The sequence below is a fragment of the Epargyreus clarus genome, unplaced genomic scaffold (assembly GCF_041222505.1).
Source record: "Epargyreus clarus isolate Ecla_fem2 unplaced genomic scaffold, WU_Ecla_fem_2.2 ptg000011l, whole genome shotgun sequence".
Classification (NCBI taxonomy): domain Eukaryota; kingdom Metazoa; phylum Arthropoda; class Insecta; order Lepidoptera; family Hesperiidae; genus Epargyreus; species Epargyreus clarus.
This window is the reverse complement of record NW_027332219.1, coordinates 2,709,463-2,835,104: the sequence shown is the minus strand read 5'-3', so window position 1 is coordinate 2,835,104 and position 125,642 is coordinate 2,709,463. Positions and strand designations below refer to the sequence as shown.

The following is a 125,642-nucleotide window of genomic DNA, read 5'->3' as shown; positions in this document are numbered from 1 at the left end:
GTTGTTTTCTTGAGAGTTGCTAATCTGATTTTTATATGATGTCGAATTATATTTGCCTTAACGACTCACGATGGTGGTTAAATACCGTAATATTGGGAATGTAACGACATCCGAGAAATTGCTTTATATTGAAAAAAATTCTGTAGGTACATGATTTGCAGGTATTATGTGTGTGCGCAGTCGATAGATTTTGGAAAGCTGCAAAATATTGTCCGAGGGGTGGAGATAATGTTTATTGATCTGAGATTAAATGTATATACTTTAAATAAAAAATAGTAGGTGTTTGTTCTTCCAAATATAAAGTTAAATTACCTAGCAGTTAATATTACTTCATGTAAGAAACTCCATAGAATACTTAATACTATTGATCATTCTATTGTTCTATGGTGGTAATTTTTCTGAACCAGTGTTTTTCAACCTCTTGTCAACGAATACCTGGTGGTCGCGAAGCCTCAGTAAAAATCACACATTGGATATATTTTGTAGGTACGGTACGGTGCCCACGTGTTTATTAGGTATGTATTTAATGTATACCGAATTATGAAAATAATTACGAAGTAGGGACTTGATTTTTGAAATATTGTAAAATACAGATTAAAATTAGGGTTAGGAGCCACATAATGTTAATTAATAGGTACCTACGTAGGTACCTATATACAAAGGGGGTCGTGCTAAAGAAAAGGTTGAAAAACACTGCTTTAAACGATCGTGATTTAAACACACAAGTCAATTTATTCGCTCCATAGTGAAATAATTTCACACTAAATATTTATAAGATTAAAGTTTAATATAATAACTCAAAAGCAATATTGGATACTTTACTCTAACCATTGACAATCGTATTTTATAATAATTGAGCTAAATATATTTACAATGGCTCGTAGTCTTGAAATCTTATTTCATATTTATAATTATTTGTACAATATTTGTAATGTTATGATTATGCTGTAAATTATAGTAGAAATACAAATTGATTCGTAAATATTGTGTTGTTTATTGTTAATTTTAAACATTTTTTTATTTTGATTAAAATGACCTATAATGACGTGCAATATAAATCGCCCGTAGCGGATGGTGATTATATTTAATCTAACACCAATATTCCCAATTCGGTACTCAGACGGTGTAGGTACATCTTTTTTGATATGTCCATTGCAGCTGGGTTACAGTGGGACAACTGAATCTTGTGTGGGGATATGGTATAAAAGTGAAAATAGAAGTAATCGAGCATGCAATCTACTTGATGGTAAGTATGATCTCTGCCAACGGACATCTGTAACCAAGTCTATTTAGAACAAGGATTCTATCTAAAGTCAAACTCAGATGCGTCGCAAATGAAATGGTCGCCTCATAAATAAGGCAGCAGGTATTCACACCTTGCACCGAAACGCAAGAATTGCTTCACGATAGAAATAGGTAAAACGGTGAAAAAAGTATAGTTTGAACGGGGAGGCCGTTCAAACTATACTTTTTCGACTTCCTTTGTATTTCATTAATATATATTTTTTTCATTAACAACCATTACTGTCCCACTGCTTGGCACGGGTCTCCTCTCAGAATGAGAAGGATTAGGCCATAGTCCACCGCGCTGGCCAATTGCGTATTGGTAGACTTCACATACTTTTGAGATTTTTTATATAAGGTTTCAGGTATGCAGGTTTCCTCACGATGTTTTCCTACACCGTTTAGCAAGTGATAATTAATTTCTAATACGCACATAACTTTGAAAAATCAGAGGTGCGTGCCTGGGATTTGAACCTCGGACCCTTCGATCGAGAGGCCGAGTTTCTTAACCGCTAGGCTATCACTGCTTCCTTTGTATGAAGTCCTTAAACTTCTCTATCCAATTGTAATTTGCTTGAAATTCTGTGTAATATGAATACGTAACCGTATCCAGTAGCGGTACACCGTGTGCCTTACATACTGCCTACTGCATAATCCATGCAGCACAAGTGCGTGGCTGCGTAGGTAATCGAACTTAGAATTCAGAATGTGCAGATAGCGCCTACAAGTTTCAGAATAGGCGTCATAATTATATTTATTATAATAGTACGTTAGTTGTAGTCGGTAGAACTAACAGGGAGGTGCAAGAATGCCGGCACACCAACTTATCCTGGATCCTCAAACTGGTTATGTAGTAGTGGTGAATTTCCTTCAGTACCTACTTAATTAATTCTTTATTTATGTATCTATAGTACTTTAAGCACCAAAACATTTCGCTTAGTTCAGGTCCCTCATTTTGAAGGTGGTTCGACTCCGACTGCACCACCGCCACACCTATTTCCGCCTAATAACAGCAGTGTTAGGAGCTGCTGTGTTCCGTTTTGAGGGGTGTGGTAAGGGAGACATACTTTTCCGAGGCGTTCCAGCTTAGTCCTCAGGGGTAGCGGCGCATCTGTAGCCGACCTCAGGTAGGAAAATCTAATCCTATCTGGGGTTGATTACAGATGTTCATAGGCGGCAGTAGCCACTTACAATCAGGACTGCATGCTCTTCTGCTACTCCTATATTATAAAAATATTATATAGCATCATTTTAAATAATGATTAATTTTTTTGTGAAGTGAAAATACGTTTCAATATTTTTTGTGTATTCTAAGTCAAAGGAATTGATATTATTCAGTCATACGAATAATGAGGGCGGTAGGCAACATTTAGGAACTGGTTTGAGCTAGGTCAGTTAGCGCAAAGCACAAATACTTACTATCTATGTTCTAATATAATGTAATAATAAAATAATGTAGCACAGAGTGCAGATAAGAAGTTGGCAGGATAAAATCTTTAACTCAGAAGTTTATTCCTCCCTCATTGTTAAGCGCTCTGCTGTGTTCTGGTTTGAAGCGAGATTCTTTCATTAGCCGTTCTCACTTAATCCTTAGGGGTAGCAACGCATCTTTGGGTGACCTCAGGTCGGACGCTAATCCAGTCCAAAATTGATTAATAGAAGTAGTAGCAGGCGTCATAATTTACACTTAGGCAAAACAAATGAGTCGGGTTTTAAGGGTACGGTAGGACAAATGTAGGTACCTACTAACACGAGACATGCTTAGTTTTCAGCAGCAGCAAAGCATTTGCGATCGAATTTATTTAGGATTTTTATATGGGTTCAGGTACAGATATAAGCAGCAGGATCCACTTAACATCAGTTGCATCGGTAACAATACTACATGCACGTTTGTTGCACGTAGAAGCGGTAAAATAACATGCTTTAACTAGCATTAAATACAGCTAATGCTGTAAAGGTTCCAACGTCCAAAGGATTGCTGCATACCTCATACATAGTATTTTAGTGTAAACTAGTCGTCGTTGTCGTCATGGTAACAGGAAACCATAAAATAAAACCAAATATAAATCATGTACAAAAATATTTCGTTTTAATATTGTTATTAAATTATATCCTTACTAAACATTAACAAGAACTTAGCAATAACTTAACATTACTACATAGACGCAAATTTATTTTCAGATGGCATAAATGGGTCGACCACGTGATACCTATGTGTAAAAAAGAAATTATTTAAGGGCACTTTCAAATTAGTAGATTTAAGTCTGACCACTATCGCACGACAGCTGAACAGTTGTACTACACATGGACGAAGTTTTTACATAAAAAATCGTGGCAATCGTAATGCTTATCCTGGTGACTGTCGTGTGCAGATTGCTCTAACAAGTTCCCTCGTTGAGCTATTTTCTATGTCAGCCGGTGAGTGTCAACAGACTATTAGCCCCGGAGTTAAAGGAAAATTTAAGTTTAATATAACACGCGTAGTGGATTAGACTGCACACTATCGATAGTGGCTCACTATCGATTCGGTGCGAATTTAAGTAGCATCAATAGGAAAGTAGGAAACTGCGTATTGCAGGGGCAGACTGTCCGCTTTGGTGTAAACTTGCTGTAAAAGAAAATCCGTGTGCAGTATACGACAATCGTTTTACTGTGGTGCGACAGTAGTCCCATTTAAACGTCTGATTTAAAAACACCCTTAGAACATTCTATTGCACTACAGTATTACAAACAAGTTTCAACGTAACAAATTATGTTCTTAATCAACTTCCCAAAGAAGAGAGGTTATCTGTTTATCGCTTTAACAGTTCATAAAAAAAACACATTAAGAATATAGAAAATATGACTTGTAGTGAAAGATTTTATGTTTTATTTTAAAATAATATTAAAATCGGAAATTATTGATTGAAACAAAAATAATTCCGAAAAGGACAACAAAATATGTAAGTTTATTATGTATATTTTTTATATCAATAAATAGTTGTATCGTTCATAATTATAACATATCAGGTTGAAAAGGAACTTTCGATATTAAAATGGGCACCAGTTAACAAGTCTTCAAAATCAAAAGTGAATAAGTTTACATAATTAAAAGTAGACTATATTATAAATCTATTTAATTTTAATATTCCCAAAATTAAGTGAAGTACCAAGTCAAGTTCAAAACAAAAAATATAGGAAAATAACGATTGTTAATAGGAATAACAAAAATATTGGACGATATTAAAAATAACAGTAATGGCAAGATGATAAGCATTTTTGTGTAGAATCGTTATCAATTTTGCATTAGATTTATAACACTGTAGAATAATCTTTTATTTCTTTATGTAATATCTATTGACAGCATTAAAAGATAAAATATCAGCGAGGAGATTCAAATTAAGTATGCGTGAAAAACACGCAGATACATTGGGTTACTTGATAAGGAAATGGAATAACAACTATATTTATATAACAGTCTGTTCAAGTTACCTAACTAATAGCTAAGTTTGATCGTTGTGAAGTTAAAATCCCGTAGTCGATATAATATATCGTGAAATATATTCGTAAACTCAATAAGACGATATTTTTATACTTACTGCTACGAAATAGGTCGTTTTTTTTTTACATTTTTTTGTATGGCTCATTATGGTCCTCTGAGTCGGATTACTAATGACGTCACCAACTAACCTTATTGAGTTCACAAAAATATTTCACGCAAATAACGTTATGATTAAACGTTGATATAAATAAGGATATTGTATTAATACTGATTACATTTATTTACTTAATATATGGTAATTGATGGCGATATTTACATGTGGCATGGAATATAATTTAGTAAAGAAAATGATATAAAACCCGCATTTTTTATGCATTACAGCTAAGGCTATACAACCAATACATTAATTAGAATAAATTAATACTAAACACATCTAAGGGCCCTATTATAGATATTTAGCAAAATATATAGGTTCAAACAAGGTATTTTGCGGTAAAAATGCACAATCATTATAAATATTTGTGTAAAAACACCTTTAATCATATGTATTATGATTTAAGAGCACCCACTATTAAATTATGTTAAGGCACATTGTATTTTGTTTTCTTGTAGCTGCATTGTATTGCAAATTTACTCAATATTAAACTATCCTTATCTCATACTCTAATGTTTCTGTAAGCCCATTGTAATAAAAATATGTTTTACAGATGCAATTACCAAGTTAGTAATTGCATCTGTAACACATATTTTTACCAAATAAAGTATTAAAAACTAGAAAGGTGGAAATGCAAATTTTAGGAATAGTTATTAAGAGACCAAGTAGTATTGGGATAATAGATAGAATTTATAAAACATTAGACTTGGATATTAATAGGCTTGTAATTCTGGAATAACCTACATGGTGCCCTCCAAGTGAAATTAAATTGTATTAAAATCTGAAGCATTTGATTACATCAGATCATGAATGAATCAAGTGCTAATCATAGGAAGGTTGTATAACTCTTCATGGTTCGGCTCCAAGACTTACAGTTATATCTACTTTATAATAACATGATTCTCATTTGAGCAATTTAGGCCATATGGTAAGCAACGAATCTGTGGCTGACTTCAAGTAGAACTGCATTATATGTGGGGTTGATTATAGAGATCCATGGGCTGCAGTTGACGTTTACAATCAAATGGGAAACATATTCAATTGTTACTTCTATAATGTTATATGGCTTGATTTTGCGTGTTATAATAAAAATAAAATGAAAATCAAGTAAAATGCAATACAATGCTGAAAAACATTATCAGGAAGACGTCAATAAAATAACTAATTACATTATAACATCATTATTACAAATATTACACAATTATAATTAATATAAATTAATTATTTCATATTTATAGCTAATTTATAACTAGTGTAAAACCAATTTTGAAAAACAAATGGAATGTCTTTTAATGTTGGCAGTCTTTTGATGGGTAATGCACTATTCATATTTTTAAATGAATATTTAATTTATTGCATTGGGCATTTAATATAGTTCTAAATAGCTTTTATATCACGGCGTGCGTAAATGGACGTTTTACGCACGCTTCGCGTGCGCAAAACCCCCATTTCCGACCCCGTAATATAAAATTTTATACAACACGCGGACGAAAAATGTTTTTCTGACTCGTGTGATTGCAGTCCTCGCCTGCGGCTCGGCCTGCAAACTCACACTTGTCAGAAAAAAATTTTTCGTCCTCGTATTGTAATGTACTATTCTCATTATATACATATATATTATGAGTTGTTTTTACAGACACTATTTAAGTGAACCAATTTACATGGAAACCTTTACTAAAAGTTAACATTGTAACTTCTATTGGAATCGGTGTGTAAAATGAAGACACAATAATTTATTTTCAGCTGAACTCATTACCTTCGTACAGACTCTCACAAACCTCCAACAACCTGAGAACTGGGCTTATATTGTACGGGAATAGCGACTTGGATACCAATCGACTGATTTGTAATCGCAAACGTATGAGCACCCTCATAGTGTCGTCTAGACCCCTCGTGCCCCCTGCATCTGACTGCTGACACGTCTCAAGGAATTTCGGCCAATTCCGTCTCACATACTTCAAAAACCTCAACAAATACAGCAGGAAACATGTCTCGTTGCTCACCAAGTAATCGAGCAGCACGTCACTATCATGAGACACAACTTTCAGAAACTCTATAAATGAGGAAATAGGATTCAACATTGGTATTAAATCGGGGTACATGGAGTTCCTGTATACAATGCCTACAGTAATGTCTAGCGTGCAAACCATTGATTCAATCAAGTAGTCGTCTTGTTCACTGAAGAGGTGAATTAGCATTTTTGTAAATGGTGTTTCAGGATGGAATTCTAGACTATTACGTATGAACACATCAAGCTTTTTGAGCACATCTCTTATTGATCTCTCAACAATTTGCATGTCTTGTATTGCATTATAATCGGATGAGTCGATAGAACTATCTGAGGAATCGCAACGCATCTCTTTAACGGTCACCGCAACCGATTTTAAGACTAATAATGACATTCGCTGTAGCATTGTTTTGTCTACCTCACTTCTCAATTGAGAAGTTTCATCATGGTCATCTTCTCCATAACTCTGGTCTACAAGCTGTATGGTCGAAGACAGAGGAGCTACCTCAGGACCCAGGGAATATTCTCTTAATACTGTACAATTGTGCCCGAGGAACCCAAAACTACTTCTACTATTTTGCACCCTGACATCACTGAGTAACCTGAAGTCTTTTACGTATCTGACGATGGAATGTGCCAAACAACATATTTCTTCTGGCAGAATATCCTGCAATGCCAGGGTGGAGCCATAACACAAAACCTCATTGAATAAACTTAGTAAATGTGAGTATATTAGGCTGGGAAGTACTGTATTCCTTAGTAAATCTACAAAGCTTTGCAAATCAGCATAAAACGGCTTTGTATCTATTATCGAGAGATTAGCCTTAACGCTTATGATGTTCTCCCACAGAGAGAAAAACGTTAGTATACAGTTTTCAGCATTAGCTAAATTCAGGTACCTGAGTAGAAGGAGCTTCATATTTTTTACTAAAATAGGCCAGTGGTGCTCTAACGTTCGTATCGTTAAGCACTTTATGTGTGAAGTATCAAATGACTCTGAATCTGTAAGTATTACGGTTACACATCCATTTTCATTTACCCTCTCTATCCTCGATGGAGGTGGTTCAGGGGACTCTGCTTCCTCCATCCCACTGGGATGTTCGTTAGGAAACTTTAAAACCGGTTCATGAAGTTTGAACACCACTGGCTTCTCAGGTTTTTCACCGCTCGACGTGGACGGTGTGCTGGGGGTTTGCAAGTTTGAGAAGGCACTATGTAAATTATCAGTTCTTGAACTAGAAGGCATGTGAGAGCTACTACTACTACTACTGCCTCCCTGGTTTGAACTACTTCTAAACGGATTATCCTCCTGTGTATGCATGTTTCCAGCTGTATTTATATAATTACTATCTTCTAGAGGATGCTGCTCAACATCTTTCCATTCCACTATCCTTTTAATTATATCTAAACTGAAATTAATTTTTTGTACTGTTATTCTATTAATTCTATCAAACAAATAGATATTTTCGGCTATCTGCTGTAGCCAATTCTCGTCTACTGTATCCTTGGATACAATTAAAAAACTAGCTAATACTCTACTGGCAACAAAGGTAATGAACTTACTCTTATGTTCGGCTAACTCGACCACCTCCGTGATCCAATCATGCCTGTTCCTAACGAATATGTCGCACGCTTGCATGATTTTTGAACAAATTGTCCCAGTGTTGTTTTGCTTTAAATAAATATCGAACATTAGCTGCATTGTTGAAAGATATGTCAGCGAACATGTGAGAGGCCATGACACTATATTTAATTGTCTATCAAATAGCTGCAGCACGACATTTTCGTTGAACCCACATAAGCACTGACCAACGAGGGCTGTTTGGAGTATTTTCAGTTCAGCAAGCAACTTGTCGTTGTCAGGACTCCAAAGAGGTGCATTTGCGGAGGACGATGGAATAATACCTACGATCGGGTCATTTGGAAGCCTCAAAATCGTCGAACAGTCAACTGCATCCTCACTTACAGTGCCACTGTCAGGCGACTCGCCGTTTCTCGATGTAAAATCTTCCGTGCTCTCCGCTGGTGGAGTTCCCGCGTCAAATATATCAGTAAGTATGTCCTCCGTGGACCTGTCGCTGCCGTCGTCGATATCGGGCCCATCTATTCGCTGCTTCTTCTTCACAGGTTGGTCGGAAGCCATCCCTACATCGGAATTCTGTCCGCAATTCAAATGCCCCCGTAAAACCATGAACTCGATGACAGGGACGCTTAAAACTCTAAAAGGGTCGCCCTTAGCGCCTTGATATCCAACTCATATCCTCTATACCACCGCATTCGTTCTGAAAACAAAAACGCGGATGAATGCGTGACCTTTCCATCAGCTACTCAGTTACGCGGACGACAAAGGCATCGAAAAGTCGTGTTATCCGACTTTTATTCAACGTAATATGAATATATTTCGTAAATTACTACCACAATATAACTGTAACACATCAAAAATTACATAATATAGAAATACAAGTAAAGTTACAATCAACTTTCCAAAATATTTTGATGGCATACATACCATCGATTGAGGAACGAGGTTGTTTATACACTTTTTCTTGATTATGGTATCCATAAATTAAATAAAACAGTTCACTGCAATCCCACACAGTACAAAAACTCGTATTTTTATGTGATATTTCGTAGTAAAACTTATAATTATCTTATTCACAACTTCGTTCAACAGAACATCGACTCCATTACGCACTATGACGCTCTATCAAGTGCATAACTTTTTTAACAGGAATTTAATGACTTTCCAACATTATACAATACAATTTATTTAGTATATTGCATATTAAAATCTAAAATAAATTAATATTTATATAAAATATTTGTAACATATGATTAAGGGGTTAAAAAAATTATAAATTACTGTAATGATCGAAAAATGCATTACATTTCCGCTTCCATATCCGGCAAGGACGTTGCCAGTTTGACGACTTCTGAATTTAGCATTGAAGCCCGACAGCGATAAGGTATCGCTTACCTGACTGATGAACAGTAGCTAATTTAATTCTTATTATCTAACTTATTTTATATTGAGCTAAGAATACAAATAAATATAATTTGTTATTCTTAAGACATGTATATGTTGTAGCAATTGTTTCCGTGGGAAATTGTAACGTTACATTTAATAACTCAATACATTTGAATAAATAAATGCATATTGTGTTATAAAAAGTACTTTAGAAATTACTAATCACTTTACTTAATAAAACCATCAATTAAATAATATAAAAATTATTCAATTTTTGTAAAAAAAATATCTATATTTTTAGTGCTTATTTGGTAAGTTTAAATGAGCGCTGGCAACATTGTCAGTGTCCCCGACTCCCCGAGTAAAATGTCTGCTTCAAAAGACTTGAAAAATAAGTTTCAGAATTAAATAGTAGCTGTCGTATTAATCAATGAAAGTTTAAGTTATAATCAGGTGATTATCGTGTTTGTAGATTTACAAGTGTGCAATTTTAGTGACTTCGATGACTCATCTGAGTGTTTTTGCATAACAATCGATAGAGTAAATTTAGGTTAAGATCTTAGTGCTATTGTATTCGATATCGAACAACACAAATTTACCCTGGATATTGTTGAAAACAAAGCGATTCGATACTGTTGAAACGCGGATGGATTTGTATTATTGTTTATTTATAGTCTCGATGCGGAAACGTATCGAGATGTCATCGGCTTACAACTTTAGTTTTTTTGTGAGTAAAATGTATTGCTGTCTAAATAAAGTTCAAATCTAAAGATTGCGAAAGTGCTCCAGTATCGACTGACACCCGCAACCTTGCTATAAGTGAATAGAAAGCAATTGTTGCCTTCGATTAGACAGGTAATGGTGGAAAACGTTGCATTTTCTTTTGGACATAGGGTGTGTTCTGTTAGAATATTTTAATTTTGTCCGCCCAAAATCTCGCACTAATAAACGTAATAAAAACAAGTGCATCAGTACAATGCATTTACAATTAATAAAAATAATAATCAATAAAGATGAACTATGAATATCCTATTTTGGGTGCCCCATTTCTTAACACCTACACACTTGAATTTCGAATACCGAACGCACCAGTGATAACGAGTGGCCTAAGTTTATTTTTCTTTGCAGATTAAATAAAAAATGGAATATGTAAACAGGACAGATAATATAGGAAACAGCTGGGTAGTATTTTTATGTTGTTGAAAGTGAATCTCTTAGGACTTAAGTGCAAGTGAATTGAAGGACATGTTAAGTGTTGGTTTTTGACTGGAAAACTGAAGGAAGCAACTCAGCATGTCGGATGAAGAAGACTCCTCGCCAGACCTGGCATTGGTCCCCACCAACAATGTACCAGGTAAAGATTATTTAGTTACATTTCCATTTCCTAAGTAAAAATTGTTTACAAAAATATTGCTAGAATATTTTTATCAGGAGATCTTGTGATTTTTTTTTAATGTTAGAAATTCCCATGGCTATATAGGAGTTAATATTTACGTAAATGATGTTACAAAAGTATTATTGAAACACATACAATATTACTTTTTGACTTTACAAAGGCACATAACATATTCTTTCTTCTTGTGTTCTTCAAATTCTTTATCTTGTTTGTGTATTTTGTTTTTCGATTCAATTTCTAAGATTACATTTGATTGTTCTCAATATAGGTAATCTAACCTAGAATATGGGTTATTTCTTATCAGCAAACCCTTTGTGACATCATAGCAATTAATGATAATAGCAAATGGTTTATAAATTTAGTTTTTTTTACCAAATTAACTTAATTGTTTTGTTATGTCTTTAGTTACCCTAGTTAGTTACGTGTGATAAGTTGATAACTTATTTTCCTTTGAGGAATTGTTATTTTTCCCGGAAGGTTAGGTTGGAATGTAGGCAATGTTATTAAATTAATTAATTAATAGTAAATAGTACAATATTTTTTTAAATATATCTATTATGAAAATAATGGAATTTTATGGCATGCCGTCCACCTGATGGTAGGTGGCAACTTCTGCCCATGGACGTCTATAATGACACTAAATAAGATTATTAGTCCTACCTGAGGTCAGCTAAAGAAATATTGCTACCCTTCAGGAATAAATTTGTTTCTAACTCATATCATACCCTTTAAACCAAAACACTGCAATGATTGTTAGGTATGGGTGTGGTAATAGTCCTTTAAGGTAACAACTCATTCATGGTCAACATTGGGTACAATGCCAATCCTATCTGGAGTTGATTACAGATGTCCATCAGCAGCAGTAGCCACTTACTATCATGTGCACTGCGTACATGTTTTCTACTCCTATATTATCAAATATATTTACATAAATATATAAAATCAATTTGATACAAAAACACAAACATTAAATTTCATAAAAATATAGTTTTAATTATAAAATTGTGACCACTCAATACGATGTAGGCACGCTCATTACTGTCCAAACACTCGAGTTTGTAAGGGTTTCATGCTCTCGAGGTGCCCCAGATTTCATATCGTCCACATATTAAACTAACACTAGTCAGTTTGTTGGTGTGGAATCTTGTAAAATATACTCTGACCTATTTCTGGTGTTTTATAATATCTGATTAATATATTTTTTGCTTGAATTTTATTTGGTTGTGATTTATGTGAGGTGTTATATAAAAGTAATGTTTGCACTATGGAGAATATTCTTCATATTTATACTTGACATCGACAGGTCTCCAGATTCAGTCCACATTTAAGCAGATATTAATGATGAATGTAGGTTTTTGTATTGGGTATACATATATTTGTGTATTTGGCTTTGTGTGCATCTAAAGCACTATGACTATGACACTGATCTTATGGCATCTTTCTTGTCAAGCGGGTTTGTGACCGCGGATCGGGCCTGCATGTTTTCCACTAGCATCCTATTGTTTCATACACATATCATTATTATGTCATGTGTGCCAAATACACGCGTGTCGCAAAGAGACTGCAGTGTTTTATTTATGTGTAAGGGCGGGACACGCATGCGAGCTTAGACCCGCGTGTCAGGGAAAAACCCTTACTGTGCACCTATGAATGCAGGAAGCGTATATTTTCCAAAGAAGACGGAGGGTAGAAAGTAGTTAACGCCTTACAAGTAAATAACGTTTTATACACTCAAAGATCTTTTTTTCGTTGATGACGGTGGAAACCTTCAAAAGGTACCCGACGCCGTGGGAGCGACGTCGGGTTATGTGTGACTTTTACCGCTCTAAAACCCCTCCGGTGGCCGTCCTCGGCGTTTGGTGAAGAACTACGGGATCTCCAACGGAACACGCGATGCCCTTCTATCGGGCTCTGCCCTGGGAGGGAGCATTTTACACTCCTCTTACATCCCCTGGTGATTACAGCGATATGCGACCACATAAACCGCTGTCTTTCTCGGGATCGATTGCTGGATGGTTTGAGCTTCTACTCTTGCCGCTCGCAACCCCGGAAACCCCTTTTAGTCGCCTCTTACGATAACGCTGGGGATACCGTAGCCCTATTCTGGTCCCGGGACTACAGGGACAATACTCATAGACCTACATAAGGTTTTTTTGTAGACCTACATAAGGTCGTAGGTGCTACGTAGTACAGCCAGATTCCTAAAATTGTTTCTTATTCTAAATAAATATACTAAAACGAGCTTTTGCCCGCGTTACGAAGTAATATTTTCATCCCCTATTTTATCCCCTTGGGGGTAGAATTGATCAAAATCCTTTCTTAGCGGATGCCTACGTCATAACATCTACCTGCATGCCAAATTTCAGCCCAATCCGTCCAGCGGTTTGGGCTGTGCGTTGATAGATCACTATGTCAGTCAGTCACCTTTGAATTATATATATTTAGATAGGTAATTTCCATAAAAATGTACCTTAGTTTTGAATGTAACAAATTGGCAAGTTACAAATTGCATAGTTGCACACATACCGATTTGGTGTGACATAATAACAATGCTGTACCTAACGCGATTAAGCAAGGAAATGGGGCAGAATGTCGCTACATGTGACGATATTAAAATAAGCATCAATAAAGAATGAATTTATCACACAACACTTACTGTCATAGCAAAAAATAAAGCACGTAATAATTACCTATTTAAAATGTGTCACGGACGATCACGGTTCGCCGAACTCTAGTGTTAAAGCGACGGTCGAAGTGACGCGATGTTAGAGCCACAAGCGTATAGCGATTTAAGCTATCTATTGTAGAACGTGAATGCAAAAAAGCGAGTGTGTTATGTAAGGACGTAAGAAAGTATACTTCTTTGAAATATTTAATAAAAAATAAAATAAAAAGAGTGTATCTATGTGTACAGGCACAAGAAATGGTACTTTTAAAACAAACATTATAAAACGATTAGTACCTATGTACTAACGATTGTACTAAACGATAAGTATTGTAATTACTAAATGAAATATTTAAATCTATTTTCTTGGAAGCCTTTTCTGCAAAACTTGTGACGTTTACTAGGCAACTGTATGGTGTCGATTTTGGAAAAAAATTTCACGCGCATAATTCTCATAATTTTACAAAGCGTGCCAAAAAAGTATAACTTTCAAAACTGCCTCTTGACTAAAATATTCTAGATTCTATTATGAAATGGAACTACTGTTTATTGCTTAATTATGTTAAATACGATATAACACACATTATTTATTAATAAATAGTACAGTTTTTCGAAGCGGGTTTTCGCGATTGCGGTTTAAAGATAATCTATATATCACAATTTCCGATTTCTGTAGTAGGTATATAGGTATGTCTACATTTTTATAACATAGGAGCATGCTGTCTACCTGATGATAAGTGGCTACTACCGCCCATTGACATGTCTTATTAACCGGTAAGGTTAGGATTCTTACTTGTTGTCGGCCACAGATGTAACGAAAATGTCTTCCTTACCACATCCTTCAAACCAGAAGACAGCAAAGTTTAACACTGTTGTTATTAGGCAGAAATAGGTATGACGGTGATGCCGCCAGAGTCGAACCACACATGGTTCTACCTTCTTTTTTTTTTCTCGAGGGGGAAACCTTCAAAAGGTACCCGACGACGTGGGAGCGACGCCGGGTTATGTGGGATTTTTACCGCACTAAAACCCCCCCGGTGGCCGTCCTCAACGCTTGTTGGAGAACTCCGGGATCTCCGACGGAACACAACCGGAGCCCTCCAAGCGCGATGCCCCGATCGGGCTCTACCCTGGGGGAGCAGTTTTCGCTCCTCCCACACCATGTGGTGTTTACGACGGTATGCGACCACACATACAGCCGTCCTTCCCGGGGTCGCTAGCTGGACGGTTCGAGCTCCCACTCTTGCCGCCCGCAACCCCGGAAGCCCCCTTTTAGTCGCCTCCTACGACAGGCAGGGGATACCGTAGCCCTATTCTAGTCCCGGAACTACTGGGACAACACATGGTTCTACCTACAAAACATACGATACAAACCATGCAGATTGCGCTCTACAAATAATCTTGGATATGTTGTTACATTGTCGTACGATATGGTACTCTTAGAAAAATATAAAATCCCTTGTTTTGTAAGAGGGCGACTAAAAAATTCATATTTGTATTCATACAGTTAGCAAAGCGTTCTGTGATTCGCACAAGAGAACTGTCTCAATACAATGTAGCACGAAACAATATGTATTTTTACAAGCGTATTCTATTGGTTTAACTTTTTGACCTGGTGCCTACATCATGTGCAAAATTTGGAGTGAACTTCCTCCCGAAGTATTTCCCGGCGCTATGATAAGGAGCTATTCAAGAAAAGTGCTATAAGAGCTATTTTTCAAAATAGTTCCAAATGTCCTAAGCCACGGTGTCCATCATCTATCATGTTGCCCATCCTTGCCCTATCGCTAACTTTGAGTATAAAAAAAATCCGACTGAAAAAGAGGAAAATATTTTTTATAGATATTAAGAAGATAGCCAAGTATAAGGATATCCCTTACGTCCCTTTACGACAAAGCGGCATGTACGTAATAAATACGTAATGTAATAAGGGCAGAGAATTACAACAATTTTTACGTATAACTTTTTTCTGGAGAAATGTAACCTAGAACTGAACAGCGGTCGGCAACCTTTTTGGCAAGGGCCACATTGCAGCTAAATGATGTAATATCGGACCACATTTGGCGAAAAAAAAGGTCGTCCAGAATAAATGGAATATGAAATTTATCTCGTAAATTCTTGTATAAGGGAAACTCGGGCGGAAAATTAGGTATTATTTAATGACATATGGACAGGATATCTAGGGAATGCCTCGGGCTGCACGTAGGGTGGCGGGCTGCATGTTGCTAACCGATTTACAAAAAGGATAAAAGTTGGTAGAGCCCGTTGGGTTCGGATAAGTTAAGCAGTTATGGTTTTCAGTGGAAGAGTGTGGATGCCGATTGTCTTTTTTTTTTAATAATATATAAGACTAGCATGCAGTCCACCTGATGGTAAGTGGCTACTGCCGCCCATGGACATTTGTAATCAACCCCAGATATGATTAGATATTCCTACCTGAGGTCGGCCACAGATGCGCCGCTACCTCTGAGGACTAAGCTGGAACGCCTCGGAAAAGTCAGTCTCCCTTACCACACCCTTCAAACCGGAACACAGCAGCGCCTTACAGCTGTTATTAGGCAGAAATAGGTATGGCGGTGGTGCCGCCGGAGTCGAACCACAAAGGGTTCTACCACCTTCAACCACCTTGTCTTACACACGATGCGACCATACTAATCCTCGGATGTGGCAACGCATCTGTGATCAAATTTAAGTAGAACCTGTCCCATTTGGAGTTTAAATATGAAAAAATTGTGACACGGAACCCTCCGTGTGCGAGTTCGACTTGTACTTGGCCAAATATTTTGAACTTTAATACTAATATTATCCTTTAGTCTAAATCGACATGTCTGGCTGAGCACTTGAAAACTAATTTTGGATACGAAGTCTGATTGGGGAGTATAATAAAAGTTATTTATACTTGTATGTTAGCCGCTACGAGGTTTCATTTCATCAAACGAGCATGTAATCTACCTGATGCTAAGCGATTACTTCTGTCTGCCTAACTTACCGATAGATAGATAAGAGTCTTATCCGTAGTCGATCTGTGAACATTTACAATCGACTTCATACAGAAGCAGGATTCTATATGAAGCCGATCAAAAAAACGTTGTTCCCCTCATATTCAAGTCAGCCGAAAATCTAGTAAGATAACGTATTTACATCCTTAAAATGATCAACTAAACCGATGATTCTCAGGTTTAATAACGCATAAACAGACAGGTTATAGGTAATATATAAGAAGGAAGACGTCTACAATAAAATTTGATGGGTTGCCCAATAATAACCACCGGAACCGTTTACCACGCGCTCTGGCCACCAGCGCTCACTTGTCCAAGCGCACAACCAAACATATAAGAAAGAAACGAAAGAAAACGCTTTCTACACTCACAGCCCCACACTAGGATTCCCTGTGTCGTGGGTGCCGTGGACACACACATAGACAAATACACAAACACCCAGACCCAGAAACAGAAATCTAAATTTATCATTTAGATATCTGTCTGGCCGGGGATCGAACCCGGGACCCTTTGCGCGTCAGACCGGTATGGTAACCACTCCGCCACGCGGGTCGTCAACATCAATATCGTTTGCGATTCGCGAGCACCATAAATCCGTACAACCATATCACACCGCACACAAACCATAATCATAAATTTATATTTAACTAGCAGATCCGGCAAACTTTGTCTAAAAAATATTTATCAAATATATTTCATATAAAATATAGCCTATGTTACTCGTAGATAATGTAGCTTTCGAATGGTGAAAGAATTTTTAAAATCGGTCCAGTAGTTTTTGAGCCTATTCATTACAATCAAACAAACAAACAAAGTTTTCCTCTTTATAATATTAGTATAGATTTAAGTTATTTTTACAAAAGGAGCCCATGTAGTGCCGGAGTGGAGTGTTGCTTCTGCTTGACTAAGTTTTTTCGTACCATCTGATTGATTAATGCATCGCAGTACCATGAATGGATACGGTCACTGCCATTAAAATCAGTTCGATAAGTTATAAGTAATTTCGCTGGTGATCTTGCATATTGTTACATGAAAGAGTAAAAGCAATTCTTTGATATTCCTGTTCGGTCAACTTGTGATTCTGAGGACTAAGTTGGAGCGCTTTGTAAACGTCTTCCCTATCCACACCATCAAAACAGAGCACAGCAGCGTTTATGTTGCTATTTTAGTTTTTTTTAATAATATAGGAGTAGCAGAAGAGCATGCAGTCCACCTGATAGTAAGTGGCTACTGCCGCCCATGGACATCTGTAATCAACCCCAGATAGGATTAGATACTCCTATCTGAGGTCGGCCATAGACGCGCCGCTACCCCTGAGAACTAAGCTCGGAACGCCTCGGAAAAGTCTGTCTCCCCTACCACACCCTTCAAAGCGGAACACAGCATCGCTTAACACTGCTGTTATTAGGCAGAAATAGGTGTGGCGGTGGTGCCGCCGAAGTCGAACCACAAAGGGTTCTACCACCTTCAAATATAGGAATAGGTGTGGCGATGACCTTCTAACCCTTGTTAATTTCAACAATTAACCCTCCTCAAGGACATGAGCAACACCCGAATAATTAACGCAAACTCCGAAATAATGCATTCCGCACTATTCTCACTTTCCTCATGGGTGTATTCAATTAACGGTAGCACAATTAATGCGTTGTGTGATTCACGCGTGTACGCCTCGCTCGCCGCATACGTAATGTTGTCCGTATGGCCATGGGATATCCTTACCACGGCTGGGACTGTTTCCTGTTGATTGTTCAGCGCGCTTTGTTGGTGTAGACAATTGAGTGCGTTTTTTATGATTTTTTTTGTTGGATTGTAGATATAGGTATAGATAGGTACGGGTTGGTTTGTGACGTCGTCATAGCGACGTAGTGAAGATTTAATTTTTAACAGTCGTTTGGGTTTGTGATCGACGTTATATAGGACTCTTTCTGTTTTTGTAGTTGTACAAAGCTAAGCAGCATGTTTATAGCCATTTGGGCTACCGACGCTAGTAATAATGTAACATCGGATGGACTGCATTCTCGTTCGTTATCGACCCTGGTGGGTAATGACTCACAACATCCTAATATTTATGCAGAAAATAACTATTTGTTTACTGAAAATGTGCGAAACACAGGATAACACAATTCTCCATTAACTCCATAGTAATATCTCTTTTATCGAAGTCGATTAAATGAGTCGAAAACTAAGCTCAGTTGTACTCCAGGAGAGACCTAAGTCCAAAAGTGGACTAAAATTCTTTTAAGATAATTTAAATTATATGGTACTTATTGTACTGACGAATCTAAAATTATTTAATTAAAAAGCGAAAAATACCACTCAATTGCCACACCTAGAAATCCGTTATAGTTGGGAATGTTGGGATATTAATATAACTAATTCCTTAATACTACCTACCAGGAAATAAATGGTCAGTTTATCTCTGCTATGACATTTGTAATGTAATGTAAACAATGTAATAAACGTGGATTCATATACGTAACTATTTATATGCATGCATAACATTCTAGACTTAAAATTTGTAAAAATAATAATATAAATTGTAACATTCAATGAATTGTTATGGTAAAGCAAAGGAAAATAGATTTTAGATATCCGAAGCTAAAAATACAACACTTGTTCATGTATTCAACTGCTTAATGATCTGTGTGTCACCGCTGTTTAGCTGAGGGCTTCTAACTTACTCCTCACAGGAACCAATACATCTGTGACCAACCTCATGTTCCTAGCTATAACTATCCAGATGGGATAACAGTCCTCTCTTATCCCATCTGGATCCCATTTTCACCCCATCCCATTTTCACCATCATTGGGAAGGTAGTTTACTCCTTGGTGATTTCACTTCACCATTACCATTAGGTCATCTACCCCTAATAACAATAGAATTAAGTGATGTGCTGATTAGAAGATTGGAAGGCTGGGGTAAGGAAGACAGATACAAGGCTTTTGAATAGTCTTCAAGGGTAGCGACACATCTGGTGCCGATCTAATTACCACCTTTCAACAAATGTGACTGTACGTTTGTTTGTTACTATCATAATAATAAAGAAACACTTGTATTATATTCCAGCACTGGGCATTAAACGGTTGAAGCAGATAGAGACGATGTTCGTCTCGCGGCGGCTGCAAGGTCCACGGATCCAGGGCTTCAGTGTGGAGACCCTGCTTGATGTCCTCTTGGTCCTGTACGACGAGTGCTGCAATAGTAGCCTGAGGAGAGAGAAGGCTGTGGCGGACTTTATACAGTATGGTGAGTGGTTTTTGTAATGCTAGTATATAGTAGGTGTAACATTTAATAAAAGTTGCTGATATTTTTAAGTACAAATGTTTATTCCTTTTTCCTCTTTTACATATGACAACTATATTACAATCAAATGTTTCAAAATCTCTCCAACAGATTATAAAGTATATGTAATTGCATTGCTAGTTTTCTACAGTAGGTAAGGGATATTCGGCTCGTAGGATCAAAATTAGTATGAAATGATCTGATTTTAAATTGTCAAAGCTTTTACGTTGCAGATACAAAATGCATAACATAAACAGACACCTGCTTGAAGGGCGAAAATTAAAACATCTGATTTTATTACACAGGTAAAAATACAAGTAGCAGAAGGAGATCATACTCGAAGGGCCAAAATAATGATCCACTCAATATTATATTTTTGCTTTCATCCATGATTTGTTCCATATAGATTTGTACGCGAAAAGATTTTACCGTATTCACCATAATTTCTGTCTAGTTTTCTGCATAGTAAATGATTTTTTTATTGACTTCTGTACAAATTTGAGCACTTTGAATGTTATTATGAGCGTATGTTTGTTATTACTTGTCAATTTTTTCATAATGTTTTATATGTATGTTACAGCAAAACCGGTAGCGGCTGCGTTGAAGAGGCTTCGACTTTCGCGGGACGACTTCGAGCTGGTCAAAGTGATAGGGCGCGGCGCCTTCGGGGAGGTGTGCGTGGTGCGAGCGTCGTTTATGCAGGTGTGTATAGGACCCTGGGCTCTGGGTCTGGGTGTTTAATAATAATAATCATGTTTGTGTGTGTGACTGTGAACACATAGTCTGTGGCAAGTATGTAGGATTCCTTGTACGCAATAATGGTGAATAGTCATAAGTGCATTGAATAATTAACACTTTTTATATTTCTATGTCATATATACCACTTTAGCTGGGCAAACACTACTCAATACTCATAGGCAATGTATGTATGTATGTAAATGTATGTATGTGTAAATGTACACTTCAATAGAACATTTTTGTTTGCTCCAATGGCACCATCGGCAGCTTCTTGATAACAGCAGGTTTAAACGCTGCTATATTGTGATTTGAAGAGTATGGCAAGAAGAGTATGGTTACACGAGACATCGTTCTCAAGTCCAATCTTATCTGGCCTTTCCAGATATTCCCGTCCTTGTGGCCTTATACCTTTAGGTGGACTACATACTAGTTCGCTACCTTTGTAATAAGTAATATAATAATAGATTTTTCTAATATTCCAGCAAGGGGCGGAGACTTCGGGCAATAGTGCGGCTACCAGCGGTGCAGTGTCGGCCGGCGAGCGAGTGTACGCTATGAAGATACTTAACAAATGGGAGATGCTCAAGGTAATTAATAGTACTATATTTGTATGTACTTGTGTTAAGTGTAAGAGTGAATAGTTAAGTGAACTACGAACAATATCTGTGTACTTATATGCGGTTGTAGGGGTTAAAAGATTTTTTGGAAGTACTATTACTATTTTATACTACTATTTTACTACTGCTATAGTATCTGATTTTTTTTGTTTTATTATGATATTTTTTTTGTTTCGTTTGGATTTTTAACTTACTCTGGATTTTGTATCTCATTTAAAAAGCTTTACGTTTACCTTAAACAAACCTTACCTTATCAACAATTAGTAGATCGTACTAGTTGTGGATCATATATTTCCTCCGTCACACGTTTCCTCATGTCCGGTCTATTCTTACTATACAGTTGAATATATTTGGTTTTATGTGATTTTTTCTTTCAGCGAGCGGAAACAGCGTGCTTCCAAGAGGAGAGAGACGTGCTCGTGTTCGGCGACCGGCGGTGGATCACCAACCTGCATTATGCCTTTCAGGATGAACATAACCTGGTACGCAATCAATTTTAATTTAAATCTATATTTAATTTTTAAGATTGAAGTAGCCAATTAGCATGCCGTCCATACTGATGAAAAATGGTGGTGTAGGTGTAACAGTGGTATTTAATATTACTATACCTAAAATTGCTTGACTTCTAGATTTGGACGATTAGCCGGTTTTTCATATTGTTGTAATCGCGACCAGAACCAATTGTGTATTAAAGGCTATTTTCGAAGGTAAAGAGAACGCGAGATATCGAAATATGGAATCATGAAAATCATTGAAAACATGAAGTTTATACTTTAAGACAGAACATGCTGTACATTTATTTATTTATTTTATTACGTTACATTTATCATTACAGGTTTTCTGAACCTAAAGCGATAGAGTAGCCTAATTATATTTTTTAGTATATCTCAGGCCATCATCTGCTCGCCTGAAGAGTGTTATTCTCACATCTCAACGGAAAATCATTTAACTATACTCACCCAAAACATAAGGAGTATTTATAAAAATTTAGATTCTTTTCAAGTCATGATCCAGTCTCTCAAAATAGATTGCGATGTATTAGTCATGACAGAATGTCATATTTCAAAATTTAAAAGCATTCCTAACCTCAATAACAACTACTACACATATTTTACACATATCACATTAAATCAATGCGATGGTGTAGTTTTTTACGTCAAAAAGAATCTAAACCACAAAATTTTTGAACCAAATATTAAAAACGCATCTTGCCTTGTACTGACATTACGTGACACAGTTATAATTGGTGTTTACCGTACTCCTTCAATAAGGAACTCTGATGAGTTTACATCTTCCCTTCAATCTCTTCTCCAGAACTATAATAGTTATCAGAATATTATAATAACGGGTGACGTCAATATTGATATTAAAATCGACAATAATGACTCCAACTCCCCTAATTACTTAACAACGCTTGCTTATTATGGGATACTCCCAGCCCACAGGCTCCCAACTCGTGATAAGATGTGCTATGATCACATGATGATAAAATCTACTCATTCAGCAAAGTCACTAGTCCTTACTAATGCACTGACTGACCACAATACCGTTATTCTTAACTTGTTATTTGAACCTGAGAGACGCAACATCTTAAAAACTAAAATAACAGTTAATTTTGACGCTACTTTAAACGAAATTCAGACTGACCTAACCGATATCCTAAGTTTAACCGACCCTAGTGACGCTGCTAAGGTGCTGGTCGATAAGATCTCCACAGCAATGAGTAAAAATCAAATCATTAAAATTATCCCATCCAGAAAACGACATATCAAACCCTGGATAACACCAGGAGTTCTACGTTGTCTTCGCAATCGCGATAAGCTTCACTTGAAATTTAAAAAGAATCCTTTCAACGAAATTTTAAAAGTAACCTATACGCGTTATAGAAATTTTTGTAGTAAACTTGTTCGGAAACTTAAATTAACCTATGACAGAAATAACTTAACAGACAGTGCCAACAAAAATCCTAAATTATTATGGAAAACAATAAAATCTATTTGTAACTTAAATAACAATAATAATGATCACGCTCATAATTTAGTGTCACTTAAACATACTCCCATTGAATCAGCAAATTGTGCTAATAATTACTTTTCAAAATTAGGTCAACGACTGGTTGAGAACTTGTCAAAATCCACCATAGCTTACAGTAGTACAGTTATTGATAATAATAACAATTATTCCCTACCTAATTCGTTCGTTCTTTTAGAAACAGATCCGGCCGAAATAAATACTGTTATTGCTAACCTGTCTAACGCTTCCGCCCCAGGATGGGACAACATTCCTACTGCTTTTATTAAAATGGCCAAAACATATCTTACCCCAGTCCTTTGTCATATCTACAACCTCTGCTTCGAAAAAGGCTGTTTTCCCTCGGTTTTCAAAAAAGCTATTGTTACTCCTATTTATAAAAGTGGAAGCAAATCAGAAATCGAAAATTATAGACCCATCTCTGTTCTACCAGTTCTAGCAAAAATTTTAGAAAAACTTATTAATACCCGATTAAAAATATTCCTTTCCAAAAACAACCTGCTATCAAAGAATCAATTCGGCTTTCGTAATGGCGTCTCCACCGAAGACGCAGTCCTGGCACTTTCTGACACTATCTGTAAGCATTTAGATGGCGGCAATAAATGTGTTGGAATATTTTTGGATCTGGCTAAGGCCTTCGATTCTGTTTCAATTCCAATCTTAATAAACAAACTATATAATACAGGTATAAGAGGAATTCCCCATAAATTACTTACCGACTACCTAACTAATCGGCAACAACAAGTAAAACTTGGTGAGGTAATTAGCCAGTCGTCATCCATTACTTACGGCGTTCCACAAGGTAGCGTGCTTGGACCTACCTTGTTTTTAATATATATCAACGACCTCTGCAACCTCCAACTACCAAACTGTGACATATTTACCTACGCGGACGACACTGCTCTAATTTTCAATGCAAGCACCTGGGAAACCCTTAAAAATACCGCTGAACTCGGACTACAACACATATGTCATTGGCTAAGATCGAATTTACTAACCCTTAATGTATCCAAAACTAAATATGTACCCTTTACGATACGAAAATCTACTTTGCCAGACCCTTCATTTGCTTTAAAAATTCACAGTTGCTACCAACCCCAGACGAACAACTGTCAATGTAACGATATTACTAGGGCGACCGACATTAAATATCTAGGTGTTACTATTGACCCCCACCTCACTTGGAACAAACAAATTGAGTACACTGTTGACAAGATTAGAAAACTCATATGGATTTTTAGAAGACTTAGATGCGTCGCTGATAACAACATCCTTATTTCCACGTACAAAGCGCTTGCCCAATCCGTGCTAAGTTACTGTATTACTGTGTGGGGTGGCGCGGCCAAATCTCATTTAATAACCCTCGAAAGGGCTCAGAGAGCGCTACTGAAGGTAATGTTCTTTAAACCTATTAGATTTTCAACGCATGAACTACACACATTTTACAAAATTTTAACAACTCGCCAACTTTATATTTTAAAAAGCATTATCAAAATCCACAAAACCTTACCGTATACTGCTCCTCCGACACTAAGACGCAGAAATCCACCTGGCCTTAACATTATACACAATAAAACTAAATTTAAAAATAATCAATTTGCAAGTAAATCGCGGCGCATATATAATAAACTAAATGGCAGACTAAATATTTATCCCCTTACTTGTGTCGAACTTAATAATACTCTAACAAAAACTCTTCTATCCCTTAATTATGAGGAAACAGAAATTCTTATCTCTTAGTTACTTACTCTCGCGCATGCACGTACACGTACACACACACACTCACACGTTCGCACACTCTCACACTTACACACACACACACACACGCACACACACACACACGCACACACACACCCGCACCCACACACACGCACCCACAACACACACACACACACGCACACATACCCTCTCACACGCTTTTATAATATACCTTAACTCCATTGTAACCTTTCATTTTTTGTCGACTAAGATTAAATTTCAAATTGTTTATATCGCCTTGTTTGGAAGAGCGGGGTACCCAGTAACACAGGTTTTTCAACCCAGTACAGGGGCCCTTGCCACTTGTTTTGTAGACACCATTTGAAAGCAATAAACTATTTTTATTTTTTATTTTTTTTTTTTTTAATTATAACTACGTTAGATAAATTATATTATAAGTAACTATAAGTACATTGCCTTACCTATTATAAGGTATATCATGAATGTTAGCTGCACATGCTATACATATTTACATCTCATTACATTCATCTCTATCTCACCACGTTATTCTCTCGCCCCCAGTACTTAGTGATGGACTACTACTGCGGTGGCGATCTGCTGACTCTGCTATCCAAGTTCGAGGATAGATTGCCGGAGGACATGGCGCGCTTCTACATCGCGGAGATGGTGCTCGCCGTGCAGAGCGTGCACGAGCTGAGATACGTGCACAGGTACGCATATGCAAGCATTTAACACGCATGGAAACACACATAGAATCATGTATACATACGCAAGCACGTGCAAATTTACATCTATACGGGTATACACGTCCATACACTCGCGCGTGCTCACACACACACACGCACACACACAAACACAAACACACACGCACACATACACACACACATGTGCGCGCGCATAAATAACCACAAGCAATCCGCATCTGATAAAATCACTTCCCTAATAGCACTTTGTACAACACACGAGTGCTTGCGCATATGCAGACGCATACATACGCAGATACACTCACACGTAAATACAGATGCACATAAATGCACACTCACTTAATCTGAAAATTTCTTGCAACTGTGCACATACCACTGTTGTGATCGATTAATTGTAAGGAATAGTTATGTAATATCGATTTAGCAAAACAAATATTTTTTTCTTATATGTGATGTTTTTTTTTTGGTGAGGACAAAAAATGACTAAACAGTGTACCCTTTTATTTTACAGAGACATCAAGCCGGACAACGTGCTATTAGATGCAAGCGGACACATCAGACTCGCGGATTTCGGCTCCTGTTTGCGGTTAGGGGATGACGGGAAGGTAAGCAATGACTTATAAAGATAATTATTATGATTTTTGCCTAAAATTACGGATTATATTAATAACTGTTTTTTTTAAATATTTTCAGGTACAAAGTAACGTCGCCGTGGGAACTCCAGATTACATATCGCCAGAAATATTGCGGGTAAAATATAATACTTTATACATATATGAAAATGTGACACTTGTAAATATACGAAAACTATTTATGTATAGATGATATTATTGTAAGGATATATATGATTGTAAATATAGCCGATTTTATTGGAATATCAGCAAAAAATAAGTATAACTTTATTATCTACCTATCTGTAGTGTTTCATGTTTTAAATGTATTTAACATGTCTTTGCAGGCAATGGAAGATGGGCAAGGAAGATATGGACCAGAATGTGATTGGTGGTCGCTAGGTGAGTTAATTGTTAGCTTCAGAAGTATTTTCAGTGACTAATTTAATATAGTGTGTAAATGTTATATAGTGAAATTTATAAATAATAAAAATGGAGTTAAATTAGTCTATGTCACTGTATAAAATCATGTGTTTTTTTGGGTGCAAGAGTGCATTAGTTCTCAGGGTTACCAAGCGTTTGCGTACGACTTCACATGGGGCTCTAATCTTATGTGGGGTTGATCACAGATGTCTATGGGCGGCAGTAGCCACTTATAATATATAAAAAGTCAGAGTATTTTTCAAAAACCCTTACTTTTTGTAATAGATTACCCCATGGCGAATGCTGTGTTTGCCTGTAAGAGGTTGAGCACATATCATATGACCTATGTTTTGTGCTTATTTTTAATACATTTCGTGTAACAATTGTTGCAAACCTCATGATATGATGAATTGTATCATCTAATAGTGTGCCATTCTCCCAGGTGTGTGCATGTACGAGATGCTGTTCGGCGAGACGCCGTTCTACGCGGAGTCGCTGGTGGAGACGTACGGCAAGATCATGAACCACGCGCGCTGCTTCCACTGCCCGCCGCCCGACGAACACGCCGCACAGGTACACACGACAACACATTGCTGTCCCACTGCTGGGCACCGGTGTCCTCTCAGAATGTGAAGGATTTGCCAGAGATGTACTGTACTAGTATATTAACTATTGAATTCGACTAGGGATATCGATCTGAGATCGATTAATATGAATTAATATTTAATATGAATTAATATGAAAAAATAATATGTACCGTTTTTTAAGCAATATTAGGAAGTCATCTAATATCTGGTAATCGTTAAAGGTTTTTATTCAAAGTTAAAGAAAATATTTTAATACTTTTGTATTTGATATGTCACGTAATTTTTGACTAATTCCGTCCCCCCATTTTATCGTTGAATATGACTATGATGACTCAAGAATAGATATGCTAAACGTGTTTGAAAAACTTTATTAAAAATATATTATTTTAATTTCAGGTGTCTGAAGAAGCAAAAGACTTGATACGCCGATTGATATGTTCATCCGAGAACCGACTAGGAAAGAATGGGTTACAAGATTTCAAGGTATGTACAAATTCATGTAAAATTGATTAATTGTAAGGTTTCATGATCTGCAATGTTTTAGATGTAAATCATATTGCACAAGAGGTTTTGGTATTTTTTTTGTAAAAATATTTCATCATCATCAACAACTCATTATCGTCCCACTGCTGGGCACGGGTCTCTTCTCATAATGAGAAGGATTATTCCATAGTCCACCGCGCTGGTCAAGTGCGTATTGGTAGACTTCACATGCTTTTTGAGTTTTTTATAAATCTCTCAGGTTATTAATCTCAGGTTAAAATTAGTTTCTAATCGCACATAATTAAAAAAAATCAGAGGTGCGTACCTGGGATTTGAACTTCGGACCTCTCGATCGAGAGGCCGAATTTCTTAACCACTAGGCTGATTTTTTACCTTTGTAAAGTAATTTAAAAAAATAGTTAAAAAGATGTAGACGATCTCAGCAAAGAAGAACGCCAAAACGTAGACTATTTTCGCTCAATCCTATGTTAGTGGTTGAAATAAATATTTAAATATTGTCAGTGCTAAGAATAGTTTCTTTTTCCGGACTGTTGATGGCTCTCAGTGGTAATACAGTAACGTGTGTTCGTACATATGTGCAGAGTCACGCGTGGTTCAGCGGCGTGGAGTGGGAGAGCGTGCGCGAGACGCAGGCGCCCTTCGTGCCCGACGTGGCCAGCCCCACCGACACCTCCAACTTCGACGTCGACGACACCGACATACGGTATGTTGGGAACTAATTGTATTTGCGACGAGCTTTTGCCCGCGGCTTCGTTCGCGTATCGAAGTAATATTTTCATCCCCTATTCTATCCCCTTGGGGGTAGAATTGATCAAAATCCTTTCTTGGCGGATGCCTACGTCATAACATCTACCTGCATGCCAAATTTCAGCCCGATCCGTCCAGTGGTTTGGGCTATGCATTGATAGATCACTATGTCAGTCGGTCACCTTTGAGTTATATATATTTAATTTGTGATAAATAAAAGAGCTGGAAGTCTACCTGATAGTGCGTGCACGATAACTATGGACATCTGTAACTAACTAACTCCATGTAGAATCTACACTATATCCCACTTTTTTGTAAATATTTAAGGTAATTTGTCGTTGTTATGTATGTGTACAATGCATTACGTAATAAAGTTATTTCTTTATTACGAACAAGGATTTTATTCGAAATCTATCACAGATGCTTTATTACTGCGGACTGAGATGTTAGGTTCATGTATAAATCATCCAGCATTTACATTTCTATTGAAAAACAAGAAATACTTCATGTTAAAAATAGGCGTGGCGAGAGAACCACTCCAGTCAAATCATCTTACATACTTTTTAAACCTTTTATATTATACAATTAGCAAACAAGCGTGTAATTTGTTTCATGGAAAATAGCTATTGCCATCTGTGGATCTATAAAATCAACATCATATAGAAATTCAGTATAAGGTTCCTTTTCCGTGTATTATGACTGACCATGAGGTAGTTTGCAAGCACATATGACACTTCTATATTATAAAGGAAATGATAATAATTTAGAGTGAATACTTTCAGGTTGTCAGAGGCAGTACCTCCTCCGTCCGCGTCATCGGCGTTCTCCGGATTGCACCTGCCCTTCATAGGGTTCACTTTCACGGCGGGTTCAAGATTATCCGACCTCGGGGCTCCGAGCCCGCTCAGCCCGGCTAAGAATGCACCTAGTCAGGTAGATTAAGTTATTTGATTTATAGAGGTTGTGGCAGCAAAAAAATTTGTTTTTTTTACAAAACCGACGATTAAAATCGACACCGTGAAGTTGGCCAGTAAATGTCGCGAGGTTTGCTGAAAAGATTACCAATACAGTTTTTTTAATATCTTATTTGTAGGTATTGTATGATACAAATAATTGCAAGACATCATATGATACGTACCCATTGTTCTGTTATTTTTATTATTATTGTATAATTGCAGGCACCATCGAACGCGAGCGACCGCGCGGCGCTAAAAGCATTAGAACGAGAGAATGCCTTGCTCGCACAAACCATCGCTGAGCTCCGCGCTGGTACCGGAGACGCTAGTGGTAACGCACTTTATTATTACCCTTTGGTAACCAATTTGGATGGTGCAGTCCGAGAGATGTTGAACAATTTTGGGTGTGTTTAATTTTGTGTTTGAGGCACGTTGAACACTTGTATTTTCCTATAATACCTAATAATCATAAACTAGTTGGGAGGAAGTGGAGTTAAATCATTATTTTATTGTTAAGTACCTGATTTTTTTCGCAAAATTTTCGTTGAAGTTTTTTTCACATTTTTGTTCCATTAAATTTGACATTAACACAGTGAAAAAATAAATGTTATCCACATCCACAACGATATCCACATGAGTAAATGGTAGAACTTAAACTGACAAAAAAGTAATGCTTTGTAACTTGTATGAATTTTTATATTTTGTTTATAGATGAATCAACCCAGATGAAAGAAGAAATAGTGACGCTTTTGCAGAAGAATACAGAACTGGAGGCACAAGTGCGGCGGTTCGAACAACTGACCAGTGTTACCACGCCGGTAATTGTAACTAACATAATATTATTGTATGCCTAATCTATTAATCTATACTAATATTATAAAGAGTAAAACTTTGTTTGATTGTAATGTAATAGGCTCAAAAACTACTGGACCGATTTTAAAAATTCTTTCACCATTCGAAACCTACATTATTCACGAGTAACATGGGCTATATTTTATATGAAATATATTTGATAAATAGATTTTGAGGCGGTACAAAGTTTGCCGGGTCAGCTAGTGTTATATATAGTTAGGGAAAGGTTTAATTGCGTAATAATAATTATTCGTGTTACAAAAAAAAAAAAAATAGTTTGAGAAAATAATTTTCCCTATTTGGGTCCCACGCTATTCCAGTATATTTTAACATGCATACATTCATACAATATACAAACATTATTTATTTATTCAAACACGATTTTTATAAATTTTAATATAATAAGTATTTGGAATCTGAATTATAATTGTCGCGGAATAATAACTCTCTATAACACACTGTGAAATAAAAATAATGACTTCTTGCTCCAAAGTTCCTTTCAATTATGATTCTTCTTAATTGCTTTTAACATAACAAAAATAATATACCGTTTTCATATACATATTTTAAGGACGGTACCGTGGTCCCGCCGGATATGGGCGGGCGACTGCGAGAGTTGGAGCTCATAGTGGAGACCCTCACGCAAGAGAAGGAGGATCTGCTCAAGGACAAGGTGGACTCGCAGGAGAAACTACGGTTGCAGGTACAATACGTTATTTATTATATTGTAGTATTTTATAGTGTATTAAGTAATAAATACTTCTTCAAAGATTAAAGGGGTTGTTTTGGAAAACTAAAATTCCATGCATCCTATTAATCTATTGATTTGTTTTGTGTTTTAACATGTGTATAATAAAAGTCATTTTACCCGAAGCGAATATACACAATACATTTATTTCAGTATTGTGTTCACGTTTGTGTGTGAAATTTTCTTGCTTTTGTAAAATCGTGTTTAAGATTTGATTTTATCTGTGTTGTTCATAGCCTAAGTAACTAAATAGACTCTTAATAGAATAGGTTATGTTTTTATACAAAAAATCTTTATTCATATAAAAAATATATCGTCCTTAGGGACAACAAAACAGTAAACAAGTTGGCCAACTTAAGGACTGTGACAGGAAAAGAATAGTCAACCTAATATTTGCATATTCTATAGGCTTCATACTTTCGTTTGATATGTAATTTGTCCATAAACCAGACCAGTGGAATATGTAAGATTTTTTTTATTATTGTAAAAAAATCATATTCCGGACTGACTTGGACAACCCATTTGCAATATAATTATCGACATATTTAATTCGACTTAAAATACTTTTCATCCATTAACCAGTTCGGTGAAGGTCGTCTTTTATCGGGATCTTAGACCATGATGTATTGTCATTTACTCTCGTGCATTAGGAGTCTATATAGTTACTAACCTCGCGTGACTAACCGTGTTAACTAACTAACCGCGTGACGGTGTGGTGGTGCCAGGACAAGGAGCTGAAGGACGCGGTGACGCAGCGCAAGCTGGCGATGGCGGAGTACAACGAGGTCACCGACCGCCTCGCCGAGCTGCGCCAGCAGAAGCAGAAGCTGTCGCGACAGGTACGCCGCTGCAGAATACGCCTACGGTATCGGTAAAAAAGGGGCTTCCAGGGTTGCGGGCGGCAAGAGTGGGAACTCGAACAGCCAGGTTAGCGACCCCGGGAAGGACGGCGGTATGTGTGGTCGCATACCGTTGTGCACACCTGACGGTGTGGTGAACGGCAAACTCACTTGGGTGGAGCCCAGGGCAGTCGGGGCAACGCGCTAAGACAATTCCAGTTGCGTTCCTTTAGAGATCCCGGAGCCCTCTACGCAGCGCCGAGGAAGAGGGGGGGGGGGGGTTTAATGCGATAAGAATCCCACATACACTGTGTCGCTCCCACGGCACAGGGTACCTTTTGAAGGTTTTCCCCTCGTAAACAAAAAAACTCTCGATTAAACATACTTTTTGTGAATTGTGAAAAATAATTTAACTATTAAAACCGATGTTTATTTACTAACACCTGTAAAAAAAATATTTTCTAGAATTGACAACGTTCTTTGGTAGGCATAATATCTGATAGATTGATTGTTGAGAAATACCGTTAATCAAAAAAACGTTTTAAGGGCGTTAGTAGTGCAAAAAGAACATTCTAAGCTATTTATATCGCGATGTTAATAAAAATATGTTCCGTAGGTCCGCGACAAGGAGGAGGAGTTAGAGGTAGCGATGCAGAAGATCGATGCGTTGCGGCAGGATATTCGCCGCGCGGACAAGGCGCGTCGGGAGCTCGAGGCGAGGCTTGATACCGCTATCGCCGAGGCTACTAAGGTCAGTGTAGTGTAGTGGATCGGCTGGTAGAGATGTTAAAATATAATCGATTTTTATATTAATCGTTTTTTTTCTTATAATCGATTTTTACAAATAAATTCATAAATAGATTTCAACACTTAATTTATATAATCGATTTATAACAAATATTTTTGCCTACGAATTAGACAATTTAGATTAGGGAGAATGGACTAAAGACTATGAGTAGGAGTCGATCCTTCTGATTGGCTTCTGATTCCTTCTGAACATCTGTAATTAATCTGTAATAATTAAAAAAGATTAGATTTTTACTTGAGGTTGGCCGGAGGTGCGCCGTTACCTCTGAGGACTAAGCTGGAATTCCTTATAAAAGTATGCTTCCCTTACCACTCCCATAAAACCAGAACACAGCAACGCTTAACACTGCTGTTATTAGACATAAATAGATGTGGCGAAGGTGTCGAATCGCAGAGAACTCTATTTTTTATTTAAAGAACTGAATTGAGCGAATTGAGAGTAATTTTATAAACACTTGTAAACTATGTTTTTATGTCAATGCGTTGTATTTTGAAACATCAGGAGCGCAAACTACGTGAGGAGACGTTACGCAATCAGCGGGTAGAGGCGGCGGGCGCGCCAGGCTCTACGGCCGCTGATGTGGCGCGGCTACAGGCTGAGGTGGAGGCTCTCGAGGTAGGATACACTTGAAATTATTATATGGTATGGTATTACGCAGCAATTTAGAAAGAATATAAAGTTAATAGGGTATTGCGAATTTTTATGAGAATTGTATCAAATTATGTTTTTAGTTACTATTAGAATTTGAATATTATAAAATCGAAAAGTGCGCTTAGTACGCCTCGTACTTTATCCTTCAAAATATTTGTGCAATTATGTTAGCTGTCGTTTCGTTCAACTCGTAATTGTATTAACGCATAGACGCAATAACCCATTTGTTTTTTGTTTTTTAACGAAACGTCATTACAGTAGTATCATAATAGGCAGTAGCATTTTATAATTCAAAAGACGATTGTAATAGTGAAATTTAAAAATTAATTATATCAAATATGCATTGAATCATTAAGGATAGAAATACACATTTCTAGATTACGTACTTTTAGATTTTTCAATCACGTTGCGTAATATGTACTTTATTTACCTTAGTGTTTTATAAAGCCCGTACCCAATGACGACACATCATCACATTAGCAACGTTATAGTCCGCGCCAAACTGCTAGTCCGCTCTGAAGTCGTTGCGAATAGGTGTAATCCTACAATTTTCTATGGCGACGCGATTCATTTTTATATTCAGTGCGGACTGGCAGTTTTAAGCGGACTATAACTGACATATTATTTACCCTAGTGTTTACATACATTATAACTAACGTAATAACTCTTGTTATACGCAGGCGCAGTACGCAGAATCGCTCGCGCAGCAACAGGCTCGACACGCGGCCGATGCGGCGGCGTTACGCGACCAACTTCACGACGCTGATGCGAGGCGAGCGCTGCTCGCTAGGGAGGTACGTGATGGTAACGGATAGAGTCTGCGCCAAACTTCTAGTCCGCTCTGAATATAGAAACTACTCGCGTCGCAACAGCACATTGTAGATATCAGCGGGAACGAAGACAGCGCGGTCCCCGGGCACCCTCCGCCCGCTCTCGCGTGTACATAGCGCAGTTTTTTTTTCTTTTTATAATATAAGAGTAGCAGACGAGCATGCAGTCCACCTGTTGGTAAATGGCTACTGCCGCCCATGGACATCTGTAATCAACCCCAGATAGGATTAGATATTCCTACCTGAGGTCGGCCACAGATGCGCCGCTACCCCTGAGGACTAAGCTGGAACGCCTCGGAAAAATATGTCTCCCTTAGCACACCCTTCAAACCGGAACACAGCAGCGCTTAACACTGATGTTATTAGGTAGAAATAGGTGTGACGGTGGTGCCGCCGGAGTCAAACCACAAAGGGTTCTAATAGTTAGTGTACCCTTACTGTTGCTGCCGAATATATGGTTGTGGTTGTGTGCGACCGCATTGGCTTTCTGACTACACCTGCGCGCAACAACTTCAGAGCGGACTAGCAGTTTGGCGCGAACTATTCTGGTGATACAAGTGGCAACGGGTCAAGCGATATACTGTGGCATGAAAACAACGGCAGGTGCAGTAGTATGTGGCAATAGATGTCGCTGAAATAAGTGTCGCAGTAATAACGAATGTACTACAGTGTCACACGCTACAAAAGTACACGTATATAATATTATAATATTAAAAATATAATTTAGTATTAATTATTGGCTTTTATTAAACAATCATAGTTATTTTTAGTTAACTCACACTCACAAACAACACACAAATAATGCACTCTCAAATAAGTGTTTTTTTCATCTACATAGCTACAACAATCCAAAGAGAAATTGGAGAGCCGAAGACTGGAGCAACTCACCGACGGCGAGGACAAACAGATGCTCATCAACGAGAACAGGAAGCTCGCTAAAGATCTTGATGCTGTGAGTTATTTACAATTCAGTCAAAAAATGTTTTTTTAAATGCTAAATGTAAGGTACAAATATATAGACTAGCGATCCCTTTTACGAAATTTTGTGAACCCTTTATCATCCTTGACTATATAATTGTTTTTATATTCTCTTCTCCTTTTATATGCCCTTCTATCGGTCTCTGCCCTGGGGGAGCAATTTACGCTCCTCTCATATCCCCTGGTCATAGCAGCGATATGCGAACACAAACCGCTGTCCTTCCCGGGGTTGTTTGCTGGACGGTTTGAGCACCCACTCTTGCCGCCCGCAACCCTGAAAGCCCCTTTTAGTCGCTTCTTACGACAGGCAGGGTATACCGTAGCCCTATTCTGGTCCCGGTACTACAGGGACAATATTCTCTTCCCCCTTACCAAAACCCTCTAAGTATGACCAATGACCACAGTCAATGTATTTAAATGAATTTGCAGTATTTATTGACAGCAGCTGTAGCTGTGAACCTATAGTTCACATTAAAAATAACAGTAACTAACTAATAGGTCAGGAATAAAAACTTTAATTAATTATAATATTATTTATGTCTGTCACAAATACCTTCAATCTATTCTACTTTACTCCAATGTCTTTATCTTCCGTAAGAAACAAAACGAAAGCAATCGTATCAAATTCAACAGTACTATGCAGATACTACACAGAATATGAGAGTCTACTATTACGGTGGGTTCTACCCAGAGCTATAAATAAGCATCCCGTGTCAATATATGATCCGTGCGTGTATCCCAGATGGCGGAGAACGGTCGGCGGTGGCAGGCGGAGCGGCGGCAGCTGGAGGCCGAGCTGGACGAGCTGCGCGCCAAGCGGGACTCCATGCAGCACTGGGAGGCGCAGGTACAGTGCTATACGGATACGGTTCGGTTTGCACGGACGTTCTTGTGTGTAAGAACCATGAACGTGTGAGATGTGGAATGAACGTCCTCCTGAGGTATTCCCGGAGCGTTATGACATGAAGATCGTCAAAAAATGTGCAAAAACCGATGCAATCTCATGCAAAGCCGATGCATTGACGACTCCTCTGTTGTTGCAAATGTCTAGAGGCGGCGTTGACTACTTTTTTTCGTCTAATCGTTAGGTTAAACAATAAAAAAAGGTGTCAGGCGTCAATATGTTGGTAATGCAACCTACATATACACTTATATATATTTTGTAATATTGGAGAAGCAGACCAGAATGCAGTCCATTCAATGGTAAGTGGCTACTGCCGCCTGTGGACCACTTATCAATTTCAGATAAATTTAGATCCTACTTGAGGTCACCCACAGATGCGCCGCTACCCCTGAGAGCTAAGCTGACATGCCTTAAATAAGTGTGTGCTCCTTTAAACCAGAACAGAACAGCGCTTAACACTGCTGTTATAAGTTAAACATTGATGCGGCGATATTATAGTCCGCGCGAAACTTCTAGTCCGCTCTGAAGTTGTTGCGCGCAGGTTTAGTTAGCATATACTCCGTAACGTAAGGGCACACTACGCTATGTCCCCGTGGGTGAGAGCGGGTAGCGCAGGGTGCCGCGCTGTCTTCGTCCCACTAATATCTACAATTTACTGTTGCGACGCGACTCATTTTTTATATTCAGAGCGGACTAAAAGTTTTTATTAAAGAAGTGCTGTTTTCTATACACCTGAATGTTTTACAGATAGCGGACATTATCCGGTGGGTGGCTGATGAAAAGGAGGCTCGCGGTTACCTTCAAGCACTCGCTACTAAGATGACTGAGGAGTTGGATTACTTGAAACACGGTGAGTTTATGAATAAAAAAATCAGTTATTTTATGATCTGTAGAATGTATATAACAGAATGACATAGAACTCAAATAGATCACTAAGTGTAAATTGAGTTAATTAATTGTTAAGGGTTTCGTAAATACTAATAACTCCGAAAAAAAAAAATCCATATATAGATTCCTTATTTATTTTTAGCGTTCGTTTTTATAGCGGCCATTGAATACACATTCTGTAAGAACTTCAAATGTCAATCTATTACATTTAGTTAAAGTGATGGACATTAAATAGAGATAGATGTGTCTATTCAATCGTTGTCACTCATTGTTACAATTCTATACTAATATTATAAAGAGGTAAAGTTTGTAACTTTGATTGTTTGTTTGTTTGTAAGGTTTAATCTTCGGAAATATTGAACTGATCATGAAAATTCTTTTTCAATCGGAAAACTACACTATTCAGGCTATAATTTATTATGGCTGAACTGAAAGTTCAGAGAAAAATACTGGCATATGTATATCAAGTCAGCGGAAATTGGGAAACATGTGATGCTATATCGGCGTGCGCTAATAAAACTATATCAAAATAGACGAACATAATGTTCATCAAAAATGTTGTTCTTTATTAGTGCTCACATGTTGTTCTCTATTAGTTCTCGCAATATAATTGTTTCACAAAAATATAATTAACGCCCAACGAAATGGACACGGGTCGGCTAATGTTTGAATGTCAGGCTCCAGTTGTGTGTTGGGCGTCTTGGTTTAGTAAAACTCGCCACATATGTTTTGTAGAATGAATAAAGCGGGTTCGCGGACGAGTGGTCAGGTTGCAATGAGGGGGTGTAAGTTATTTATTTATTTATTTACTTAGTAACAGCTAGTGATCCATAAATATATTATCCTAAATTGCAGCGAGCGGAGGTCGTGGAACAGCTCCCTCGTCGCCGCCGACGAGCGGCGCGGCGAGCGGCGCGGCGGGCGGCGCGCCCGGCGGCTGGCGGAACAGGCGCTCGCAGAAACTGGACAAGATGGAGATACTCACACTACAATCCTCCCTGCACTCGGAGATACAGGCCAAGCAGGCGGTCGGGGAGGAGCTATCGCGGACGCGGGCTGAGTTGCTCGCCAGTCAGAGGTGAGTGTGACTTATGTACCTATAGTATTATACAGGGAGGTGGAATAGACGTTCGCAGAAACTGGACAAGATGGAGATACTCACGTTGCAGTCATCACTGCACTCGGAGATACAGGCCAAGCAGGCGGTCGGGGAGGAGCTGTCGCGGACGCGCGCTGAGCTGCTGGCCAGTCAGAGGTGAGTGTGGTGGCTATACAATAGTCCAGTGTTAATGGTAGCAAGTGGAACAGACGCTTGTAGAATCTCGACGCTACAATATTCGCTCCATTTTGAAATACAAGCGAAACAAGCTAATCGGAAAGCAGTTGGCTTCTCGTTGTGCAGGAATAAAACACGCTCTTCGGTAAGAGCGATATAATGTGGTTCGTAAAAAAATTGTAAGAAATGGTGAGACGATCGAGCGTGCGTCTGCGCTGAGGTATGTTCGTGCACTGGCCCCACCCGTGCATGAGGTCAATGCTCCCGGTGCGCGGTCGTTGACCTTCGTCCCCGCGCTCCGCTCACCTCGACCCACTACTTGCGTGGACACGAGCTGTCGGGGAGGAGCTGTCGAGGACGGGCGCTGAGCTGCTCGCCAGTCAGAGGTCAGTTTGTTGGAAATGTTTGTGATGGTGTCCTTTCTTTATATGGGAGTAGCAGACAAGTATGCAGTGCACTTGATGGCAAGTGTCTACTGCCGCCCATAGACATTTGTAATCAACCGCAGGTAGGATGAGATATTCCTACTTTACGTCGGCCACAGATGCGCCGGTACCCCTGAGGACTAAGCTGGAACGCCTCTGAAAAGTATGTCTTCATCACACCTTTTAGACGTTTCAAAAAAGCCATATTGTATATGTATAGTATGCGGTGCGAAGGACCATTTCGCCTATCTACCTTTGAACTTATCGATTGTTTTATGTATGTGTAGGGAGCTAGTGGAGACCCGTCAGCGTTTAGACGCTCTCGCCCACGAGCTGAAGCGCAAGGAGCAGCACGTGCGCGAGCTGCAGCAGCAGCTGGACTCGCCGCGCGCGCCGCACCACGCGCCCGCGCACTCCTGTGAGTACCCACCGACACCGCACACACCCACACCGACACCGACACCGACACTGACACTGACACTGCTGACACCGACACTGACATCGCTCACACCGACACCGACACTGCTGACACTAACAACGGTACGAACCACACCAACACTGCGACATTCACACCGACACTGCTGACACCAACACCTCTAATATTGATACTGACACAGCTAACACTGACACCACTGCACCCACCGACACCGACACTGCTGACACTAACAACGGTACAAACCACCGACGCCGCCGACATCGACGTCACTGACGCCGCTGACATTGACATCCCCTATACTGACACCGACGACACTGGTAACGCTGACACCGACATCGACGACACCCACACAGGTGATAATAACACTGATACTACACCTTATTACTGCATATACACAACCAACGTCACAAAACAAACAACAAAATCTATGCTACCACTACACCACGATACTACGTCATGACCGTCTAACGTCATGTGATTGGTGTTCAACTACGCTACGTATAATACATAAACACAATATGCACACCAGTACAATACTCACAATAACACACACCTATCAAATCGTTGCAATACGAACTACATTCACGAGAATATGGTAAAAAAAAAGAAAACTATAGTCTGATTCATAATTAGGTGTCCAAAATGTAAACAAATGTGTTGACCTATCAATCAAGAAAATGCGTTAGAAATGGTAGTTTCTTATTTTTGTCGATATTAAAGTAATACAACAATAATACAATAATAATCTAAATAAATTAAGATTAATTCACATTTTCTAATATTTATATCACCTCAATTTCGTCCCATACAGTAATAATAATAAAAAACAACGTTTATAGTAGAAAATTAAAATGTGATAATGGTAACACAATCGGAATCCAAGACATTTCTTGTGCTGTCATTTTTAAGTTTCGTAACTGATATTATTCATTTTCGTGATTGTGATCGAATTCGAATGTTTTCTCGTTTACATAATGCGTTTGTTAAATTGTGTATATTTGTTAAATTTTCGTTTTTTGTTGAGTTTGTTAAAGTTTTTGTTTCGTGTTAATTTTGACAATGACGTGTTGATTTCTTTGTTTACATTTTGGACACCTAATTATGAATCAGACTATAGTATGATTTGATCCATTTGTAGGGTGAATAAGTTTTGCGTCTCTGTGGAAGAACAGTGGATGCCGGCTGACTTATATATAAGCGAACTTGGTCCTCAGGAGTGGTAAGACATCTGTGATCGGCTTGATCTATATGGAGTTGGTCACAGATGTTCGTGGGTGGCAGTGATCGTTCACCATTAGGTGAATTATGCACGATGACAGTATTAAAAAATCGAAGGATAAATGATTTACTTAAAAAGAATATGTTGAAAGCATTCTCAAAAATATCCCAGTTTTAATAAAAACTTTAGGATTAATTATATTTTCAATAAAATAAAAGTATAAAATAATGCAGTCGGCCATCTTGTCTAAAACGCTAATCGAGGCGAAATGACGTCATTTTTTTGGCGGGTCACCGTATTGCTTGAACTTTTCTATGGGTTATTGAAGCGTGACGTCAATCGCGGACGCCATGACACCCGTGAGCGTTTTCGCGCTTAATTCAAAATTTGTTTTTAAAATGCTAATATTTCTGTTAATACTGGATTTATTGCCGAAATAATACGATTTTTGGAATCAGTAGACATGTACCTACATTATAGAAGGGAATTTCAAAATTTGTCATCATGCACAGTGCAAGGTATTTTGTTACAATCTTCAAAAAACATATCATAAAAATCGCGTTTCACTTGAAGCCGAAATTTTATTATTTTTTGTAATGAAATGGATGAGAATTAAAATTACACATATGAATTAAATTCTTTTATTGAGTTATTCTTTATCAATAAAGTGGCATTTACAATATTAAGACACACATACATTTTACACTACACATTGACTCAAAACTTATTTATATTTTAATTTGTTTTGATACATTTAAATTTGTCTACATAAAACAGACAAGTTTTATACGTAAATTTTATCCCCCTAGCTTATTTGACAAAGACGCTGGGTATTGTATAAACGTGTGCATTATCAAAACAATATTATTTAGTTGTTATATACGATAATAATATTATTATATATTTATTTTTCCAGCACAGTATGTATAGCGAAGTAATATGTTTATTTAGTGCACCTTTTCTTTTTGTTTTCGTTACATGTTACCGCACAATCCCATCCAATACACACGCGATATTAACGTTACGCACGTGACGTACCGTCCCGGTCATACCCAATGTCACATGGAATGTTGGGACCCCACAAAGTCCAACGTCGCCCGCGACGAAAAAAACGAAAATAACCGCCGCCGGTCGCCCGCCACGCCCGACGCCCGGACACGCCGCCATTGTTGTTGTTGTTGTTGAAAATTCAAATTGCGTTCGAAATTTTGTCCGTTTCAAAAATGGAACGCTCTGGGGCCATACGCATGCGCCGTGTTCGTCCGCGGTCGCATCGCGTGAAACGATTGTGTATTACTGTGGCATTTATTATTGTACGCGCGTTTGACGCGCTTTTTTTTTTCTTTTTGTTTTTTGTTTTCATTTTTTTGTGTTCTATTGTCATCCACCCTGCGTCGTGCTGTTATGTTTCGATGACAGTTCGTGTGTGGATAAGGCCGTACTTACCTCTGTTTTTGGGCGTGACGTCGTGTATCTGGGGTTTTGCAATACTCGTGTATCATCAGATATACGACTGATGTATTGACGAACGGCACAATGAGTTTTTATTATGTCGCTGTAGCGGCAAATTATACATTATACATATTGTATATAATTGAATTTTAACTTCAATATAGGGAGGTTTTTTTTTTTAATATTTTACGATCTACGGCTAGCAAGTATAAACAGATAATAGTTAAAATATTTCTTCTTACGAAGAAAAATATAACTACTACTAGCCTCAAAAAGTTACTGTAAACAAGAGATGGAATATGCTTTTTTTATGTTTTATGGTTACACATATTTTATTTATCAGTTTATATTTATCGATCATATATGTCTATAGAAAGACGCATGAAATATTCAAAAGCAGGGGATCGCATAATTATTGTATTTTCGAAAAAATACGATGTATTATTGAAGAAATTTCCTAATATATCACCAAAGGTGCATTCGTCGTCTAGTCCTCGAACTAAACTCTAGTCTAAATCAAGTATTTTACCAAAGATTTTTCATAAACATTAATTTTACGCCTCTACCGCTCGAACTAGTCATTGCTCTCGAAATGTTTTTTTTTTTTGTATTTACATTAAATTATTTTATTTTTACACTTATTTATGTTTGCTATTTATAAGGACACTTTTATGTTGCATTTTTTTATAATTTGATATTGTATATTTTTACAAAATATGTTCTTAACGCATTTGGAGCTAATGCACATATTGCTTACGTCATGTGCTCAGTTAAAAAGCTAAAAGAAGCTTAACAAATAAGCTCCTGATATTTTGTTACGCTCCAAAAGCAATATGAATATTGCGCCGGCAACTATTGCCATATTGCCTGGCATATGCAATATGATTATGAAAAATATATTGTACACTTTTCAATTTATTTGGTGGCATTGCAATAGGAAAACTAAATGCACAATAATTAACTATTATTCACTTTCCAATACGGTTTTATTTTATTCATTTACGCCCGTTAGTAGTCTAAAAAAATTCAAGTAAAGTTTTAACGTTATGTTGTCAAATTGCCAATTTTTCAAATTTTAAAAAATCAAATGCGATCCGCATTTGATTTTTTTTTCGGATTTAAATTATTATATAAAGTGTCGGATTATAAATCAACACTAAAACTTAATAATATTATAAATGGAAAGACCGGTTTACCGAAATTATCTTAGTAATATTCGGGAAGCGAAAAAACATGACAGCACCATGCAGGATTCTAGCAGCTAAGTTTCATGTAGATCAGTATAGAATCTCAGTTTTTTTTTCTGTTTTTATTTATCAAATACAGTCTGTATTTATTGTTTTTTAAAACTACAACCAAGTAGTGGACGGTAGAAACTTGTGGTGTTAAAAAACGAACTTATTTATATTTAAGTGAATTTTTGTTTTAACATAAAATTACGCTCGACACATTTATCCTGCATTTACATTTTTTGTTTTTAATTTTTTCTCGCATAAAATGTAAATTCCGTCACCGAATGTAAATACAAGGTGTGCTTCTTGGCCCGTTGGAGTGAAACTTCTTTACTTTTACTGTAAGAAGTTTGTTGAAAGAAATTAATACCAAGTCTTAGACAACCTATATATGACGAGGCTTTAGCCAACGTCATATTGACAAAAGTTCATGTATTTGCGAAATGATAAAATTATTATATTGTTTTATCTATTTCCTAATCGAAATTATTTCTTTCGAATTCGAAATGGTTTTCAATATATCGACAATATTTTTGATAGCCCTATTACTTTTAAACATATCTTTACTATCAATATTTTTTTGCATTTCATTCGACTACGATCAATTTCAAAAAAATGCATAAAATAATCATTATTTTCAAAAAACGCCAACCCTTAAGGCCTGGCAAATAGAATGAAATTTTATTTTTGTTTTCTCTTTGATCATAATAACCAAGCACACAAACGTAATAATTCTTCCACATCTGAATCACTTTACATCTGAATAGCGAGTTTATTGTCCAAAAACTACCAAAAATATGTGATACAAATGTGATGACTTTGAAATTAGTACGTTGTTTAGCGCCACGTAAATGTAATCTGTGTGGCGTCCAAGTACGCGACGCTAGAACGCGGCGTAAATTACGCCGTACGCGGCGCTAGAATACGCGTTATGTTTGGCCGGGCCTTTAAAGTGTAGACATTTTCATAATCGTAAACTTTAGTATTATGACGTACATACGGCCTCTTAGACTATTACGTCACACACTCATTTGCAAAATTTACCGTATATGAATTTCGTTTTTTATTATTCAGTTGAGAAATTTCACTCCATACATTGGTCGTTGGATGTTATATTTCATGTACAGGACGGTGTATATGTAATATATGATATTAAAGTTCTGTTGTATTGTCTTGTTATTTATTTCAATTTTTTTATTTCGAACTCTCACTCAAAGCATAAGATATTTATTCTAATATGGAATTCGAACTCGAAATGTTTTTATATCAAAATAAAGCTTGCTTAAAATTAGTAAAGGTTTGAAAATTAGACACACAAAATTTATTGAAAATAATTGACAGCAACTATAATAATTTGATGAGTTTACTATTAAGTTAGTTTAGTTTGATATTTAGTAAACAACCCTTACTTTCATACATTTTTTTACACTCTGACAATAATATTAGTTAAATATTTAGTCCTAATAGTAAAATTATTGCCTCTTGAGGCGCTGTCAATATATTTGACTTTCTTAACTTGCAGTTAATATAACTATACCATTTAATTTTCGTATTGTCAATTGAAAATACAAATATACACCTATCATTTCGAGTTATTACTTGGTAACTAAGAGTTTGAGTTGTACGCAAGCAGCCAGGCAGGGATCCGCCAAGTCGAGCTACTGGAGCGGCAAAGAAGATAACGGTTCGTTGCTTTTTGTACTAGAGGAGGTTGAGTTTGTACGTAATGGACGTCCTATTAGAAGTAGACTCGTATGTGATTGTGTACCTGTTTCGTCCTTGGACAGTGTCTGTTGTTATAAACATCGTACAGTACGTACTATAGTGTTATGTAACAAAAAAACAATTTTACAACAATAAAAACATAAAAAATATATCTAAAGAAAACTAATTCGTTTTTAATTAGACATATCTTGTTATGTAAAATTGCAGTATGTGAGGAAATAATTAGAATAAAGTTCCGAAAAGCAAATTTAAAATACGAGTATTATAAGTGATCACCCTGTATTTTTGGTGTGAGACCTTGTTTTCGTCACTACGTTAAAAGAATGTTACAAAACAATACCAATTACATTACAAACTAATAAAATATAGTAAAATATAGTAGTAAGTAAAATATAATAGATATTTTGTTATATAAATAACTTTCATGTTATTATACAGATTGGCGTCTGCTTAATTTTAACTACATCAATACAAAAGTATCATGAATTATTAAGAAATTGTTTTAATAACAACAGGTATTGTCTCCCAAACTATAAGGTTTTCATGGATTTTCTTGTCTTTGTGCTGCGTTTTTAGATATACCTATAATTACTCATTCGTATCAAAAATCGTTGCATTGTAAGTGCAAGCAAGTGTAAAGGAAAAATTTAATTTTATATACAAACATGAGATATCGCTGTTTCGTGAGCCCCTTAGATCTAAGGTTATAGTTATTTTGTTAATTAAGTTTTGTTTTTTGTATAAATACAGCATGTTTATTTTTTTGAAAACGTGATTTTGATTTTTCATTTTTCAAATTGTTTTTTTAATGTTATGTAAAAGTATGGATATAAATGTATATAACAAGGTTTTATTGGACATAGACATATTATAATTTTTATTATTTTGATAAGTTAAACTAATCAAAAATTGTAACGGGGTTTCCAAAACAGCGATACTTGTAAACGATTTGGCAAATTTGAAAATTTTTCGAATAGATTTTTTTCATTGTAAATCGCTTCGCTTTTGCTTGAGCTTTCTTGCGGTGGCATGGATGTGACAAATCATTCCATTTTTTGATTTTACCTATTTTTTTAAATAAAATATAATACCAAAATGTATTTAAAGTCACAAGCTATCTCGAAAATTAAACCAAAAAAAATTGAAAATCACATGCCATTTTTTTTTTTATTTTAAAAGTATTTTATTGTGTTGTGTAATTTTTTAGAATTTCGATCTTTTATTTTCGAAAAAATATTGAAAATCACGTGCCATTTTTTTGGAATTTTGAAAATTATCCTTATGTCCATTCATATACACCACATAACGCGCTAAGCAATATGGTTTTTTCTTTAACACTTGTTTGTATCGCACTTAGGTATTGACTAATCAGTTTTTTATTGTAAACTACCTTACTATTCTCTGTATAGATCCTTAGACTTACGAGGCAACATTCGCACAACTGAAATCTGTATGTAAATAGATAGAGATGTAATATAAAATGACGAATATTTGTATATGCCACAGTATCATTTTTTAATTAAGAAATGGGTGGTTGTAAGGACATGGTAACATAAAAAGGAAAGACGATATGTGCATATTATTTTTTATAATTATTGTTTTATTTATTTATCGAATCATCTTTTAGTATATGCCGCAAAATGGCAATTGTTACATTTTACGTATTTCCCAAATAATGAAAAAAAAAAATTTTTTTTTCGCAGTATTTTTATACTCATAATTATTATAAATTCTTTTGTTAATTTTCCCCATCAATAAAGCCACCTATAAAAGTCTATATATTTATCGTGTACGTAATCATAAAATGTATGTCATAATTATGGTACAAATCACCTATCAACAAAGCAATATGTAAAATGTTGTGTCAATGTTGGCTCGTGCGCCGGAGGCCTTAGTTCGTATTGCGTCTATTGTAAGCGTCCATTTGGATCAATTTTACGCAAATACATTTAATGATTATTAAATATGTTCTAATTTTGTACATAAAAATAAGTATTTTAAATTAATAGCGAATAATAATGATAAATTCATGTAAAATTTATGTAATTTTTAATATGTATTTGCGTAATAAGATTCTGCATGTGTTATTAGTCCTGATTTTGTTGACTAAAATATATTTTTGAATGTGCAGCCGGGTGCCTAAATAGTTAAGTCTACTGATGAAATCTATGAATTATTTTTCGGTTCCATATGTAATAAAATGAGTAATAAATGTGACTTATCCATAAAATCTGATTTGGACATTGTAAGCATCTATTAGGCTTCATATAGTTCTCTTTGGTTGAATTTTTAATATATTTTTTTATACTTAATCAACGTTACATAAGGAAATGTACAAAGTTTCACGTTTATAGGCTTCTGTTTGTCTTAGTTAATATTGGGGTTGTATTGAAAGCAAACATTTTCTTTTTTTTATAAAAAAAATTAAAATGAATTTAAAGAAAAAGAAGAACCAGGAATATCGTGAACCCAAACATTTCTTTTGATCCGCAATTTTAATGTATTTTATTAGTTATATTCGACCCTCCGCATAAATACTTTGTAAATATTTTCAATGTACAGGCACGAATATATTATTAATTGTAACGATTTCGCTTATATGTACTTATTTATTCGTATTAACAATTTAAGCACCCGACTGTACCCTTTGCAAACCTGGTATTTGCTAATTATTATAATTAATTTATCCATTTAGTTTGTATAGTATCGTTTTGTGATCGTGGTTTCGGTTGGGATTGGTTTATGTTTTTCTTTTATATACTTTTTTCACCCCTTTTCACACGTATTTTATTTTATTTATGTAAAATATTTATTTAAAATTTATTGTATTGTGTTCAATGTTTACGACAATATTCACGTTTGTCGGTAATGGTTACAGTTTTGGATCGGCCGTCGTCGCAGATGAGCTACTTGGATCAGTTTCTGAAGGACACGCCCGCTGAGAGGCTCTACGACAACGTCGCCTCCATGAACAACGAACAGAAGGTCAGTCTTAGTTTTATCATCCTAGGTAATATATGATTAGTAGCTGCAAGTTTTTGTTTACGACAAATTTTCTATTGTTACGACAAATATTCGATTTTTAAGTCATTGTTTTTATATTCCGAAAAATTATTATTGACATTTTAAAATTAAAAAAAAATATTGGTTCAAAATCGGTTCGAAAAGAAAATTGGTATCAGTATGTTATGTTTGATAGGAGTTTTTTATGTCCACATTCTAAAATAAAATTTGGCAAAGCCAGATTTGTTGTAAAATTGCACATAATGTAAATAGTACACGATTTTTCATTTAATTATAAATTTTAATTTGCTTCCTAATATTTTAATTTACTTTTATTTTTATGTTTGCTTCAACCATGTTAACATTTGTTTAAAATATTATTATTTTATTGTAAATAATAAATTATCGCTTTAACATTTCATTTGCCGTCATCTCGTGTGTGTGTTACGAGCAATGTCTATGTGTGACAGATTTTTTTTTTTTAAATGGTTTCTTGTAAAAAAATGTCGAGGGTTTATAGGCTGGAAAACGGCTGAAGGCTACAAAATGGAAAAAAATGTACTTTTCTACAAAAATATAATTGTTTACAAGAAAATCCATACTTTTTATACTTAATCCAGATTATTACGATATGTATTCAAATATATGTATCGATAGTAAAAACAAAAATTAAAATATAATACGTTTAAAACCGGGGTTCCCTTACAAGAGACTTATGGTAGTACGAAACCCTCCGCGTGAGTTCAACTCGTACTTTGCCGACATTGTCATTATGCGATCTTTAGTAATTAAAAATTGGATAGATTGATTATTAATAACGGACGTTAACCTTGAATCTGTCACACTGACCATTGCCCATATCGCACACCATATTCACCGTCGCTTCTCCCCGCATAGATGTCGTCGCCGTACGGTTACAGAAATGACCAGCATTGTTGCAATGCGAAGGTAAATGCTGTTTTTTTTGTTTACGCTTTGTGTTTTTGAAGTTATACTTGTTTGATGTATATGGAAAAATAGACTAGTGTGTTGATTTAGGTTGATTTAGGTATTTTGTGGTATAGGGCGGAATTGCGGGCGTTGTAACACATCATTTTATTTTTGGATTACGTCAAATAAGTATGACTTCTTAAGTGTACGTGTACATGTTTTTTTATGAGTTTTTAATCCTTTTCATTTAAAAATTTCTATGTAACAAACTTATTTGATGTTCGAATATACAATTTTTGTTGTAATTAAGATATGCATAAAGTTTGTTAATATAAATTCGTACTTTTTATAGATGTTATATAAATTTTAAAAGGGGGGTTAAATTTTATTTTGCTTTTATTACATTAATTTGATTTCTTCTTATTTTCATAAAACTAAGCTTGTGTGTTTCTAACTTATTTTTGTCTAGTTTATTTTTTAATAATACCTAACCAATATAGATATACTAATCCAATTAGAATTGTAAAATTTTATCTGAATCACTGCTTTTTGTTTGTAACTAACTGCAAGTATTAATGTGAAATATAAGACTAGCATTTGTAAACGAATATAAAATTTAGTTAACAAGTTCTTTTTCTATTAAAATTACTCTTCTTATATAAAGTGAAGTAAATGTATTAACATAATAAAACCAAATAAATATACTTTTTACTAACATGCATTAACATTTTTTCGTTTCGTTTTTCGACTACTTTTGCGCTGTAATAAACTTCTGAAGATACAAATTGTATGAACCATTCCAATCATTCGTTCCATTCGTAGCTGATGTACGGCTCTCAGCAATCTACGGCGCTCAGCGGGTCCGCGGAGAGCCAGGACGAGATGGAGCCGAGAGCCGCCTCTCCGGCATCTACCAAGAGCTCGCCCAGCGAAATGTCCACTGTGAGTATTGACCACCGCTGGTTATAGGGCTCTTTATCAGAATAGAGTTAAGAAGGGAGTTTATTACCTGTGTTAATTTTTACATTGACTGAATTCTTAAAGGCAAGTTTTAAAATTATAATTAGGTATTGATCAGAATAAATTATAGTAGCCTTTTTGTGCGTTTCATCCTACCCGAGATAGGCCATGCGTTGCTACTATTGAGCAATAAGGTGATAAGTCTTAAACGTTTCTTTTACCACAACCTTTAAACCAAAGCACATCTGCGCTTAACACTGCAATTATAAAGCAAAAACAGTTAAAGTGGTGCCTTCGAATGACAGGGTTCTACAACCTTAACTTGATTAAAAACCTTAATATCAATGCCTTTACGCACTCAAATGAAAATATATCGGTGATACTCGCTAAAGAATCTCCTATGTTATCTGACTTAATTTATCTAGATAAGAAAACCATGGAGCTATAAACTCGTATGATCTTTCCAGTATTCCCTACAAGACCCGGCGTTGGGTCCGTCCGTGCCGGGCAAGCAGAAGTTGCACCAGTTCCTAGTGAGGACGTTCAGCAGTCCAACCAAGTGCAATCACTGCACTTCGCTCATGGTGAGTTTATTTACGCCTGTTATAATACTTTACTTTGCATTTTGGATGTTATTTTAATAGTAAAGAATCAGTATGGATTCGCTGTAGGAAAAACATACGATCATAGAAATAATAGTGTTTGGCGTTGCGGTCCGAACTTAGAGCTGTTAGAGCCGGTGCACATGAAGCGATGCGGCATCGTACCTCAAAGATGTTGTAGCATTACATGGGCGGTACGGCAGTGAATACTTATTACGCTGCAACGCCGGAAATATCCCTTTTCGCCAAGTTTCACGGTTTTTAGTAGGGTGTACATGCGACACGGTATTGGAACGTATCGCGTGGTGTATTGTAAATACATATTTGTAAGTAAAATGCCAGAGCGACAACGTTTCGACATCACGCCGCTGCTGCAACGGGTCGTGCGCTGCTACACTCACACACAGCCCACGTGTGTGCGTTGGCCCATAGTTAACTACACAAAGCGTAGGTCGCGAGTGCAAGCGTGTAACACCGCCTATGTATCCACAGATGGGGTTGACGCGTCAGGGCGTGGTGTGCGAGCGGTGCGGGCTGGCGGTGCACACGCGGTGCGTGGCGCGCGTGGCGCCGCGCTGCCCGCTGCCGCCGGAGCGCGAGCGCCGCCCGCTCGGCATCGACCCCGCGCGCGGACAGGGCACCGCTTACGAGGGATACGTCAAGGTGGGTGTGGGGGCCCCTGCGCGTCCGTGCTGGGATATATCAAGATGGGTGTGGGTCTCGGCGGGCGAGCCTAGGGTATGCCAAGGTTGGTGTGGGGGCGTCTAAGGGCGTGATGTGACCATATACCGTGAAACAAAAGGTTACACTCAAATTCCTGCGAAGGAGATATCATGTAAAGTATAAGCCTTGCGAGGATAATATATAACGTTAGATTATGTAGAAAAATACGAGTAGGTTAACGAATCATCATCTCCATTTTCATCAAACCCTTTTTATGTGTATAGCAGACCAAACATTACTTATCCCTTACATTGATTATTTTAGTAGAGAAATGAATATGTACGTTCTTTCATAGGTACCGAAGCCGGGCGGCGTCAAGAAAGGTTGGATGCGGCAGTTCGTGGTGGTTTGCGATTTCAAATTGTTCCTATACGACATATCACAAGATAGGTGAGACTAAAATTTGAAATTACCTTACTTTGAGATTATTATGAAATGACTATTATTTTCATTTTGCATAACTGTTAGGATATCCTTTAAAACATCTGATATAGAATAGCATATAATGGTGGTAGAAACCTTCGCGGTTCGACTTTTGGCGGCACCACTGTCACGCTTATTACTGTAAGGGCTTGGTAAGTGAGCCAAACTCACCCGAAGTATTCCAACTTGGTGCTCATACGTAGCAAGGCTTCTGTGGCCGATCCCAAGAAAGATCCTAATCTTAACTGGTGTGGTTTACACGCAAAAATAGACTTATATAGGAAAGCAGTAAAATCCATAGGCATAATTCAGGAAAACAACAAAATCCATAGGCATAATTCAGGAAAACAACAAAATCCATAGGCATAATTCAGGAAATCAACAAAACCGTACAGTATATTTTACCAATTGACTTTTATGTTTAGAGACATTCTACACATTTATAAATCCTATATTCACAGTATTATCCCATCTCTCCCACAGGAACGCCTTGCCTTCTGTGTGCGTTAGCCAGGTGCTGGACATGCGCGACGCGGAGTTCAGCGTGACGTCCGTCAAGGACTCCGACGTCATACACGCCAGCAAACGGGACATACCCTGCATATTTAGGGTGAGCACTTAGTCCTACTGTCCACAGGTCACTTCTTACAGAGAAAGCGCGCTAGCTAAGTGCGAATTGCTAGACTTAAAACATCTTAGATTTTTTTGTTGGACTCAAGCGTGTAGTATTCCTTGCGACGTTTTAGCAAGTGATAATGAATTAGAGTATAATTAGTTCTGCTTTAAAAGTATGTCTTTAGGAATGCTAAAGACATACTTTTCCGAGGCGTTCCAGCTTACTCCTTAGGGGTAGCGGCGCATCTGTGGCCAACCTCAGATAGGAATATCTAATCCTCTCTGGGGTCGATTGCAGATGTCCATGGGCGACAGTAGCCACTTACCAGGTGGACTGCATGCTCGTCTGCTATTTCAATTAAAAAAAAACTTAGACATCATGTATATCATTATTACCTTAGACGTTATGTATCTAATACGGTAATTTTAACACCTTCCCAGATATCGACATCCCAGCTGGAGGGCGGCAAGCGCTACCACACGCTGATGCTGGCGGAGTCGGAGTCCGAGAAGACCAAGTGGGTGGTCGCGCTCAGCGAGCTGCACAGGATACTCAAGCGGAACAACCTGCCGGATAAATGTGTAAGATTTTATATTTATGTTAAAAATCAGACAATGATTTTTTATATTATATTATAAGAAAGGAAGTATAGTGCCGATTTGGGTAAAAAATCAATCTGTACAATTAAACTTTCAATAAATCAATTATACAGGGTGAATTTTTCAAACGGGCCTTCAGGGCCAAATCCGAAACTATAAGGATTAGCGAAAAATGCTGAAAGGAGTTACGAGGCCGATTTTGATAAAAACTAAAACTGCATCATTATTTTTTTAAAATATCTTTTTCCTTAGCCGGGAATCGAACGAGTTCATTTTGAAAAAAATTACACCCTCTATATTATTCCACCATCTGATAATATCGCTTATAAGGATCTAATTCTGGGAAGTAATGTTATGTAACAAATTAAAGGAAACGGAAAATTTTGAAGAAAATACATATTCTTTCATACATTGCCATACTAATCCTTAAGGATTATACATAACAAATGATTTATGTATAATCCTTTAGAAACATACATAAGTCATATCATTGAAGAATTTGTTGATTAATCAACTAATTATTCGATGTTATAACAGTGACATACGGCTTAGTATGAGAAAGTAATAGTTTGGCAAATAAATTACCGCCGTTTTTAGGATTTATTTTTTAATAAAAATAGAAGTGATTAAATAATACATTTTTATTGTTAGTTGTTGATAACTACGTTTAAACAGTAAATATGATTTTCTATATCTCTTTGTTCAGTTATCACTCGGATTTGACTCGAAAAAGACATTCTCGCAAATTGACAATTTTACATCTGTATTAAACGAAACTCCGCCCATAGCAAGTTAAATCTATTATAATGGTCCTAAAAGTAACCTTAACCAAGTCGGACATAAAAATATGAATTCTTGAAGAATAAAACGTCCATTTCGAATGATTTGAAGCATTGAGCCAAAAAAATTGTTAATACGCGAAATGTTTAAATTGATGAATGGCGGGAACTTAACTGCCAAATTAATATGAAAAAATATGTATTTTCTTAAAATTGAGGCTTTTCCTTTAGTTTGTCATTTATCATTACTTCCCAGATTTTGATCCTTATAAGCAACACTATCAGATAGTGGAATAATACAGAGGGTGTATTTTTTTTCAAAATGAACTCGTTCGATTCCCGGCTAGGGAAAAAAATATTTTAAAAAAGTAATGATGCAGTTTTAGTTTTTATCAAAATCGGCCTCGTAACTCCTTTCAGCATTTTTCGCTAATCCTTATAGTTTCGGATTTGGCCCTGAAGGCCCGTTTGAAAAATTCACCCTGTATAGCTAAGAGGTCGATGAGATCAATTGAAAAAAAAAATTAAACGTGCAAAGTTTTCATCATTGTATAATGTCATGTAACAAATGATGTATGAAATGATGATGTACAATGTAAGATTACATTTTTGTACTAAGCATAATATGTTTGGTTCTATCATCCATGGTCGTAATAAGTATTACCAATCAACTTATCAATCAACTACACGCGACAATACAATGTACAAATACTGAAGGTATGTGCACAAGAATTAAAAGGTACTATATATGGGGTTAACGTATACACTTAGTATCCGAACCCCAAAATAAATAAAAACTAAAAAATCATGAATACACACACACTGTGTGTATTTATGTGTGTAAGTAGTAATAGGTATATTTTTGTGTATTTGTAGGCATATAGCGTGATCGTAGCCGCCGAGGCTATAAGTATGTAAGCTCTATAGCTCTATAGCTATGTATATGTGTTCGCAGGCATACAGCGCGCTGATAGCCGCCGTGGCTTAAAGTACGTGTGTGTAAACATTATAGCTATATACATGTGTGTGTGTTCCCAGGCGTACAGCGCGCTGTTAGTTGCACACGGTTTAAGAACAGTGCGCTAGCTCCGGAGAGGTTGGAGTATGTGTGTGTAAGCGTTATACCTATGTATATGTGTGTGTATTTGCAAGCGTACACTGCTCTGGTGACCGCCGCGACCAAGTATGTGTGTGTAAACATTACAGTTATATGTATGTGTGCGTGTTTACAGGTATACAGCGCGCTGGTGACCGCCGAGACCAAGTATGTGTATAAGCGTTATACCTATGTATATATGTATGTGTGTTCCCAGGCGTACAGCGCGCTGGTGGCGGCCGAGGGCGCCGGCGTGGCGGCGCTGCGCGGCGCGGCGTGCGCGTGCGTGGTGGAGCGCGGCCGCGTGTGCGTGGGCGGCGACTTCGGCCTGGCGCTGCTCGACCTCGAGCGCGCGGAGATCCTGCCGCGCCGCCAGCACGCGCCCGTCGCCAAGCTCAGATACGTGCCCGCTGAGCAGCTGCTCGGTATGTACACATGTAGTGTGGAGCTAAGGCACCCTAATATAAGTTAGTGTTAGAGTAATATTAAGTGTCTAGTCCGCGCCAAACTGCTAGTCCGCTCGGAAGTTGTTGCGCGCAGGTGTAGTCAGAGGGCCGATGAGATCGAACACAACTACCAGCATAATATACTCCGTACATCATCAATCAGATAAACTTCATTTGCGTTATACACATCTCCTGCTAAATTTAAGACTGAGTAAATACAACGATATAAAGAAAACATAATTCTTTTCGATCTTTCGAGCTCGATATTTTCTGATTTTTTAATCTATTCTGGGATTGATGACATATATCCATGGGTGGCAGAAGCCTCTTCCTATCAGATAAAATTGCTCTTAGTATTTAAAAAACACTTTAAGGGCCTTTTTTTCTGTCACGCGTCTCCTACACGCAAGCGTGAATTAATTCGCTGCACACGTGCAAATGGCAGGCTTGACAAGAAAATTGTAGTGAAATTCAATTTTTTCATATAAATACGTATTTCTAGTACAGATATGATATAAATGAATATGATTAACAATATGTCCCAATGAAATGGTATCATATAGTTGTTAACAGCTAATAAGTATATATTTTTTGTGGATACAAAGTATTAATCAACCCTTCACCTGTCCCCAGTGGTGATAGCGGGCCGCGGGCGCCACGTCCGCTTGGTTCCGATCCGCGCGCTCGAGTGCCCCGAGGCGGAGTGCGTGAAGCTGCCCGAGGCGAAGGGCGCGCTCGACGTCGCGGTCGGCGAGCTGCAAGCGAACACGTACGGGTTCGCGGTGGTTTGCAAGCGGCAGGTACGTGTTGGGTGGGGGTTATTTGTGTACCGATGGTGGTTAAGGGTTAGGATGTTGATATTGTAGCGGTAGACTAAATCTTAGAACTTGAGGTTTTTATCTAACCTAAGCAATAATGCTATATGAAACGTCGCTATAGACAGAAATATACATGAAATTTCACAAGAATTAATAGATTATGTTCCACATAAATGATATGTTTAACATAAAGAAAAACAAAAGTAAATGAGCAGGTGGATCCAATTTATGTTAATTAAAAATCTAGCTTCATGTTTTTTGTAACATGACAACTAAGTTATCGTTGATGCTATTGAACAAGATTAGGCGAATACATAGTCAAACGTTATAAATTTAAACGATTTGCCTAGTTGTTCGATTGAATGGCTGAATTGTAATTTATATCTTGTGCATTCATTCATCCTCATAAGATGTATGCGTGTATGTGTTTGTGCGCGCAGAGTTCGCGTGCGTGTATAAGATAAACGCACGTATATATGTGTGCGCTGAATTAGTGCGCTTGTTTATATACGAGATTGACGTGCGTGTCTTCGTGCTCGCAGAACTCGTGGGCGATTGTCTGTATGAGACAGACGTGTATATAATTATGTGTGTGTGTGTGTTCGTGTCCGCAGAACTCGTGGGCGGTGTGCGTGTACGAGATCACTCGCACGGCGGCGCGTCGCGTGCGTGTGGCGGAGTTGCGCGCCGCGGCCGCCGTGCTCAGCGTGCAGCTGCTGCGCGGCACGCTGCTGCTCGGCTACCGGGGCGGGTTCGCCGCGCACTCGCTGCGGCACGCGCCCGACCGGCCCGCCACGTGTGAGTGTACCCCCACCCCGGCGGTGACGTCACCGCGCCGCGTGCTGCTGCTCGGCTACCGGGGCGGGTTCAGCGAGTGCGACGTGCGACGGGCAGTGACGTCACCGCGGCCGCGTGCTGAGCGTGACGTCACCGCGGCTGCGTGCTGAGCGTGCAGCTACTGCGCGGCACGCTGCTGAGCGTGACGTCACCGCGGCCGCGTGCTGAGCGTGACGTCACCATTAACACTATCACCGCCGCCCGCACGACAGCGCGACGAGTGTACGCGGTCGCTCGCCATACTGGCTGCACTTGCCGCGGCACGGGCTTGACAGGCCCGTCACGTGTGACTGAACACCGACACTAGTAGTGACGTCACTAATCGCTCGCATGATAGTGCGACTAGTGTGCGCGGTTGTCGTGCTCGCTGCAGCACGCGTCCGACAGGCCCGCCACCACCACGACAGTCAGTGCCATTGATAATGACAGTGCCAACATAACTATACTGACTTAAATTGATAATTACTAAACAAAAAAAAGAAATGCAAATTATAATCTAAAATTTACCTCTACTTATTTCTTTTGCAGCCCTAGTCCACCCCGAGAACCAAGTGAGCGTGTTCCTGTCGCACTCGGGCGCTCGGGCTCTGTGCGCCAAGCAACTCGCCTCCGGGCAGGACTGGCTGCTGGTGTTCGCCGCGCTCGCGCTGTACGTGGACCGCAACGGGCTGCGCGCCAGGGACGCCGAGCTCATGTACACCGCGCACCCGGTGCACCACGGTGAGTGTGTGGCCGCGGCGCTCGCCACTGTGCGCCGAGCACTGGCTCCGGGCGGGACTGGCTGCTGGTGTTCGCCGCGCTCACGTCGGTGGAGTAGAGATGAATATCAGAAGGAGAGCGAATAGAGAGATGAGGAGAAGGTAGAGTGATAAGTCAGACAGGAGTAGGAGAGAGAGAGAGGTAAGAATCAAAAGAGAACAGATGGAAAAAAGGTAAGAGAGGTGACTAAAGAAAATGGTGAGACAACGAAGGAGGGGTTGGAGTCAGAAGGAGAACGAGCGGAGAGAAAGTGGAAAGGGGAAAGCGAGAAGAGGTTAGACGAAAGGAGATACCACGAAGTGAGATATAGAAAGGTAGGAGACAGAAGAAAGAGTATATTGGGGAGAGATAAAAGGGAAAGAAAATAGAGAAAATATTTACAGAGAATTTGAGAATTAAAAAAAAGTGTTTTGTTAGTATTACAACCAAACATTTCTGAATAATATGTTTCGTAACATAATTATTTTTGTTTTCAGCTGTGAACGACACACATCTACTTATATTCACGACGTCGCACGTTGATATCTACGACATCGAATCTGGCGAATGGGTGCAAACGATAAACCTACGTGAGTATTTGATTAATCTTAATTGACCTAAATTTACTCTAAACTTTTTTTGAAACTTTGGCGGTTTCTAAGTAAATTATATACACTTATGATTTTGGGTTTTTAAAGCCTTCTCTTAATTTCTCATTAATTTTCCTCTTTGTCTTAGGTCGTTGACACACAAGATAATAATTGTTAAATTTAAGAAAAGTCTTGGAAAATCGGTATTTTATTGTCTGTCTTCAATTTACAAAATGCGCGTGTAAAAGCGATTCATGGTACACACTACCCCATTGCGGGGACGCAATTCCCATCTTGTGCGTAAGCAATAACATAATCACATAAATCTATTATTATAATTGGCAGTTGCGTCTTGTATATAATGTATTGTGTGTATTACTGTTTGCATGTAAATAAACATTTAAGAACGATTTCGTCACTGGAAAGGTTAAAAGTCTAATACACAGAGCGGTTTGCATCTTATAGGTACTTTTAGCCTATCTAGTGACAATATATGTAAATAAACGTCATATATTGCAGCGAACGCGCGACCCCTGGACGAGAACGGTTGGATATGGTGCGTGGGCGGCGGCGCCGGGAACGGCTTCCCCTTCTCCTCCGACGCCGCGCCCTTCCTCGTCTACCTGAGGCCCAAGCACACGCGTGAGTGCACACACACACACACATACATAATACACGCACATACACACACACATACACACATGTTGTGATGTGTGGATGGAGTGGAGAGTAATGAAACGATTGATGGTTCGATATACACTGACTTTATTTAAAGGAAAGTACATCTTTTTATATTAAAATGTAAATAGGTACTTAAACTACGCGTCCCGATTACATGCGTCGGATTACTCGTGTTTAGTTACTAATTAAAGAGAAATAATATGATATCCCAATAGCCTTAAAAAGAATTAAATATGATATTGATATATATTCTTAAAGACACGTAACCTAAATTCCTAAGTGATATCTCATATGAGTACTTATACCTAATACCTACATTACAACGTATACACACAACAACGGCATAACATAAAAACATTCATATAAATAACATTCACGAGAAATAGACCAGTATGCATGCCAATTACTGCATTGTACAACAATCGCCAAGTTTCAGACATGTAATTGTAAAAGAAAAGAGTATTAACGTATATACGCACATACATGCCAACAAACACATGCACCTGTGGCGACTCGCCGCAACTCGTCAATAAATGCAGCTACACGTTTCTGAATCACGCTATTAAAATTTTCTCGACATTTTGTACATAATAAATTAAAAGCTCAGAACTAACACTGTTGATGTACGACAGCTTCTTGGACAGAATGAGCGCACGGGGAGATCTCCCTTTACCAAACACTCGTACAAAAATACATGCACTCACATTGACACGTGATCGTACGCATACGCTTTTTTCCTTTATGCTAATATTTTTTTTGTAAAACAATTAATTGAATATAAAATATGTACGTATGTATATCCTTGTAATTTTCTTTACCTTATTATAATAAATGCATTACGTAATCCAGTTAGTATTTAATACACCATATAGATTTTAAATACACAAATAGATATTTATTAAAATGATTTAATTTATTTGGATGTTACCCAAATAAACATCACAATAACAATTAAGGAAAGTAAAATTTATAGACACATACAAACGTCAATTTCCTTTTATACATATAGTGTTAGTAGAGTAACGTTTGTTCTTTCGCAGAGGGTCCGTTGAACATAGAAGCGGTAACGCCGTACGGAACCAACAAGAGGCGGTTTTCAGTACGCGAGCAGTCCCACCAGGCGATAGAGGCGCACAACAGACTGTGAGTTTGTTTCTTATTATAGTTATTGCAGAAATTCTTTAGAATAAAATTTATTTACATATTTAAAGATTTATTGAACAAAAACACGTTACAAAAAAACGGTTCACGGAGTACGGACGAATAGGAGCGAATTTATAAACGACCTACTCTGTTGTATTCGGTATTCGTTACAATTAGTTTGATCTTGTACGCGAGTTGTATTAGACAATCTGTATAGAATCATTATAGAATAGCAATGTAATATTACGGCATTTGTCAAATGTTTCAAATGATTCTTAGTTTTATTAAATTACTAGATTTTTATTTGAATAGACAAAATCAAAAGTTGTCATATATTGCCAGTTAAGTAGAACGACACCATAAAGCGCTAGTGTGGTCCAGTTTGATGGGTATGGTAAGGAAGACGTATTTTTCCGAGCCATTCCAGCTTAGACGTGGCATCTGTGGTCGACCTTCCGTCGAACGCTAATATTACTTTGGGTCGACTACAGATGTCCACGGACGACGGTAGCCACTTATAGTCTGCGCCAAACTTCTAGTCCGCTCTGAAATTGAAATGCGGTCGAATACAACAAGCATATACTCCGTAGCAACACAGCACACTAACTGCGCGATGTACCCGCGGGCGAGAGCGAATAACGGATGGTGCCGGCGGTCGCGCTGTCTTCGTCCCGCTGATATCTACATTTTGCTGTTGCGACGCGACTTATATCTATATTCAGAGTGGACTAGAAGTTTGGCGCGGACTCTACCGTCAGATGGACTGCATGCTTGCTACTCCTATCATATAAAAACATTAAAATTTCCATACGTTACCAGGTCGGAGCGTCGCGCGAAGTTGATATCGGCCCCTACACACTTCACTCACGTGTCGCACATGGGCCCCGGCGACGGTATCCGATCGCAGCGATTGCTCGACCTACCCACTACAGTCGAGACCGCCGATGAACAGGTAAGAGTAGAAGATTTTGTAAACGAGGGGGAAACCTCCAAAGGTACCCGGTGCCGTGGGAGCGACGCCGGGTTATGTGGGACTCTTACAGCTGTGAGGTATGTATTAAATGTATATAACCAGTGTTTATATGAAATAAAGAGTAGTATTATTCAAGCATTCCTTAGTTTCAATTGTCACCTACATCCCACCTTATAAGCTGGCCGTGCTCAGCGCTGCGTAGAGGACTCCGGGATCTCCAACGGAACGCAACCGGAGTCCTTTGAACGCGTTGCCTCTTCGGGCTCCGGAATAGTGAGCTTCAGAGCTCGCCACATCGTCTGGTGTTTACGATTGTATGCGGATGGCCGTTAGTTTAGATCTAACCTAGGCGTAGCGTACTAGGGACAGAGGGAACTGTTCCTCCCGGGTGGAAAGGTTTGAGGGACACTAAAATCAAACTTTTTATTGACTTCTATTTTGTATAAGAAATGCTTCAGAATTCAGTTTTCGCCTCAATAGTGACGTTTACAGGGTAGCAAAATTTTAAGTAACGAGAGCTTTTCTTGCTAACAAATTGTAGATACACATTTTAGGGACTGTTTGGTCTTTTTTAAGTATGTCCGGGATATGGGTACGTTAAATTTACGTCAATTTTAAAAAATAAAATATTATTTATCTATGATTGTGTTAATTTGTGTATTTACAGCAATCGATGTACGGCAGTCGAGACAGCAGTAAGAGGACGTCGCCGCTCACGGTATCGCATCCTACAGGTTCCTACAACGGTGAGTCGTGGTTTTTTATATGGTTTATTAGTTTTTGGTTGACATTATAATATTTTTTGTCTTTATTCATAATGGGTTCAAACGTTGTTAAAGACATATTATGTATCCTAGTTTTAATTATGACCATATTACGCTCTAAATATAGAATTATTTATTACGTATGCCGTGCTCACCTATAATTGTGGGGACACGACTTTTTATTCTCTACTTGTTATCTTTGTGAATTGTTATTGTGTTTTTGGTGAGCCTTAATTAAATAAATAAATAAAAATAGAAATGAGTTGCGTCACAACAGCAAATTGTAGATATTAGCGGGACGAAGACAGCGCCGCGCACCCTTCGCTGTCCGCTCTCGCCCGCGGGCGCGTAACGCAGTTAGTGTGCCCTTATTTTGCTACTTTATGTATCGTTATTGACCTGTTGCACTAAATGCTTTACACAATAAAATGAATTAAAAAATAACCATAATATGTGTTGTATCGTGTTAGGTTCGTGGCGGTCGGGCGCGCCGCGGCCGCGCGAGTGCCCGCCCGACGCGCCGCCCTCGCCGCCGCTGCACCGCAACATGGACCGGTACGCACAAGCATACAGGCAGACATACACATACACACGCACAGACACGCACACGCATACAGACACACATACACGCGCACACATACACACATACGCATACACATACACGCACATACACGCACACACACACGCACACACGAACACAAACATACATAACGCACAAGCACATTCACATACACATACACACAGGCACACACATACACGCACACACACACACACGCACATACGAACACATTAACATACTTAAAAACATAAGCTGAAAAACTGAATATAATAATATTATAATAATCAAATGCTGACAGGTAATGCTGGTAAGAGTAAAATCATATTACTAATATTTTCATTACACATTTTTATACGTCGAAAATAGAAAGAAAAAGTGTCGAAAAAGTATAAATCAGATGAAAAATCAGCGATTCAATTCGCTAATATTACAACACAATACTTAACTTTATAAAACTGTACATTATACATTGAGATTCTTACTATTATTGTTTTGTATATAGACGAACGTAACCAAACGATCTCTTTAGAAGGTTTACTCAATACTGGGAGTATATTTTTCGTAATCCATATAATCCATAATAATCGTATCCATTGTTTTATCCAACGTTTTAAACATTTTTTTCTCGAATGCCACTAGAGATATTTGTTTTGAATCAGAATGTCCATTCCCCGGCAACCAGATTTTTCATATTATATGTAGACCTCATAAATATAATTAATAAATGTTTAACAAAATCACATGAATTAAATCTATTCGACGTGTTCACGTGAACTTTATATACCAAAAATATTTTTCACCTCAGTAATTATTCCACGCATATCCTTCCTATGTAAATAATCTCCTAAAGAGTCCCTTTGGCTACTTTGTCTATGATTTTGTTCGAATCACGCACATAGACAAGCATTGTTAGTATATCATTTTTTTTATTGCATCTCCTTCACGGAACAGACCAAGGTATTTCAGTTTTTCAGCCTCATTTTTTATAAAAACAATATTATATATCTGTGGTTTGTCTGCTTTGCACATATCTTGGGTTTGTTTAGCTTAAAATTTTAATAAATTTGACACATATTTTATTAAAATTTTGAAGCATTGTTACTAAAATTGTAACAACTATATATATTTTAAATTATGCAAATAAGCTTACGGCACTTTAATACTCAATAATATAATTATGTTTAAAATATTTATTATATTATACTTATTATATTTAATGTTTTTCTTCTATGACACTCACGGAACAGGCAAAGGTATTAACTCTGAACAATATACATATCCTATTTATTTTATTGTATTTTTATATTAAAAAAAACTAAGCCATGAAGGTGATTCGCTATACATATAAGAAATATTTAATTGTAGATTTTTTTTATTTATTATTTAAATGAAATTTCGTGTTATATGTTTTTATACAGTGCACTCATATTTTGTAGTGTATAGTTTTGTAAATAGTGCTTTTCAGTAGTGTGTGGATGAAGATTTTTGGTAAAATTTTCTTACAAGTTATTTTATTTATTTAATATTAATAATTTTATATTAAAGTCCATAAATTTTATAATATATATATTGAACAGGTTGCACGGTAAGATTGTTATATCTTTATTTACTTGTGTTATTCAATTTATATTGAATATTTAATGCAAATGTTGCCACATTTTTAACAGACTTCAAAAACGATTCTGTATCCGACCGCTATGTATTTATGTCTGCGATCTTCTCAAATACTAATGATACTTATAATAATATATAATGAATATATATAAACGAGCTTTTTCCCGCTGCTTCGCTAAGTACGAACGTACTGACGAAGTAATATTATTAACTAAGAAGATGTATACAAACTTTTATCCCCTATTTTATCCCCTTGAGGGTAGAATTAATCAAAATCCTTTCTTAGCGGATGCCTACGTCATAACATCTACCTGCATGCCAAATGTCAGCCCGATCCGTCCAGTGGTTTGAGCTGTGCGTTGATAGATCGCTATGTCAGTCAGTCACCTTTGAGTTATATATATTTAGATGTATGTTGTTTTTAAATATGCATAATGTATGTTTGTTTAAATGTATGTGATATGTTTCTAGGTCGATAGGAGGCGGTTCTCAGGGCAGCGGGTCCCTGCTGCTGGAGCGCTCGATAACCCCGCTCAGCTTGGGCAGCATGAGTTCTTTGCACGATGTACTTAAGGTAAGGTTTTCATTATTTTTGAGCTACAGTCGTAATTATATTGTTTTTGATTATGGTCATGGGACATTGGTCATGGGATCACATGGACTTATTTTCGCCTGATGGTTGATATTCGATCATGGTCATTATAGACAATTTGAATACATTTTAATTAATAACACCTTAATAACATCAATGGTTACAAATAATAAAGTATCAATTGATAAATTAAAGAGGAAAAGGTACTGACTGAACAATGAATCAAAATTGGAGAATGGATTCACTAAAGCTATTCAATAGCTAAATAACAAAACAATAACAAATAAAACCGACTAAGAAAAAAAATAACAGAAAAAAAAATTATAACTGTTTTATGTTTTTTTTTTATAATATAGGAGTAGCAGACGAGCATACAGTCCACCTGATGGTAAGTGGCTACTGCCGACCATGGACATCTGTAATCAATCCCAGACAGGATTAGATATTCCTGTCTGAGGTCGGCCACAGATGCGCTGCTACCCCTGAGGACTAAGCTGGAACGCCTCGGAAAAGTATGTCTCCCTTACCACACCCTTCAAACCGGAACACAGCAGCGCCTAACACTGCTGTTATTAGGTAGAAATAGGTGTGGCGGTGGTGCCGCCGGAGTGGAACCACAATGGGTTCTACCACCTTCAAATTATTAATATATGATTACCCTATTAATATATGATTAAACGGTATGACATTGGTTATTACTTATAATGTTATTATTCGCAGGTGGGATGCGAGAGTGGTTCCGCGCTGCACTCGGAGGACTCCAGCTGCGGCGCTTCGCCCCCACACCCTGCTGACCCCTGATGGTTAGCACCCCCATACACACAAACACACACACAAACATACGCTCCGACACACACAGCCACACAAACACAGAGGGGTAGATAATCAACGTGAAATCTGGTTTTTACGGCATTATATTGTTTAATTTACGTAAAAAGTGATGCTGCCTGGAGAAGTTTCAAAATCGCTGATTAAGGCGATGGTGTAACCCAATAGACTTAGACTTAGATTAATAGGGCATAGCTGTTTTTGAAAACCATTGTGATGGTTCGTTGTAAACCAATTATTGTCCCATTGCAGGGCATCGATCACTTTTAGAATGAAAGGAGAAAACTTTACACACACTTTTAAAATATTTTTTTGAATCAGAAATACCAGGTATTCGAACTGCAGACCTCAATCGAGAGGCTAAGTTCCAACTACTAGACTAGCGATGTTTACACCACATTATCCCCATTCCAGGAACCAACCCAACGCGTACTGGGGTCTCGACGTGTCCAGACTGTACGCATGCTTCTGTTGAACTAACAGAATCGAACCCACACCCTAAAACCACCCTTCCACCATACCATACTAATGTATGCGGATAGGAGTGGCTAAGGGTTCTAATACCCCTCGCAACCACACAATCATCACATACTATATTGTATGAAGATAAGGGTGGCTAAGGATTATTACTACCCTGTAAACGGGTAGATTCTCAAAAGGGTGGACACCCGTGGAATTATTAGTAAATTTCATAATAATGCAATATTATTTAAAGTATTACAATATTATGAAAGTTTTGAAATTAGCCAACCCCCCCAAAAAGGGGAGGGGGGATATACACTGTTAACTAAGATATTGTATGTTAAGTTAGTGGAGTGAGTGAACGAATGGTTTCCTAATTTATAATACATGTGGTGTTTATCAATCATACAGATCATATGTAAGCGCTGCGTACTTTCTATCAGTCAAAGAGGTCTTATGAAAAGAACGTCCAATTGTTGGTGGTATCCAAGTAAAGGAAGCAGTTTTCTAGTCTATTTGTCTAGATAAAGAGTACTAGGTAGGCTAAAGGAACTGGTGTAAACCGGTTTAATAACTAGCGTAGGTCTACGTCGTATAGTATACCTTCAATGAATCAATGACCTTGAATGAAATTATAAAACCATTCGGTCACTTAGTCTACGTTTAAGGCACCGTTTATATCTACAGATATTAAACGTGTCAGACACGTGTCGTGACAGACAAAATCATTTTTGTATACAATATTTTGACAGGCATAGCCCGTATCGCTGTGTCGTTTTACGGTAGATATAAATACGTAAAACACATTGTATAGGAGAATACTTCTGTCTGATACGACACGTGCCTGACACGCTCTGTGACTGTAGATGTAAATGAACCCTAAGTCATTAATAACGGCACTCGGTGGTTTCAGCGTTAATTGAAATTGTCAATGGATAATGTTTTAAAAGTATTATTATTTATTAAGACTGATTTTACGAAATTTCCTATGTAATGTTTGATGAAAATTATCCAGAGGTTCAATAGGTATTTTGGCAATTGAAATGAAATTAAAATTTTAAAAGGTGGTAGAGGTCTTTGTGGTTGGAGTTCAACGGCACCACCGTCACACTTATTTTTGCCTAATAACAGCAGTGTTAAGCGCTGCTGTGTTCTGGTTTGAAGGGCGTGGTAAGGAAGATATACTTACTAGTCCCTTCTTAGTGGTAGCAACGCATCTGTGGCAGATCTCAGATAGGACTCAAATCTAATCTGGATTTGATCGCAGATGTCCATGGGTGGCAGTGGCCACTTACGATCAGGTGGACTGCATCCTCGTTTGCTTCTATATTATAAAAGAAAATCAGTTCCACTTAACTTTTGAAACGACCGAGCGTCCACTAGCTAGGCTTATAATAAATTTTGAAGTAAGTGCAAAACGTATTGTACGGGGTTGCATGTTGCAGAAATATATGCTATGTTACCACACATTGCGCGAAATGAAACATTTTGTTTTATATTACAGTATTTTATATATAATAATACAGGTTTTCTTGTATGTATGTATTTCTTGGTTTGTGTGCCTTCACTCACACGTACGACATAACTATGGCTACTTAAGATTTTGTAAGTAAATATTGAAAAAGTTGGACTTGTGAGTGATGCGATTTTGTTAAAAAAATCAATATCGTTGCAATTGTCGTAAGTGTGAGTTGAAGTTAAGGGTGTTGCTATGTTTGCGTCAATAATGTTCGAAGGATAAAATAGATGGAAGATGGTTAAGTAACGTTAAGGCCGTTTATACACTTGCGATTTTGTTGACGTCATATTTCCGTAGATGATGATGGCTACTTATTATCAGATGGCTTTATAATCGTTAAAAACGCTGTTAAAAACCCAAGGCCCAACGCTTCAAACGCAAGGCCAACGGTTCAAACACAAGGCCCAAAAGATCCTTATGTATTAAAATAAAAAATAAAAAAGACATTTGATGAATCTCAAAATTCTCATATACTTTATTTAGTCCATTTTCGCCAAGTCTCCCTAAACCAGAAGTATTACTTCTACTTTTCAACGACTGATCTCATTCACTCCATCGACCGAACATCGATCGACTTTGAACTTATAGTAGCACCCTGTACTAACATTCTTAGTGAAATATTTATTTTAATAGCTATTCAAGGAAATATTGCAAATCTGTTCTCAATAAGGGCGGTTATACAACGTCCTAAACGCTAATATCGAAAGTATTTAAGTAATTGTTGTCGATACTCTTCCAATATACTAAAATGTGTTTCATTTATAAGGGGTGGTTTTTTTTTTTAATATGTTTGGATGTGATTTTGAATAATTCGCCTGTGGTCCGGTTTAAATTTAAGGGAGGACTTAATTTTTATATCGATTTGACATTTTTGATAAATCGATCCACAAAATCGATTAGTAGATCGAACCTGATTTACTAAGATTTCAGATAGATCCCTGTAATTATAGGGAGTATATAAGGCCTATTGCAAAATACTTAAGGCTCCCTCTAATTGTTTAACTTTAAAAAAAATCTGTGCATAATTGAATCTGTTACTTAGATACTCTAAGTTAGATTAGTTTAGACTTTGAACTGATTGGATCAAGGAAACATTTGGTAAAAAGTAAAAAAAAACATAAATATCCCTATTAAAATGCATAATAGTAATTGGATTTTTTAAATATTTAATTCAATTATAATAAAATTATTATAATAAGTTATTCTACAATAAAATTATCATGTCAAATTCTAGACTTCCTCATTTTTACAAATAATAATTAAAATTTATTTCAACAATGCCGAGCCGTGGACCACAGGCGAATTGTGAAAATAAAAATAATCTTTATTTATTAGGTTTTATTAAGCCTGAGTGCATGACATTTATTTAATAAAATAAATTCGAAACGTATATACGAAATAATAAAATTTGCAATGTATTCTTAATTATTTTTTTATAATTTATTGAACCAACTTTTTATAAATGAACTACGCATAATATAATTTATTGTTTGTATAACTCATTTGGTTCCTAAAATATATATATTATACAATACAATATGAAAGATGTATTTGCAATATATTTATTATGATATTGATAGCGATATAACTAATTTTTTGCTTTATACTCGATAATACCTTCCATACTAAGATAATAATATTGGATAGATTTTTAGATGTATAATTAAATAAAAAATGTATAATATTATAAGTCGTTCACTTCGAGTTGGTCGCTACAGTTTCTCGTATAAGTACGGATAGAAACTCCGTTACGTAACGTTAAAAGTGTCTTAATTAACGGATTAATTTATAATTATAATCCCTCATGAAGTCGTGGCCTCCATGTAAACCACTCAAATGAACCCCCAAAGTTGAAAGAGGAACTATTCAAACCTCCCTTAACATAAATACTTGGTAAGATAAAACCTCAATAACTCAACATATTTAAAGTTTTTAGATGTTTATCTTATTTAGATTCTATTGCAATGTATAATATGTAAATTTGAGTATAAAGTATGTACTTTACGTAGTAACAGGGTTCCGTTTTTACCCTTTGCGTACGGAACCATAAAAGTATTTTTAACAACGGTATTAGTAGTACTTGCTACTATGTGTTGTATTTTTTCTGAATAAAGATTTTTCTTTGTCTTTTAATTGTGCTCGTGACGTCATTTGTGACGTCATCGTGACGTCGTCGGCCAACTCGAAGTGAACGCACATTAAACCCAATGTGACTTGTAGGTCAATTAGTATCCGACATGTATTATTCAACGTATTATAATATACTTAATAAAAATATGTTCGTTCATAACTATAATATACGATGAGTAACTATAAAATCAATTAATTAATATTTTTAAAAACGTAATTCCGTTCGTAGTTTCGCGTGTTACACTCTTTGTAAGCTATTAAATAGCGGTTCCACTGAATATTGTCACCCCCTTTTTATACGAATGTAACTTATGATAATCACAATGAAAATAGACGAGGTATCTAAATAAACTCCTTATACTAGTTTTAGTATAGAGAATAATATCAATTGTATTAAATATCAAATAAGAAATGCGTCATATTTCTTTACTAAACAACTTGAAACAGCGTGATGGAGAACACTTAAGCTCTTTCCCATTTTTTGGGAAGGCCCGTGCACAGCTGTGAGTTAAAAATATTACAACTACCCATAACAACTTATATGAACCAAGCATGCTCTCTCCTTCGAGTACAGATAGAATATCTGTATGAAAAATGACAATGCTAAAACACATATACACGACACACGACGCGTCGTGTCGTGGGATGTCGTGGTTGTCGTCATTTTATAAATGCAGGTAAATTTCCACGACACGACGTCGTTTCGACGCCTGTTTTTTTTTTGTCTGTATGTCTGTGTTTTACCTTCCTTTAGGAGTTTATTTAGTTACCATAGTCTATGACCACGCATATAAATTATAAACCCCATCTCTACTACTCTACCACTATTGGCTATGAACAATGACCGCGGGCAGAACATAGTTCCGCTAAATAACTTAGGTTGTAAGCACGATAACCAAATTGTATTTATTCGCTTGTAAAATTATTTTAGTTTGTTTTTTTTATTTTTTTTTTGCTAATTTTAGTGTTTTTTTTTTAGTTTTTACTATACTATTTTTTATTATTATAATTATAATAATAATTTAATACTCGTGGACGTCAATTCTCCCTGTTTGTGACCGCCGATTCTTTGTATAAATATAATATACGTAATATAAATATATTTTTTAATATGGCGTCCGTTTTATGTAACGTTCCTGCTTTTTGTGGGACATGTATGTGTGAAAGTTTTTCTTGATTAACGACTGAAAAAACAGTTTTTTTTTTATGGAATTTGTACTTTTTCTGTGACTTTTAAATTTATTAAAAAAATAGTTTTTAATTTTATTTAAAATCGAGAATACGCATTAAAATGAATGAATTGGTGAATTAAAGTTGTTACTTATCAAAAACTTTCATTGTAATATGGGAGCCGTGCCCAGCAGTGGGATAGTAGTGGGGCGACTTAAATAAAAGGTTTAATTGCTTTCCATTAAATTTACTTATATTTTGTATAATTCTGAATTATTTATAATTTTACGTCCGTTTCTGGTTGTTATATTTTGATATTAAATAAATAAGGGTGTTACAACACTCATGCAACTGGGTGCAACAGATTCGGGGTCATTCAAATATTACGTAAGCATCATAGAGGGGGGAGAATTTGGATTGCCTTAGTTTTGTTAATATGGCGGGCAGTGGTGAACATATGGTTTTTCGTCACCAATAGTTATTTATTACTTTTGAGCAGTTTTGGAAAACTTTGTAGATTCTTATTCTAATGTTCATGTAAGCTTAGGGGAGGAGGGGAAAGGATTGTTTACATTCAAAAGGAAGAGGTTTAATTTAGTAAAATTCTGCTAGCGTAATACTTTAGTGACCCCGCGCCTGATGGAAAGAGAAAGATTCTTCAAGGACCTAGTGATTTTACTGTTCTGAAAAGTAGTATTAGAGGTCAGCTGACTTTCTATCAATTGTTAGAATATTCGATCAGTTGACATTGACTTGCCATGTGTGTAAACACCCTTATTTTACTATTAAACTATAAATGATTAGTATTATTTAGATAATTTACGACAGGAATAATAGAAAAAATAATCAAATAATATGAAAGACCAATTTACAAATTGAAAGACGATGTCAAAAGATTTTTTTGTCATCACTAGACTTCACTTAAAAATAATAATTTAATTGAACTACGCGAATTATTTCTAAATATTTTGTCGCGTTTCAACCAAAAAATAATTTATTTATATTTACTTTACAAATAAAAAAAGGAATATAATGTTCAATTTCAAGTTTTGATATGATTATGGTCAACTGCGCTTAACTTACCTTCAATACAAAATAACACTGCCTTTTTATAGATAATATTTAAATGAGTTAGTGAGTGAGCGCTAAATAGACCTCTTTTAATACATTAATAATCTAATGTTGACTATTTTTACTATAACTAATTGAGTTAATTTAATACCAGTATTTTAGCAAAATATTTTTATATATTTATTTACCTTTGAAAAACTACTCTTAAACAAAACGTTTGAATAATGTAAAACTCATTTCTCTATAGAATATCTTAGTTTCTTGAATTTCACATTCTTTTTATTCTTAGTTCACTTAAGAAAATTAAAATTTAACACCAGTTTTAAATAAAAATGCCTTTATATTATTATTAAAAATAAAACTTTTTTAATCAAAAAATATAGAACCGAAACGCGACATAAATTTTTGAATCGTACTACTCTCACACCATTTATCATTTGATCTTAGATTAAGGATTGCTATTTATAATCACTTGTTTATAATTAATATAATATCTCACTGCAATTTTGTGATTATGTAATTATTATTGAAACTTAAGCGGTAATAAATGTATGTATAGTATAATTTTTAAATTTAAATTTTAACGATCTAGTCTTTTTTTATGTTTTTGTGACCGTAACGTATTGAGACTACGATTTTTTTTTTGTCTTTTCATTTTAGTTTTTAAGTTAGGAATTTGTTTAGAACAATGAGATTTTTTAGCTTACGTAGATATTATGGATCGTAAGTGCTTGTGGGCGGCCATTTTGTGGCGGAATCAGGAATTATACACTGAAAAATGGCGCTTGTTGCAATGAACTGTATAAGTATAAAAATGTACCTAGGTATTATATTCATGTATTGAAATGACGAAAAATAATGTGTTTGCGCATCCAAAGATATATCATCATCATTATTATTGTATGTCGGCGACGAGCTGACGGAGAATGTATTAATTAATTAGTGAAATTAGCGTTTTTTTATTATTATTTAAAAATTAAATGTGTACCAGAAAGAACTGATTGTATATGCTTCTTTATATGATTAGTGTGTATAAATATGTGTCGTTATAATGAATGGGAACGTTTGAATATTACGCAGTTGAAGTATACACACTACACACGCAGACATTCCGATCTTTAGTTGTAAATATGTATACGCCTAAATTGCCCCCATGCACCCTACGACAGTTACACAATAACATTTTAAATATTTAAATATGACAAGAATATTAATTATTATAAATACGTATTGTATAAAATTTGACGTAAATTATACATATATATATATATATAACAACGTAATGTTGACAAATAATTGGCAAAATAACCTAATAATTGTGAGAAAACGAAATTTGTTGAGATTTGTCCTAGTTTAAGAATATTGTTAAACGACGTCCCGTGAGGATGTTCTATCGATTTAGGCGTAGATTTTGCTAAAATTGAGATACGAAGTTTCGCATTTTGTATACTTAAAATTAATAAAATTTTAATAATTAAATAATATCTTCGATTCTGTAATACGTTGTAACTGCTCTACTCTTCTCTATATACATAAGTCTATTTTGTTTTTGTATTAAACCAACAGTTCGAAGAGAGGAAATCGATTGACAAATTATTAACTTCAGTTATTCGGATAGTTGCACGAATTTCAAAATAATGCATAATGCTATTATAAATAACAAATACTTGATTTCTAATTAAAAAAAATGCTTTAAACGTGAAATTTGTCGAGTTATTTGATTTTTCCTCTCAAAAAGTTATTTATGACTAGCAAAATTCTGGAAAATTATATGATCGAATGTATATTTAGGATTTGTTTTTAAAACATAAACGAAAACTAACAAATCGCTTGTAGCTTGCTTAAATACGGTGCCATCGAATCAATAACATAGAAAATATAACCAATGCTTCACTGAATATTCAGTTCCCTGTCCTAAGAGCTATATACATTACTAACTGCGTGTAGTCGAATTAAGCATCACCTATCGCATATTATCGTATTTACCTGTCGCGTACCCATTTTATGATTTATGTAAATCTAAATTATTGACTAATATTTAATTGCAATTACCTGAAATTATCTCAATACTTGATTATTTTATGTAAATATCTAAATAAAAAATTGAATGAATTTTGTTTTTTATTTAATTAAGTTTGGCTGAAACTTATTTTATTATTTAACGACCCTTTATTAATCATGTTTTGCCTACCTAAAATAGAATTTTGATAATGCTGCTTACTAAAGATTAACAAAGCTTGATCTTTGGTAGGGCAATAAAGCATAGATTGATTGTTAATAACAGGCGTTAATATCCAATGATGAGCGCATGTTTTTCTAAAAAGTGTGGCTAAGATTGATTGTTAAAATTTCACGTCTCGCACGCCTAACAATATGGACAGTAACAGTGGATTGTTTCATGTATAGAATTGTAAGAGATATGGCCTAATCTTCGTTACAGCAGATGAGTATATAAAATCACCTTCTTTTCAAACCTTGCCTTACAAGTAATCTGCAGAATCGAATCGTGTCAAGAGTGACGTAACGGCGTTGTCATAGGGCTGCCAAGAAGTAGGCACGGCGTGGTCTTCCTGAGTTTTCTATAATACACTTCACAAGGCACACGCGGTGACACGGCTAGTCCACGTGGAAATGAGCGAGAGGACACAGAACGTCTGTTCTGTATGTGTCATGTCACTCAACACTCGTTCATGCAGAATTTACAGAAAGCAAGACGACGATTGGTCCCACGAAATGACACACAATTCTGGTGGAATTTTTACATCTACCCACTAACACGTTGACAAGGATTGAACATTATGCAATTGAAGAAATAAAACAAATTATTTATAAATACATTTTATTTCTAAGTCATCAGTTAATACAGGCGCAACGCTAAAACAAGTCTTTGTACAAGGCAATTTGTGTATAGATCTAGTCCTTATGACGAGAAGCAAAAACATTTTGAAAAACATCCAATTAATAAAGTATTAAATGTAAATGCAGCTTAAAAATAAAATTTCAAAAAAGACAAATACTTTTGCTTTTCGCTCACAGAAATGTACCAAATTCTATTACAACCGTGCCTTCAATACATAATTCATGGCAATAAAATAAAAAACGTAGTCAAATCGCTTAGATTCATATATAATATAAGCCAACGAGTATTTCAACATATAAAATCAACAAACACGTATATGTAAGTACAAAAAACGGCAATTTAATAATAATTAAGCTATACAATATATGTAGGAATGTGAATGGGGTTAAAATATACATGTCCATACAAAAATGGGTTCCGTATGATGTTTTCTAAATCTTGGACGTTTCATTCAACTGAAAAATAAGGAAGCAACATGACTATAATATAAGGGGTCTATCACACGTGATACTGTGAATACAAAAACACTCCTGGGATGAATTTCACAACCTAATTGCAAATATGATACCAGATTATAATAACAAGGGAAATATTGATCTATTGACTTGATTGCAGATATTATTGACGACAATCCCACCGCTGGGCACCAGTCCTTTCTCACAATAACAGTTTCAGCTACTTCTAACTACAATATCTGACTAACATATAATAAAAATACATCTCCCTTGTTATTATATTTGGGGGTGATTCGATAAGAGAGTAATTTAACATAATGAAAAGATTAAACGCAATTGGCGTTGAATAGCCACTGCTGCACTTGATTACATACAATCAACCTTTAAATGCAACAAATATATCAAACAAAATGGGTTGCTACTTGGCAAGCTCATTGCGCTTAGCGTCGTAGTTATGAGCGTAATTGTGGAGTTACATTTTACTGACTACAGAAGAAAAAATATACTGTAATAGATATTATGTAGTTGGCAAAAAATTACATCATAGGAGAATTAAGTCATACCTAATCATAATTGTAAATACAAGATTTTTTTATCATCCACTGATTTTAAGCATAACGAATTACGAGTATAATTTTTATTTTATTATTGACATGTTTTTAGAATATACGTCGTTTAGTCCGCGCCAAACTACTAGTCCGCTCTGAAGTTAGGTGTAGTCATACAATTTGCTATGGCGACGCTACTCATTTCTATCTCAGAGCGGACTAGCAGTTTTGCGTGGACTATACCATATCATAAAATATCTGGATGAATCTTTGAAAAGGTTGTCAATATTTTTAAAATTGAGGGCGCAAAATTCAAATCTCCAGGGACGCTTATAATCCTATATACGACGCTGTTTACGCTGATATAAAGGACATATTATCGTCTTACGATTCTTAATGGCAAACGTGTCTTGTGATTAATAAAAATAATTATATAATACTTGCAAACGTGCATCAGGCTTTAAAAATAACATTTAAACACTAAATTTTGGTGCACAAAATCCCAAGTGTGTGTAGCTCCTAACATCGACTCCCGTTTAGAAAATCTTAAAAAGCTGTATGCATTAAGTTTACACATAAAAATTTACCTAATAAAAAATGGAACTCTAATTTTACACTAGAATTACGAAATATATGTCCTAAGAAAACAAATTTAATAAGTACTACACACTTGCTTATCAAAACAACGGTCTTTAGGCTTCTTAATTACATGTCATTAACATTGCTAGGACCACGTTGCTAATGAGGAAAAATTTGGAACGCTTTATACATATAGGTATGTTTGGAATTTATTATTATAAATCCTAATTTGGGTTAAGAAATAATTTCAACTTTAATATTTTTTTCTATCTCTCTTACGGTATTTTTAGCATAATTTTCCCAAACGAAACAACATTCATTAATGTTGCCATGTCATTATGTGGCTTACAGCGCGGGAGAATGACAACTATTGTCATTTCAAGTATTTTCAAGCATTTTTCCATTTTATAGCACATTTATTCCCGACATTCTTTCTTAAAACTGAGTTCCATTAATTAGTAAGTCAATTTTCATAAAAGATAAAATGCAAAACGGCTTCTCAAAACCGTTTACGTAAATAACTTGATTATTTATTATTATTTATAAAATACATTTTCTAGGTTAATCTTTAATTATATAGTTTAGTTTATAATATTTAGCGAGAAAGGAATATATTTGTATACAAAGTTATTATATGTGTCTAGATTAGAGAAATTGATTGCATAACTTGATTTAATAAAATTTTAATCCAAATTATGAATATTTCTATTTACCATTTTATACAATATAAGAGTAGCAGACGAGCCCGCAGTCCACCTGATGGTAAGGGGCTACTGCCGCCTATGAACATCTGTAATCAACCCCAGATAGGATTAGATATTCCTACCTGAGGTTGGCCGCAGATGCCCCGCTACCCCTGAGGACAAAGCTGGAACGCCTCGGAAAAGTATGTCTCCCTTACCACACGTTTCAAACCAGAACACAGCAGCGTTTAACACTGCTGTTATTAGGCAGAAATAGGTGTGGCGGTGGTGCCGCTGGAGTCGAACTACAGAAGGTCCTACTGCCTTCTAAATACCTCTTCTATACGTGAGCAAGAAAAGCTGTAATTTGGATTAAAGTCCTTACTGAATCGAGTTATACATATAAGCAATATATTTTCCGTTTTCAAAGTATCGTATTATATAAACACATACAATATCTTTGTATGACGTCATAATACGAATGTGATTACGTATATAAATATAATATGATTTATTTCAATGAATGTATTACCGGTAAAATGTTAAAGTTGTGAGTCTGAAACCAATAATCAATCTTTACAATTTTTGGCGGTTAAAGATCGCAAATTCACATTTTCTAGTAGGCAGAAAATGTCAAATCCCAATATATGGCAGGGAAAATTGGGTGGATGATATGATGCGTTACATATACTGTATATGTCTCTTAGATTAGAGGTATATTTAATTACTACCTCCACTTTACCGGTAACACATACAATATGTGAAACACAATGTTGAGATGTTTTTATTCGAACAACTATAAAATCGCTATCAAATTACGAATGATGCAGATGTATACGTACAGGTCGTTTCATTCGTTCGTGTGCGCACAATTGTGTGTGTGTGTTTGTCCCACTGCTGAATACGGGCTTCCGAATAAAAGTTCCGAGACTTTTTTTTGAGAATTCTCGGGCGTGTTTCCTCACGATATTTTCATTCACTGCTATAGTAAGTGATAATTAATTTCTAATACGCACACAACATAAAAAACGTGCGTGTTTAGGATTCGAACCTCACACCTCCCGATAGATAGGCCATGTTTCAAACACTGTTTACGGCCGATACACACACAAACACAGTTACATACACAGAGATACGCACACAAACGAATGCCACTCCCTATATTTTAATTATGTTATTTATTTATTAAGTATGTCAAAATCTAATACTCTATTTTATAAAGGGGATATTTGTAAGCTTAGCCTTATTCATACATAATATAGCATTGTATGTTTTGTCTCTTTCCATTACGCATGTGTGAGCTGGACAGAGCATACAATATTATATTGGTAGTTCTCGAATAGGGTGGTAAATATAATTAATATTATATCCCCTTTTTGAATTATTTGAACCATATTTCTCCCCAGTATTGATTGCGAACTATGAAAATTGTTATTTTTCTATTTTTTTAAATAATTATTTAAGAGAAAATTATTTCCATGTTTTACATGAGACACCATGGTTTGAAATTTCTACATCGAAGAGAACGTGAAATAAATATATTTTAGTAAAAAAAAAATATTTTTAAGAACTTAAAATTATATTTAATTAAATTTTATTTCAAGAGCACATTATAACCAACTTTACAATCCCTTTCTGAAGGTTAAAATAAAAAAGATTGCTTTTTTTTTCATTTTTTTTAACTACTAATGAGAATCGGTCAGAACTCAGATCCAAAAAGATTTTAATACAAAATGTGGCAGTTTTATTGAACTATTTCACAAAACCATGAAGTGGCTAACTCATAACAAAAATTATTATTTTAATTAAGCTTGATTTTCATAAACTATTAACTGAATACTCTCATAGAACCCATACCATTACCGTGGTTAGTAAAAAGTTCACAAAGAATGACCATTATATAAGGGGCCCTACACATGGGTTCGCGGGGTCCTACACATCATTACCGTGGGTAGTATGAAGTTCAAATGACCATCATGTGATAAGGGGCCCTACGAAGACCACTCTCATAGAACCCTTTACCATTACCGTTGGTAGCCAGAAGTTTGCACATAATAACCATTATATAAGGGGCCCTACACATGGGTTCGCGGGGTCCTACACATCATTACCGTGGGTAGTATGAAGTTCAAATGACCATTATATAAGGGCCCACACATCATAAGGGGCCCTACTCATTATCGTGGGTAGTACGAAGTTCAAAATCCTTATATAAGGGCCTTACACATAAGGGGCCCTACTCATTACCGTGGGTAGTGCGAAGTTCAAATGACCATTATGTGATAAGGAGCCCTAATCATTACCGTGGGTAGTACGAAGTTCAAATGACCATTATGATAAGGGGCCCTACAGTGTTCGCAACCATACCGGGGGGTTTGGGGGCCCTAATCGGCCTTGCGAGGCCTGCGCTTGCGGACCTCCTGCTTGGCCTTGCTGTCACCAGCTCCCTCTGCCGGCTTGTTCTTGTCCTTATCGTCCTCTGAGGTCTGTGGATGTGTTTATGATAAATTATTATCAAAATTTGTAAAGTAAAGTCTAGAGTAAGATAAAAATTTATGCTTATTTGGTGTATACTTATAAAAAATAGAGTGACAAGATTGACAATATTGTAGAGAGTCACAATATTAAAAAGCAGAAAAATGTTTGAATCGTATAATCCGCGCCAAACTGCTAGTCCGCTCTGGTTGTTCCGAGCAGACGCCTGCTGCTGTCATACAATTTGCGATTCGTTTCTATATTCAGACCGGACTAGCAGTTTTACGCGGACTATATTTATGTAAGCAGGTACGAAGTTATATTTCTTTGGTGTAAATAATAGAGTAGACAATAAAAAGAGAGATATATAAAGGAGAGAAATAATTGACCAAGTGCGACTCGAAATCGAACTCGTAGGGTTCCGTACCACCAAATTTTCATTTATAGTCGTCACAATTTAATAGGCCCATTTTGGCACATGCCATCCCAATGTCATTAATGTCTTACACTAACTTTTTAGTAGGCAGATTACGACCACGTGACGGTTAGAGCTTGCGGTTTCAAAGCATTCGGAAAAAACCATAATCGATTAACTTTCAAATAATCGAAACTTAGAATTAGCAATAACTAATTATTTATCCCTTTTTCATTATAATAACAGTAAAATAATCAAAACTTTGTTTCTTACTGAATGATAAAACGACGATAAATAGATAATAGAATAAATATGCTGTTTACAAAATATTAAGTAATTTATACAATACGATGTATGGTTGTAATCGATTTGTCGTAAAAATCGGTTTCTTTGTTATCGATTTGTATGTCACATGCTTAGAGCCTAGCGATGGTATGTGTCAAAATGGGCCTATTAAATTGTGACGACTATATCTTTTGTGTTTAACATACCATATCAGCCATGAAGTGAATGCATTGTGAAAATTTGAACTGTCTACAATTTAATAGATAAAGCGAAAAACGTATAATAATGGCGGTTTCTTGAATGGCTTCCCCCGTTTATTTTCATGTTATTTTTATTTTTAGTATTAATATTGCACTTTGTAAACATTTTCCAGTATATCTGTTACGATTCAGGAGATAGAGCATCGTAACAGACGAACAGACGGCGGAGGCTTACTTATAGGGTTCCGTATAACTTCCTTCGCAAGTACATAAGAACACATGATTTTTCACAACAAAACATTATCAGCATAATCAATATCAACATATATTTTTTTTTATAATATAGAAGTAGCAGACGAGCATGCAGTCCACCTGATGCTAAGTGGCTACGGCCGCCCATGGACATCTGTAATCGACCCCAGATAGGATTAGATCTTCCTACCTGAGGTCGGCCACAGATGCGTCTACCCCTGAGGACTAAGTTGGAACGCCTCGGAAAAGTCTGTCTCCCTTACCACACCCTTCAAAACGGAACACAGCAGCGCCTAACACTGCTGTTATGAGGCAGAAATAGGTGTGGCGGTGGTGCCGCCGGAGTCGAACCACAAAGGGTTCTACCACCTTCAAATAAATAAAAAAATGCTATCAACTCACATCACTGGGCGAGTTCTTCTCCTCGTCGCTATCGTTGAGATTGTCCGCATCATCCAACAGATCGTCGTTTATCAGCTCCTGCAAACAATTATAATATTATTAGCTAGCAGAAGCGGTTTTTATTAAAAAAAATACACGTGGTAAATAACCTAAACTATACTTCATATGAATTATGTAATTAAAACAATAACAATCAAAGATTTAACACAAAAATAGATTTCTAATGAAAATTAACAAGAGGTCCGCTCCGCACAAAGTCTTGAATAATAATGGCTGACCGGCGTGCTCGCACCGCCTTTTATACCCATTCTTGATTTTTATATGTCAACCCTCTAACAATATTATATTAACATCCATTTGATTTAGAATGAGAGTTACAGTTTAGAGAGGATTTAAGTTCAGAGTGAGAACTGACTAAGTGTTTATTTAGCCGCCTCCGAGCGCAAGACGATTTTTTTTTTTGAGAATATTAATTATCTTTTACCTACGTTTAATACACATTTTTATATGGTTATTAAAGCAAAAAGCGGCTAACCGTATGCGCACCCGAACACGTTAAAAAAACGCCCTGTGTGTTCAAAGCCTTACAATACTAGCACAGATATTATGTTGTGGTTACAGTGACATGTAACTGCTCGGCGGCAGGGCGGAAAAAGATAGAAATATGTTGCTCAATATTGCAGCGCGATTTATTTCCACGGACATAAACTTGCCATGTGTTGTAATTCGACGCATGCGCATGGAGATAACGAGAAAACGCTCCGTGAATTCTCACGCAGTGTCACAACAGTTGCTTAGTGACACGATGTCATCGATTAGACGACCCGCGTGGCGGAGCGGTCACCATTCGATCCCCGGCCAGACAGATTTCTAAATGATGAATTTAGATTTCTGTTTCTGGGTCTGGGTGTTTGTGGATTTGTCTCTGTGTGTGTCCATAGCGCCCACGATACAGGGAATCCTAGTGTGGGGCTGTGAGTGTAGAAAGCGTTTTAGTTTTTTTTAGTTTTTAGATTAGTGTCGTGAGTGTCATAATATAGTGTCACCCACCTGTTCGTCATCAGAATGCCTCGTGTCCCGGTCGGGCTTCAATCTCTGTTCCGCCTCGGCGCGTGTGACAGCCACACGTTCAGCCCGACGCGGTGGGTAGAGCAGATCGATCACACATACTAATATCTGGGGGATGGTCATAGAATTAAATTAAATATAATAAATCTGAAGGTGGTAGAACCCTTTGTGGTTCGACTCCGGCGGCACCACCGCTATACCTCAGGTGACTTCAGGTAGGAATATCTAATCCTATCTGGGGTTGATTACAGATGTCCATGGGCGGCAGTAGCCACTTACCATCAGGTGGACTGCATGCTCGTTTACTACTTTTATATTATAAAAAAAAGAAAAATAAAATAACAAAGACAAAGTAATGTATTTTAAAATTATAGCTGTTTATTAAGATTTTTGTATCATTGATGTTATGAAATTGTTTAGAGCCTAAATAGAAATCTGAACCCTTCTTTAAGATCTACACTAATCTAGAATTTCAAACACAGTTTGAAAGGTAGTAGAGCTAGTATAGTTCAACAGTGGAAGTACCACTACCACACATATTTCTAGTCTGAGAAACATTACGATGAAAGTGTGTAAATATTTAAATAATGGCTGACTGGTTACAAGATGACCATTTTAGTCCTCAAGACTAGCAAACTACCTTAAATAGATTTCAGTTAGAACTTCTGTTCTTTACAAAGTTATTCACAGATCACAGATGTCCATGAATAAGTAACCACTTACCATCAAGTGGACTACACACTAGCTACTTCAATCTTATAAATTTATTTATTTGGGAAACAAACAATTCATGCTATATAACATAGTTAAATGGTTCAGACACACAAACAGAAGAATAAACAGTTTCCACTATTAAATCTCACAATAAGTTAAAAAGCAAAATGAACATGAAGAGGGAGAGAAACACATACATTAAAAAAAAATATAAAATAAAAAAATATATATATCTATAAAATGATGTAAAAATCTATTTAAGTTCTCGTATTATTTGAATGAATTCTGATGAATTATTCGTATAAATGAATGTATTCTCACCAATCCAAGGAAGGCACCAATGAATATGGTCGCGATGGCGAATATCAGATAAGAACCCCACGTCGGCAGCCCGTATGTGTCCATCAGCATTGTATGCACGCTCTGAAAACATATAACGACATCTATTTAATAAAAAATAAAAACTATATAACATAACTGTAGCACTCACTGATTGACTGACAGATTGATAAATTACTTTTGCCCGTTATTAATAATTAATCTATCCAATGTTAAAATATATATATTATCACATTTAGGTATCTCATAACAACTTTAATACTGACTAAGTAGGCCATTGATTGACAGATTAATAAATTTATTATTATTTATTTGTTATTAATAATCAAACTATGCAATGCTTTGGTTACCCAAGTTCGACATTAGACAAGTTTTGTTTACTAGAAATTGTCAGATTCCGATCTTAGGTAGGTAAATATTGGATAGATTGATTATTAATTACGAGTGTTAGACTAACGCACAGATTAAACCGGTCTAAAGCAGTATAAGCATGATATTTTGTACAGTATCTATTGCAGGCGAATCCTCATACGTAGACTTTGACATAAACAGAACACGTATAACAAAAATTCAACCCTAATTTTATCGCTTTAAGGAATCAATTTTCAGAAAACGTTGAAATCGCCAATTAATTAATTATTTTTAGCTAAAAACCAAAACTTATACAATCAAATACTTAATTATCATGTTGTTTCAAACTTTCAATGTTTATATATCTTTGCGAGTTTGCCCCATCCTTTTTCACCCATATTGCACAAAAAGAACCATAATTAAAAAAAACAAATTAATCGACCAATATTTCTAAATGGAATGAAATATATTTATAGGCCAACGGCGGTACTTACAAATTGTCAGTTACAATATTTTACTTAAACTACTACCGGATCGGAGCGCGACCTTCTACCAGATCAACCCAAGCACCACTATAATCAACTCACCCTTAACGCCTGGCTAAGTTTGAAGAAGTGCGCCACGACGCCCATCTGGAAGGAATGGGGCGCTTTCCATGAGGGTAAGGGCTCCGCTTGGCGCCATCTAGCGCGCTCCACGTACGTCTCCATAGAGTCCGCGTCCCGAGGACCCTTGTATTGACGAAACTCGCCGTCCTTTACGCTGAAAATTATAAACTTTTTGAGCTTCAAATTCTATTGAACGGATGGTAGAACTTGTGGCGACTTCCCGCAATGCGTTAAGAGATGGCGCTACACGTTTCTGAATCACGCTATCAGTGTTTTCTCAACATCTTGCATATATAAAAAACTCCGGGCTGAGATTGTTGGAACCCGGCCGCTCTACGGTCATGATTACCTAGCCCAGATATCTCGTTGTCTAAAACTATTTTAGAGAAGTTTTAAGGGGCGGGTGACAGAATCCTGTATGGTTCGACGTAGACTCCCATAAGCACATCTATTTCTATCTAATAACAGCATTATTAAGCGCTGCTGTGTTCTGGTTTGAAGGGTATGGAAAACATACTTTAAAATAAAATAAAATTGTGCTGAGTTGATTACTGACGTCCTTGGGCGGCAATCGTCACTTAAGGCTGCGTGCCCAGTAGGCAAACTGTTCGCTGCCGACTGCGCGAGCCGCAAATTTGTGGCAAACCGAAATTCTAGTGAGCGGCAAACTAAGAACAGTTTGCTGGCGTCGCAAGCAAACTGTTCTGAGCTGCCACTGCCGACTAAACCGAGTTCAGTTTACTTTTGTTGTACGAAGGGTGTGGTTGTGTTTGTCAAGATGGATATTTATGAGGTAATTGGTATTTTAGAAGCGATGGAAGAAGATAAATGTAAAAAGAAGCACTGGGTTCATCCATTAAACCAAAAAAGATTAAGTATTGGACAATTTCACGTTCTTTATCCGGAACTCAGGAAATATCCGGAAAAGTTTTACGACTATTTTAATATGACTTCTCTTACATTTGATAAACTGCTGAACTCTATAACCCAATATATTGCTAAAAATAATATCACAAGAGACACAATATGTCCCGAAGAACGGCTCACTATTACATTGAGGTAAGAAAATATGTTAATTTTAATTATTTTTATTTAAAAATCAACAACGTATAAATTTGTAATATTATACCTAACAAGTAAATATTATTGTTTTGATTATTATTGATTTATCACTTCACAAAATCAGTCTTATTAAATAATCATTTGGAATAGGAACTAGCATTAAGTAGGTATGACTAAGTCATTCTTCATCCTCTTTGTGGTCTAAACCACCTCGCAATATGGCTTCTATGTCTTCTATTTCTGCTGAAGAGCTTGTAGAACTATGTGATGGACTATTTCGAGAACTTCGAATGGTGCTGGTGCCAGCAGAGTTGAAGTTGTTTGAGGTTGAAGGATTGTTCTGAACATTTGATGTATTACTTCCACTCATATAGCCGTACTGATATGGATAGCTATTTGTAAACCCAGTTTGCATTAGAGCACGATCATAATTATTGTGTACGTCATACTTTATATTTTTGATTAATTTCATCACTTCAAATCGAAATTCAAAATTTTGTGTAGGGGTCATTGTCTTCATTTCCGGTAAAATAGTTAGTAAAAAGTTCATATCCGGATCGTTTTCTTTTTTTTTATCCATCGATTTAAGTAGTGCCTCCTGAAACATAGTCAGCTTTTTTGGTTTTGGTGTGCTGCGATTGCCTTCTGAGTTAGTAGAACTACTCATATAATCATTTTCATTAATCTCTGAGTCGCTAGATGTCTCAGCTATAATATTGCTGGACGTCTGGTTGTTAGCTCTAGAAACATTTAAAAACTGCAACATATTCAAATAAGGAGTCTTGCGTTTTTTTGGTGCCCCACTTCCACTTTTAAGTGAGGAATCCTTATTTTTTTCTCTGGAGTGATAGTCGCGTAATCCTTTCCATTTTTTTTGTAGGTCTTGTACTGAAACAAAAATAACCAATAGCTCATATTCTTTCAGATTCCTGTCAACTGGACTAAGTTATGGAAAAATTGCCCAGGAGTTTATTGTTGGCAAATCGACGGTACGGAAAATAATAATAGAAACTGCTTGTGTTATATGGGATGTCTTACAGCCACAGAACATGCCAGAGCCTTCTGAAGAATTATGGCTAAAAATCGCAAGAGGATATTATGAAAAAACAAACTATCCAAATTGTATAGGATCTATCGATGGCAAGCATATCCGTATCCGAAAACCACCAAAAAGTGGGTCTAACTATTTTAATTATAAGAAGTTTTTCTCAATTGTTCTGTTAGCCGTAGCAGATGCAAACTGTTCTTTTATAGCTATTGATGTTGGTGCTTGTGGACGAAACGCTGACAGTAATATATTTAGAGAAAGTATTTTTGGCAAAAAATTGGCTCGCGGGTCCTTAAATATTCCTAACTCTATTAAATTGCCTAACTCAAATGGATTACCCCAACCTTTCGTGTTTCTTGGGGATGAAGCATTCGGATTGCAAAAACATATCTTAAGGCCTTTTCCAAATAAAAGTTTAAATAAAGAAGAGCGAATTTACAATTATCGTCATAGTCGGGCTAGAAGGTGTGTAGAATGTGCATTCGGAATTCTAGCAAACAAATGGAGAGTTCTGCATACACCGATTGCTACTAATGTGAATACAACTATCGCTATCGTAAAAGCTGCTTGTATTTTACATAATTTTGTCATAGCAAGAGAACAATCACGATATGCACGTCTTTCGCGTCGTACCTCAACGACTCTTACAAGTGCAAGTAGCCGAATAATTACTGTATCAAATTCTGGTAAAACAACAAGAGACAACTTTAAAAACTATTTTCTTAACGAAGGAAAATTACCCTGGCAAGAGAAATACTTGTAAGCTATAACGTACAGGACGAAATGGTGTGACGGAGTTTGCAAGACATCCGCTACCTATGTGCGTGCGGCTTATAAAATGGAATGTTGCAAAAATAATAAATACAATGGAACTTACTTCTTTTTTCTTTTATTGCTTTCTTCTAAGTTTTGCCAATCAGCGTATAGAATTTCAGCGATTTCATTCCAAGCACTCTGCTTTAATACTCTATTACTGTATTCTTCACTCAATATGTTCCATATGCATGGTCGATTTTGTACCTCGGTAATAAACCTTTCCGTTCCAAAGGACATACTTAGATTTTTTGTGGTATGGGTAGTTAGGTTAGGTAGGTATGTAATCGATGAATAACAACACGACCACACGCGTCGATTGTTTATGTCCAACTGTCCGCATGAACTGTTTTCGGCAAACTGTATTCACTACGCCGGCGAACTAAAACCATTTTGCCGCTGACTGGAACCGGTTTTGCTCTGTGTAAGCCGCTGATTGACACAGTCGGCGCGCGTAACGCTGCAAACTGCGAAGAGTGAGCGCTAAACTAGCAAACTGTGAACACTCCATTTAAAATATATGGAAGGACGTACTAAATCGATACGCCGCTAACTCAGTCGGCGGCAAACTGTTTGCCTACTGTGCCCGTAGCCTAACATTAGATGGATCTGATGCTAGTTTGGATTAAAAAAAAATGTCGTTTCATCAAGCACTACTATATTATAGCATCGTATTTATGTATATTGCCATATATGTAAATTCATTAATTATTTAGTTATCCTTCAAAATATCCCTTACACAATGAAATGTCTATACATTTTGGTACAATTGTCTTCACGATCACGTGTTTAAATGACTGTTTACAAATAACAATCAGTTTCAATCAATTGTATCAACCTTGATGTTTTTTGTTCAATAACAATCAACTAATGTCTGGAAACTTTCTGTATTATTATGCCTATGTCAAGGAGATTTATACTAGCACACTAGCATACATTTTTAAGGTAGCACATGTATGGTATGGTACTCAGTAGAATATAGTAACATTGTCATACAAAATATTTCTGTTAAATTTTTGGCCAATGAATGTAAACAATAAACAATCTAAGGTAAAGCTTGTGTTTCGACTCCTAAAGCACCACTGCGACACATATCAATGCCGTATAACAATAGTGTTAGCACATATATGTAAGTTACCTAAGTCTTCAGGATATAAAAATCCTAATCCTAGTCAGGTCTATGGCAGATGTCTATGGATGGTAGTGACTACTTAGTATCAAGTGGACTGCATGCTAGACTTTATGTAAAAAAACGCGACAAATAGATAACCTCTCTTCCTTTGGGAAGTCGGTTAAAAATACGTCAAATGTATGTATGTATGTCTATGTATTTAAACCAATGTTCATAAACGTTGAGCTACTTGAAATTTAGTATGTAAAAATAGTACATTACGATACGAGGACGAAAAATTTTTTTCTGACAAGTGTGAGTTTGCAGGCCGAGCCGCAGGCGAGGACTGCAATCACACGAGTCAGAAAAACATTTTTCGTCCGCGTGTTGTATAAAATTTTATATTACGGGGTCGGAAATGGGGGTTTTGCGCACGCGAAGCGTGCGTAAAACGTCAATTTACGCACGCCGTGATATAAAATATATTTTTTGTTACAATTTGTCTTTATGTTGTGATATGCGCTGCAGTATAGTCCTCAGGTTAGTAACGAATCGGTTTTTTATAAATGATAGGATGATCATGATTAAGATGTCCACTTGCCATATATCCACTTAGTATCAGGTGAAATAGCAGATAATGCTTCCACCGATAACTCCGCCTATTATATATTTTTATTTAAAATACATTCAAATAAATAAACTACATTCTCGGCCCAACAATAATAATAGCCAAAGTAAATAACACAATACTCACTGGAATATAGTAGGCAGCGCTGTCACAACGAACCGTCCACTGAGTCCAGGGGACTTGGTGACGTCGACGGCGGCGGTCCGCATCGCCATCTTCTTGGTGGTCGCGCGGTTGGACAGCTCCCGCCACGCGGGCCCGAGCGCACTGCACGCCGGACACCATGGCGCGTAGCTGACGATGGGGAAATAAAAACATACATAAAAGCAATTAAAACCGTGTGTAATAAGTACCCATTTATTTCTACTGCTGGGCACAGGTTTCCTCTTCACACTCGTACCCCCGAACGAAAGACAGTCAGGTCTTTTGACGTCATTAAATTATTATAGTCTAAGTCTAAGGCGTTTGTCCACCGCCACCGTCACCGAACCGATACCGAGAACGAGATTCATCATCATCATCATCAACCCATTACTGTCCCACTGCTGGGCACGGGTCTCCTCTCAGAATGAGAAGGATTAGGCCATAGTCCATCGCGCTGGCCAAGTGCGTATTGGTAGACTTCACATACCTTTGAATTTTTTTTTATAAATCTCTCATGTATGTTTCCTCACGATGTTTTCCTTCACCGTTTAGCAAGTGATAATTAATTTCTAATACGCACATAACTTCGAAAAATCAGAGGTGCGTGCTTGGGATTTGAACCTTGGACCCCTCGATCGAGAGGCCTAGTTTCTTTACCACTAGGCTATCACTGCTGTAAACGAACGAGATTATTTCGGGCTAATTTTAATATGACGTGACAGCAATAGTTTGTCCACCGCGACCGATATCGCCGGTTTAGTTTGTTCCAGCTGACACGCGTGTGACGGCAGTATATGTACTAGTTCAAATGTGTTTTATATAGCCGACACATCGGCCCGTCAACACCTCGGTATCGATCTAGCGGTCACGCCGATCTTGGGTGACGGACGTGCGGTGGACAGACGGCGCTGAAGTAGTTATACATATAGTAAATGTATGTATAACTACTTCAGCGCCGTCATCTCGTTCTCGGTATCGGTTTGGTGACGGTGGCGGTGGACGAACGGCCTAAGGGTGTCCGCACACGCACACCCAATCCGGTACAATGGTTCACTTGATACACTTGATACACTTCAAAAGGTTGAAGCATTGTATTAAACTTCATGCAGTGTATTAAACTTCAAAAGGCTACTGTTAAAGATAGCGATCTATGATAATGTCATTCGTCCAGGGGCGGTCCCAAGGGGTCACAGGGTTCATCCCCCAAAAAACGTCGAACCCAATTGGTAAGTTTTGTTTAGTAAGCGGAAAGGATATGTCGGACTTTACAATAAATACATTTAAAACAAGATAGAAATAAGTGGTCTAATTCAACCAAATTTTCCTTATGACCTCTGTGTCATGCTACGATCGCGCCTGCATTCATCGATCGATCTTCGTAAAAGTAATAAAACAATCTAATACCCTATGTCTTATATGTTATGGACACCCAAAAATACTCCTGACCAGAAATCATTTGAATGTCTACTTGGTCAGGTAATCGAACCTGAACCCTCTAACAGACATCTATACGTCATACCTACGTCAACCGGACATCAATTGAACAAGAACAGGTATTATTGTAAACATTAAGTTGACATCCAAATCTGTTTATGATAATTATTTAAATACATAAGGTTAACGAAATGACGCTGGTTTATTATTAGTCAATAAATAAAGCGATTACGTACATTTGGGTAGTTTTTATCCTAAACTAAAAGCAAGTTGTTGCAAATGTAGAATATGTTTTTTTTATTTATTTCTTTAACTTTTTTGAAACACCTTAAGTAAGAGTCGTAAGGGGTAAACTTAATGCCTAATGGCATTCTTTGCCTGTCAACCCTGGGTTTATACTCTTCTATGTAATAGCAGTGATAGCCTAGTGGTTAAGAAACTCTGCCTCTCGATCAAGGGGTCCGAGGTTCAAATCCCAGGCACGCACCTCTGATTTTTTCAAAGTTATGTGCGTATTAGAAATTAATTATCACTTGCTAAACGGTGAAGGAAAACATCGTGAGGAAACCTACATACCTGAGAAATTTATAAAAAAAACTCAAATGTATGTGAAGTCTACCGATACCGATACGCACTTGGCCAGCGCGGTGGACTATGGCCTAATCCTTCTCATTATGAGAGGAGACCCGTGCCCGGCAGTGGGACAATAATGGGTTGATGATGATGATGATGATGATGTAATGGCACATTATTACACTTGTTATACACAACTGTATGGTTGAATTTTTCAAATAGGTGTTCATGGTTGAATTCGAAACTATAAGATATAGCGTGAAATGCTGAAGGGAGTTATGAGGCCGATTTTGATAAAAAATAAAACTACATCATTAGATTTTTGAAATCTATTTACCAAGCCGGGAATCGAACGAGTTCAGTTGGAAAAAAAAACACAAACCCTGTATTATTCCACCGTCGGATAGTGTCCCTTATAAGAATAAAATTCTGGGAAGTAATGATAAATGACAAACTAAAGGCATATTTTGAAGAAAATACATTATTTCTAAAAGTTAATGTATAATGATCATTATGATAAGTTCTAATGGGTGTGTGGTATGTATGCCTACATAATGATGATCTAAGTAGAGGTAATTATGAGTAATGACATCATGTAAGCAGCCTGTCCTCCACCAATGTTGTTTGGTGTACAATTATGAATATTTACTGAGTACTATTTTACTAATATTATTCTATTGCTAGATATCGAAATTTAATTCACATTTAATTAGTAGCCATTCATTAATTATTTAAGGTTGATTTTTACTATTTTTGACCCCTTGCCCCCAATGTGAGGGTATCTTACGTGAGATTCTATTATGGTTTTCAAAACAAATGTTGTTAGATATATTTATTACCTTCCAGACTCAAATGTAATATGATGCCTGCCAAACCACTTGACCATGTGATTCCTAATATGAAATATCAAATTGGAAAATATTATTTAAGAATGGATTTGACTAAACACAAAGTAAGCTATGTAAAGATTTTCACCCAGCGGGAACCTTACATTTATTTTATATAGGAGTAGCAGGTGAGCATGCAGTCCACGTGATGGTAAGTGGCTACTGCTGCCCACCAGCAGATAGGATTGGATATCCCTACCTGAGGTTGGCCACAGATGCGCTACCCCTGAGGACTAAGCTGAAACTGCCTCAGAAAAGTATGTATCCCATACCGCATCCTTCAAACCAGAATGTAGCAGTGCTTAGCACTACTGTTATCAGGCAGACATAGGTGTGGCAGTGGTGCCGCTGGAGTTGAACCACAAAGGGTTCTACCACCTTTAAATACTTAATGAATGAATTTGAAGGTGGTAGAACCTTTTGTTGTTCGACTCCAGCGGTACCACCGCCACACCTATTTCTACCTAATAACAGCAGTGTTAGGCGCTGTTGTGTTCCGGTTTGAAGGGTGTGGTAAGGGAGGCAGACTTTTCCGAGGCTTTCTAACTTAGTCCTCAGGGGTAGCGGCGCATCTGTGGCTGACCTCAGGAAGGAATATCTAGTCCTATCTGGGGTTGATTACAGATGTCCATGGGCGACAGTAGCCACTTACCATCAGGTGGACTGTATGCTCGTCTGCTACCCCTATATTATAAAAAAAAGAAAATTACATTATTTATGTATGTATGTAATGTAATTGTACTAAACTCTTAAGTCCACATTTTTGTTTTGATTATGTTTAATTTTTTAACAATTAGTTTATGTCAAATGGTAACAACAATGAAAGAGTTTGTACAAATAATTCTTTATCTTTTCTCCTTCAAGTGACAGGTTTGTTTAAACTTTAATGGACCTGATAAGCAATATCATAAATAATGTATTATTTGTTTTGTTTTGTTGTGTATCACACTATTTTTAGTGCATTATTCGTTAAATGTGTCATGTAACATCGCAGTAGCCTAATAACAGCAGTGTTAAGCGCTGCTGTGTTCTGGTTTGAAGGGTGTGGTAAGGGAGACACTCTTATTGGAATACCTCTGTTAGCTTTCTCTAACTTTCTCCTCAGGGATAGCAAAATTTGATATATAGTTGATAACAGTAGCCACTTTGCCACTTTTAAGATAAATAAAAAATGTAGCTTTATATCAGAATATAAAACAAGTGCAAGGCTACAGATATAAACAGACTTGAACAGAAAAAATCATCAAAAATACAGGCTAAAACATGAACAGAAATGGAGATATAATTTCATCAAAGGCAAAGGCAGTTTATAGACTAGTTAACAAAAGAGCATGGTTCTCTAGAATAGAAAAAAATAGGCTATTTCTAAACAGCAAAACATACCTTTAGTTTTAGCCTATGTGTTAATGAAGTGTACAAAAAATGTTAAGAGTTTAAGAAAAAAAAAAACAGAAAAATATCAATGCAAGATTACTTAACACAATAACATTATTTCATAATTGCGTAAGTGCTTAGAGCATTGAAAATTAATTTCAAGGCAATTAGTCACCTAATTTTACAAATCAAATTTCTTTAGCATCTAGCTGCACTATACCAAACCAAGGTATATGAGTCATGGGTGACTTTTTCGTATGACTCGCGTCTTCGTAGGCGGTATTGTGCAAAAGTGGGTGCGTAGTGCACAATGGTAATGTAGTTACTGTTACCCGAACACCGCTTTCGACCCTAACGGCCTTGTAGTGGTTAATGAACTTACAAAGCTCGACTCGACACATAGATATAGAATGAAATTCTAAGTCTATGGCTCACCTCACGAAAACTATAAAATAACTTCAAATAACGCATTCACTAAACATATTACGTAAAAAAACGTATTATTAAGCCTCAATAAGTGTGCTAATGAGGTGCTAAGCTCCCAAAATAGCGATTTTGCAGAAAAATTGACACGTTTTGAAAATCATTAGCTCACCGGTATTAGTAAGAACACAAATACTCACAATTCAACCATCCATTCCCCTTCGAGGATCTGTGTCCAGTTGTCTTCGTCTAAGTCGACGTTGGCACTCGCTAAACTCGTAAAACAACATAATGTTATAGAGATATAAATGAAAAAATTCAACATTTGCGGAATCTTAGTAACACGCGCCATGTCTGATTTTTGATACTGTGTGTTGCCATGCTAACTCAAATTGGTTACAGCTTAATGTCAAAATGTTGTAATTTTAGAGGAAATACCCGAAAATTAAATTGGCTACTTGACACTTTTTGGGAAACTGTTTTAATGAATTCATATACGTATTATATATGCCTTTCATTGATCATTTTTTCGAAAAAGGGCTATTTATTAATAAAAAACATATTTTTATTACGGTAAACGGAACGTTACGCCAAAACAGGCGGTCAAGTGTCATTTCGTAGCGTGACGTCAACACATTGAAAATATAGAAATAAACTTCGACGTTACACATACTTCAGGTTTCGATGTCATCGACAGGTTTCGATGTAGTGACGTCACATGACATTTGAGGCAGCACTGTCGCCGTTTTGGGATTTAAAATCCACAGATAAAAATCGAAAATTTCTTTTTAAAAATTAAAATACTTAGAACATATTAAAAAATAAACGAAATACTGCATAATTTATGTTTACTTATAAGCTATCATATCCAACATATTTCATATTTTATTGTTATAACTGTCAAGTACCCAATTGCAATAAGAGTTAACTAAAAACGCAAAAAGAAATAATTTTTCATAATAAAATATATGTAAATAAATTTTAATATTTACATTAAAATTTTAAAGTTAAACATTTTTTTATTTGGCAACACTGTTTTACTGACATTGTTTGCTACTAGATGTCACTACTTAAACTAAACTGAATTCTACCAAGCTAAGCATTGTATGATTGAGTTCATAACACTATTACTAGATGGCAGCACTATGAGTTTTTAAGTGAAATTAACAAAAGATGTCTCTCGTAGCCTGACTGGGACGAATATTTGGCCACTTGAGGTCGAAATAAGGTGGGATAGGTTCTAAATTGCCTTTCACCTAAGTCAGGAATAAATAGTCTCTCAAAAAGAATGTTTCCTTTTAAGGACTTTGCGTTCAATCGACATCCTATAATCATTTTCTCCCATTCAACAATAATCATTTAAATAATCTATTTTGATTATTTTATACACAGTAAGGAAATAGCAAGCGCGCACTCAAACCGTCGAAAGTACCTGAACAAGATGGATTGCCTTATTTCTATGAATTTCATTATTACACCCTTCAATCAAAATGTGTACTGGACACAGCAAATCTTAATATTGCAGTTATAAGGCAGAAATACGTGTAGTAGTCATGCCTCTTGAATCAACTACCTACCAAGAGTTCTACCATTTTCAGAATATACCTATATGTAAAATATTTGTACTTTGAAAGTGGTAGAATCCTCTCTGGTTCGAATCCGGCGGCTAATGTGTTCTGGTTTGAAGAGTGTGGTAAGGGACACTTTTCCTAGGAATTCAGTCCTTAAGGTTAGCTACATATCTGTGGTTGTTTACAGAAGTAGGTACCTACATGGGTGGCAGTAGCTACTTACGATCCGGTAGACGGCATGCTCGTCTACTACTCCTATATTATAAAAAAATATATTTAAAATTGTTACCGCTAACAGCGTCTTAGATGCGCTTTACCCAAATAGTTCTTTGAAGAGTAACTAAATCTTCGCTATCAATACAGGTAGGTTATTACTACTCGACAAACATCTGAGAAGCATGAAAAACATCCCTCTTATCTCAATATCAGCCTCCCAGTTAGTCCCGAGTACTCCCGGGCGGCTTGGAGATAGGGCGACCATAAACATGCGGCTTTGGAATGGAATTTGGAATCTTCCTGAGGAACTTAGAAAGAAGTGCTCCAAATACACTTTAAAAAGAATGTCTTTGCTCACTGTTGTAATTTAGTTCATCATTAGATATGGTGTCTACACCATTTTTCTTCATTTTCATTTAGTAATTTATTTTTAATGTATTTACTTTTTAGCTATTTATATCTTATTTCTTTTTTTCTCTCTCTTTCTCTCATCCTTTCTTTTTTATGTTCTCCTTTCTCGCCTTTTTATCATTTTATTTTCTTTCCTATTTATTATTATTATTATTTTAGTATAGTTGTACCGCCTTCAATTTTTCTACACATCCCCAAGGTTGACTGGGAGAAAATGCTATTTAGCATTAAGTCCGCCTTTTGCACCACATTGTTTTTAACATGGTCAATAAAGGGTAAATAAAAAATAAAAAAAACATGTAGGTACATAGGGTAACAGGTAATAAATAATAAAAATCTTTATTTCATAAAATAACACAATTTAGTTCACAATGTTATTAGGTGTAGGGTAACATTATAGTAAGATTGGACGTAACATTTATTTTCAGTTGCCTAAACTGGGCGAGAACCTGTAATATAGGCAACTGAACTCTCCCGGTGTGAATCTAGCATACTATAACTATTTACGTTAGTTTGACTAAGGAACTTTATGTACAAAGTTACAGATAAATAGGATTTTAAAATATGTTTGAAGTTATCTCTCATTTGTTGATATAATGTGAAAAAGATATAAGGTATATGCTTATTGTGAAAAGTGGTTTGTAAATTAAGAAGTAACGTTTTTTAAAATAAACAAAGAGAAAACTAACATGCAGTTTACTTTATAGTAGGTCAGTGACTCTTTTGTAGCAACTTTCTGAAACACAGAACTGCATAGTCTGTTAGCTTCCCTGCTGTCCCCAAGTAGGTATTACGTTGGAATATGAGCTATTATTCTTTCCTTACCATTCAAACCAGAACATTGACGTTTTAAAATTGATATTAGGTAGCTAAAATGTGAAAATGAAGTCTCCAAATTGGAACCACAAATGATTAGATATTCCTACCTGAGGTCGGCCACAGATGCGCTGCTACCCCTGAGAACTAAGCTGGAACGCCTTGGAAAAGTCTGTCTCCCTTACCACACCCTTCAAACCGGAACACAACAGCCCCTAACACTGCTGTTATTAGGTAGAAATAGGTGTGGCGGTGGTGCCGCCGGAGTCGCACCACAAAGGCTTCTACCACCTTCAATATGTAGGTAATCCATACTTCCTTAATTATAAGGATGTACCCAAACAAACACAAGGAACAAAGAGCTACAATGAAACAATTGGTTTAGCAAAACGGACAGTCCGGCGGCATCAAGCATCATGGCCACCTTCCACGGAATCCTCAAAAGTACGAAAGCGCACAGTCACGCACAGAAAAACTGTGACAAACACTACCAACATAATATTGATCAGATACTAGGTGTCCACAAACAATGCCATTATTCGTTCCAAAATAAACAACTTAAGTTATTCGGTATCTGTGAAGGAATAGAATAAAATGACTTCGGTGTAGAACTAGGGCAGGGTAGGGTTGGCGGGTAGAATATTGGTTTTAAAGTAATTTAGATTGTAATAGTCAAAGATTAGTAGAGATTACTCACTCGTAACAAGAAAATGTAACTAGTTTTGACAATTGAAATTGTCACTGTCATCTATTTTCGTGTTTGAAAAATATTAAAAAAATGTAGTTTTTAGATCATTTACGAATGAAACAATATTTCTCCCCACTTTTTCTTCGTTTTCGTGTTTTTGCATGTCTTAACTGCGCATGTCGGCATTGTTCCGCGTAAATTACACCATGACAGCCATTAAATGGCTGACAGAACTGTCAGCCGTTTAAGACATTTAATGTCTTCCTTCAATTACAAGGCAGTGAAATATCTCTACTTATGGTAATTGTATTTATACTAGGCCTTTACGGAAAAAATACTTTTTACAAGGTTATTGTTGTTGATTTCTTTTTATTTTTGTGAACTTATTTAAATTAAGGTTTGTCGGACTATAAAACTGATAACTTCTTTATAATATTATATCTTTTTGTTCTATATTATATAGAAAAAGATATATTATATCTTAGTCCTCAGGGGTAGCGGCGCATCTGTGGCCGCCCTCGGGTAGGCATATCTGATCCTATCAGGGGTTGAATGTAGATGTCCATGGGCGGCAGTAGCCACTTACGATCATATGGACTGCATAATCGTCAGCAACTCGTATATTATAAAAAAATGTAAATGAATTCTAATTACTTGTAAAAACTTGAGAAAGTAATGTCCAGTAGTATATATCTACCACTAGTCACTAGAAATACCTACTTTTCTTATCGAATAAATGAGTGAATGTGGCAACCCTATTCGTAGGTACCAAAAGCGCGCGTAAAATATTTTGATATTTGACAAGTGTCACATCGGATTTGATCGATATCTATTTATTTATTTAAATTCTGTTCGCGTTACGCTCATAGATAAGATTCCTTTGCTGTTTGTAATGTTACGTATATCTTTTGTTATTTCTTTATTTATTTTTGGTAATTAAATAAAGGTGGTGGAATTCTTCGTGGCATAACTCTAGCGGCAACGACTTGCCTATTTGAAAGAAAGAAAGAAAGAACATTAAAGATACAATTTGAAATTAAAAAAAAACGGAGGATAAATATAAGAGCAGTGGGGATGAATATTTACCTAAAAAGGCGTAGATATCTCACCGCCTTGTAATTGAAGGAAGCCATTAAATGGCTTAAACGGCCATTAATTCTGTCAGCCATTTTATGGCAGACATGGTGTAATTTACGCGGAACAATACTGACGTACCCAGTTAAGTGGTGCAAAAACACGAAATCGAAGAAAAAGTGCAGAGAAATGATTTCATTTGGAACGCTCTTAAAATGCTCTAAAAACTACATTTTTTAAATATTTTTCAAACACGAAAATATATGACAGTGACAATTTCAATGGTCAGAACTGATTACATTTTCTTGTTAGGAGTGAGTAATCTTTACTAATCTTTGTAAAAACGTAATAAAGTTTAGTACATTTAGTTACAATTTGGTAACTTAATTCTGTATTGTTGGCTTATAAGAGCAGACCAGTGTATAGGTAACTGGCCTTATATCAGTGTTGAAGACTGCAGTGTGTTGGTTTGAAGGGTGTGGTAAGGGAGAAATTTCCACAAGATTTTATTATTCGCAAGGATAGCAACAACTTTGAAATCTTTTCTATTTATAAGATTGATGAAACAAATGAACATATAGTCCACATTATGGTAAGTGATCACTGCCGTCCATGGCCATCTGTATTCAATCCCAGATAAGATTAGATTCCTATCTGACGTGGGGTACATATGCGCTGCTATCCCTGAGCACTAAGCTGGCTCGGAAAAGTATCTCTCTTACCACACTTCAAACCAGAACACAGCAGCACTTAACACTGCTGTTAGGTAGAAATACGTGTGGCGGTGGTGCCGCGGGAGTCGAATCACAGAGTGTTCTACCACCTTTAACTATGTGACATAGCAGAAATAGATTTTGCGGTATGACTTTCGAAGTTCATCTTTATTTTCATAATGTAAGTAGACTGAACCAAAATATCCTGTATTCATCATCATCAACCCATTATTGTCCCACTGCTGGGCACGGGTCTTCTCCCATAATGAGAAGGATTAGGCCATAGTCCACCGCGCTGGCCAAGTGCGTATTGGTAGACTTTAGATTTTTTTTATAAATTTCTCAGGTATGCAGTTTTTCTCACGATGCTTTCGTTCACCGTTTTGGCAAGTGATAATTAATTTCTAATACGCCCATAATTTCGAAAAATCAGAGGTGCCTGGGATTTGAACCTCGGACCCCTTCGATCGAGAGGCCGAGTTTCTTAACCACTAGGCTATCACTGCTTAAATTATAAATCCTGTATTAAATTAGCTAAAATACGACAAAAGTTATAACGACAAATATATTCGTAAGCGTAAAGAAAGAATATAAAACAATAGTATAGTATCTCACCTATTACCCGATACGTGCGTTGTAAGGCTTCGCGCCCGCGAGGCTTCGTCTACCATCGATCGAGGGAACTCACGATTTTGTCTACGACTAACTCAATTAACCTTAAAGTTGCCTGAGTAACCTCGCGGAATTTGTCACGAATGAACTTCTGTTAATTTGGTTATAGGCCGCGTAAAACTGCTTGTCCGGTCTGAAGTTGTTGCGAGCAGGTGTAGTCATACAATTTGCTATGGCGACGCGATTCATTTCTATATTTAGAGCGGACTAGCAGTTTTACGCGGACTATACCACCGCCACGCCTGTTTCTAGCGTGAAGCAATTCTGTGTCGCCATAGCAAATTGTATGACTACACCTGCTCGCAACAACTTCAGAGCGGACTAGCAGTTTTACGCGGACTATACCACCCCGGTCCAACCACCGAACCTACCGCCTTACTCCTAGCTTTAAATATTTGAAGATTAAACCGAACCGTTCATTGTTCTGATGTCCATCGATAAAAAATATCACCGTCATACCTACCTGCACGATAATAAGAAAAAAATGCATCAAATAATTTGACGGTTGACGTTCATATCCCACGCAACCGGGACACTTTAAAAAATAATTGTGGCAACAAAAAAATTAATAATCCATATCCCCGGAGGATTACACGACAAACGCATTTTAGATGGCCACACGGAATCGACAACTGTTTAAAAAAGAACGCCTTCGAATTTTCTATTGGGAATTCCATTTGACAAATTCAAAAGGTGTGATTCTATCAAAATCGTATTGGCTAAGTGTGAGTTGTAGTCGCACACGAAGTGGTCCATACCAAATGTTTTGATTTATGTTTTAATTTTAAGTATTTGCTATGGTAGCAGCCACATAATTATATGTATTGTGAAAATTTGACTTGTCTACCTATTTATGTTTAATATGTAAAACGAAAAACGCCGAAATTAGCGGTTTCTTGGATGTCAAATCCCTCTTATTTTCATTTTTTTTTTGTATGAAATAAAATGAAATGAAATATGTTTATTTTGTATAGGCCAACGGTGGTACTTACAACTTGTCAGTTACAATATTTTCTTAAACTACTACCGGATCGGAACGCGACCTCTACTGAGAAGATCCGGTAAGAAACTCAGTGGGTTTGTTTTTTTTAATAATTATTATTCTCTTTTTCCCTTTTTTTAATTGTATGTTTGTTGTTTTTTTAATTATGTGTATCTGTTATTATACCGCCCACCGTTATATATAACGGTAGCTATACCTACCTACCTACTCCTTAAAATTTTCAAGTATTTATCTATTCCGGTTCAAGACATAGAGCCCTGTGACAGACTGACGGATATCGGAGGCTTAGGAATAGGGTTCCGTTTTTACCCTTTGGGTACGGAACCCTAACCCAAACGTCAATGTCATCTATGCGCAAGTGCTGCCACCTGTTCGCGTGTGAATAGCCCACGTATGAATTATCGTTGATCAATGATTTGGCATAACTTCACAATAGATCACTTGGGAGCCTTTCTGTTTGATAAGGGTACGTCGCGAACTTTAGCTATTCCTTACTTATCAATACCGTTCATCAGTATCAAATATTGTGTAGGAATGTTGATCTAAAAAACTTGCACAAACTACAAAGCTAGTCAAGTTATAATAGGGTCTTATTCCTTATTGCAGCATTATCAAAACTTATTTTAAAAAAATAATCTTCAATTCATAATTAAGTTTTGTTATATTGTAGGAGTAGCAGACGACCATGCAGTCCACCTGATGGTAAGTGGCTATAGATATCTGTAATCAACCCCAGATAAGATTAGTTTCCTACCCGAGGTCGGCCACAGATGCGTCGCTACCCCTGAGGACTAAGCTGAAATGCCGCGGAAAAGTATGTCTCCCTTCAAACCAGAATATAGTAGCCCTTAACACTGCTTTAGTAGGTAGAAATAGGTGAGGTAGTGGTGCCGCCGGAGTCAAACTAAGGGAGGTTCTACCATAAAACTAAGTAATTCATGTTTGTTATTTTCGACTCTACATTTTACAACGCATGCAAAAAATGTGTTAAAAATTATTTCTGGAGGAACAGTTACCTATTAACGTTTATTTTGAGAGGAAAGATACTTTTACTACAAAATTTAAAAAAATACTACTTAAATCACAAAAGGTATGTGTGTGTAACCAGGCGAAGTAGCGCAGAGAACTTAGTATTGAATATAAAAACGCAACGTAAATATATTTGTAATTATGTATTTAAATCTTTTTAAAAAGCGACCCTTAGCCGACTTATATCAACCAGTCCTCGTTTACCAGCGACTTATTTGGCCCTTTTTTCAAAATATACGCGTACTTAAACGTTCTAAAATTAGCCCTGCGTTCCGAGTTTCCTATTACAATTTTTTACCTTACGATCGACGAGAAGAAATACGACGCAAGTTTCGAACGCGTTTAAAAGGATTATTCCGTGGCGGCCATGACACTCGAGAGCATCGAAAAAAGAATAATTGTTGGGGATTAGCTGCCAGTGTCAAAGTGTTAAAATCGAACGTCTAATTTGACAATCCGAATCTCGCTCGGAGCGAAGAAAAAAAATAATTTGACAAGTGTGTCACATTTCTGTTGAGACGTGACACGTGGTCTGTTGGGTGACTGGCTTAGGTGATTCAGTTTTTCAACAAAAATCATGATTGAAATTTCATTTAATTATCTACCTACGGTTGAACTCGTTCCGAGATTAAGTTTAATGCAAACCACAGATAAAATACTCGTAGCTTACATACTTTAAGTGATCATAATGTTGGTTTACCACCCACGTTATAAATATTTTGTAATGGTGCTTTTATGGGTAGTATCATATATCGGGACGTGATATCTAGTCGCCATATTAACTTATCAAGTAGATTTTATTGAAATCATACTTTTGAAGATGTATCGGTACAGTGGCTGTACTAAAGGTGCTACAATGGAGGATTACCTACTTGTATTTTTTTAGGGTTCCGCAACAAAAAGGTAAAAAACGGAAGCCTATTAAGTCTCCGCTATCTGTCCGTCTGTCAAAGGGCTCTATCTCCTGAAATAAGGCCTGAAACGTAATAGATGCATCGATATATTACCAATAAAGACGAATAGATGCCTATCTATTACGTTTCTTGGTTTTTTTTCTGGGTTAAAAATAAACGATGCCCGCTATAACAACATAATAACACAAACTATTTTCTTGGTCCAATTTACAACTTTTATTATTCCCGCGTAAAATACAAGTCTCGCGCCAAGCGCGATCTTTTTCTTAATACGCTAATGCACACAATCGTATAACCCATACAGCCAGTAACTATATAAATGGGCTCTTATTATTATAAAAATAAGACATCATGAAAATATTACAAAATAATACCATACGTTATTAAATAATTTGAATATATTGCTAACAAACATTAGTACTAAAAATAAAGAATGAAACGAATGGGTGTCGCGATACAAGAAACCACTATAAGTATTTCGTTTTATTTTTCGCTTTATCTATTGAATCGTCATAGATAGACAGTTCAAATTTATAAATATTTTTTTTCTATGTCGGCTGTGACAACAATTTCTAAAAATAAAAATAAATAAAAATTTGATGGCACGGAGGCCTTCGTGTGCGATTTTGACTCTCACTTAATGGCCAATTATTACGTTATAGAAGTAGTAAGTAAACGATCGTGCATTCCACATGATAGTAAGTGGCAACTGCGCACAAGGATATTTATAATCAAACCCGGATAGGATTAATGTAGATATTACCTCTGGTAGGCAATAGATCCGTCGCTACTCCTGAAGACTAACATCCGTAAGTATCAATGAATGTTACCTTTGCGTAGCAAAGGTCTAAAGGAGATGTTTCAAATTTAAACAATTAAACAATTAAACGAAGATGATTTGAATAAAATGAATGCCTACGAATTGTTCTTTGCATGTTTTCTTAGTTTTTAGTATAGTGTACAAGAGGTGGCCGGGAGCCCATACATTTTGAAACATCTTTGAGCAATTCTTGTAGGCAGAAATTGTCAAATTTCAATCTTAGATAAGGAAAACATTGGATGGATTGATTATTAATAGAGGGGCGAATTAAATACTTTACTGTTGTAATTAAATACTTAACTGACGTAAAGTGCGTCTGTAGTCTCAAATATTAACAATTTATAACATTTTTCAAAAATCAGAGATTGGTACTTTTAGATATTAGATTTTGTTTATACAATTTTGATTTACAAAAACCTTAAGCTATAAATTTAAAATAACAATTGTATTCGCAACGCCACGGGAGGGCTTTGTACAAATATAATTATAATATCTAATTACCTTCAGCGGGTTGTAGGTACACACTTGCGAATTCATAATCATGCCAAATCTAAGTTATATCTTGTTATAATTCCGGAAATAAATAATTAAACTACAATTATTTAGATAAACATCATTTTTGTGTAACTACCTAACTAAATATAAATCTCCAAATCATCATGATACTAAGAAAGACAATGATATTTTTTGATTTTAAGATAATGAATAATATTTTTATGAATGGATTAGTTTTGATATTTTCTTAATATTGAAAACATAGATAGTTCGCCGCCTTGAAATTGAATGAATTCACAAACGGCTTATTAGTAAGTTATTTTTTTGAATTATTGACAAATAAAAATATTTTTAGAGAAAATTTACGAATAAATAACTAATACTTAAATAATGTAAATAATTATTTGAAATATTTTAGGGACATTTTAGCACGGAGACGTGGCAAAACTTTTTTACGCAACTATTTCAATTCTCAAAACTGGGTACATTTTCTTGTTAAGAGTGAGTAATCTTTACCTACTTATCTATGATTTAAAATTAAAGAATTCTTTTTTCATGACATTCATGATAGAAACGAATATGTTACTTAATGTTTAGTAGCTGCTGCAGTTTATGGACAATAGACATTCAAACCTAAATAGGATTACATACATTCTTACTGTAGTGGACTAAACTGAAACGCCTCAGAAAAGTATGTCTCCCATACACTCTTCAAATTAGAATACTGAAGTTTAACAATGTTATTAGGCAGAAGGAGTGGCGATGGTGCCGCCGGAGTCAAACCACAGAGGGTTCTACCACCTTCAATAAAGGGAATCAATAGTCATATCTGTGAACGACCTCAGGTCGGAGTCTCATCTTATCTGGGGTTGATTACAGATGTACATGGGCGGCAGTAGCCACTTACCATCACGTGGATACTCGTCCTATATTATAAAACTAGTTTTTGCCCGCGGCTTCGCCCGCGTTTAAAAGAAAATAATATGACATACTGACATACATCATTGGAATGACAGTGGCGCCATCTGGCGAAAATTGGCCGTAACAACTCTGAAACCTTCGTGGGGTCATGGACATCAACTTTGCTAAAGATCATCACTTGATCAAATGCAAAGTTTGCGATTCAATCCTTACTAATATCGATTAAAATAATCGATTTTTAGGTCCAATAGATGGATTATCCGATTAATCGATCTTAGATCGCCATCCCTAGTTCCTGTGGGATTTCCGGGATAAAAACTATCCTATGTCCGTTCTCGGGTCTCAGACTATGTTTGTACAAAATTTCATTAAAATCGGTTCAGTAGTTTAGGCGTGAAGAAGAGACAACCAGACAGACAGACAGAGCTACTTTCGGATTTATAATATTAAAGTAAGGATAGTAAGGACAGTTTACCGATACGAAAATAAATTCATAGGGTCGTAAGAACGTTTCGCAGATCTCAATTAAACATACAACTGGTGTTAATTTCTCCATTTATGACACCTTTTCACGGACCGTCATAAAATTTGCTACCGTGGTCCTGGTTATGTTTGAAAAAACGTGGGAACTATGGTTTGGGCATCTTTTGTCCGTGAATGCTTCCGTTTCCTATGAATGGACCTTTTTTGTTACATGTATGCACAGGTGTATTTGTGATTTACAATAAAATTCCATTTGTTTGTTCTGATGCTAATGCTAGGTATTACAAGGTTAATCCCTATGCGATTCTTGAGTGCATCAAAGTATTCAAAGGGTGAATAAGATAGGTATAATATTGCTTGAGGTAAATGATTCGTTCTTAGTATCAGCTTATAGAATTTACTAAGCAACAGCAATATCCTTGTTTTGAACAGGGATTCAAAACAAGGATATTGGTATAAATAGCATTTGGCTCTATGTATAGATAGATAATAATAGGTATTGATATAAATTGAAGTTTAGTTACGTATTGTATTTTTTTTTACTCTTACAATTTTATAAGGATTCTGTCTTATTTATATACTTTTTATATATACTGTCTTATTTGTTAGTAACTAGTTTTATAACCGTGCTTTTTTTAAATTATTTTGTCTTTTCCAATTGTACTGTGTGTTGCAATATTCCTGAATAAAGTATTTTCTTTCTTTCTTTCTTTCTTTCTTAAATTGTACTAAGTAGTAATTGTTATATCACCTAAAACTCAACTGCTTAGACATAATTAACTGTAAAGATGAGTAATATAGACTTTGTCACTCCCGAAATATATACGAATCCAAACGACACCTTATACTTATATTATTATGTTATAGTCCGCGTCAAACTGCTAGTCCGCTCCCAATAAAGAAACAAGTCGGCTCGTAATAGCAAATTGCAGATATTAGCTGCGTTAGTGTGCGGAGTATATGCTTACTATACCTGCACGCAACTTCAGATCGGACTAGATGTTTGGCGCGGTCTATACAATGCATCAAATCGTTTGAACTGAAAGGTGTGTGCAAGGCGTGCTAGAGAATGAGACATACAATTGGGTATGTAAATACAATTGTACAATGTATGTACATCTATACTAATATTATAAAGAGGAAAACTTTGTTTGTTTGTTTGATTGTAATGAATAGGCTCAAAAACTACTGGACCGATTTTAAAAATTCTTTCACCATTCGAAAGCTACATTATCCACGAGTCACCTAGGATATATTTTCTATGAAATATCTTTGATAAATACATTTTGAGGCGGTAAAAAGTTTGCCGGGTCAGCTAGTTGTAAATACAGTCGGAAAACATTACACTCTGCAGTTGGTTAAAGGCAGTTAAAAGTAGTTCGATTCCTGAGCATAACTGTTACACCTATTTCTACCTTATAGCAGCAGTGGTTAGCGCTGCTGTGTTTAGATTAGGAAGGTAAGGATGAGATGACGCGTTTTAATTTAGTCCTCAAGAGTAGTAATTTGTGACCATCTCTAAAGTAGAATTCTCCTTTTTTTTATTAACGAGGGGGAAACTTTCAAAAGGTACCCGAAGACGTGGGATTTTTACCGCACTAAAACCCCCCCGGTGGCCGTCTTCGACGCTTGTTGGAGAACTCCGGGATCTCCGACGGAACGCAACCGGAGTCCTCCAAGCGCCATGCCCCGATCGGGTTCTGCCCTGGGGGAGCAGTTTTCGCTCCTCCCACACCATCTGGTGTTCACGACGGTATGCGACACATACCGCCGTCCTTCCCGGGGTTGCTTACTGGACGGTTCGAGCTCCGACTCTTGCCGCCCCCCCGCAACCCCGGAAGCCCCCTTTTAGTCGCTTCTTACGACAAGCAGGGGATACCGTAGACCTACTCTAGTCCCGGAACTACAGGGACAAAAGTAGGATTGATTTCAAATGTCCATGGTCGGCAGTGACTATTTACCTTCAGCTAGACAGTACGCATTTCATATATTTTAAATCAATTACAAATATTTATAACGAAGTTTTAATCGTTAAAATACACACCTATCGAAGGATGGTTAGTGGTTAATTTTTCAATTAATTTGCTATTTTTCTTTTAATACTTGCTTTGCGAAAATTATTCATTTAACGCCCGTATTAATGGAGGAAATTTGTAATTAATAAAGATAAGCGTTACAAAAACAATTTACTTATACTTATTATAATTAATTAAGTAAATGCTCCTGTATTTACTTGTGTTAAACTTTATGGTTTATATAAGTGGTAAAGCTCTACGTGGTTCGCCTCTGGAGGCATCAACGCCAATCATATTCTGTCTCATAACATCAGTATTATACGATATTGTATGCCGCTTTGTAGGCTGTGGTAAGGGAGGCAAACTTATCCGAGACTTTCCAAATCTATCTTAAGGGACAACAACGCATCTTCGGCCCACCTCAGATAGGACTCTTATTTTACCTGAAGTAGATTATAGATGTCTATGGGCAGTTGTAGCATGCAGTCAAGCTGATGGTAAGAGGCTACTGCCTCTCATGGACGTCTGTAATTAACTCCATATAAGATTAGGTAATCCTACCCGAGGTCGGCAACAGATGCGCTGCTACCCCTGAGTACTAAGCTGGAATGCCTCGGATAAGTATGTTTTACTAACCTCACCCTTCAAACCAGAACACACCAGCGTTTAACACTGTTGTTAGGCAGAAATAGGAGTGGCGATGGTGCCGGAGTCGAACCACAGAGGGTTCCACCTTTAATAAAGGGAATCATATTTTAATGACAAACTAACTGACATAAGTACGAATTTATATTGATTTAAAAATCTAATTGTGATACAACAATGCAAAAACTATTAATTGCGAATTATCTGTATTTAAATAATTATTATATAAACAATTTAATTTCCTTGGGAAATTATTTTATTAATTGTGTTGACAGCAACTTATTAAAATAAGCTGTAAGCTTATAATTACTTATAATGATGAATTATTTAATTATATTTAATTTTATTATGATAAGGAGCTTATATACTTCGTAATTTACAGTAAATATCTATTTAATTTTTGTTAGTTTCTCTTAGTAAATATATTTTAGAACAGTCATTCAACTATAGGTACCTATAGTAGCAATACTTAGACTGGGCATGGGTCATAGATAAGTATAGATATCTCACCGCCTTGTAATTGTAGGAAGCCATTTAATGACTTAAACAGCTGACAATTCTGTCACCGGTTTAATGGCTGTCATGGTGTAAAGGAATAATGCCGACATGCGCAGTTAAGACACGAAATCGAAGAAAAAGTGCGAAGAAATAACTGTTTCATTCGTAAACGATCTAAAAACTATTGGGTTGTTCGGAAAGTCAATTCGTTTATTTTTGTGAAAATGAAAGACAATTTTCGTATAATGAATAAATATTTTATAAAATTATATATTGGCAATTTTGGCCCAACACCTTAAGCCATCTTTCTGGTAGGGGCGTTCCACGTTCTTAATTTGTTTGGTCGATTCTTGCAAAAAACTGTTGCAGGTGATTTTTGACCTCTTTATTTCAAGTAAAGGTTTTACTGTCCAAAAAATATTGCAGTGATCGGAAACAATAATAATCTAAAGGCGCCAGATCTGAAGAATATGGTAGGTGTGGTAGAGTAACTTATTCGCTCCAAAAATGGATCATTTTCGTGACGTTTCGGGAGCAGATCATAGACGTCAACGCGACGACGCAAATTTTTCATCGTGAGAAATCGGGAGACTCATATATCGAACTTCAAGCTTAAATCCAGGCCTTTTAAGTGGTCATAAACGGTTTATTTCTATAAATTACTCTGGCCGATTTCACGTGTTGTTGTTGGCCGGTTTGCATTAACTAATGCCTTTATCAGCCTTAATCGGCGTACCAGAACGTGGTGCATCTTCGACTTCAAAATTGCCGGATCTAAATTTTGTAAACCAGTTTTGCCACTGGCGTACTGACAACACATCTTCTCCATACCAATCAGTTATTTTTTTTTCTGACTTGAACAGTATTTTTACCTTTTTTATAGTAAAAAAGTAAAATATGACGAAAGTGCTGCTTATTGCTCTCCATATTTAAAAGGGTACCCACCAAAAACTATTCCATAAAATTAATTGAACTTATTCACACACAAGCCTTGCTATATCAGCTGTAAAAACATATAATGACAATGCGACTTAAGTGTGAAGTTAGCTGTGAAAAAATACAATTAAATCCTCTATCAGGAAAAAACTAAATTACTTTCCGAACAACCCAATACATTTTTTTAATATTTTTCAAACACGAAAATAATTTACTGTGAAAATTGTCAAAAGGTTACATTTTCTTGTTAGAAGCGAGTAATCTTTACTAATCTATGGCATGGGCACGAAAAGTGTGATGAACAAGTACCAATTGGTAATAAGGTGTTCTGAAAAAACTATTTGTTAAACCATCGATATACTATGTTAAACGCATAGATTAGTAAAGTTTACTCACTCCTAACAAGAAAATGTACCCAGTTTTGAGAATTGAAATAGTTGCGTAAAAAAGTTTTGCCACGTCTCCGTGCTAAAATGTCCCTAAAATATTTGAAATTATTATGAAAAATTATTTATTTATCATGTAAATTATGCAGTATTACTTATTTATTCGTATATTTTCCCTAAAATGTTTTTATTTGTCAAGAATTCAAAAAAAGAACTTACTATAATAAGCCGTTTTTGGCTTCATTCAATTTCAAGGCGGCGAAGTATCTTTACTAATCTATGGTTAAACGTCAGTCTATCCAAGATGGTGTCAGTATGAATCTTTTAACCAATTTATATTTTAGTATGGTAGACCAACTTTCTGATAGTATTTAACAGAAAAAATAAAGACTAAATCATAAAATTTGTACACGCAGTTAACGAAAGAAGATGAAGAGAGCTGAATTTTTCAAAAAATATAAAACAATCGATAGTGCAAAAACGGTAACAATTTTATTAAGGTAATTTTTTTTCTCTGAGAGGTCAGATCCTAACCTATGTTTTCCCCAAGTTTGTCGTGGTACTTACGGGACACCCTGTATATACTTATAGCGCGAAATATAAATCCACCCGTGATTAATAATCAATTGTAACCCATTGTTGCTTACCAAAATTCGAAATACGAAAAATTACATATTTTCTTGCATAGAAAAATAGTAAGATGAACTTTAGAAGCAACAAGGTAGGCAAGAATTTGTTAAGATCATGGGCGTTGATTAACACCTTTTATTTTATTCCGATTGCAAATCGTATCGTGAATATACGTACTATTAGTGTGCAACCCTTGATATTAAATAGTCACGACAAACGATCACAAGTAGAATTTCGAAAAATATAAGCCAGCTAGGATTAAATTAATAAATTCGTATTTATTCCTACTCTTACTACCAACTTTTCTGGTAATATGGCCTCATTTAACGTAGCTACGCATTGGATAAAAGCTTAAGTCATATTAATATATTCAAATCATTTATTCCATTGCAAGTTCAAGTTTAAACTGGTTAGCTCGGACGCCATTATCGTTTGCTCCTTGAAGTTAGGGTTCTAAATTTAAACTCCCCAGGCGTTGGCGGCAAAATAACAATAAACAACTTTGTTTTTTTTTTCTTTTTTCATTCACCGGGTCCGAGGCTCTCCCTTTGTGACGGCATCCTGCTCTTTTCAGCCAGACCTTTTTAAGGAATAAATTTATTATGTATACTTTCGGGCATGACCAGTAGCCGATTTTAATTGTGAATTATGGGGTTATATTTTTTATCTGTGGACGTTTCCTGGCCGATCGGAAGGTCACCTTTGTGTTTTTATAGATCTGGATTATTTATTTGAAATGCGTTTTTTTCTAATTGAATTAGATACAGTTTCTTTGGGATTAATCGGCTGGAACGGAATAGTATTTTAATGTTTTTTCTATACAATAAAACGGATGTTGTTCCTAAATACCGCTCTAAAATTTGAACAGGAAATAGTTCGGATATTCCGTTCATATTTTAAAATTTAAAAAACGATTTCACAGATTCGCCAAACGTTTATGAATATTGTTGTTGCTTTTTAAATTTTAATCTTGTTTTATTGTTTACAAAAACTATCTCGTCAGGTCGTCACAACAATACCTAAATTATTCAAATCTCACTGCGCAGTCAGTATGTGCCTTAAGAAAGAAACAATGGCCGTTAATACTGTATTACAAAAAATGTTCTAAATTCAAACCCCCCACTGGGTAAGACGGAGAATATATCGCATTGTTACTTTTTAAACCAAGGGTTGTAACCAAGACGTACCAATTAAACAGTATTTTGCGATCCACACCTGGCTGGATCATTAACAAAGGTTTGATAAAAAACGTTAAAAAAGATAACAATTCAAGCCAGGCGAAAATTATAATCGGCAATGGAGCGTGCTTCTTAATCCATCGACTCCATTCTTTTTTTTGTTATCGAGAAATTTATTTTTCGAAGTCGACACCGGCTTTACGTCAGCGGACCTTTGCCATCTTTTTGTGACGTAGAAAACAGTTGGTATACGTAAGTTTGCGAAAACGGAGGATTATGTACCTACGTGTGTATCATGAAAAACTATGTTTTGTCCATGGCTTGCATTCGTTTTTTGAAATTTGAAACGAAAGAAAAAAAAAGATATTTGTTATAAAATATAATATGTAAGTATGTTTTAAAAGCGTGCGTGCTTTTTTATTATTAGTTATAGCGTGAATGAATTCCAATATATTTAATAGTGTGCTTGTGTTATAGATATTAGAAAACAATAGCGTTACACTGCTAGGCTAAAAAACGTCTTAATAATTGTGCTTCCGAAGACAAACCACCAAAGTTCTTCCTCTTTCAAATCTATCCAATCCCATATCATTTACTCCAGTTCCCATTATAAAACCATGAATATGATCGCATATTACGGACATTGTTTTGTTAGCAAGGGAACCATAGACAAAACATTCGATTAGAGAGCAGATAGCCAGAGACAAGAGAGACGCGTGGCGGCGCGTGGCGGCAAGTGGCGCGAATTGAGTGCTCCAATTACGGTGTCCTATTTGAACGTCATTTTGACGTTTGATATACAGGATGATTTGGATTTAGCTTTTTAAATATGCCTTTTTTTTCGAGGGGGAAACCTTCAAAAGGTACCCGGTGTCGTGGGAGCGACGCAGGGTTATGTTGGATTCTTACCGCACTAAAACCCCCCCGGTGGCCGTCCTCGGCGCTGCGTAGGGGGCTCCGGGATCTCCAAAGGAACGCAACCGGAGTCCTCTTAGCGCGTTGCCCTGTCGGGCTCCGCCCAGGTGAGCGTGACGCTCGCCACACCGTTTGGTCTGCACAACGGTATGCGACCACACATACCGCCGCCCTTCCCAGAGTCGCTGGCCGGGCGGTTCGAGCTCCCACTCTTGCCACCCGTAACCCCGGAAGCCCCTTTTAGTCGCCTTTTACGACAGGCAGGGGGTACCGTAGCCCTATTCTGGTCGAAACTACAGGGACAAATATATTTTGAATATGCCTAGTGATAGTCTAGCGATTAAGAAACTCGGCCTCTTTAATCGCGAGATATGGCACTCACATCAGATTTTTGAAAGTTATGTGCATATTAAAAAAATACTTGCTTTAAACGGCGAAGAAAAACATCGTGAGGGAATCTGCATACCTAATCCTTCTCATTATGAGAGGATATCCGTGCCCAGTGGATTAATGGGTTGATGATAGATTTTTAAATATAGAAATAGGAAAAGAGCACACAGTTTACCTGATGGTAAGTGGTCATAGCGCTCATGGATATTTGTCTGGTTGTATGGTCTGTAGTAGCAATCACACATGAATTTGAAGGTGGTAGAACCCTTTGTGGTTCGACTCCGGCGGAACCACCGCCACATCTATTTCTACCTAATAAAAGCAGTGTTAGGCGCTGCTGTGTTCCGGTTTGAGACAGACTTTTCCGAGGCGTTCCAGCCTAGTCCTCATCGCACCTGTGGCCGACCTCAGGTAGGAATATCTAATCCTATCTAGGGTTGATTACAGATGTCCATGGGCGGCAGTAGCCACTTACCATTAGGTGGACTGCATGCTCCTCTGCTACTCCTATATTACAAAAAAAATAAATGAATCCACACTTGAGAAATAAGTTGGTAGCATGTACCATGTGTAACTCAGCCGACATTCGATATTTGAAGTTTGAAATAATTTAACATCATTTACATGCAAAAAATAAAACTCCAACGAAGTATCAAAACTTGTTAGCAATTCTACGTTTTCTTTCACGAATTGTCGGCAATAAAAGTACTTTAAGTATTGAAAGATAAAACTCACGTCATTTGATCTCTGTTTATCTTCGTGTCCTGCAGTAGGTGGCAGTGTTATAACGCTTTATTAAATACACTAGGATTCTTCTTCTCGTGGTTTTCGTGGGTCCCGCACAGAAACACCCAGTCCCATAGCAGTTTTTATGGTAAAATTTAAAATACATAGGCTACTTAACGAAAGAAGTCACCATCATAAGCACATTTACAATATCAAATCAGTGGCCAAGGCGTCGCCAGTTTAAAAAGTACTTTCTTACATGCTTTTTTAAAGAGCCTTACGTTATTTAAAAACCACCATTTCCATTACACTCGTATCTGCGCACATATTATTATGCCTCTTTATTCGTATTACACACACTTTATTCGTATGAAAATTCAATAAAAAAAATAGATTCAAGAATAAAATGTGATACTCAAAAAATCACACGCTATATAAACGAGTACTCCCATGATCCTTATTTGCAACTGACACGTGACTAAAATGGCGTTCGAAAATCGAATAAATCAAGAGGATTGGTGGCTAATCGTCGTGAACCGAATGCTTCCGAACAGCCAAGTGGCATAAACTAGGTACTAGTCGAATTAAGTGTAAACAAATAAAGGGTAGGTGACAATTCTATTTGAATTTGGTAGTCATATAGATTGTATTCGAGGTCATTGAGGTACTAACTTCAGGCAATTGTTTTTTTAAGCATTAAAGTAGTAAACAGCATGCAGTCCACCTGATGGTAAGTGGCTACTGCTGCCCATAGACATGTAATCAACTCCAGGTAGGATTAGAATCTTTCTTGAGGTCGGTCACAGATGCACCGCTACCCCTGAGGACTAAGTTTGAGTGATTCGCATAAGTCTATCTCTCTTACCATACCATTCAAATTCAAATTCAAATTCAAATTCAAATCTCATTTATTCAAAATTGATTCATACAGAATACTTTTTGAAAGTCAACAAACTACCACCGCTTCGGAAGGTACTTCGCTATGGAGAAGAAGCGGCGCAAGAAACTCCATACGTGTGCATATTTGCATCTTTTAAAGAGTAAATAATATACAATTTTACATAGTGGTACATATAATTATTTTTTGATGTTGGAGCTGGAGTTGTCATACCATACGGATTTATCATTTAAGTACTGATTTACATTATAATAAGCTTTTTTACATAAAGTTAATTTTATAGTAGATTTAAACCTTTTCTCGGATAGATCGATAATGTCTTTTGGTATTTTATTGTAGAAACGAATACAGTTCCCCATAAAAGAATTACACACCTTGCTTAATCTAAATTGAGGTATGGCCAATTTATCTTTATTTCTAGTATTATGACTGTGCCTATTATAATTTTTTTCCAAAGAAGAATAATTTTTGCGAGCATATAAGATATTTTCATAAATATATTGACTAGGCACTGTCAAAATATTTATAGATTTAAACAGTTCTCGTAAGGACTCACGGGGGCGAAGACTATAAATGGCTCTAATTGCACGTTTTTGAAGTATAAAAATGACATCTATGCTAGCAGCGTTACCCCACAGCAGAATACCGTAAGACATAATGCTATGAAAATAACTAAAGTAAACAAGCCTAGCGGTTGGTATATCGGTAAGATGTCTTATTTTCTTTACCGCATAGGCTGCCGAACTAAGTCTACTACATAACTTTGCTATCTGAGGGCTCCATTGTAGTTTAGAATCTAAATTTATCCCTAAGAAAACTGTTTCATCTACAAATTCTAAGTGATCATTGTTAAGGGTAACATTCATCGTCAGCTTTTTAACATTAGGCAGAGCAAATCGGACACATTTAGTCTTTTTATTATTTAATACAAGATTGTTTGCGCTAAACCAGTTGTGAATTATGTCAAGTGCTTTATTGACAGCGCTCACGTCGTTAGATTGTCTTTTAACTTTAAATATTAAGGAAGTATCGTCAGCAAACAACACAACCTTTGATAAGTCCTGCATTACATACGGTAGATCATTAATGTATACCAAAAACAAGAATGGCCCCAAAATAGAGCCTTGTGGGACGCCTACTTTAACACCAGAACCTAACGATTTGTGTCCCTTAACCTGAACTCGTTGTACTCTATTATCTAGATAAGACCTAAGCAGTTTTAGAGACGTACCGCGTATACCATAATATTCCAACTTTAACAAGAGAGTTTTATGTTCTACACAATCAAATGCCTTAGAAAGATCACAGAATACACCTATAGTATCCTGCGCATCTTCCCAAGCGTCAAAAATGTTTCGCATTAATTCAACACCCGCATCAACGGTTGATCTACCTTTGGTGAAGCCGAACTGTTTATTATGGAATAAATTATAAAAATTAAAGTGTACTAATAATTGATTAAGTATTAGTTTTTCAAATATTTTACTAAAAACAGGCAAAACAGATATTGGTCTATAATTACTAGGATCTTTGTTGTCACCAGACTTAAATAGAGGAATGACCTTACTTTGTTTCATTAGATCAGGAAAGCAACCATGATCAACGCATAAATTAAAAATTTTGGCTAAGTAAGGAGCTATAGTCTCAATAATAAAATTACAAATTTTTATAGACATTCCCCATAAATCCTCAGTAGTTTTAATATTTATATCTTTGAACACTTTAATTACTTCTTTGCTATTAACATGTCTAAATATAAATCTATCACTGCAACTTTTTACATTTTCTTTAAGGAAATTTACAGAAAGAGCAGGCGAAGACTTTAGAAATTGTGTAGTTTTCATGGGAATATTAGTAAAGAAGGATTCAAATTCTTGTGCCACATCCTTATGTGATGTGACAATGCCTTTTTCAGTATTAAGAGTTATATCGTCAGTATACATATTTGACTTACCCGCTTCGGCATTTATTACTTTCCATACTGCCTTTATTTTATTATCGGATGATTTTATTTTGTTATGATAATAATTTGACTTAGCAATTTTGCAAACCCTTTTAAACAATTTAGAGTACCTTCGAACATGCTCGTTAAGCTTGGGGCTAGGACTATTGGCCCTTTCATTATACAAGTCAAAAAGAGTTTCCCGACTTATACGAATACCCTTAGTAGCCCATTCATTGAATTTAAAACCGACTGATTTCTGATATTTTTTAAGTATAAATATTTTTTTAAACTCCGTATTTATTATTTTAAAGAAATTTGAATAAACACTATTGACATTGTTATTATAATTTAAAAATTTTAAACTATTTAATAGCTGCTGGTTAAACTTTTTTAGACGCATTTTTGTTATTAGTCTATATTCCAAAAATACTTTATTTTCTGTGTGATTATTACAGAGAATATGAACACTTTGGCCACTGTGATCCGACTGAATGCAATTTATTATGGACTTATCTATAATATTACAATTACAAAAAATGTTGTCAATACATGTAGCTGAAGATGTTGTCACCCTTGTAGGTTCACAAAAAACATTGTTTAAGTTAAATGATTTAAATAAAGACAATAATTTAGTTGTTAATAAGCTATTGTGCAAGATATTTACATTAAAATCTCCACATATTATAATTAATTTATTACTTTTGGAAATTATGTTTAAAACATCCTCCATAACAGTTTCAAAACAATAATAGTTATCATTACAAGGGGGCCTGTATACGCAAACCACAATATGTTTCTCCAGCTCAACACAAGACAATTCTATAGAACGCTCAACCGAAAGATCCACAATGTCTAAACGTTCTTTAAATTTAATATTATTTCTCAGTAATATTAAGGTACCACCATGAATTGCAGACTTACGGTTGAATGAACTGGCTATAATATAATTTTTATAACGTATAAGCAATTCGTGATTTCTTAACCAATGTTCAGTTATACACATTATGTCATATTTATATTTCTCTAAAAATAATTCCAGTTCTAATTCTTTACTCGCAAGACCTTGTATATTCTGGTGTAAGATTTTTAATATTCCACTTTTTATTTTATTTTTGCCAGAAATACCTTGTTCAGTACATTTACTTAATAGAGTTTTATGTGGTATTTCTGTTGTCAGTATATTTAATTTAAAAAATGATTGTTAGTAATACTACTAACATCAGTCTGTAAAGAGGACTGCGTTATAGTGTCTATAACTGAATCGTGTATATTAAATGCTACTAATGTAGCAAGTCGTTTTTTCAATTTTTTTGACAGGTACATAGTATCCTGAGTCAAGATAAAATTGTATATAAATTTATTTATGTCAAAATACATAATGTCACTATGACGACATGTCAAATTATAGATATGCATACATCGATATACTACTAATAAATAAAATGTCATTGTATGCATATTATTTTTATAAATTCTATTATTTTGCTCCTTTGTTAAGTTAGAGCAATATGGGAAGGCACATAAAATAAATCTGCACTTGTAGTTACTACTTAATTTTAACAATATATTTATACACCTATTAATGAACACAGCAGATTCAAAGCAGAACACAGCAGCGCTTAACACTGCTGTTATTAGACAGAAATAGGTGTGGCGGTAGTGTTTCCGAAGTCGAACCACAGAGGTTTCTACCTTCGAAGTGTGGAAGTATTAGTAGAGGATCCACTAAGTAATGCCTCCAAAGTCGAACCAAAGGTTGCCTACCCCCAAATGGTAAGGATATCTTCAAACTATATTTTTATATATTTTTTTTATAATAATATAGGAGCAGCAGACGAGCATGCCGTTCACCTGATGGTAAGTGGCTACTGCCGCCCATGGACATCTGTAATCAACCCCAGATAGAATTAGATATTCCTACCTGAGGTCGGCCACAGATGCGCCGCTATCCCTGAGGACTAAGCTGGAACGCCTCGGAAAAGTCTGTCTCCCTTACCGCACCCTTCAAACCGGAACACAGCAGCGCCTAACACTGCTATTATTAGGTAGAAATAGGTGTGGCGATGGTGCCGCCGGAGTCGAACCACAAAGGGTTCTACCACCTTCAAAATTATAATTGTATATCATCGCTATACTAGTACATGGAGGGAACACTCAAAAACATACGACACGGTAACACATTGTATATATGGATTAGGTGAACCGGCAAACGTTGTGTTGCCATATAAATAAAAAATGTTAAGGGTGAACAACCCTTATCACTTAGGGGTATGAAAAATAGATAGTAGCCGATTCTCAGAATACTGAATATGCATATAAAATTTGGTGAAAATCGGTGAAGCCGTTTCGGAGGAGTATGGTAACTAACATTGTGACATGAAAATTTTATATATAAAAGAAAAACGTTTTCAAAGGTAAGTGAAGTCTACCAATACGCACTTGGACAGCGCGGTGGTCTATGGCCTAATCCTTCTCAATCTGAGAGGAGACCCGTGCCCAGCAGTGGGACAGTAATGGGTTGATGATGAAGGATACTTTAAAACGATATTTATCTATCATCGACTTACATTTTTTTTATATCATAGGAGTAGCAGACGAGCATGCAGTCCTCCAAGCAAGTGGCCACTGCCGCCCATGGACATCTGTAATCAACCCCAGATAGGATTAGATATTCCTACCTGAGGTCAGCCACAGATGCGCCGCTACCCCTGAGGACTAAGCTGGAACGCCTCGGAAAAGTTTGTCTCCCTTACGATATAGAGGAAACACTAAAAACGTACGTAACAGCGACATACTGCATATTAATATATGTATTTTCAATCTTCGGTCAAATAGTTCTACAGTGAAGCCCCGCCTACAAATTGAATAGGTGTCATTAACTAAAGCTTACCCACACCAATGAGTATGCCGTATTCTCATATACCTTAATGAGTTTACAAGCTTGTTCCGAAGAAGTATAGTTTGGTTTAAACGCCCGTTATTTATATTCAATCTATCCAATGTTTAAATATGAAAGATCGACTTTTGATTTTTTCGTACTACCTAAACATTGTTAACTTTCGGTCTTAGATATTGTTAAATTTCGATCTTCGGTGCGTAATTTTGGATAGATTGTTTATTAATAACGGGGGCTAATATTTTATATTATATATAATAGTTTCAAGTAACAAAGAAATATTCATTATTCTGTCTGGGTTTGGGTGTTGTGTATTTGTCTCGACGCGATTCATTTCTATATTCAGAGCGGACTAACAGTTTTACGCGGACTATACGTATAGATTAGACTCCATTACATTAGTAACTATGCTATACCCTACTGCATAATTTGAACAGAAACTAAATTTAATCTAGAACCCACTCACATATGTAGGTACTCATTAAAAATTCATTAACATTCCCAAACGCAAACACATTTCAAAATTAATTAATATTAACGCACACCTTCCTTCAAAATTACATTTTGGTACCTTCAATAATATATGGTTAGTCCGTTGGTTACTATCGACATACATATCACTGTCCCACTGCTGGGCAAGTGTCTTTAGAGTGAGAGGGTGTAGGCCATAGTCCACCGCGCCTGCCAAGTGCGGATTGGTAGAACTGACACACTTTTAGAATGTTTACAGAGTATTTTTAGGCATTTGGAAAGTGGTAGAACCCTCTGTGGTTCGACTCCGGCGGCACCACCGCCACACCTATTTCTACTTCATAATAGCAGTGTTAAGCGCTGCTGTGTTCTGGTTTGAGGGGTGTGGTAAGGGAGACATACTTCTCCGAGGCGTTCCAGCTCAGGCAGGAGTAGCAGCGTATCTGTGGTCGACCTCAGGTAGGAATATCTAATCCTATCTGACGTTGACTACTTTCCATCGGGTAGCAGTAGCTTAATCGTTAAGTTTAATTATAAAAATAAAATGTTTCCCTTTACCGATTAAACAATTATTATTACTTATCCCTGCTCTGAAGGTTTCACGTAGATTTATATTTAAGCTACTGTGTTTGAAGGTAAGGAAAAGCCATTTAGACGTGGCATTCTAACTTAGTCCTTTTACAACGTGTATGGAATCCGATTTTATTTGAAGTTTATTATAGAAGTGAATAGCTGTGGTGTTTAGACGTGTTTTGAAGATGGTAGACCCATTGTGGTCTGACCGAGAAGGTACCATCGGCACACCCATTTCTAGTGTTAACCAGCTTACGGTTCGGTTTGAGGGTATGGATGTCGGTTGACTTACATATAATGTGATCTTAGTTCTCAGAAGTAGCAACACATCTTAGATCGGCTTTAGGTAGAACCTATTATTTGGGCGGCAGTAACCGCTTACCATCAGTTGGACTACATGCTCGGTCGTTACTTAACCATATAAAAAAGTTGCTCCTTTGCTCGTTTAATTTAAAGACAATTTAAACTAACTACTTTTAAATGTGATATTCGTAATCCAAATTCGTAATCAAATTCCACAAATTTAATATTAGTACATCTACGAACGAAGTTACGTTTTTTGTCTCCAAACGCGCCTACCGCGCGTTTTCGCAAAGGGGACCCCAAATTGAAAAGTCAGGTACCATATAATCGAATATCGACTCTCAATAGACCCACATCAAAGAAATCGCGAATTAATTCGATAAATCGTTTGTAAATTACTCAAACAAGCTGAATTGGCACCTCCCTATTTTACAGGGAAATGTCATTTTGCCATTTGTCTCTGGTTGAAATTGGCGGGAAATGGAAGTGGTGTAATGTGTTTTTTTATGATTTGGCGTAAAGTATTTTGGTGTTTTTAAGGTTCTGAGGGTAATAACGGGAAGTTACTAAGCCGCTATCTTTCCGTCTGTCACAAGTCTCTATATCTTGAACTGTAATGGATAAAAATGTACAGATTGTGTATTACCTAGTATAAAAAATAAATAGTACAAATATTAAATCGATTAAAACCAATTGGTAATAACTTGTGAACGACACTACCTCACCTTATGTAGTCTAATGCTACTAAAATGCTAAATGTCTTTAGTTAAGACCATAGATTAGTAAAGATACTTCGCCGCCTTGAAATTGAATGAAGCCACAAACGGCTTATTTTAGTAAGTTCTTTTTTTGAATCCTTGACAAATAAAAACATTTTTAGAGAAAATTTACGAATAAATAACTAATTTACGTAATAATTACGTAATTTACGTAATAAATAAATAATTATTTCAAATATTTAGGGACATTTTAGCACGGAGACGTGGCAAAACTTTTTAACGCAACTATTTCAATTCTCAAAACTGGGTACATTTTCTTGTTAGGCGTGAGTAATCTTTACTAATCTATGGTTAAGACTAATTTTGAAAAACCAAATTTAAATAAATAAACCCTTATAAATGTCCCACTAAAACCCATAGACAATCCCCTAATTTCTCAAACCGTTTGATTGGCGAGTGTGCTAAGAAATTGAATTTGGAATTCAAAGGCTCAAGGACCGTTGGATTCAATTTAGCGCCAAAGACAATTTTATGACGTTAGTTCCGCATGAATTTGCTTGTCTTTGCCTTTGATCTGACAATTGTGAAGGAGACGTCGGGGTATATCATTAGGACGATAATAAAACCATCTCACATATCTGGTTATAACTAGTTATTATGGTTAAAACAAAAATACCGCTTAACTGCTTTTGAAGGTGGTAGAACCCTTTGTGGTTCGACTCCGGCGGCACCACCGACACACCTATTTCTACCTCATAACAGCAGTGTTAGGCGCTGCTGTGTTCTGGTTTGATGGGTGTTATAAGGGAGACCTACTTTTCCAAGGCATTCTAGTTTAGCCCTGAGGCGACATTAGGTAGGAATCTAAACCAGTTACAATTACAAAGGCTGAGGGTTGATTACAAAGGCCTTTGGGCGCAGTAGCCAGTTACCAACAGGACTGTATGCTCCTCTGCTACTATATTTAAAAATAAAGGTCATATGGTTGTATAAAAGCGCACTTGGCCAGCGCGGTCAACTATGGCCTAATCCCCGCTCGATCTAAGAGCAGACTCTTGCCCAGATGTGGGACAATAACGTGTTAATGATTAATTAAAATTTCATTGTATTTTACAAATATTTTAGGTACAAAGATGTGATTAGGGAGACATACTCGTACTTATCCTAGGCGTTAAATATTAGTTAGGTATAAAAGTTGCAACGCTGTAGCCGACGTCAGGTTGAACTATAATCTTTTCTGGGATTTGCTATAACTACATCAGGTGGTCTCCATATTCGGTACTTCTACATAACAAAAGTTACGTCGATACAAGCAAACACATTACAATTATCAAGTATGTGTATTATACGGCAAAAAAAGCAAATCCCTCTCACGGTGCAGCGAGGCAGAAGGAACACTTCCTCGCCAAATGTCCGTATTCCGACCCTCAATACTCCTTACATGTTAAAGAATCCATAAATAATATAGTTGACGTGCTTGCGGATTTGGTTTCCGACCACAGTAGGGTTGGTACAGTAGGTTAAGGGTTTAGGTACCTATTTTAATATGTCGTTTCATGTAAGCAATGAGTAATTCAATAGCTAAGTTAATTTCACCTCTCTTCTTATTTCTGTGCGAAATAAAAATACGTTATTACATGAAATTATTAAGTATATGTGTGCATTCGAAATAATTTAATACACTGCAAAGGAAAACGTGATGAAGAAATTTACATGTCTGAGTGTTGTTTAAAAAAAGTTTTCAAACAGGTGTCTATGGAGTTGTATAAAGTTGTTGGCGTATAAAGTGAAATATTACCCCATTATAAAAATATTCCCAACAGTGGGACGATAAAAGCTTGATATTGTAGCAGCCATTTCACTTTATTAACAGTTTTACCTTACAGTTTTAATAATTTTACGTAGGTAAAAATTATTAAAAAGGTTAAAATACTAAAAAGTTATTTTTAAACAAATCTGCACATTATATCGGCGGCAGCCACTAACTTATATATATTTTTTTATTTAATCAATATGACCCACAAATTATTATAAATCATCTCAATCATCTCTCTAAAAGTATCTACGTTATAAAATTTTCTAATAATTTTAACTTTATCAAAATATTTTCAACAAATAATATTCGCATACTGTTTCACGTACACTGTGTACACACGCATTCCACCCCTTGCAAATTGTAATCACTCCTTGTCTATGGTGCACCTAATGCCCCTATTGTCTGTGGTACGGATTTATTATTCATTTTCCTAATACATCTGACGCTTATGAGTTTTCAATTGATGTAGCTTCGTCTCGATGTTTTCGTATGGCGTGAAATTGATATTTTCTGCTACATCTTGCGGTAGATTTACTTATAAATAGTTGGAAAGTTATTCTATTTAAGACTACATTAGGAAACGAATAAGACTGAGAGGAAATGTAAATGTAAATTAATTAGTGGTAACGGTAGTCACGGGTATTTTTTATCAATCTTAGGTTCGAGAGGAGTTTCCGGGAAGGACGGCGGTATGAGTGGTCGCATACCGTCGTAAACACCAGACGGTGTAGTGAGACCTGACGCTCACCTAGGAGGAGCCCGAAGGGGCAACGCGTTCAGAGGACTCCGGTTGCGTTCCGTAGGAGATCCCGGAGTCCTCTTGGCAACGCTGAGGACGGCCACCGGGGGGGTTTTAGTGCGGTAAGAATCCCACATAACCCCGTGTCGCTCCCACGATACTGGGTACCTTTTGAAGGTTTCCCCCTCGTAAACAAAAAAAAAAAAGGTACGAGAGGAGTTTGTGCGTACCGATGCGTACCGATATCACAATCTTTTAAAAACCATCATAGTTCAGGAAAGTTTTATTTCAGTATTGCATCAAAATTATTTTGTTTCGTATCACGACCTCCTTAAAACAGTTTTGTTTTATTCCAGCCGAGCTATGTAAACTTAAACCCTTATTCATTTGCTTATCCATTGTATAAAACCATCTGAAGTTGTCATATTTTGCTTAAAAAATTTCGTGCATAAGAAAGAATGAATAATTTCGACCGACATAATGCAAAACTGCTTATTATAATATTGTTAGGAACGTCAACAGATGATAGAAAATGTAATCTTAAATTGAGGGTATTCAGTAAAAAGGGGCGTATAAAAGGGCATTGTAGATCGCTTTCTGGGCAGTTATTTTCCGACTATTGTAAAGAACGTTACTCTGCCACTTTTCTTGTCGAAGCTATAATTTGTATGCTTAATTGTTATTTTGTTAACTTTGTAAAGTAAAATTGTGAAGTAAAATGTTCTCGGTTTATAAACGTTTGTTTTTAATTAATAAATTCCTGACAAGTTTTCCTAATAGTTGTTTTTAAATTATTTCCTAACTAATTTTCCTAATATCAGAAGTGGGATTGTATCCGTCCCACGTTCTGATCCACCCCCCTTGTATGTTTGTTCTTAATAATTAAATAAGTAAGCAAGAAGAGTGGCAGAGCACGTGTATCGGTAAAATAACAACGGAAGTCGTGAGTATTGTGGCTGTACTCCAGAGGTGAAATTGGTGAGGTTTTAGCGTTATAAAAGCGGCTTGCGGCGCAATGGAACATATTGCGTCAACCATGTGCATCACCACCATGGAGACCGTGGCGCGGCTCGAGTCTGTTCACTGCTGGTGGAATGCTCGGGCATATAGTGGAGCCTAAGGTGGAGGTTATTGCTGGCAAGTTAGACACGATTGGCAATTTGGTAAGATCAAACCAATATTTTCTTTTACTCTTAATTTCAGAGTTAATTGCTAATATTTAGTTGGGTTTTTTAAAACATTTTATGTTTATGTGACACAGACAAAATATTAACTTTCTTGTAGGTTACCTTTGGCTTCTGGTAATCTTTCAAAACATTTGTACTCAAATTATTTAATCGTTAAAAATTATTATATTTGGATTTTGCTAATAGCCTCGTTCGTAGATATTCTTGGCGTTTATTTTAATTTAGTTACTGTACGCGGAATTCTCATTAATTTTAGTCCCTTTTGTCTATATGTACCTATGTAGTTAAGTTTACAAGATTGAAGACTTTGAAGGCTAATGATGGAAAACTGTACCTTGACTTAACATGTACTTAAATCGGGGTCAGGTTTAGCCGAGCGATGATGATGGAACTTTTATTAAATTCACTGCACTAC

The 125,642-nt window shown here is 36.4% G+C and overlaps 5 protein-coding genes across 6 annotated transcripts; 2 read left to right on the top strand and 3 right to left on the bottom strand.

The window, feature by feature from the left end:
* Nucleotides 1-6,520: 6,520 nt before the first annotated feature.
* lin (protein lines homolog) lies at nucleotides 6,521-9,625 on the bottom strand. Its single transcript, XM_073077747.1, has 2 exons — nucleotides 9,437-9,625; nucleotides 6,521-9,209 (listed from the first exon to the last, which is right to left on the bottom strand). The coding sequence occupies exon 2, from the start codon at nucleotides 9,116-9,118 to the stop codon at nucleotides 6,659-6,661; it is 2,460 nt and encodes an 819-aa protein (XP_072933848.1). The 5' UTR covers nucleotides 9,119-9,209; nucleotides 9,437-9,625; the 3' UTR covers nucleotides 6,521-6,658.
* A 608-nt stretch (nucleotides 9,626-10,233) lies between these two features.
* On the top strand, nucleotides 10,234-66,956 carry gek (serine/threonine-protein kinase gek). The gene is made up of 47 exons (XM_073077746.1): nucleotides 10,234-10,348; nucleotides 11,024-11,249; nucleotides 20,023-20,202; nucleotides 20,819-20,940; nucleotides 21,459-21,563; nucleotides 21,971-22,075; nucleotides 25,905-26,053; nucleotides 26,559-26,652; nucleotides 26,741-26,797; nucleotides 27,006-27,060; nucleotides 27,524-27,654; nucleotides 28,065-28,151; nucleotides 28,754-28,875; nucleotides 29,702-29,852; nucleotides 30,098-30,206; nucleotides 30,587-30,693; nucleotides 31,299-31,430; nucleotides 32,201-32,314; nucleotides 32,931-33,065; nucleotides 33,624-33,737; nucleotides 34,454-34,567; nucleotides 35,442-35,555; nucleotides 36,324-36,428; nucleotides 37,233-37,335; nucleotides 38,229-38,451; nucleotides 39,362-39,492; nucleotides 48,017-48,123; nucleotides 49,039-49,089; nucleotides 49,894-50,013; nucleotides 50,499-50,615; nucleotides 51,126-51,296; nucleotides 51,652-51,746; nucleotides 52,263-52,389; nucleotides 52,836-52,976; nucleotides 55,087-55,294; nucleotides 55,949-56,115; nucleotides 56,748-56,931; nucleotides 57,499-57,690; nucleotides 58,206-58,298; nucleotides 58,818-58,940; nucleotides 60,020-60,122; nucleotides 60,942-61,074; nucleotides 61,763-61,841; nucleotides 62,330-62,414; nucleotides 64,504-64,606; nucleotides 65,345-65,427; nucleotides 65,867-66,956. The coding sequence occupies exons 2-46, from the start codon at nucleotides 11,189-11,191 to the stop codon at nucleotides 65,423-65,425; spliced, it is 5,400 nt and encodes a 1,799-aa protein (XP_072933847.1). The 5' UTR covers nucleotides 10,234-10,348; nucleotides 11,024-11,188; the 3' UTR covers nucleotides 65,426-65,427; nucleotides 65,867-66,956.
* On the top strand, nucleotides 22,160-24,315 carry LOC140745726 (uncharacterized). The gene is made up of 3 exons (XM_073077621.1): nucleotides 22,160-22,167; nucleotides 22,475-23,969; nucleotides 24,310-24,315. The coding sequence occupies exons 1-3, from the start codon at nucleotides 22,160-22,162 to the stop codon at nucleotides 24,313-24,315; spliced, it is 1,509 nt and encodes a 502-aa protein (XP_072933722.1).
* A 10,146-nt stretch (nucleotides 66,957-77,102) lies between the features above and the next one.
* LOC140745826 (thioredoxin-related transmembrane protein 1) lies at nucleotides 77,103-93,912 on the bottom strand. 2 transcript variants are annotated; one of them, XR_012102701.1, is made up of 8 exons: nucleotides 93,736-93,912; nucleotides 88,827-88,994; nucleotides 84,018-84,192; nucleotides 83,062-83,163; nucleotides 82,009-82,134; nucleotides 80,959-81,036; nucleotides 79,243-79,415; nucleotides 77,103-79,186 (listed from the first exon to the last, which is right to left on the bottom strand). XR_012102701.1 is itself a non-coding variant. In XM_073077745.1 (7 exons), the coding sequence occupies exons 1-7, from the start codon at nucleotides 93,885-93,887 to the stop codon at nucleotides 79,314-79,316; spliced, it is 903 nt and encodes a 300-aa protein (XP_072933846.1). In that variant the 5' UTR covers nucleotides 93,888-93,912; the 3' UTR covers nucleotides 79,208-79,313. The 2 variants fall into 2 exon arrangements, 1 of the variants encoding a protein (XP_072933846.1); XM_073077745.1 differs by lacking the exon at nucleotides 77,103-79,186 and having other exon boundaries at nucleotides 79,208-79,415.
* On the bottom strand, nucleotides 85,092-87,552 carry LOC140745825 (uncharacterized). Its single transcript, XM_073077744.1, has 2 exons — nucleotides 87,027-87,552; nucleotides 85,092-85,988 (listed from the first exon to the last, which is right to left on the bottom strand). The coding sequence occupies exons 1-2, from the start codon at nucleotides 87,199-87,201 to the stop codon at nucleotides 85,279-85,281; spliced, it is 885 nt and encodes a 294-aa protein (XP_072933845.1). The 5' UTR covers nucleotides 87,202-87,552; the 3' UTR covers nucleotides 85,092-85,278.
* Nucleotides 93,913-125,642: the final 31,730 nt, after the last annotated feature.

What these genes read in the sequence shown, in the direction of transcription:
- gek (XM_073077746.1), top strand. Translation starts at nt 11,189, where the DNA reads ATGTCGGATGAAGAAGACTCCTCGCCAGACCTGGCATTGGTCCCCACC. An exon ending in GAGCGCTGCTCGCTAGGGAG is followed by an intron (nt 34,568 to 35,441) that starts GTACGTGATGGT and finishes TCATCTACATAG; the next exon opens with CTACAACAATCCAAAGAGAA. An exon ending in CCATGAACAACGAACAGAAG is followed by an intron (nt 48,124 to 49,038) that starts GTCAGTCTTAGT and finishes CTCCCCGCATAG; the next exon opens with ATGTCGTCGCCGTACGGTTA.
- lin (XM_073077747.1), bottom strand. Translation starts at nt 9,118, where the DNA reads ATGGTTTTACGGGGGCATTTGAATTGCGGACAGAATTCCGATGTAGGG.
- LOC140745826 (XM_073077745.1), bottom strand. Translation starts at nt 93,887, where the DNA reads ATGGCGCGTGTTACTAAGATTCCGCAAATGTTGAATTTTTTCATTTAT. An exon ending in AACTTAGCCAGGCGTTAAGG is followed by an intron (nt 83,164 to 84,017) that starts GTGAGTTGATTA and finishes ATATGTTTTCAG; the next exon opens with AGCGTGCATACAATGCTGAT. An exon ending in GGCATTCTGATGACGAACAG is followed by an intron (nt 81,037 to 82,008) that starts GTGGGTGACACT and finishes AATTGTTTGCAG; the next exon opens with GAGCTGATAAACGACGATCT.
- LOC140745825 (XM_073077744.1), bottom strand. Translation starts at nt 87,201, where the DNA reads ATGTCCTTTGGAACGGAAAGGTTTATTACCGAGGTACAAAATCGACCA. An exon ending in AAGCAATAAAAGAAAAAAGA is followed by an intron (nt 85,989 to 87,026) that starts AGTAAGTTCCAT and finishes TTTTTGTTTCAG; the next exon opens with TACAAGACCTACAAAAAAAA.